The sequence below is a fragment of the Notamacropus eugenii genome, chromosome 2, assembly GCF_028372415.1.
Source record: "Notamacropus eugenii isolate mMacEug1 chromosome 2, mMacEug1.pri_v2, whole genome shotgun sequence".
NCBI lineage: Eukaryota > Metazoa > Chordata > Mammalia > Diprotodontia > Macropodidae > Notamacropus > Notamacropus eugenii.
In genome coordinates, this window is record NC_092873.1 from 27,941,581 (window position 1) to 28,080,081 (window position 138,501).

Here is a 138,501-nt window from a genome sequence, read left to right on the forward strand (position 1 = left end):
TGGGGAGAAGCTTCCATCAGGAGGTAGCCCTTGAGCTCAGGTGTATAGGCAGAGGCAGAAGGAGGAAAGGTGTCCTCATCTGGACCCTTTCGCAGACTCTGGATAACTGAGACCCCTATCGCTTTCCTGTACAAGAGGTAGCCCCTCCCTAGAGGTAATTCCACTAGACTGTCCTTGAGTGTCAACCTGCACAATGCCCTGGGGCCACAACAAGCCCTGGGGATGGAGATAGCCAGGCTAGGTCTTCCCCAGTCCCTCTGTTAGGACTGGTTGGCCCAAAGCCTCTGAAACCTCATCTTTTAGGGGCTACTGGCCTGCTGGCCACAGAGATTTACCCTCTTTCCCTCCCTCTCATACATCTTTCCTCTCTGGCCTGCCCAAGGATCCCCCCTTGCCAAGGAAGTATGCCCTCTGGCAAAGCTGAGACTGAAGTTCTTCCAGAGCTGAGGGGACCCACTCTTTGTCCTGGCCTTATCTTGGGGGCACTAGCACCAGTCCATCAAGTCAACTAGCATGTATTAAGATCTGATAGTACTAGGCACTGCCTCTTAGCCCTGTGAGGAGCCTAGGGGATGGTCCCTCCACCAAGGCTCAAACCAGGCTTCCTGCTGGGAGCAGCCCATTGGGCAGAGTGTCCTTCAATGGAGCTGACTTCTGACCAAGAATAGGTCCAAGACTGGCCTTGCCTGTCTGCACAAAATATTGGTTTGCCTCTAACCCCAAGCCCAGCTGGGTTGGGCAGTCCCCTGAAAGACCACCCTATGATGCTGCCTACATGTTGAGAGGCATGACTCCTGAGTGGCTGAGAGACCTCTGAGCCTCCAATACTGCTGACACACAGGAGGGAGGACTCGGGACTGCTGGGGAAACCAAGGGAGAGAAGAGGGGAAAGCAGAGAGAGGAGACAAGGTGCGCACTGAATGGCTAATGATAGCTGGAGGCACAGGCTGGTAGAGGAGGCTGCCCCTTAATTACCAGGACCCATCTGCTTTCCTAGAGGTACTTTTAGCACCACATCTATCTGCATGATTATAACTTGGCAGCATAGTCTGGGATCTGGTGCTCACGTCTCACTGCCCAGTGAGACTCTGGGCCACTAGATGGCTTCACTTATGAGTTTGTTTGCTCACTATCTTTTGTGGTGTGGGGAAAGGGGATCTATCCCTTGCTGTGCTCAGCAGGATATTTTCCATCCAGAACAGTTCAGAAATTTGTTTTTATCCTCAGTCTCAAGAGGGTTCTGTCCCTCCTGTGCAAACATCTGTTGAGTACTGGAGAAACCCTTGCTCAGTCGAGGAGCAAAGGGGTGATTTCCAGGAATATGGCCTCTTCCTGCTCTACGAAAGAGGGGGAAAATCACAGTCTCCCACAGAGGCGGGCAGTGGGGCATTTATCTTCCTAAATAAATCCCCACAATGGGAGTAGGTGTGCCCTGGTTCCAGATGGCTGATTTCTGGTTTAAAATTTTGCATATCCATGTTCCCCATAAGTATTTACTGGGTACACACATAATACCTTCTAGTGTGGAGAGGATCCTGGGCTCAGGGCTAGGCTAGCCCAGTGCCAGTTGGTTCTTATGGTTTAATATGGCCACTCCCCAAAGGGTGGCCCGGATGAGTGGGGGATATATAGATGTAGGTCTGGGGTGGAGCAAAGGGATAGACTCTACCCTTGGACAGTAACAATGGTTTTCAGGCCACAGCAGGAGGATAGGACTCAGCTAGAGGCTCCTGCACCTGGCCCATGAGCTTTAGTCAAGTTCTCTGAAGCCTGTGGATAGGACATCTGGTAGGGCTGCCTGAGCTGTAGGGCCTGACCCACTGGAAGGGGGCCGATTATCCCTCAGGTAGTTTTTGCTGGCTTTCCATCTCTCACCTGCAGATGGGGGGCCTTGACAGAGTAGCAGGCCCTGGGGCTGGCCAAGGGTGGAATATGGAATAGAGAGGGCTGGGCAAGCTCAGGAAATGGCCAACCCTGGCACATCTCAAATGCCCACCTGACATTCCTAAAACAGATCTGTTCCCATCCCTGCCTCCTCAGCCTGGCATTTGCAGGCCTCCCCAGGCTGATCTCACCCACATTGTTCTATCCAAAGGCTCTACATTCCTGTCCAACTGGTCTGCTGGCAGTTCCCCATGCCTGACATCGTTCTCTGGTCTTTGTCCCAGATGCCCCCCATGTAGGTCCTTCAGAACACAGCTCTGATGCCCTCTCTCACAGGAGGCCTCCTTGAGGGCTTTGCCTTTACATGCATTCAAGGATCAGCTTCACTGCTCACTGGAGCCTTGCCCTTGGGGCTCCTCCCAGGCCATCTGCCAAGGCCCCTGAGGACCTGCAGCTGGAAGGAATTAGGGCTAGATTAGGGTTGGACTTTCACCAAAAGCAACCACCTGGTGAGCCCTGGGCTGTGGCTCCTGAGCTAAGCAACTGTCCCTAGGGGAAAAAGGCAGCAGAGGCCTGGCAGGCAAGCCAAGAGACCCCAGAACTCCTGTGCTCCCCTAGTCACGCCCCTCCTCAGCCCTGGGGTCAAGCAGTCAGTGCTGGTCAGGAGACCGGCCTGAACCTTCCAGGGGACTGTCCACCACCACCCAAGGGCTGGACCAATCTCCCCCAGACCCAGAGAGATAATAATAGCCAACATTTATATAGCATTTACACAGGCACTATACTAAGAGCTTAACAATTATCATCTCGTTCCATCCTCACAATGACCTTGGGAGGAAGGGGCTATTCTCCTTCTTCTTATAGATGAGGAAAATGAAGACAAGTGCGTTGTCTAGAGGGCAGCTGAGTGATGCAAAGGATGGGGCCAGATGGCTTGGAGTCAGGAAGACACATCTTCCTGAGTTCAAATCCAGCCTCAGACACTAATTATGTGACCCTGGGCAAGTCACTTTATCCTGCTTGCCTCAGTTTCCTCATCTGTAAAATGAGCCAGAGAAGGAAGTGGCAAACTGCCAAGAAGACCTCGAATGGGGTCATGAAGACCATGACTGAACCAGCTGGACAACCACAACCACAGTTTGCTTAGGATCACACAGCTAATGTCTGAGTTAGAATTTGAACTCAGGTCTTGAGATTCCAGGCCCAGCTTTCTATCTGTTGCCAGGACATCCAGGGTTACTAGCTCATCATTACTTCTGCTTCACTTGTCAACAGGGCCCTGAGAATTGGGCCTGAACAGGAAATGGTTCCTCTTTCTGCCATGGGTTGGTCTAGTGACCTGGGATCAGCTCCTGGGATTGCCAGATTTGTCCTGTGCCACTTTCCCCTTTCCCCCAAAAAGATCCACCAGCTTTCCTCCTGGGAGTTGCCACCATCTCCAACAAAGTCCTTCCTGCCCATGCTGGCTCAGGGAAATCTGGAGGGTGATTTAGACCAGCCACTGAGCATTTGGTGCCCATTCCCCAGAGGGGTAGGAAGAGTCCGGGAGAGTGATCCTTCTTGACCTGTCTGCCTTTATCAGAGGGTCTCCTCAGTCCTCAGGCTTTCTTACCCTTCCCATCACTGGCTGAAGAATCCCAGGTTCCTGGAGAGACCCTCCCAGGGAGGAACATTCTCATTCTGACACATTGCTGAGGTACGATGGAGGTTTTTTCCAGGGTGTGGTCCCGCCGCCCCCCAGCCCCAAACAGCCCAGCCCAGTGTGTAGGGGGCCTGGGGAGCTGGCCACTCCCTTGGCTTCCTTGCCACTCCCCTTCAGCCCTGAGCTGCCAGGATTTCTGGGAGGGAGGGGTGAGAGTCCCAGGCGGAAGTCAGAGCCGAGGAGTCCGAGGGCAGTTGTGCACACACCTGGGCCAGGTGAGCAGGTGGCCCTGGGGGCTCAGTGGCCAGGTGAAGCACACTCAGCCTGACTCCTAAAGTCTGTGCCTTGGTGCTGGAGCAAGAGCTGGAACCCAAAGGTGCCAGAGCCAGAGCAGGTGCCGGAGTCTGCTCTCCATCATGCAGGTGAGCTCCGCCCCCTGCCCGCCTCCCATCCCTGGAGGTCAGCCCTCTTTCCCCAAACCAGTTCAGATGTGGGTCTGGGTCTCAGCAGGCTTCACTGGGGGAGAGGCAGGATGGGAAACTAGCCTTTTCCCAAGACCAACAGGGGTCTGAGTGTGGCCTCTGCCCTGAATGCCAGGGTTCAACCATGAAGCTGAGGTCACCGGCATTATCCTCCTGCCTCTGCTCATGCTGTTGACACTGGCTTCCTGGGCCTCAGGGCCCTGAGTCTCCCTGTGCGGCTAGGACAGAGTGGGCTCACACCTCCCCCCCACTTCACCTCTGTCTGGCTCAGTTTCCCCATCTGTAAACTGGGGATGATAACAGCTCCTCCCTCCCAGGGTTGTTATGAGGATCAAATGAGAGGATATTTGTAAAGCCCTCTGCCAGCCTTTGATGGGCTACAGAAATGAAGCAGGCACAGTCATCTTTGTGGCTGTCAGAGCAGACTTGTGGCAGGGCCCCTTCTTCTAGTCTCTAAAACTCTCCTGGGCTACCAGGGGGTAAGAGATGTGGCATTCAGCATGTGTCCACTGCTTTTCCCTGGGGCCAGCTCAGTCCAGGTTGGGATGGAGGGGAATTGGGCAGAGAGAAGTCTCACTTGCCACTTATCAGCTTCCAGTTCTGTTCTAGATACAATGATTCTACCTCCTGTGTACAAGGGTCTGTTCTCAGGAAGCTTATAGTCCCATAGAGGGATAGGTAGAAGAAAACCAGCTGAATTCTGAAGGGCGGTGCCAAACGAGACTGGGGACTGGGTGTGTGATCCTGAAATGGGTCACTTGCTAAGAAAGGCCCTCAGAGGTCACCAGGACAGCCCAAACCTCTGACACCTCCAGGCACAGTCAAGGGAAAAGCCACAAGACCTGCCAATTGTTGGGGTGTTGAGCTTGATGACAGAGTTTGGAAGTGCTCGGGGTCTGGCTCAGGGAATGTCAAGGCCAGGGGAGTCAGGGGAGACATCATGGAAGAGGAGGACCAGAGGGTCTGTAGATAATGACTTGGATAGAGTGCAACAGAGCTTGGCTTCCATTGGACAAGAGCAGAGGGAGACTAACATAGAGAGGGCAAAAGGACGAGGCCTGACCAGGCAGGCACGCCACCTGAGGGAGGCACATTGGAGGCTGAGGACAAGACCATGGCCTTTACTTCAGCCTTGCGGGGACAGGCTAAAAACAGAAAGCCACTTGGCTTTGCAAAGGTTAGGTCCTGGGAGTCTGTGCTACAGCAGCAGGGATGGCTGAGCAGGACTGCAGCCACTACCAAGATAGCCCCAGGGAGGAGCTTGGAGTTGAAGCCCCTGGAGACCTCCACCTGCAAACTCAGAGGCCCAGAAACTGTTCAGGATGAGGGTGAGAGTGAGTGAAACCCAGTCACCCACACAAAGCCTTCATGGGTTGGCCCAGCCCTCACCAGAAATGTGATATGGGTGCTGAGGACACAGCACCCAGGCACCCACCTCAGGGCCTGCCCTCCCTGGCCTGGTGCCTCCTGCTCCCTGCCCCTAGGACCATGCTGACAGCAATCCACTGCTTGCCCCATACTGCCCTGTGGTACTCATGGGAGAGGCCTCAGGACCTGAAGTTCTGGAGAAAGTGGTACCCCCTTTTCTGTCTGCCCCCCATGAATGAGTTTGGTGAGGGGTGTTTAGGCCTGGGTACCTGTGAGGTAGAATCAAAGGGTCCAACAGTCTGACCCTGAAGGTGAGGCATCTCCCCAACTCCCTAGGTCGGAAGGGCTGACTCTGTGCCCCCAGACCTCTGCCTGACTGAAGTTGTTAGGATGCCACATTCTCTCATCTTGTCTCATCTCACTCTGAGCACAGCCTTCCTGAGATGGACCTGTGTGTGGGGACCTGCAGTCCTTACCCTTGGAAAAAGAGAAGAATGTGCCGACTTCTAGGCCCTGAGGGGATTGGCCCCCATGCTTTGGCTATGTTCTCAGGCAGAGGAGAGGGAGGAACTAACCAAGGCCCCCTTCCTGGGGAGAAAATACCCCCAGGAGAAGGCTCACAGAAGGCTTAGAGCAGTCAAGGAAGGCTTAGGGGAAGGGGGTCTTTGATCTGGAATCAGTTTGTCAATAAGCATATATTAAGCGCCTACTGTGTGTCAGGCACAGGGAGCCCAAGAAAGGAAGAAGACAGTACCTGCCTGCAAAGAGCTCTAGACAGGACCCAGAGAGGGGTGGGGAAGGCTTCCCGTAGAAGGTGGGCTTTTAGTTGGCACTTAAGGGAAGCCAGGAGGGCCAGGAGGTGAAGATGAGGAGGGAGATGAGGGTCTTGGTGGTGGGACAGCTGGGAGGGGATACCTGGAGGGGAATAAGGTATAAGAAGCCTGGAAAGGTAGGGGGCAAGGAGGAGCAGGCTAGGAAGGACTTGGAACACCAAATGAGATTTCCTATTTGATCTTGGAAGCCAGAGGGAGCCAATGGAGGTCACTGAGTGGGGGCTGACATGGTCAGACCTCTCCCTTAGGAAAATTCCTTTGATGGCTCAATGGAGAATGGGCTAGAGGGGGGAGAGACTGAGGCAAGTAGACCCCACAACAGCTCTGGCCATCGTCCAGGGGGAAGGTGATGAGGGTCTGTGTGAGTGCAGAAAAGACAAGATGGGCATGGATTTGATGGGTGGGGTGAGGCCAGACAGCTCGGGGATCCAGTGGAATAAGTGTTGGAAGACCTGAGTTCAAATTCAGCCTAGACATTTACTGACCCTGGGCAAATCACTTAACCTCTATTTGCCTCAGTTTCCTTACCTGTTATTGTGTTTAGCCTTCATTTTTGAAGAGGACCATGACATCAGCAAATGATGACATAACTTGCAGTCGACTTTGATTTGAGTGAGGGAGGGCTATTGCAAGGTCACCAGCCTCACTTTCTCCTCCTGAGCCATCTGGATCCAGCGACCAGATATTCATTAGGATGACTGGAGATGGCCCAGGATGCACTGGGAAGCCTTGGCCCTTTTAGGCTAAGGTCTTTTCAAGTACACATGTAGAGTGAATAGACCTCTTTAGGAAGTAGTCAGGGGATGGCCCCTTTAATCAGAAAAGGGGAAAAAAAATCAAGGTGTGAGGGTAAGACCTTCAGAGTGGCTGTTTTAAAGAGAAGCAATTATCATCGATTTTCACTCAAACCAGGAGGGTCCAAAAAAAGGCCATTAAATGGAGCTTGGGCAGGGACCTGTTGTGGTATAATCTATGGGCTTCAAAGTGAAATGAGTTTAAGGTAGAAAGAAAAAGAAAGGAAGGAAGAAAGAAAGAAAGAGAAAGAAATCAAGACACAAAGAAGTCTAGAAAGGAATCTAGAAATCTAGAGAGAAAAAAAGAAATCTGAAAAGAGATCTAGAATGAAACTTAGAAAGCAGCCTATAATGAAATCTCGAAAGATATTCTAGAAAAAAAGAACCTGGTAAATGTGCATAATACAAGCCCCTACCTCCCAGGGTGGTTGTGAGGATGTGCTTATCAGAGTGCCAGGCACCCAAGAGGAACTCTGTAAATGTTGTTATTATCATGAAAGATGATGCCCAAAAGTTTTGGTGCTGGCTTCGACAACAGTAGGGAAATTGGGAGGAGTTGAGCCTTTGGTGGAGAAAATAGTGAGCTCAGTTTTGGACATGCTGACTTTCAGATGTCAGGGCATCTAGGTCCTTGAGGCAGGAAGGACCCAAGTTCAAGTATAGCCTTAGGCACTTAGTAGTCACGTGACCCTGGGCAAGTCTGCCTGCAAAAAAAAGACATGTCTCTGGGACATCACGCATGAGATCTGCAGTGGGCAACTGGAAAGCCCAGCCTGGAGGGCACCAGAGAGGCTGGGGTCAGATTGGGAGATCTGAGAACCATGCAATGGTGATTAAATCCATGGCAGCTGAGGAGATCACCAAGTGAAGAAGAGAAGGAAGAGGAGAGAGGGAAGAAGAGAAAGCCCAGGACAGAGCCCATGGTTTGTGGGCATTATGGGAATGAAATGCAGCCAACGAGACAGAGGAGAGGAAGGAGAAGACCCAGGAGAGAGCAGTGTCCTAAAAACTTAGAGGAGAGAGTGTCACAGGGACCCTCGTGTCCAAGCCTGCAGAGAGGTCAAGGAGAATAGCAGAGAAAAGACTACTGGATTTGGCCACTAAGAGGTCTTGGGAGACTCTATCAGAATGATGAAGGGATAGGAAGAGAGTGAGAGGAGGGAAGTGGAGACACCAATGTAGACGTCTTCTCAAGGAATTTAGCCACAAAAATGGAGGAGAGGTAAGGGATTGTAGCTAGTGGGGATGGAAGGATCAAGTGAGGATTTTTTGAGCTTGGGAGATGTGTGGTGTGTCTATGGGGCATAGGGAAGTGGCCAGCGGATAGTGAGTGACTGAAGATTAGTGAGAGAGGGGGATAGAATGGGGTCACTGGAGCAGTGGAAGAGTCACAGCCTGACCTCATCATGGGAGACTGAGGTAGGAGGAGATAGGGCCAGAAGGCACCTGAGTGATGAGAGGGGAGAAGGGGGCACTCGTGGTGCTTCTATCTTTTCTGTAGAATATGAGATGGGGTCTTAGCTGAGGGAGTCTGGGGACAGGGGGAGCCCCAGGAGGTTTGAGGAGGCTTAGAAGAGCCATTGGAGGGAGTGGGAGAGGGAGCTGATGAGGGAGGTGTGCAAGTCAAGACCCAGAGATTATGAAACATCCATGTGTTGTGGACCCAGTTGGGATGGTGGTGGACACGAAGTTTTTTTCCTTTGCTCAATAGCATGTGAGTAGGAGGGAAGGCAGAGGGTGGTGGGACAGCTCCAAGGTTGGGCCAGACTATGAAAAGCTTTGCATGCCAAGTCTCTATGTAGCCAGGGTGCCGTGGGAAACCTGAGGGCTTCTGAACAGGGGCATGATGGAGGGAGGCCTAGGTCAGTGGGTGGGGAAGGGAGGGCTCTGACAGATCTGGGCCCCAGCCCTTGTCTAGAGTTGCTCACTGAGACCCAGAAACAGAACAGCACTGGGGGGGCCTGGGCACCATGGATCTGAGGCATCTGGGGCATGCCACTCTGGCTAACTGTGGAACCAAGGTCGGGAGGGGCTGGCCACCTGGGTGTGGAGGCAGAGCTGGGAGACTGGAACAGCAGCTTAACCTGCTCTCTGAGTTCTGGGAAAGCCTGGCACCTGCTGGCCAGGTGACCCAGGGAAGAATGGAAGGAAGTGGGAGGGCACTGGGCTGTGGAGGCCCGCCCATGGGAGGCTGAGGCTGGGCAAGGGACCTAGAGGCCAGTACCCCCACCTCTGCGTTTTATGGAGATTAAGTGATTTGCCTACGGTCACAGCAGGACTCGAAGGCACTCCCTTCTCAGCTCCCCCTCCCCCCTTCTGCCCCATCTTTCTGCCTTCCTCTCTTATTTCTCCACGGCTCCGTGGGTCTCTCCTCATTCTGCCTTAAACTTGACCCAGGACTGAGCTTATCTTCCTCCCCAGACATGCTCCCAGCTCCCATCGAGGGCCCCGAGCTACCTGGGACCTCTTTCTCCTCTTCTAACATGGGATCCATGGTAAGGATGTCCACAGGCACACTCTCCACCATCCTCTCGTTTACCCTCGCCCTCAGACAATATGACAGCCTCCCTCTCGATTGAGCTCCTGGTCCCAGCCTCTTCACGCTGAGGGACTGGAGTGCCACATGGGGCCTCCTCACTCCTGCTCAAGAGGCTGAGGCTGTGGGCTCCTTTTAGGAGAGGATGTGAGGATTGGACACTGGATTGAAGTTAGGGGTGTGCTGACACAGTATAAGGGTGCTGGGACCCTGAAAATGACAAGGCTGGGTTGCTTTGGCATAATCTTAGGGCTTTTGGGGGGCCAGGTCCCCCCTGCATCAGGATGACATTGGTCTGAGGACCAGATAAGGCCCAACTGCCTCTACAGGGGCAGCCCTTCCCCCTCTTCCCCATCTTAAAGTCACAGAGCCAGCCTGTGTCTGAGGCCAGGCTTGAGTCTGGGTCCTGTTGGTCCAAGGCTCCCTGCCTTCTCTCCTGGCTTATTCCCCCCTTGCACCCTACCCCTCAGCCCCCACAGGGTCTGTTCTAGCTATACCAGCTTCCTGGCTCCTCACCATCCACACTAGCCTCCTCTGGTGCCCAGGGGCTCCAGCTTGAATCCCACCTTCTGCAAGAAACTTTTTCCAATCCCCCAATGCCTCTCTACTCCTCTCCAGACCATCTTGTCATTGCCTCCTCTGTAGTCTGTGAGCTCCTTGGGGACAGGCCTGTCTTGCCTTTCTCTCTATCCGCACCCAGTAACTGCTTAATTAATGCTTATCATATATATATATATATATATATATGTATGTGTGTGTGTGTGTGGGTATAACACACACATCCACACAACATCCACACACACAGTCTGTGGAGGGAAGGACCTTGCCCTGGGAGAGAAGAAGTAGCTTTTTATTTCTGTAACCCCAATGCCTTGAACCATGCCTGTCATGCCCTGGATACTTCATATGTGCTTGGTGAGGACCTACCTGCCTGCCTGATGGTTCACTGTGTATCTGGTTCAGGCCACCTTTCTCTCTCTGTCTCTCTCCCAAGGGTACTGAGGATGAAATTCAGATTGTTCCAGAGACAGACAGTTTCCCACTGATGGAACTTGGGCGCATGCAGGTGAGTGGAAACTACCAGCTGCAGAAGCTAGCCCAGGCCCCCTCCTGCTCCACAAAGCCCAGAGGAGGCCAGGGAGAGGGAATGAGCTTGAAGGATGGTAGCAGGGGGAATGTGGGGAGGGCACTGGAGATGGAGGCAGGAACCTACCCCTAGATGCACACTAACTACATCGTCCTGGGCAGTTAACTTCTCTGTGTGTTTACAAAGGTTTCCTCATTTGTAAAATGTAGACTTTGGGCTCTGTGGTTCTCTGAGGTCCCTTGAGTTCTGGAGCGGCAAGTGGATGGAGCACTGAGCCTGGAGTCAGGAAAATCTGAGTTCAAATCCAGCCTCAGACACTGACTAACTGTGTGACCCTGGGCAAGTCACTTAATTGCTGTCTGCCTGGGTTTCCTCACCCATCAAATGAGAATAAGAATGACACCTCTCTCCCAGGGCTATTGGGAGGATCCAGTGAGGTGGTGTTTGTGAAGTGCCTAGCAATGTGCCTGTAGAGGGTCCCTTTCTTCCTTCCTCCCCCAGGCCAAAGAGACCTGGGACTTTGTCCTCGTGTCTGACCTTCAGAAGACAAACCCCAAACGCAGCCATCGTCGGCAGAGATTCCTGGCTGAACTTGAAAAGACAGGCTTCATTATCAAGGTGGGGCTCCTGGCCCCTGAGGCCTTGGTGGGAGACAGGTGGCGGGGAAGGCTCCCACAGCCCCCCTCCTGTAAGGCAGCTCTCAGATTTGGGATGTCACTAGGGAGGGAGTGGAGGAGGGACCTTCCTTGGTGGTCCCTGCCTGATCAATGGTGCATGCCCATCTCTGTGTTGCACCCCAGGAAGTAGAAGACAGAAGAAGGTTGTTCTGTGGTATCAGAGCTCACAGCAGACTCTTTAGCCAGTACACGGAGCTGCTGAAAGACACCAGCTATTCCTCTTCTGTCACCCTGCCTATGGGGCCTGAGCCCACTACCACTGCCCGGTGAGCTCCCCTCAGTGCTAGGGGTGGGGGGAGCAGGGGAGGGCCTCCTGGAGGATCTCAGTGTGGGAGACGCATAGACATTGGGGAGCCCTTAGGTTGGGGATGTAGACTTTGGCCCTGTGCTCTGGTAGTTCAGTCTAGAGGGCAGAGGAAGGTTGTGGACCAGAGCGCTGCCCCCCAGAGCTCATACTGGGGAGACTTGGAAGTCTTCTCCCCGGTTATTTCCTGCTTCTACCTGAAATGTGGGAAATATCAGACTCCCTCCCATGGACGCTTTGGAGAATTCTGGAAAGCCAAGGGTTCCTATCTGTTTCAGAATTCGCATTGTTAACTTCATCCTGAGGAGTAAGGAGGTGGATGGTGGTAAGGAGATGCCCCGGCTACCTGCCTCTCTGCTGTAGCCCCTTACACTCATCCTGGCTAGAGAAACTCCAGCTTGGATCTCTACTTCCCAGACCTGGCTGCTGTCCAGCTCTGAGGAAGTCTGGCAGGACCAAGCCACAGCAGGGCTTGAGAGGGGTTTGGGCTGGTCCTGGTATCTCTGGAGAGGGGTGCGTGAATGGGCATTCTCAGGGTCAGGGAGCTGTGACCACCCCTGGGAGGAGGAGGGCATGGATGGCTCCATTTCTGTGGGTCTCAAACCTTAGATCTGTGTGCAAAGCCACCTTCAAGGTGAGGAGATGTCCGAGGGCCCTGGGTTCTTTAGGAGCCTGGAGAGGGAAGTCCAGGTCATGGCTTGTGGGGAAGAGGCATGGACAGAGAACTCTGTGACCCTGACTTGTCTCTCCTAGAGAAGTTCGATGATTTGATGAGGGACCACGTGTTTGAGGCTAAGTTCCCTCTCCATGAGGTAAGAGAGTGGGAGGAGAGAGAGGCAGGGGCTTGTGTTCTGGGAAGGTCCCTCCTAGATGGGGCAGGGGAGGCCCTGGGTGGGGAGCAAAGATGGGGGAGATGAGGGATGGAGGCAAGGGGTTCTGGGGTCTGGTTCTCACCTGCTCCTGTGCCCAGAGGGAAGAATGTCTATGGAATAGCTGGGCTCGGTGGAGAGACATCTTCCAAAGACAGCCCATTGACAAGATTAGGTACTGTGGTCATTGTGGGGGGAGAAGGGCTCAGTTTGGGGGTCTCCAGTCAGTGGGAGCTCAGTTTTGGGGTCCTCATCAGTCAAGGGCTCAGTTTGGGGGTTCTCATCAGTGGGGGGCTCAGTTGGGGGGTCATTAGGGGTCTGCTTGGAGGAATCCTCCTCAGTATGCCTATTAGCAAAATCAGGGACTGTGGCCCTCAGGAGTCACCCGTGTCTGATCCATGGTCCCCACATCCCCCATGGGAAGACCTGCAGTGCAAACCTACACACTGACACCTATGGGGTCTGGGCCCTGGGCCCAGTGTGAGTCTGCTGCTGCTGTACTCCCCACAGAAACTGCTTTGGGGAGAAGGTGGCCTTGTACTTTGCTTGGTTAGGCTGGTACACAGTGATGCTGGTGCCCGCGGCTGTTGCTGGCCTTGTCGTCTTCCTCAGTGGCTTCTCCCTCTTTCATGCCAGCCAGATCAGGTGGGACAAGGGGTGCTGAGCATGGAGGGTGGTGCAGACAAGATGAGAAAGGCCAGGGGTTCAGTGAGGTCCCTTCATTGCTCCCTCTTCCCCTCCCCACCCCACAGCAAAGAGGTCTGTGATGCCAATGACACCATCATGTGCCCGCTACAAGACCATCAGCGCAAATACTGGAGACTGTCTGAGACCTGCACCTTTGCCAAGGTATAGGATGGGCCCTTTTGCCCGGGCACCAATGAGGCCATTTCATAGACAATGAGGCTGAGACCAGGAATAGGACCTGGGGCCCAACAGCAAACTGGGCATCAGAGTCCTGGGCCATGAGCAGCCTGCTCCATACCCCAGTGGCTTGTCTTTTCTGCAGCTCACACACCTCTTCGACAACGAGGGCACAGTGTTCTTTGCCATTTTCATGGCTCTGTGGGGTGAGTGATGAGTTTGAGGATGAAGGATGAGGGGAGTACACTTCCATGCTTCCCCTGTGCTCATGTCTTTCTCCCATGGGTAGCCACTGTGTTTCTGGAGTTATGGAAGCGAGAACGGGCACATACTGCCTCTCACTGGAACCTCTACGGGTGGGATGAGGACCAGGTATGCAGTTACCCCACGTCATCTGTCCTGGCTTTGCTGTCTTGGGAGGGGCCGTGCTCTCCAGTGGGTGGATATCCCCTGTATTCCTAGGAAGAACTGGCCCTGGAGCTGATCAACAACCCCAACTACCAATTACGGAAGCACCAGCATTCCTATCTGCGCAGCAGTGCCATCCTTCTCTGCTCCCTCGTCATGGTACCACTGCCCTGCAGAGGCGGGCAAAAGTGGGGGAAGTGGGGTGGGGAGTGGGCAGGAGCCCACAGACCCCTCAGCTCCCTGTGAGGTGGGGATGCCCACAAAGCATGCCAGTGGTGGGAGGGCACGTAGCCACACCCAACCTAGGCACACAGCCCTGAGGACTCATTCTGCCCCTCATGTCCCCAGATCTGCTTGCTGATTGGCATGGCCCATGTCCTCGTTCTCTATCGGGTCATGGCTACCGTCTTCTTCAGCCACTCAGCTTTGCCCTTCCTGGAGCAGCAGTTGACCACAGCGGTGGTGGCCACGGGAGCTCTGGTGCATTACATGACCATTGTGGTCATGACCAAGGTGGCTGGAGCTCCCAAGGGTGCATGGAAGGATGGGGGAAGGGGAGAGATGACCTGTCCCCCCTCTCCAGGGCTGAGGAGATGGGCCCCTGCTCCCCCAAGCAAGGCTTCCCTCCTGTATGCTCCATTAAGTCTTGGAGCTGGGGGCATAGTTGGGGGCCTTGGCTCCCTGAGGCCCAGGATCAGCCCAGACCCTGTCCCGCCCCCAGGTGAACAAGAAGGTGGCCTTGAAGCTCTGCGACTTTGGTAAGTAGGTGGAATCATGGGCACTCGGGAGGGAGGAGGGTTGGGAGCAACCTCCAGGGGCCAGTGCCAATACCATAGAGCTCCCTGACTGGGGCTCTGGGCACCCAGGCGTGACTTGAGACCCCTGAGCCCTGGCTGGCCAGAGCTGACTTTGGCCCAGGTCGGGCATCAGTATCATGGCCGGGCTGCTCGAGAGGGGCCCTGCTCCTCTGAGCATGTGCTCCAGCTCAGCCTTTTTGCTAGGGGTGGGGCAGCCTCCTCCAGCCTCCCCACTGGGACTCCTCCCTCTTCCTCTCAGAGAAACCTCGGACGTTCTCGGAGCGAGAAAGCAATTTCACCGTCAAGTTCTTTACCTTCCAGTTCTTCACTCATTTCTCATCCCTTATCTACACTGCCTTTTTCCTGGGCAGGTGAGGGCCAGGACAGATAGTCCAGGGGATGAATGAACCCCTCACCATCCCTGGCAAGCAGCCCTCCCTCCATCCTCTCCCGGTGTCCACTGCTCCCTCAGCATTCCTGGGACCCTCTACCACTCCCATAGGCGAGCTTTGAGAGGTTGGGAGCCCCTTCCTGAGTGTCCTTCCCATCTCTGCCCCTCTCTGTGCTCTCCTCTTTCTCTTCTGCAGGATCAATGGGCACCCAGGAAACCAAGTCCGAATTGGTGGTCAGTGGAGGTTGGAAGAGGTCAGTTTTAGGTTCCCAAGGTTTCATCTTTAATCCCCAAGTGTCAAGCACTGTGTTGATGTGGTGCCAGTGAGGCTCCCCTAGGGGAGAGAGGAGACCCTTGAGCCTACCCTCAGGCTCTTACTTGGGCTCTGGAGACCTTGTAGTCAAGGAGGGCTCCCTGGGCCAAAGCTTGTGGTGAGCCTCAGGCCCTGGATACAGGCAGGTGGGAGGAGGGGAGAATAGGGAGCATCAGATGGCCCTGGGCAGGTGTTGGGGAGCTGGACCAGAGAAGGCAGAGAAGGCTGCAGTCTGAGCCGTTCAGTGGCCTGGGCCTGGAGGTTGAGTCCTGCCTCCTCTGCCTTGTCCAGTGCCATCCCAGTGGCTGCATGATGGACTTGTTTGTGCAAATGGCCATCATCATGGGCTTGAAACAGACCCTCAGCAACTGCGTGGAGTACCTGAGCCCGTGAGCAAGCACTTTTGGGGCCCAGGACTCAGTGTCCCTCTCGCCTTGCCTGGTTGCCACCTCCTCAGACTCTCATCCTCAGCCCACCTCCCCTGGACCCTTATCCTCAGTCACCTCTCCCCTGACTCTCATCCTCAGCCCTCCCTTCCCAGACCTTCATCCTCAGCTGCCCCCTCCCTTGACTCTCATCCTCAGGCCCTCTTTGTTGGCCCCTCATCTCTGACCTCAGTACTCAGCCACCTTCTCCCTTGGGACCCTGATATTTGGTTGTGATACCTTACCTCTCTCCTCAACATCCCTGCCCCCATATCTGACCCTACCCCAGGTGGCTGACTTACCGCATCCGGAAGCTAAAAGATTGGCCCCAGAGCAGGAGGCTACATGATCCAAGCCTGGAGGAATGGCTGAAAAACTATTCTCTGAAAGAAGTTAATGTTTTCAGTCTGTTTGACGAGTTTATGGAAATGAGTGCGTCAGGGTATGGGGGAGGGGTGAGAAGCAACCTCATTTGTGGGTCTTGGGGGGCTGGCCAGGACTGGCTTCTTGGTGCTCCTCAGGGCTCTGGGGGGCAGCCTCACCTCTGCCCTGGGTCTGGGAGAGGGTGATGATCAGGCTGAGGTAACTGGCGTCTGTGTCTCCGCATGGTCTCTAGTGATCCAGTATGGCTTCACCACCATCTTTGTAGCTGCTTTCCCCCTGGCCCCACTCTTGGCACTTTTTAGCAACATCTTTGAGATTCGACTGGATGCCATCAAGATGGTGAGACTACAGCGACGACTGGTACCTCGAAAGGCAAATGACATTGGTGAGAACCTCAGGGGTCAGTGCTGGGGAAGGCTGCCTGGCTCCCTCGGGCAGGTTGCAGGACACAGCTTTGTGTGGGAGAGACAGGGAAAGGAGAGTTTAAAGGGGGGAGACTGAGGCAGAACAGGTTCAGACTCTGTCCTCAGGGAGGTGATGGAGAGGGAGCCGTTGAGGAAGAGAGAACAGAGAAGAAGGCCTGGGCCCCGGTCTCAGCTTTGCGTCAGGCTGGCACTTCCTGCCCCTGAGTCCCCCCAGCTTCTCTGAGTGTGTGGTGGCCCCAGGGAATCTTGTGACTTTTCCCTCACCTGACCTTCTCCAACCCTCCAGGGACCTGGCTGCAGGTGCTTGAGGCCATAGGGGTACTGGCAGTCATCGCCAATGGGATGGTCATTGCTTTCACATCTGAATTCATTCCCCGTCTTATGTACAAGTACTACTATGGGCCATGCAGCCAGAGAAGCAACAGCACAACTGAGTGAGCAGGGCCTGGGCAGAGGCAGGGCCCCTCTGATCCCCAAAGCACTCCTATGGCCCTGTTCCTGCTCCCTGACCTGGGGCCCTGTGTGATGGTGGTGGTGGGGAAAGAGGAGGAAGGGTTGGCTCAGGGGTAGGGATGGAGGCTCACAGACTGAGCTCAAGGGGACCTTAAAGGCCAGATGTTGACCCCATGATTTCTGTGTCCCTGGTTACTAATATCCCTTCCCCAGGAGATGATGAGAGACAGGCTTAGCAGGGTCAGGGCTCCAGTGTTCTTGGGCCCTTGGCAGGTGCTCCCTTATGCTGCGCTAGCACTGGCAGAGGGAATAGGGGAGCCTGGATTGATTTTTTTTTTGGAGCCTGCTTTGCCTTTCCTGTGTCCCCTGGGACAGACCAGGGTACAGTCACATCTCCTCCTCCCTGTTCTGCAGCTGTCTGACTGGATATGTCAACCACAGTCTTTCTGTTTTCCATACCAAGGACTACAAGGACCCACTTCCAAGCCAAGAAATAGAGGGTGTCACTGAGTGCAGGTGCATAGGCTATCCAGCATGCCTGGTCTCCACTCCCTTCTCTTCAGCTCTGCTCCTTTCTGCAGGCCCAGGGACTGATGGGTGGGAGAGTCAGCTTGGCCTCATAGAAGGAGGGCTAGGTTTGGACCTAGCTTGAGAGGCCTGAGTTTGATTCCGGCCTCTAGCACATGCTTGTGAGTGAATCCTCTGCCCATCTGAGCTGTGGTTTCCTCATTGTGGTCCATACCCCACTCAGAGAGTTTTGGAAGCCTTGGGTACCAGAGAGATATCAGTTGTGAAGGGGGTGATTTAATTGAGAATCAGCACCAAGGCCAGGGACCCAGGGACTCAGTGCCCTCCTTCTCCAAAGGGGAAGGGGTTGGGTGAATCAGAAGGTGTAAACAGTGAGCATCCTTATGAAGGTATAAGGATGTGAGAATGAGGTATGGATGCTGTGAGGATGTGTGGATAGGGTAAGGAGGTGAAAATGGAGTGAGGAGGTATGGATGGACCAAGGAGATGTGGATAATGGGTGAGTCAGGGCCCTCAACCTTGATTGGAGAGGGAAACACTTGGCCATACTCTCCTGCTTCTCTGCCCACAGGGCCCTTTCATGGCCTCTTTTCTCACTCCCAGGTACCGGGATTACCGGAACAAAGTAGATTACAACTATTCCAGTGAGTTCTGGTTCCTCTTGGCCTCCAGACTGGCTTTTGTTATTCTCTTTGAGGTGACGTCCAGCTGCAGGGGATGAGGGGGGGGGGGGGCAGGCCAGGAGGGTGAAGTTTGCTGGGTCTCGGACTCCTCTGACAAGCCCCTCTTACCCTCAGCATGTGGCATTATGTGGCAAGCTCATCGCTGCCTGGTTTGTCCCTGATGTTCCCCAGATTGTAAAAAACAAAGCCCTTGAGGAAAAATTTTATAATCTGCGTGAGAAACTATGGTATGAGTGGGTGCTTCCAACTTCCCCTGCTCTGGCCCTTCTCCTGGGGTGCCCTAAGGGGGAGGGGTGCTCCCAATCTCCTCAGCCCCTCCCATTTGCCCTTGCTTTGGGAGTGGGGGTGTGTGTCTGATTCTGAGAATAATCCCTGGGGCTTCCTTCCTTCCTTTGAAGGAGATGCTGGACCTGAGCAGAGTAATGGTGGTGGTGGTGGTCTCCAATCTGATTCCTCCTCCTCCTTCTCCTCCCTCTCTTCCCTTTCCTCCACAGTCTCTGCTCCAGGGTCACTGATGTGTAGGGAGGCTGGAAGAAGATCAGAACCACCTAAGGTGGCCCAAAGTAGCCTCTGTCCAACCTGGATGCTGCGTCTGAGACCTCAGGGTTTCTGTGATCTCCTCTTGAATCCTCTCAGTCCCTGGGGTACTGTGACATGGGGGAGCAGTATTGGAAGGACAGGCAGATCTCTGTGTATCCCTCCTTCCTTTGTGAACAAGCCCTCAGCCCCTCCACCTGGTCCCTGGCCAGCTGGACCCTGGATCTGGTCAGGAGAATGAGTGGGATTTTGACCCAGCCACACACTCCTTCAAACCCAAACCTCTAGGATTCCCTTTCTCCAGGCAGCCTGTCTTCCCTGGAAGGACTGACACAGGGCTGGCTAAATCCTCTTTTATATTCCCTTGGTGAATAATAAAATGATTTTCTAAAGTGTACTTCCAAGTGTGATATAGAGGACTCAGAAAGAGCCATTCTTAGGAGCAGGTGGGCCCCCCAAAGCACATGCTTCTCCCCTCTGAGTTTTCAGGAACCCTGAGGATAACTAGGTTTTTTCCTAGTACCATAGCTCGCAAGCCCCTAACTGGTGTGTTTCCTCATTGATGATCAGTTAATATCAATCAGTCAGCTAGACTTAGTTCACCTTTAGGAAGGTATTTACTAAAGTGGTAGTGTAAGACCAGTGGTACTTTTGTACCACTGCCCCTTTCCCCCAGCTGGGGTCACCTTCTCCCACAAGTCCACACAGAGTCCAGGGGAAAGTGGGCCCACAGCCCTAACCTGTCCACTCTCCTCCCAGAGGCTAACTGAGGGCCAGGAACTTTCCTCCAATGAGCCTCCCCACCCCACCCTCGACTATCTTAGGATAGCTCTTGGGCAGGCACCTTGGTTCTGCACTTAGCAAACTTCCATTGAACACCTACTATGTGGTGCTGAACCTGGAGGGAGAGGGATGGAAGGAGGACAGAGTCCCTGCCCTCAGGAGGCCCAGGGTCTAGAAGAGAAGCAAATCAGGATGGTAGTGGCTCTCAGAAAACAGGGGGGCCCTGAAGGAACCATTGGTGGAATGGAACCCAGAAGGCTGTGCCCTGGGCTGGGTTGCAAATGTCCATTTTGGGAAATAGCAGGTGAGTAAGGAAGGGGCCAAAGGGACAGAGCTGGGAGGGTCAGCTGAGGTAGATGGCCACTTGTGGGAAGTAAGAAAGTTCTGTCTTCCACATTCCCAGGTGATAAAGGTTGTGACCTAGCATGGACAGGTTAGAGGTCAGAAACTAATAAGCAGGCCCAAGAAGCTGTGTGAGGAAGGGTCTATCAGAGAAGAGAACATGGAGTCACATGGCTAGGGGACAGTATCGCAGAGATCCAAAGTTAGGAAAACTGCATAAGAAACCCCATCTTTCTGCACATGTAGTCTTCCTGTAACCTTACTGGGAGGCTACCCATCCATTCAAGGGGAATGGACGTAAAGGCTTTCCTGATTTTGCAGCAGGTATTGTTCTTTATTTAAGGTGAGCATGTTTCCCACTGTTGGGGGCTTGTTAGACAGGCTCACTTCTAACACTACTGATCTGGGGGGATGAGTTGTTTCTTCTAGAGGTGATGGTGAGCCACCAAGGCTTCTTGGGTGAGGGAATGGCTGGGGCACGGCCTTGGGAATATCACTAGGGGCATGAAACTGGCCCTCTAAGAGTTTAAAAAATAGTGGGGGAGGGCAAGGGGCAAAGTCAGTGAAGCCAGGTGGAGAAGGAAGCTGGGGCCAGGCTAGTGGCAGCCTCAGCTGTCCCTGAGGAAAACCCTGAACTCCACCCGGAGTGGAAGCCAGGAGCAGACCAGGCTCTGCCCCCCAGTCTCCACCAATGAGGAGGGCCCTGTGCAAATTCACTTTGAGCTGTGGTTTCTGGGGGAATCCAGAAAGAACTCATGAATGAAGTACACTAGAAAGGGAGGCAGCCACTGCCAGGGTGGGAAAGACTTCAGATGACAAGCAGGTTTAAAATCAGAATAATAACTAGCATTAACATAATAAAGCCCTTTACAAAGAGTATCTCATTTGATCCTCACAACCACCCTAGGTGACAGTTGCTACTATTACTCTTCCTATTTTACAGAAGGGACAATTGAGGCAGAGAAGTGACCTGCTCAGGCTCACCCAGCTAGTAAGTGTCTAAGGTCAGTTTTGAACCCAGAACTTCCTGGCTTCAGGCCTCATGGTCTGTGCACTGCATCACCACCAAGCAGTCTTTACTTTGGTCTAGCAGTTTCTAGGAATTCGGAATGTTTAGCCTGGGAAGAGAAGACTGAGGCAGGGGCATGAGAATGTGTTGAAAAGGCTGTTGTGTGGAAGAGAGATTGACCTAATTGGGCCTTGCCCTAGTGGGCAGAATGAATCAAGGGGCGACTTCAGGCTGGCTGGTGGGATGAGGCCTGGCCTGGAATGGCTGTCTAGGGCAGTGGTGACTCATGACTTCCCGATATTCCCCAAGGATTCCTCTTGTCAGAGATGCTTGTGGAGGGGATTTCCAAAAGGCCTCTATGGCCCCAGGCTCTCTCTGGCTTAGAGATTTCATGAGAGATGGAGGCTGCACATTGATTACAGATACTGGAGATACAAGATTACTCCCAGAACTTACAGTCTAACCCTGGGAAGCAACATGTGTGATCACAGATCTACACGAAAGGAATACAAAATGATATGAGATGATCAAGGTGGAGCTGGGCCTTGCAGGAACCATTAAGAGGACGACCTAAGGAGGGCATGCATGTTACTGCCTCTTGTGGATACAGCCCCAGACCATTTACACCAGGCATGAGTGAACAGTGCAAAGACAAGGAAATGGGAAATTCATGCCCTGTAGAAGGAACAGTAAGGCCAGTTTGGCGTGGCATAGGGCATGGGTAACAAGGCTGGGCAGGGAGGTTGGGAGCAGGCCTTTAACTGCCAAACTGTGGAGGGTGAATTTGGTCCTGGGTTAGGAGGGAGCCCCTGGAGATAGAGAAGGGAAGTGAGAGTCAGGGCTGCACTCTGCTCTGGTTGTGTGGAGCCATCTCTGCTGATGGCCAGCATGAGACTCTGAGGTAGGTTTGAGAAGACAAATGATTGGGTGGGAGGGAGGGGCATGGGATTGAAGGGAGAAGATTGAACCCAACCTGGCTGACTGAGAGAATGGGAGTGGCCTGTCAAGAGGTAGGAAAGTCTGGAGAAAGTGGAGCATTAGGGGTAAGATGAAGGACTGCAGCATGGGGTAGGGGAAGCAGGGAGGGGCAAGTACAGAGGGCCACATTTGGAGGGTGAGAGGGCAGGAAGGGACTCTTAGCAAACCTGTCATTTCCTGCCTACCCCCATGCTCCGAACATGGGTTGCCTCCTACCCAGTGTCAATGAGGTGCCAATAGAGGTGTCCTGAAGGAGATTTAGAGCCTAGGAAGAACGCAGGTCCTACTCCCAAGGGCCCTAGGAGCCCTGAGGCCAAGTTTTCAGGTCCTCCTCCCTCCCTCCTCACCTCTCCTCCTCCAACTGAGCTCGGGGGCCAGGTTTCTCTGGCCTAGGTCCCTCTAGAGTCAGTCTGCCTGGGGCCTCACCAGTCCCGGTTCTGCTCCTCCCCCTCCCTGGGCCACAGGGAGAGAGGGAGGGAAGGAAGAAAGGAGGAAAGGAAGGAGCGAGGGCGGGGCTGCACCTGCCAGAGCTGCCGTACACCTGTTCAGGTGAGGCAGACCGCCCACTTGGCTGGCCAAGCCTCCGGTAAGAGGGACCTGGGGGAGCAATGAGGCAAGCTGCAAGACTCAGGTCTGGACCCCTCTCCTGGGTGGCTCGGGGAAAGGGGGGTGAAGAATGGGATGGGAGTGTGGCAGCAGAGCTTTAGGGTAAAGGCAGGGCTGGTACAGGCAGCCAGACCCTGGGGGGAGGGGACTTCCTAGGCCAAGGGCTAGTGCCTCAGCCCAGGCCTGCCTGCCCAGCTTCCTGCCTGAGCAGAGGACTAGCCCCTCCCCCTCCCCACCTACAGCTAGGAAGGCTCTCCTCCTCCCTGGCCCCAGTGCCGGAGGAAGGGAAACAAATGGGGGAGGGTCATTAAGTGGCCAGGAGGAGGAGAGGGAACAGGACTGGATCTGGGCCCACACAGGAAACTGCCAGGGCCACCTTGCCTGGCTGTTGGGCCATCAAAGAACTCTGTTGATTTACCCTGGAAGGCCTTGTTGGGGGTGTGAGGAATCTTCTTTCCTCTCTCTCACATTTTATTCCTTCTGTGATACTTCCTTCTTCCAGTCTCTGGCTGCCTCCCCTTCCCCAGGGGTTCTGAGTGTGGAAGGATAAAACTAGTCTTCTAGGATGAAATACTGTGGGGAAGGGAAAGAGAGAAGGTAGGCAGGCCTTTGTATGTGCTGGGTCTTGTTGCTTCTGAGCTGTGGCCCAACTGGAAAGCCTTTGGTCACTGTCAGTCTCCCTGCCCTGGGCATCAGAGCCCTCAGATTTTGGGCCTGGCCTAGGGTGTATAGTCATCTAATGGAGCTAGTTTCCCAGACCTTCCCCCAAGCAGAGGGAAGAAGGATGAATACATCTTTGGCTCAAGTCCCTAGCTTCTGAGAGCAGTAGAGAGGGACTGAATCATCTCACTGTTGTGTCTGGCTGTGGCCTGACTGACTGGCCTGGCCCACCCCCAGCCCCTGGCACCTGGCACTCAGTACTAGGGCTGTGTTTCCTGTGGTTCCTTCAGGATCAGTGGCGCTGGGTGTTTCCCATCCTTGGGGACCTGGTATTTAATGAAGCCAAACACAGTCTGCTTTTGACAATCCAGCACCCTTTCTTGTAGGTCTCTCTTAGCTCTCCAGTGGGCAGGTTATTTCAGAGTTTTGGGGGAGCTTTAGGAAATACTCTCAGGGCATGAACAGTCACAACAGGGCTGCCCTCTCCCCCTCCCAAGTTTCAGGAAAACTCAAGGCAAATACACCATTGGGAAGCTTGCTGCATCATTTGTTTGAGGTCTTGCTAAAATGTTTGGGGGCTTTGGGTATATGCTGCAATGTCTGGGTGTTTGCTGTAACATTTCTTAGGGGACTTGTTACAATGTTTAGGGGCTTGCTGCAATATTTGGATATTTGCTATAATGTTTCTTAGGGGGCTTATTATAATGTTTAAGGATTTGCTACAATGTTTAGGTATTTGCTATAATGTTTCTTAGGGATTTTTTAAATACAATGTTTAGGGGCTTGCCACAACATTTAGAGACTTGCTACAATGTTTGAGTGCTTGCTTTACTACTTAGGGGACTTGCCACAATGTTTGATTTGGTGTTTACTATAATGTTTTATGTCTAGACTTACTTGAGTGTTTGGGGACTTGCTAAAATGTTGGAAATTTTTTCCAACCCAGACACTGATTGTTGCTGCCAGGTGACTCGATGGGGTTAATAATGTTTGGGTGGGGTTTAGGTTGAGGAAAGGATGTGACCACTGAGCCAGGAAGCTACAAGGGAGAAATTCAGATAAAAAAAACCCAACCCCTAAGTGCTCGACTTCTTTTATGATTGTGTGTTCATGAGTTTTTCTGAACCAAAACAAGCCCATAACCACTTCCGGGTGGGTGATAGGCCGGCTGGCAGGGGCTCTCACCTGTGAGGACAGTGGCGGGCAGCAGGAGCTGGCCTCTTTGGAAGAGCTTCTTTTTAAACCCAAGCAAATGGCCGGACCTGAATCTGGAAAAAAGCAGCTGAAGACAGGTGACCGACCTCCTCCAGACTGGGCCTGCTCCTAGTGGAAAAAGCAGCTTTCGTCTGATGGGAGGGGAAGAGATAGAGGAAAACAAAGGTGCAGAGGTCAGACTGTGGGGTGAGAGGAAGGGAGAGGGCGGTGTTTGATAGATACCACGAGGGCCCCTTTAACTGTTAGCCTTTAACTGGTCCCGTGCTTACCTGTTTATTGAATGCCTTCATTCTGTGTAGTGCCTGTAGCGCCTGACTGGCCTAGGACAAACTGACTACAGGAACCAGACCAGACAGGACAGGACAGAGTAGAGCCTGGGCTTTGCTGTAGGCCCTCTGACTGAGCTAGCCCAGGCCTTCCCCTGGGCTGGTCCTGGTTGGGAGCAGAGCTGACTTCGGCCTTCATCTGAGCGGTTCACAGAGAGATTCCAGAGGCAAAGGTCCTCTCCACCCCCCAGCCATGGCAGGTAGGGGAGAGTCCTGGAAGGGCTTACTGGGAAAAACTAGAGAACTATGCACAACTCTTTTCCCCACAGCCTGGGCCAGGGTTGAGGCCTGAGCCCATGTCTCCCATACCATGCTCTACTTTATCGTGGGCCCCAACCCCCTCCCCTGGGGTGAACAAAGCTCACTGCCCTGGTGCCCAGAGGATGTCATGGCCCTAAATGCCAATCGGAGGTCCATCTAGTACTCTGATCTGGAGGGGGAGGAGAGAGACCCTGGGTCCTAAAGAACCACTTCCAGTCACCTCTAGAGTCCCTGAGCTGTGGTTGGGCAATGTGGAGAAGGTGCCCCACTCACCCCTCTTTCCAAGAGGCTGGAGCCTTCCCACAGCTTCCAAAGCTTGTCAGACAAGGGAATCTTATGCTCATTTGAGAGATGGAGAAACTGAGGCCTGGCCAGAAGCCACACAGCAAGTCAAAAATAAAGGTCCAGGGCCCAGGTGTCCTGACTCCCAGTCTGGAGGTCTTTGGGCTTCCCTGCCACAGGGCTAATTCCCTTTGTCCCATAGCTAGCACCTCCCCCTGGCCCCCTGAGAAGTGTGACTGCTTCACAATATAAACTCTTGATCTCAAGGATTGTTCATTCCTCTCCCTGTCCTCAGTTTCCTCATCTCTAAAATATGGGGATTGGACCAAGTGATGTCTAAGTTTCTGTTCTGGGTCTGAGATTCAAGAATCTTATAAAGATATCACATGTGGGTCACGTGGGTGTCTCCTAGGGATTCAGAGCAAGTGGGAAGCAGGAGAGCCTGGCATCACAGGGGTACCCAGCAGCAGTGGCCACCTAGATAGAGAAGCAGCAGAATGGGGAGCTCCAGAGGGTTCAGGCCTCATGGCAGAGGAACAAGAGAAGTGCAGAAGTGGGGCCAATGTTCTCCCACCATCCCAGACTCTACACTCTGTTGGGCATGGGGTTCAGGACCATCCCTACTCCAGGGCTATGGTAATAGAGTCCAGTGGCCAGGAAAGGCAAGAGACCCCAACACGGGATCTGCCTATGACCCTGTCCACCTACCCTGAAGGAGTGGAGCATCTGTGAACTTCTCATGCCCTAGGGGCTCAGGAGGATACCTGTGGTCAGGTGGGCAAGGCAAATCACTTGTGAAGTGGCTGCCCTCTAAGCTGTCAGGCTGGAAGGAGGAAGGGGAGCTCAGGCAGACAGGCCAACTAAGTACCATGCTTCTCAGAGCCTGGCCCCTCTGAGGTTCACAGTGTGAATGGCTGGCTTCCCTCCTGTAGATCTCTGTGATGTGGCTCCCACCATCCTCACCCCTTTGAAGGATCAGGCTCTGATGCCAGCCCTGGATAGTCAGGTCACTCTGAACTGCACATTCTCAGTGGCCTTTGAGGCCCACTGCCCCCCTGCTGTCCAGTGGCTGAAGAATGGTCATCTGCTTGGGAACCACAGCCCCTATGACATTCAGGAAGTCTTTTGGTAAGGATGACTTTGAGTCTGAGGTGCTCAAGGACCAAGAACCAGGCACCTCCAAGTGCCACTTCCCCACCCTCCCAGACCTAAGGGGCAAGCAGGTCATGACTAGTGATGGAGACCTCCCTGACCTCAGAGATGGGAAAACCTGTTACCTGGTAACAGAGAAGAAGATTGAGGCTAGAGAGGAGTGACTAATCTAGGCCCTGGGGGCTCTGTAACTCTGCCCCTAATTCCAAGGCTGTAGAGGGATACTACTCCCACTCCTTCTCTCCAGAAGTTGGGTAGGGAAGTGACTGTCCTGGACACTGACTGAGGGGAGTGTAGGGGGAGGTGAAAAGAGTGAATTCTTGGCCAAGAGGGATGGCAAGGGAGTGACTGACTGGAATGTAAACCTCAGTAGGCTAATGCCCACCTGGGACACAGATGAGAAAGGGGGTTGAGGGGAAGGGATGAGTGATGGCCTGGGCCATACACACCTCCCCAACTCCTTCCCCCAAATAGAACCTCCTCCTAAGGGACCGTGTCCTGAGCCCAGCTTGGGGCCTGCTTGCTCCAAAATGATCTGCTTCTGGACCCAAACCCCTCTGCCATCCCCCATTCCCCAGCTGCTATGGGAGCTCAGCTCAACATTAGGGCAAGGCAAAGTGTGTGACTTACCTGTACCTCATGTAGTCCTAGGGACTCAGAGCTCTAGGCTCAGCCTTCTCCCTGCAGGGGCAGTGAGTGTGGCTGGGGCCTCCCTTGGGTCTCCTCAGGGGTGGGGCCAATGCCTCTGAAGGGGTCCTGTCCAGTGTCCTGGGGGCCAACCTGACAAGTATCCAGGACTATGGAACCTTCAGCTGCACACTCCGGAATCTCAGCGCCTCCTTCACACTGCAGAGGACAGGTATGGCCTTGGGTGGGGGCCAGGCAGGGATCCACATGCCCCTGCCCCCACTGCCCTGGAGATGCCCAGCTCCAGGATGGCCCTTTCTCCCCCTTCCCAGACCCTGCTGGCCACATCCTGGCTGTTCTCGCTTCTCTCCTGGTCCTGCTTGTCCTGTTTGTGGCGGCCCTGCTCTATGTGAAATGTCGTCTCCGTATGTTGCTCTGGTATCGGGACAAATATGGGGACGTGGAGATGAATGGTGAGCAGCTTAGAGTCCTGGGGGAGGGAGGTTCAGGCCCTATGGGCTATCACAAGGTCCTTCCCATCCCACATAGCACCACAATGGGGATCAGACTCATCTGTAGGAAAACAGATACTGTAATGATCAAAACAGTCTGGTCCTGGCTAAGAAATGAAATAGAGTGATGGATCAGTGGAATAGATTAGGGACAAATTACATGATAGTGAATGACCATACTAATCTAATACATGACAAACCCAAAGATCCAAGCTTTTAGAACAAAAACTTATTATTTGGGAAAAGTGGAAAACAGTATGGCAGAAACTAGGTATAGATATAGACCAAAATCTCACACCATATACCAAGATAAGGTCAAAGTGGGTACATGATTTATACATAAGCAAATTATATGTACTATAAGCAAATTAAGAGAGCATGAAATAGTTTATTTGTCAGATTTATGGATAAGGGAAGAATTTAAGACCAAAGAAGATATAGAGAGTATTGCAAAATGCAAAATAGATAATTTTGGGTATATAAAATGAAAAAGTTTTTGCACAAACAAAACCAATGCAACCAAAATTATAAGGAAGGCAGAAAGCAGGGGGGAAATTTTGCAACAAGTTTCTCTAATAAAGGCCTCATTTCTCAAATATGCAGAGAACTAGGTCGTTTATAAAAATGCAATTCATCCCCCAGTTGATAAATGGTCAAAGGCTATGACCAGGCAGTTTTCATACAAAGAAATCAAAGTTATCTATAGTCCTATAAAAATGCTCTAAATCACTATTGATTCGAGGGATGCAAATTAAAACAACTCTGAGGTTCTATCTCACACCCATCAGAGTGACTAATATGACAAAAAAGGAAAATGTTAGATGTTGGAGGGGATGTGGGAAAACTGGGACACATACACTGTTGGTGGAGTTGTAAGCTAATCCAACCATTCTGGAGAGCATTTTGGAACTATGGCCAAGGGGTTATAAAACTGTGTATACTCTTTGATCCAGCTATATACCACTGCTAAATCTATATCCCAAAGACATAAAAAGTGAAAAGGACCTATTTGCACCAAAATATTTATAGCAGCTCTTTTTGTGGTGGCCAAGAATTAGAAATTGAGGGGTGCCCATCCATTGAGGAATGGCTGAACAAGTTTGTGGTCTGTGATTGTGGTAAAATACTATTGTACTATAAGAGATGACAAGCAGTGTGGTTTCAGAAAAACCTGGAAAGACTTACATGAATTGCTGCCTAGTGAAGTGAGCAGAACGGTGTCCACAGTCCTAGCAACATTGCTCGGTGAAGAATTGTGAATTACTCAGCTCTTCTCAGCACAACAATGATCCAAAACAATCCCCAAGGATTCATGATGAAGCTGAGAAGGAACTGATATTGACTGAATACAGACTGAAGCAGGCTATTTTTTACTTTCTTTTTTCTTTTATTTGAGTCATCTTATACTCAATGACTAATCTGGAAATGTTTTACATGGTTACATAGTGTAACCTAGATCCAAAACCCTCTCAGGGAGGGAGGAAGGGATAGAATTTGGAACTCAAAACGTTAAATAAAAAATCTTAAAAATTTGGAAAATACTAAACTAGACTATTACTTAAAAAAAAAAGAAAAGAAAAGAAAAGAAAAGAAAAGAAAGAAGGAAGAAAGTAAATATCAGGCTCATGGGCCAGGGTGGAGAAACAGATAGCACCAGGGCCAGGCAACTGATCCCTTGTTCTACTGGGAGGCAGCTCAGCGGAAGGAGTCAGGAAGCCCTGAGTTCAAATCAAGCCCCAGACTCTTATTAGCTGTGTGATCCTGGGCAAGCCACTTCACCTTTGTCTGGCTGTGGGGACAATAGCAGCACTCACCTCCCAGAGTCCCAATGATTAGATGGAATAATATTTGTGAAGCACTTATTATAGCACTGGTACATAGTAGGCATTTAAGAGGTGCTTGTTTCCTTCCTCCCTCCCTCCCTTCCTTCCTTCCCTTCCCTCCTCTCCCTCCCCTCCTCTCTCATCCTCTCCCTTCCTCTCCCCTCTCTTCCCCTCCCCTTCCCTCCCCCTCTCATTCTCAGATGGGAAGCTCTACGATGCCTACATCTCTTACACCAGCTCTCCAGAAGACAGGAAGTTTGTGAACTTCATCCTAAAACCACAGCTAGAGAACCGGCATGGCTACAAGCTTCTCCTGGATGACAGAGATGTCCTCCCCAACTCAGGTACAGGTGGAGGACACACTGCGCACTGCCCCAAGTAGCTCTGCCTCAGCAGAGACCCTGGGCCACCCTCTCTCCTGATGGATATACCCTCAGCGGCCTCCTCCTCTCAGAATTGCCCTTAGGGGCACCAGGGGCTCCCTGCCTAGATCTCCCTGACAGGCTACTCTCCCCTGCCCTCCCCTCCAGAGCCCTCTGCAGATCTGATCATGAACCTCAGCCGATGCAGACGTCTTATTGTGGTTCTCTCAGATGCCTTCCTGGGCCAGGCCTGGTGCAGACACAATTTCAGGTGCCACAGTGGGAAAGCTGTGTGTGTGTGTGAGTGAGTGTATGTGGGTAAGAGTGTGTGTGTGAGTGTGAGTGTGGGGGGTGGGGTGGAGGTTGGTGGTCACACGGCCTTCTGGGTTCTGAGCTCAGGATCTCACCAGCTCTATGACCTTGCTCCTGACTCTGGCTGGTATAGGGAAGGCCTGTGGCGGCTCCTTGAATTGTCCCGAAAGCCCATCTTCATTACGTTTGAGGGTCAGAGTCGAAGTCCCTTACACCCTGCTCTCCACCTGCTTCGGCAGCACCGACACCTTGTGACCTTGCTGCTATGGAGGCCAGGCTCTGTGGTAGGAGGGGAAGGGGGTGCCACGGGCCTTTGGGGGTGAGAGGTAAAAGAAAGGGGTGAGGGGCTCTGTGGTAGGAGGGGAAGGGGGCTTCATGGAATCCTGAGGGTGATGGCCTGTAGAGTAGGATTGCTTCTCTCTGGCCTCCATGTGTGTATATGCACAGGGTGTATGGTGGGCATGTAACCCTCACACCCAGAAGACTGTTGTGCCATGAGACTGGTTTTCATGGTTGATGCCTAGAAATCTCACATTTATACCCACTCTGGGGTTGTGCCCCACTCCCAGCCCAGAACCCCTGGAGCAGCATCTGAGTAACATCCCTTGGTCACCTTGCAGACGCCCTCCTCCGACTTTTGGAAGGAACTGCGTCTAGCCCTGCCGAGAAAGGTACACTACAGGGCTATGGTGAGCGACCCCCAGACTCAGCTGCAGGAGGACAAGGATCCCATGTTGACCCTCCATGGTGGCTTCCTGGAGGGCCGGCCTGGCCCAGACCCGGACCCTGACCCTGACCCTGAAGGAGACTTGGGTAAGGGCCCCATAATCAGGGTTTTGATGAAGAAATGGCCCCTGGGGGGGCTCTCAGGCTGAAGCAACTGAAGACTTGGGAAGGTCAGTTGGGTTGGGCCTCTAGCTCTGGGATCTTAGCTGGCAAGGTAACCCTAAATCCACTTGGGGATGAGCATGTGATGTCCTGGGGGCAATTGTGACATTGGCCCAGCTTGGATGCTCCCTTGCCCACAGGTACACATCGAGGTTTTTCTGCCCACTTTCCTGAGTCCTGAGTGCTAGCCTGCCTCCCTTCTACCTCTCATTCCACTCTGCTGCTAGGGAGAAACCATTGGGAATGGAGAGTCTGCTCCAGCCTGGTCCTCTGGGCCTGGAATAGGGGGTGGAGGGGTGGGGTGTGTGTGGCAGTTGCTTGACCTTGATTCTCTCCACAGGTGTTAGAGGACCCATCTTTAAAGACCTCCCCCCTCCACGAATAAGCCCAATTGCTGAGCTGCCAAGCCTTAAGGCTTCTGGTGGAGAAACCCAGCGGAATGAGATTGATGTCTCTGACCTGGGATCCCGCAACTATGGGGCCCGCACTGACTTTTACTGCCTAGTCACTGAAGATGATATGTAGGCTGCCAGGAACCTCCCACTTGTCCTTGGACTGGGGGTACAGAGCCTTACACTGGGGGGGACCAGAGCACAGCAGTGAAGAGTATCTCCTTTAAATCAGAAGCCAGTGACCCTCTCTAGGCCTGTTTCTTGTGCTACAAAATGAGAGATTGGACTGTGTGACCCCTAATGGTTGTTCCGGCTTGAACTCTAGGAGCCTGTGTCTCTGCTCAATCTCCTGATTATCTCAGGCCATGCAGGGATTGGCCCATCCAGGGCACTCAAGTCTGGGGCCCTTGAAACCCAGGTTTCACCCTATTTCTGTTTTCTGCCAATAAAGTGACAATTCCCATATCTGGCCCTGAGCTTGGCTCTTCCTCAGGGGGTTGGGGGGTCTGGGATACTCCCACAGCTTGTGCAAAACTGCATACATCCTTCCTGTGCAAGTTGGTGTGTATGTGTGTGTATGTGCACATGTGTGCATGAGTGTGTGTACATGTGTATGTGATTTCCACATATCCCTGGAGCTAAGGTCTCTTTTTTCCAGAGAATCCACCCCCACCCCCAGCCAGTCAGAATTCTACAGTGGCAGCTCAGACATCCTGGCAGTCACTCTAATGAGGGCCCATACTCCCTGGGGGGTTTCACCCAACCAGGCCTGTCTTCCAGATCCCAGAAAATGCAAACAAACACCCACCAGACCAGTGCCTTTTTTATTGTCCTAGCCCCAGTCCCTCCTAGGCCATCCTCAGGCCCCGATCTCCAATCTGTGGCTGTGATTGTGTGTGCATGTCTGGCTGGGTCCAGTCACTCCCTATACCAAGCATTGGGTGAGTCCCTGGAGGACCCTGGGGCCACAGCAGTGGGGGCCTCCAGAGATTGGAGGCCCCCTAAAACACCAAAGGATTCCCAAGCATCCCTACACCCAGAAGCCAGGGGCTTTTGCCCCGTCTTGATAACCAGGCTCATCCCAAAGCCCCCAAAGTTCCCCTGAGTCCTGGACATGTCCTTAGTGCATGCCCCCTCTGCCCATCTTGTAAGCAGTCAGCCTGCTTCAGAACCCCACCCAAAACAGCAGTGGGGGCCTAGAGGCCAGACCCGGGCAGGTGCAAGTAGACACGGCCAGGGGCTAAGAGGCAAGAGCAGAGCTGAGCCAAGATAGTGCCACACAGCAGTGGGGGAGGGGTTTGCTCATTAGCTTCCGCACCATACACCTCCTCCTCTTCAGATTATTTATGGACCCAGGAAATCCTCCTTCCGATAGCCTTTCTGCAACATGGAGAGGGAGGAGTTAATGGGGGTACATTTTCAAGTAAGAAAAAATGGATCTCTCTCTTCCCTATTCCACCAGGTTCCCATGTAATCTTGGGTACTCTGCGCCCCCATTCTGCATCTTGCTCAGCACAGGCTCACTTACCGCCCGGAAATCCCGGTGGAGTTTGCTGTACTGCCACATGTTGGTCAAAAGGCTAGAGGCTGCCCGGGAGGACTTCTCACTGTCAGGCCTGTTGTGGAGGAGTGGAAGGTGTTAGCTGGTGTGGGTGGGGAGGTCGAGGGCGGAGGTGAAGAACCCCAGCCTAGGGGAAGAGAATCTGATTTCTCCTACTTCCCAATGCCTACCTCCCCTTTTATCAGGGCTTGGGCTCAGGGGTTGGTACTGACCCGTCTCGCTTTTTCTTGATGTAGATGAGCTTTCGGAGGCCATCAAAGTAGAGGAGGTCTCGGGCAGCAATGGGACTGGCCACCACCAAGTTGTTGAGCACTGCTATGATGTTGACCAGCACATCTGCAGGAGGTGGCTTTTCCCCAACACTCCCTGGTAGTTTCTCAATCAGATGACTGACCACCTTGGTGGCTGCCTCCCTCATGGGTAGAGGGGAGAAGTCAGAGGGTGGCAGATAGCTCCCCCGAACCCCTCTTTTTATTAGAACTGGGGTTCATGAGCATCCCTCCCCACTCCCCATATGACCCCATTTCCTCCCCTCTGGACCATCAGCCAGGAAAAGAGGGACAATATCAGGCCATGGGCCAGTTGGGACACAGGGGATGAGGGAATCATTATCCCTGGACCATAAGGGAGACTCACACATCTCATCCTTGTTCCGTGCATTCCGTGACAGATTCCGGATAAGGCCAGTGAGTGAGCGCAGCTGGTGATGATCAGCCGTCCGTACTCGGTCCAACAAAGGATTTAAGATGCGTTCCTGTTCTAGGGCTAGGCGGCTCAGCACGCCTGCCCACTGCAGGGCAAAGAAGAATTAAGGGGTTTGAGGGCTCTCACTGTTCCTCTGCTCCCCAGGTCTTCCAAGTCAGCTCCTCCAGGATAGTCTGCCTGCAGTCCCTGGCCTTTCCACCAGGGGTCACCCCCACCCCCGCCCCCCTCTCTGGAATTCTCCAGGTTTCACTACATCCCGGACTGAATCTCCTCTGGGAGTCTCCTGGCCCCTCTGTGGAGGCGCACTTACCCTTCGGTCACCAGCTGTGATGTTCTGCAGGGCTCCAGCAGCAGCTTCTGTTGTGTGTTTGTTCAACTCACACCGCTGAAGGAGTCGGTTGTAGAGACCCACAATCTGGGGACTCCAGAGCCACTCGAGCCCCTTGGGGTCCTTGGAGACCTCAGCAAAGGTCAGCGTATCTGTTGCCAGGGGCAGCTGGGGAGATAGGGGGCGCTGTGAGGCCCAGGCATGGCCTGACTCTCAGTGGGCACCCCTTTTCTCTGCTTCCTCCCCACCCACCCTTCCTTCCTTGGGTCTTAGGATAGGAAGCCCTTCTCATTTCCAGCTCTCCATCCCCACTGAGTTTCCCACAAGGCCTTGCTCCAAGGATCACCCTCTGCTCTTGGCCATGCTGACCAAGCCAAGCTACTATCTTCTCATTCCTTCCTTTCAGTCAGACTCACTGCTTCACTAGTTCCCCAGGCCCTCACTCTTGGGACCTCTCTCCAAGATCATCTGGCACTGCCTCTTCCAGGCTGTGCAGACTGGTGTTGTCAGAGACTGAGCCTCAGTTTACCTTTCTGTAAAATGGGCCCTGTATCCTCACAATCCCTATCACATGGGGCAGTTGTGAGAGCATCCTATCAACTTTAGTGCACCCCAGACTTCCTGGCCTCTAAGTTTCCCAAGGGCAGCACCTGGGCTGTTCTCCACCACTCCCCTTCTCATTGCCTACCTCCCGGAGCTTCCTGCTCTGGGGGGTGAAGCAGCCAACGACCTCCCCAGGCCTGCTGGCCCCAGCTTCCCCACGTCCTCGGCCCTCCAGCCTCTGTAGCGCCGATGGTGGCATCTCATCATACAGGCGATAGGAGAGGTTTCTGAGCACACAAACGGCATTCTCCACGCTCTGGGGGAATTGGGATGGGTCAGTGGTCACAGCCACTGTTGGGGGGAGGGATGGAGCTGGAGAGAGAGCGGGAGTTTGAGGTGGAAAAGGTGCCTCCCCCAAGAGGACAGATTTGGGTGGGGGCAGTGATGGGACACCCTTGGTCTTCTCTACCCTCCCTGACCCAGGCAGGGCCTGCTGACCTTGTCCTCACACTTGCCCACATCCAGGGCATGGTGGATGTAGGTGACGAGTGCATCCACCAGGCCATGGCACTCTCGCATCCTCTGCCGTGTGGCCTGGGAGGCTGAGCTCAGGTTCCTGGGGCAAAGAAGTGGGGTAATCAGAGGCCACAGGTTTGTCTGTTGGAAGGGGAGCTTGGCCTGGGACTCTTTCATGAGGTAACCTGACTCCCGTAGGGCCTAGGCATTGGAGTGAGCTGGTGAGTTCTGTCTCCCCAAGACCCCACAGACCCCCACAGGATGGACCTGGGTCCCCTCTTGGGATCCTTGAGGACCAGACTGGAGACAAGGAAGGCTGTGACTGGGTCAGAGAGGTCTGGGCACCTGAGGAAGCCGGTGGCATTATAGAATATCTCTGCCTCAGATGCATTCTGCTGGATAAGGGGAGGTCCCCCAGAGCCTGAGAGGGGGCTCAGCACTAGGTCCGTCAGTTGCTCCAGGGTGTCTCGGGCCAAGCGGTCCTTCAGATGGTCACTGGATGACAGGTTCCACAGAATTCCTGAGAGTCAGAGATCAGGGGTGAGCAATAGCCTCCCCACCCCTGGAGAGCTGCTACCCTGAAGGAATCTGACTCCCTCATTTGGGACTTGAGCAGGAGAAAGCTCCAACCTCCATCCCCTCCCCTGCTCCAACCCCCTCCCCCATGGCCATGCATCCTCTCAGACACGTGTGCAGATATGGACCTCCCCCTCTGCCCATGGCCATGCATCTGGTTAGTAACACTTGGGCACATCTGGGCGTGGCTGGCCTGGCCCTGTGGGGGACCCAGCCTGACCTGTGACATTCTTGCGAAGCTCATCGTCCTGTTCCCGTAGCGTCCTCAGCAGCTCAAAGATGCCATTCTCCTCCACCAGGGCCAGCTTGTTGTCTGCATTGTCGTAGATGAGGTTCCTCGTGGCCCCTGTTGCGTGCCGCTGAACTTCTTGGTTGGCATGGTTGAAGAGTTTCACCAGCTTCGGCATGGCCTGGAGGCTGCGGGCCTGGGGGCACGGACCAGGGTCACAGTTACAGGGAGCCCCTCGGGAGGCAGGAGAGTCGGGCAGGGACAGCGCCCCTGGCCAGAGGCCCCTCCGGCCGTCCTGCCCTCACCTGTTTCTTGGCTGCTGCATCGCTGTAACACTTATGCTGGATGTAGGCGGCTCCCAGCACCTGCAGGTTGGGGTCCGCAGCCATGAGGTACTTCACAGCTGAGGGAAGGTCGATGTCATCAAAACTGGAGAGTGAGGAGCGGGTGGTTGGGGATCAGGTTCAGGGGCTCCAGTATCCCTGAAACCCATACTGTCCACTCCCCCCCTCCAGCCTACCTCCCTCTCCTCACCCCTCATGAGGGGCTCCCCAGCCCCCCTCACTCCCCCACACGCCCTGCTCCCTGGGGCTTACCCACTGCTAAGCCGTTGTAGAGTGCGGTGACCCCCATAGCTGTCCAGGCCCCGCACATCAGGCAGGTGTCCTGAGTCAGCCAGACTGAGACTGAGGCTGCGGACTGAAGGGGCTCGGGCCATGTGCTCCAGTCCTCCACCGGCTCCCACCGACACTGTCCCCCGGCTGCGGTGGCTGCTCTGGAAACGCTGCAGGGTCCGCATGGCCGGCGCTCGGATGGTCCGGCCCGGGGCTCCATCTGGGGCTTCAGACCAGTCCAGTCCCCCTGCACGGCTGGAGGCTGAGCTCGCCTGTCGCTCATAATTGAAGGCCCTGTAGGAAGCCCCTCCTGGAGGCTCGAGCTGCTCAGACACCACGCTGTAGCGATCATCCAGGCCTCCGGGGGGGCCCCCTGCCAGGCGCAGAGATCGCAGGCTCAGAGTGTCATAGTCAGCCCTGGGACCGGGGCCCCCACGGTCATGGTAGGAGACAGGTTGGGCAGGTGCCGGGACTGCAGGCTGGGCCCCCATGTAGCCGGTAGACCCGAAGGAGCCTCCATTGTGCACAGAGCTCAACCTCCGGCCGCAGCTTAGGTCCACAGCAGAGCGAGAGGACCAGGCTGCGGTCCCCGTACCGTATGCAGGCTTAGAGATGGGCCGGAAAGTCTGTGGGATGGGGGAAGGAGGTGGTAAGGAGGGTGGGGGGACACGATTGTCCCCGTTTCCAACCCAGGCCTCCCCCCCACCCTGCCTGGCCTAGGGTCCAAGGGGTTGGGAACAATATGACCTCCCCAGGCCTCGAGATCGAATTCGGGAGGGCTTACCATGGTCTTGTCCATGCTCATGCCCTGGGAGCGAGAGCTGAAGCCAGCACCAGACTGCATTGTGTGGTATTGACCCCTGGAGAAGCCTGGGGAGGGACACCAGTGGTCAGAAGGCAGACTGCCCCCCTCGATGGCTGAATCCCTCCCCCCAAGCCAGGGGTCCTAATCTCTCTTACGTCCTTGGCTCTGGAAGAGGGGATAGAGGTTGGAGAACCACATTCCGTTCTGGGCACCAAGGTTCAAGAGGGACTCTGATAAACTAACTGGAAAGCATTTGAGTTAGGCAGCTGGGGATGGGAAAGGTCTGGAACCCATGTTGTATGAGAACAGGCTGGAGGAAATAGGGGTATCAGTGTGGAGAAGGGAAGTCTCAGGGGAACAGGAGAGCTGTCTGGTGGAGGAAGGCTCTGCTCTGCCCTGCCTTGGGCAGGACCAGTGTTACAGAGAGGCTCCTGGTGGAGAAGGGGCTGCCCGGTGGAGGGGATATGCTTCAAACCAAGGCAAGGTGGCAACGGGATTTTGTAAAAAGGATTTCGGATTACCCATGGAATGCACTGCAGATCTCTTTGGCCCCTTCCAACTAGGAAGTTCTCTGATTCTGAGCTGGGGACACTCCCGGAGACGTTTTCTTAACTCTCATCCTTCTCAACCTCACTGCGTCTTTGACATCGAGGATCCCCCATTTCTCTGGGCTCCCCTCTCCTCCCCTGGCTTTTGTCTGGTGAATTTCCCCCCCCCCCCCCCCCACCTTAGATCTGCCTCCTGCCACTCCTGGAATTCAGCACCACCCACCCCGAGCCTGTGCTAGTCAACAGTCATTGAATGCCTACTGTGCATCAGGCAGAAATGAAATAGTGGCTGCTGTAAAGGGCACCTCACTGATCTCTTAGCCTTAAGTCTCTCCTTATCTCTCCAATCCATTTCCCACTCACCAGGCAGTGGTTTTCCTAAAGCTCATGGACATCTATGGCACCACTTTACTCAAAAACCTTTTAAAAATATTTATTTTTACTTCTCAGCATTCACTTTCATAAGATTTTGAGTTCCAGATTTTCTCCCCATCTCTCCCCTCCCCCACCCCAAGACAGCTTGTGATCTGATATAGGCTCTGCACATACATTTGGATCCAAAATCTTAAGCGGCTTCCTATTACCTCTAGGATAAAAAATAAGATTCCTTAGCTTGGCATTCCAAGCCTAGCTTCTACTCTTCTCCCACATTGACCCTTCCTCCCCGCCCCCCCCCCCCCCCCCCCCCGAGCTGGGATGGTCTCCTCCACAGTCCTTGAAGACATCATGCCCATTTCCTCTTTGACCGTATACTTTCTGCCTACCTTTCAGGGCGCAGCTGCAATCTGGCTCCCCTTATTTCTCGAGGCCTTTCTCCCAGCATCCCTTGTCCCTAAGGTCCTGCTGCATTCAGGCTGGAGTAGCCCAACATACACAACTGTCCACATCTGCATCATCATGGTTTTTTCGTGTCCTACATGTGTGGTTTCTAGATCCACACCCTTGTGGGATCCCTAGGGGTAGGGGGGAGGTGTCCCCTCTTGCAAAGGGAAGTAAGTGTGTCATCAAACAGGAGCAGATGGGTGGATGGGTACCAGGTGTGGAGGTGATTTCTCCTCTGCCCTGAATCCCTACACGATCTGAGAATATGATCTCCATCCCTGAGCTGGGGAGGAAGGGACTGCAGCTGCAGCCCCATTCAGAGTTTCACTTCTATGGGTTCTGCCCAGAGACAGGGCACCTCCTGGGTACATAGCATCCCCCACCAGCTTGGTAGGGGGCAGAGGATCTGGTGCCAACAATTCAACCAGCCCAATGTCCTTTCCTGCTGGAATCTAAAGGGAGAGAGCCTTAGTTTCCTAGTGCTTCTCCCATCCCATAGCTGCCAAGTCCCTCCCAGCTCCTCTTCCCCTAATTCACTGGGGTCATGGTCTTCCCAGGTGCCTCCCCCAGTCATTCCCTTCCCCAGTATCTTCTGGAGTACCTGGCATCACTAACACACTCCCTTCATCCCCGACCTCCTCCTCTTCCACTCTTTCCATCTTTTTGTGCTCACTTAACCCTGGCTGCCCACTCTAGTCCTGGGGAGTCCAGGGAGGGGGAGGCAGTGCATGTACACTCTCCTTCACAGCCCCATCTCTGTCCTTCCTAGCACCCGCTGAGCAAGATTTGGAATACAGAATTTGTAAAAGAGGCTGCCGTCTCCACTTCACAGAGCCAGAACGTCCCTAGACTTCATCCCTGATCCTACTGCCTGCTCACCCACTCTGCTGCCCTCCTGCCTTTATCTTGGTCTCCTTTGCCCCTCCCCCTCCCTGGACTCCCCTTTGCCCAGGGTTTCCTGACTGGGTTATTCGCTCCTTCATTCTCACTTAACCCATGGTCTAACTAACCCATCCCCTCCTCCTTCTTTTGGCCAAGCCTGTGATTTCTTAACAGTGGGGAGCACTCACTCACTCAGGGGATTATGTCCTCCAGTACAGACTGTCATCTTAGAGTGGTCATTCCTTGCCAGGCCACCCTGGGTTGTTGGAGACAGGACTAGAACCCATGTCCTCCTGGCTTTGAGACCAGCTTTCTCAGCATGCTACTGTTACTGCTGCCTCCTCTGGGCCTCCATCCCTTGGCTCGCTTCACAGTCTTCACCTCAACTTGGCCAACCCAACTGTATGAGATCTTCTACTTCTAAGTGCCTGGCCCTGGTGAACTTCTGCCCTTCACGCCTGGCCAAACTCCACCCATGGATCACCCTCTGAACCATCTTGGTCCTCTCCTCCTCCTCCTGTGCTGCTGAATGCCGCTGGGCTTGACACTCCCTGTACAATCCTATGCCTTCCCCCAGCAGAGGACCTTGTCTATTACTTTACTGAGAGAATGGAAGCCTTGAAGAACTGCTAAGGTCATTGCCTCCCCTTCCCCTCACTTTGGACCTTGCAGATTCTGGGAGGCTACTCAGTCTGGGACCTCCTCTCAGTAGCCTGGGATGCTGTGGCTCCCTTCCTCCCAGGTACCTGGTCTGATCTTGTTTTCCCTTGCTCTCTGTGACTCTGCCCTTTCCTATTTCTGGATCTACCTGAACCTCTTTAGCTTCTTTCACTGGATTATCTTCTGTTTCCTGCCCTGGGTGTCCCCAAAGCTCCATACTGAGTCTTCTCTTTTCTTCACTCACTCCCTTAATGACACCATTTACTTTTGTGGGTTCAATTATCATGTGACCTACAACTCTATACATCAAGACCTAATGTATCCCCTGACTCTGGAGTCAGACACCTGGGTTCAAATCCTGTCTCTGACATTTCCTATCAGAGCAACCTGGAATAAATCACGTCACCTTGCTGGGACAGTCTTTTCATTGGCCCTTTCAACTGAACCTACCACCAGGAGCCTAGTGGTAATCTCTAACCCAACATGTCTGTAACAGAATTAATTTTTTTTCTCCCTAAGCCCGCTGTTCTTCCTAGTTTGACATAACCATCCTTCCAGTCCCCCAGGGCTGTCACCTTTGAGTCATCTTCCTTCTTCCTTTTCCCTCACCCCTCACATCTCATCGGTGCCAAGTCTTGTGGGCTTCATTCACACACCCCTTTCTCTCCATGCCTGTGGCTCTCATCACCTCCCACCTGGACTAGCTTCCAAGGTGGCTTCCCTCCTCATTTTCCCCCTCTCCAATCTATCCTTCACAAGTTGACACAACACCCTTCCTCAGGTGCAGGTCCAGTCATGCTCAACATTCTTCAGCACCTGCCCCCCTTTAAACCAATACCTCTGGGAAAAACACAAACTTCTCAGCCTGTCATTCGGAGTGTCCTCCCACCTGGCTTCAGCCCACTTCTCCTGGATTATTTCACATTTGGGTCATAATATACCATTTCTCAGCCATACAGACTTCTGGCCATTGGTTGATAGGATTACAGACCTAGAGTTGGAAGAAAGCTCAGAGACCATGTAGTCTAAGCCTGCTATTTTACATGTGAGGGAACTGAGATGGAGGGAGGGGAAGTGATTTTTCCAAAGTGGCACAGGCGGCAAATGTCAGAGGTGGGATTTAAACCCAGATCCTCAGCCTGACTCCAGAGCCAGTGGGCCTTTCCTCTCATGTTGATCTGTCACCCTCCTGGGGATGCACCCCTTTCTCATCAGTCCCTGCTCTTATCAACTCTAATTTCCTTCAAAGCCTACCATTGGTGCCCCTTTTACACCCTTCCAACGTTCCAAAAGTGGGTGAAATGAAGAGATGGCATTCTCTTGGAGGTTAAGTCAAAATGCTGAGAGTGCCCACTCTTCCTAGAATCTGATAATGAGGCAGAGAGGTAATACACTCCAGATTTCTGAATGTTGATTTCAAAGGTTCTAGAGGAAGACCAGAGAGGATCCCAGGGACCAAAATCAGATCAGGGACTGGTCAGCTGGCATTTCTTAAGCATCTACTCTGGGCTAAGTGCTGGGCTGAGTGCTGGAGTTATGAAGAGAGGCAAGGTCAGTATCTGTCCTCATGGAGCTCCCCATCTGATAGAAGAGACAACCAGCAAACCAGGATGGGTGAACAAGCTAGGGATGGCCAGCTGTCACTTATCAAACTCCATGTGCCAGGCACTGTGTTAGAAAGTATCATGGGAGGGAGGCACAAAGGGGAGTCATTCCAACGGGGTGGAGGGGATAATAGCTGCCTGAAGAGGCTGGCGCACAGGTTGTACAGAAGACAGCACACAAATGACAGCCAGAAGAGCAGGGCACAGTCCAGTCCAGATAGCATAAGGAAGGAGTTGGAGCTGCTGATGGAGACCCAAGATAACCAAAGACTTTGTTTTTCTTTAAGCTCTACTGGGAGAGGAAGGAGGATCCAAGAAGGGATGGGACCTTTGCTCAGGGTGGATGGGGCAGTGACAGGTGACACAAGAGAGAGATGAGGCAGAGAGGCTCAAATCAGGCTTGTTTCTATTTCCTCAGACAAGGAGAATGACAGGCCTTTGCACTCAAAATAACAGAACAAAAATGCCTGATGGGCAGGAGCTGAGAGAGTTCCCCAGCTCAAATGAGGGCCAGCTTTGGCTCCTGACGGAACTGGCGGAGATGAGCACAGAGCCACTGCCAGGGAAATCTAATGTATTGAGGAAAATGGGAGGAGGGGCTGGAGACTGGAGAGGGACAAGCCCTGGGTCATTTTTCCAAAAAAAAAAAAAAAAAAAAGGGAAGAGAATAGCCTGCAGCTTACTGTGAGCTAAGTGGGCTTAGATTCCTGGAAAGGTTCCTGAAAGATCATTGAAGAGGTAGCTGGTCAATATTTAGAAAGAGAACCAGAGATAGAAAGGAGCAAGAACCTGCCTGGCTTCAGGGAGCACAGGTGATGTCAGACAAAACCCATTTCCATTTTGGACGGTGGATGGGGGGGCGGGGAACACGCTGTTGGCAGAGTTTGTCTGGATTTAAGTCTCAAACTTTGGCAAAGTGCCTTTTACAATTCTCCAAGGACAGATACAAAGATAATACAACTCAGTAGATTCAGAATAGACATACTGGCTGGACCAGAGAAGTCGTGAACAGTCCATTGGCAGTGTGGCGTGAGGTCTCTAGTGCAGGGCCCCAAAGATCTCTTCTGAGATCTGGGTTGGTTAACCTTTTTATCAATGACTTGGAGAAAGGCATGCAGGGAAGGTTCATCCAATCTGCAAATCACACAAAGTTGGAAGGTATGGCTAATGTAATAAATAAGCAACAGAGTAAGATCCTGGCAGCTGGTTTTAAATCTCAAGCAGATTCAAGGTGGGAAAATGCAGTCTTGCCCTGAGCTCCATAAAATAAACTGCCTGAGTCTAAGATGGGAGAGCAAGATCAGGTAGCGGGTTGTCTGAAAGAGATCCAGGGGGCTTGGTGACTTGCAGGTGCACCATGAGTCCCTCCTGAGATCTCAGTCCCCATGAAGAGGGGACCGAGAAGGCAGTAGGCCCACTGTCCTCTGCTCTAGCCAGACCTTTCCCAGAGGCCTGTGTTCTGTTTCAGGAACCACATTTTAGGAAGGTCACTGACACAATGGAACATGTCCAGAGGAGGGCCACTAGGATGGTGAAGGGCCAAGTTCATGTGCTAGGGGACCATGCTACGTTTGGAGGTGGGAGCCATGGGGCTGGAGGGGAAGAGGCAGATTTGGGCTTGATCCGAGGAGATGTTTCCTCACCATGAGAGCTGTCCCTAAGTGAAGTGGGCCACCTCTCTGGAGGACCTGGAGGCCCAATGGTCAGGTATATTGACTGAGGATATCTCTGCTTAAACCTATCTGGACTTGGCACAGTGCTCCTGAGTGAGGTCCCTTCTAGATTCTGAGTTTCTGGGGGTAGAGGGAGAGATGGGGAGAGGGGAGCCAGAATGAGTGGAAGGTGAGGACACAGGAGTAGATGCAAGGCCATCTCCTGCCCCTAGGGCTGGAACACAGACCCTCCTGGTCACAGATTTGCAGAAGTTATACCTTAGCTGCTGCACCTAGTCCAGCATCCTGTGACACCCCCCTCCCTCCAAGAGGATTTAGGAATCAGCCATCGGTGACAGCCTGCCTGACAATGGTAAGCATTTACCCAGCACTTTAATACTACAAATAACTTTGTCTGAGTCTGAGGAGTCTCCCCTCAGAGTTCTGGGGTTCCTTGTCAGATGCCTCATTCAGCCCTTTCCTCTCTGCCCTGGGTCTCCTTCCTGCTCTCCTCTCCATGCTCCAGGGGGCAGGGACTCTTCTGTTTTTGTCCTGAGGTGCCCGATGAGGGTGGGGGGAAGAATAAACATTGCACCAGGGCTTAATGTGTGCCACGAAGGAGGGGGGGGGGTAAGGAGCAAGTGAGGTGACCACAAGAGGCCAGAGGGCAGGTGAGTGGGTAAGACAGTGGGACCAGGCAGGGAAAGGCAGGGGTAGGTGCTCTGGCCTACATCATGACACACACTGGTGCAGAGAGGCTGGAGTAGGAAGGGGGGGCCCTTGGCATGCCTGGTGAGGGGCTGGTAGGCAGGAGGAAAGTGCAGATGCCACAAAGGACTGCTTCCTCAGCTCTTTCATCTGGGGGGCTAAGGCCCCAGGAGAGCCAAGGGCAGCATTTAAGGGGACTGGGACAGGAGCTGGGCTGGCTGGTTCCTATCCTAACTGGCAAAGAGGAGGAATTGTCAGAGTCCCCAAGGGGGCCAAGGTCACTGGGGAAGCTTCCTCATTGAGGGATCCCCTCCAGCCAGCTCTTCAGATGCCTTTGGCCCAGCCCCCCTGTACATTGCCTGGTCAGAGACAGATCAACCACCCCCAGGGGCAAACACACCCCTTCCTCACCCACATAGGCCTTTCCATCCCCCAGGTCCCCTTGCCAGCCCAGTTTAATGAGGCTTCATGGGTGGGGAGATTAACCCCTTGACGCCAGGGAGGCTCCGCCAGTGGGGTACACACCCCCATCTTTGGGCTCCCTGCAAACCCCACTCCCCCAAATTATAATCATCCTCCTAATTGTCAGGGCTGGCCATGAGTAGCCATCTCTGATGCTTTTTACAAGCTGTAATTAGTGCCCATATTTGGCTGCCTCCTTCCTGCCCACCCCACCCCCACCCTCCAGTAGGTGAACTTCCACTCTGTGGAAGCCTCTGAGGGCTTGAGGCCCACTCTGCCTCATGTTCTGGTTCTCCAGGGTCCTGATAGGTCCTATTGTCCATCCCTCTGGCTTTTCAGTGGGCCAGCTGCCCTCCAGCAGGCTCCAACCTGTATGCAGGTTTTTCTAGTAGAGGCATGCCACCTGGATCCCTCCTTTTCCCAAATAAGGTTCCATGGAGAGCCAAAGGGTTTAAGGTCCCTGATGGGGTGACTTTCCCAACCCCTGGGAGGGGTCCTGAGGGGCTGGGGCTTCTTGATTTGTCTCTGGGTGGGACTATGAATTTCTTTGTGCCCCAGTGGAACAGTGAAGGAAGCAGGTGAGATCAGAAAGTGAGGGAACCCCAGCTTAACTCAGAGAGCTGGAGAGGATGTTAGCCTCTCCCACAAGTGTCACCCTCTCCAAAACTGTTCCCCGACTAGAATCTGACTGGGGATTCCTCTGGGGAAACTCCACCAGAGGAACCCACGGTTTTGAGAGAGCCAACATCTGGACTCCTTTCCTTCCCCAGAACTAGCCCTGACACTGTCCCCCTTCCCTTCAACCAGACCCCTGGGCTGGAGCCTCCTGTGTGTCTTGAGGACCCCCAGGAGCTCCTTTTCATCCCCCTCTGGGTGGGGCCAGGGATCCCCAGACTGAGTCAGTCCAAGGCTTCCTAGTGAGTCAGAGAATGGGCCTGGAGTCTGGGCACGGCCTTGGGCCTCCTGCCCTTCCACCCTCCCACGCCCTAGAACAGCAGTTACCCTGCCTCTCCTGTGACTGGCAGCCTGTGGCTCCCCCTCTGCCTCCCTGCAGCCCCTCAGACCTGGCCCAAGAGACCCCCCCTCCTCATCCTGGTCAGTCGGTACCTCTGGGGCTGTCTAGGCCTGTACTGGTTGCAGAATCCATCAGGGGACCGGCCAGGGAGCCGTTGATCCTCGAAGGCTGACCGAGCTGGAGCATCCTGGCTCGGACCTGTTCCTGCACCCGGGCCACCTTCAGCCGCTCCCTCTCTGCCTCCAAGGCCTCCTTGTTCTTCTGGTCCAGCTGCAGGTCTGAGGGCAAGGCTAGGGAGCAGACTCCTGCCTCGGGCTGCAGGGCAGAAAGCAGGAAATTACTGTCTTGCATGGTGGCAGGACCAGCTGGGGCTTCAGACTGGGACTGGGTCTGGAGCTCAGCAGAGCTTGAGCTCTGGCCGGACCTCCCTGCCCTGCATCACCCTCAGCCCGGTCCTGGGCCAGTGGGTCGGTCAGTCAGCTCAGTTCCGAGCTGTTCCTGCCAGCCAGCCAGCCGCGCCCAGAGAGAGACGGCCGACCCCGCCCAGGCCTGAGCTCACCTGAGGGCGGGGATACCTGGGGGTAGGCCGGGGAGGGAGGAGCCACCAGACTCCTTAAGGTGGAATTCCTGGGGAAGGAATAGGCCCTACCCAGCCCTCAGGCCCTAGTGACCCTACCCCTGAGCCTCCTCCTCCCTCTACCCTCCATCCTGAAAGGCTGTGGAGATTGGAGGCCAGGGGAGGTCCCAGAGCAGGGGCTGGGCTGGGACGCTACTGGGACCGGACAGGGCAGGATGGGAGGTAACCAGTTATTATAGATGTTGCTCTTGGGGGTGGTGGGAAGGGTGCTGACTGAGGCTGGCCTACTACTAACTCTCTATTTACCCAACGCTTTCCCGAGGGCTCATCTGTTGGCCCAGAGTAGCCTGGCATCTCTCCAGCTGTGCCGCTGCTAGGCAGGAGATGGGCCTGGGGCCAAATCTATGGAGGTCAGTCACCTCTTTCCCCCTTTTTGGACACCTCAAGAAATGGTGGGCTTAATGGGAGGCCAGGCCAGGAGGTGGGGCTGAGTGTCCAAAGACTCTTCTGGGTCATTCTTGGATGGAAGAAAGGATGAGTTCACTCTGGACTAAGGTTAGGTTGGAGTTATCTAGAGGGCTAAGGTTAGCCTCTTATGGTGGGAGTTGTGGGGTTCATTTCATCCCTTATTTTCATCAATCACATTCCCATTTTCTCTCTTACTCTCCGTCTAGTCTAACAATTTGGGGAGCTTTTTAGTTATTCAGACACCCTCCTCCAAGGTTCTCTTTGGGAGCTGAGCCTCGATGGAAGATGACTGCTGTTTGGGGCATCTAGACACCCAAGGTCCAGGGGAGATGAGGGGCATGCTCCCTCCTGGGGCCCAAGTTTAGTCCTCCAGTTCAGCCACTCCTGGCTTAGTGATGTGTGTGTGTGTGTGTGTGTGAGAGAGAGAGAGAGAGAGAGAGAGAGAGAGAGAGAGAGAGAGAGAGAGAGAGAGAGAGAGAGAGAGAGAGAGAGAGAAAGAGGGACAGAGAAAGAGAGAGAGAGAGAGAGAGAGAGAGAGAGAGAGAGAGAGAGAGAGAGGAAGGGAGGGAGAGAAAGAGATGAGAGGGAGACAGGCCTGGGCAAGCTTGGGGGGCTCTGGAATTCTGATCCAAGAGGCCTCTCCACTCAAACCCATGCCCCACCTCCAAACTGGGCTGGTGCCAGCGCTGCTGCTCCTGAGTGTGACGTGGGCATAGGATGGGAGGAGCAGGCTGGTGACTCAGGACGACCAGCAGAACACAAGTCCACACTAGTAGGGGTGGGGCGGGTGGAGCCCAGGCCTCTGGGACCTAGCATTTCAGGCACCAGAAATACATTAGGGCTGCCCCTTCCCATTTGGGGGGTCATGCCTCCCTGACCACTCCCTGAGAACCTGGAATTACAGGTCAATCTATGCTCTGAGGCTCAGTCAGTCCAAGAAGCCCACAGCTGCTGGGCTCAGATACTCAATAGCTTCATCTTTCAGTCTCAGTTTCCTTCTCTGTCAAAAGGGGTCAACACTACCTGCTGGACCTACCTCCCAGGGTTGGCATGAGGAGAGCTGGAGGAAGTCAAGTAAAGAACTGCCCCCTTGCAAGTATGAGGAACATGAGACTGAGACGAGGGGAAATGGCCCTCCAGCAGTCTCCCTGACTTCTGGTCCCACTGCTTGGATGGCCCTTTCAATCTTCCCTCCCAGAGAATCTCCCAGTCCCAGCTTAAGTGCCCCTGGGGTGGCCTTGGATCACTTGGCAGTCTAGCCAGACATTAAAATCTTCAGCGCCATCCACTATGGAGAACCCCCCATCCCTGTCAGTCACTCTCCTAACCAACCTGTGGTCCTATTATCAGGCTCTCTGCCAGTGACCCTGGGCACACACTGATCCTCCAGAGAGATGACCTGCCCCACTCCCAGCCCTGATACACCCCCACCTTAAGCCAGAGGGGAATGGGGGAAAAGATGGGGGTAAGTAAGCGGGGGGAAGGTCAGCAGTGAGTTGGAGGAAGCAGAAACCTACCTTGTCCATCTTGCAAAATCTGCTCATCTCTTTGTCCATCCTTGGGGTAGGGAGAATCAAAGTCCTTCAGCTCCTCTCCTGGACTAGCCCCAGCCTGGGATCCAGGTCTCTCTTGTTGCTTGGATTGTGGGGGGATCGGGGTGGGACCAGGTGGATCCTGCAGCCTGGGCAACGCCCTTTGCCTTCCCCTTTCTCGCTGATCCACCCAGTTGCTTCCATCAGAGACTTTGTATTTCTGGTGGAAAAAAGTCTTGGAGACAAGTTTGTACGGAGCTGTAGCTCTCTGGGAGAACCACAGCCTGGCACCAGCAGGCCCTCCTGGCACCATCTGCATCTTGCCAACCTCCATTGGGTGGTTCCTGCAGGCACTGGGTTGGGTCTCCTCCCACCCAGAGAATCCAGGAAACCTGGGGCCTGGGGCTGAGTGAGGGGAGGGAGGATAGTGGGAGACCTTCCCTGGAATCTGATTCAGGACACCTCATACATTCTCAGCCTCCAGCCTGGGCAGCTGGAGCTCAGAGCCCCATGGGCAGATGAGGTACAGAAAGGGAGATGTAGGTGCAGGTTGGGAAGGGGCAGGGGCTGCAGCAGTGGAGAGGCAGCAATAGGGTTGGATTATGGACACCCTGAGCAGAATTGCCGGAAGGCTAACCTCCTGATCTTCCAAAGGGCAGAAAAGACTCACTCTCCAGTGTTGATCTAGGATGTCGGGAAAGAGCTGCTTTTGACATTTGGAAAGGGCAGCAGTGGCTGATAGCAAGGCAGGCTATGGCAGCAGGCTTCAGTAAGAACAGGTCCTGCTGGAGGAACCACATTTCCTTTGGGACAAGCTTACCAGACTGGTAGTGCAGCACAGAGATGCTGGGGATCCACTCTGCCAGGATTTCAGCAAAGAATCTGTCAATCTCTTGTGGAGGCAGACACTAGACAGTTGGCTTTGGGTAAGATGGCTGTCTGGGTGGACTGCTCAGCACTTACATCTGCCAAACCTTGCAGCTGTCACCAGATCACACCAAAGAGGGACCAAGAAATCCACTGAAAACTGCAGTGGGTGACTTCTTCCAGTCCAACATGGCCGCAGTCCACCTGAAGGGGCTGCCACTGGCAATGTTGGGCAGGGAAGGGAGTCTGCACCTGTAAAGTGCCTACTATGGGCCAGGCAATGTGCTAAGTGCTTGATAAATATCTCATTTGGTCCTTACAACCACCCTGGGAGCTGTGGTAGTCTCTCCATTTTATAGTTGAGGAAACTGAGGCAGACAGAAGTTAAGTGACTTGCCCATGGTCACACAACTAGCATGCAGGTCTTTCTGATTTAGGGTTAGAATCAGAGTGTATTTAGGGTTAGGGTTAGAATCGGCTAGGCCTGATACTCTATCCACTGAGCCACCAGCCTGTGGGTATCTTCCCAGTGCAATGAGAGATGGTCCAGGAACACATGAAGCCTGTAAGGTTTTGTGTTTGAGGGCATCAAGAACAAAAGACTCTCCAAAGAAAGCCAATGAGTGGGGACTTTGGAAGCCCAGGGAATCAGGAGGAGGCAGCAATCAGTGTGGTATCATAGCACTCAGATGGGATACCTCAAACCCAGGGGCTCTGAGATTCCTAATGCTGTGCTGAGATGGGGAGGGCCCTGAAGATCTAAGAGGTAGAAGATAAGCCCAAAAACCAGGGGACCATCTAGGGCTGAGCACCCCTCCCAAAGGCCCAGCAGGGGATGGAGTCTGGCTCTGGAACTAAAGCCAGAGAGATAAGAAGCAAAGAAAAAACTGACCAAGATTTTTTAAAAAGTATTTTAGATCTGGAGACCTTCCCTCCAAAGGAGTGACTTTATAACAACTACAAGCAGAGACTTAAAGAGAAAAAATGGATTTTTTTTCCAATACCAATATGAATACCGAGATAAAAATAAAATGAAATACAAAATGAAATTAGAATGTTTAAATAAAGAAATGGAAGAAAAAATGACTTAGAACAGAAAGTAAAAATATGACCCAAGAAATAGAGTGGAATGAAAACTAGACTAGACCAAAAAGAAATTAATGACTCCAGGATTATATCAAAAGATTTTAAAAATAGAATAAAATGTAAGATATCTGTTATAAAAAACACAAGTAACCTGGAAAACAGGTCAAGGAGAGGTAATTCATAAACAAACAAATAAATTTATAAATGGAAACTGCCTTTTTGTTCTATTAGTTCTCATCTATTTTTTAAAAAGTGGGTATATTATAGATAGAAAGAATCCAACTAAAGAAAAAGTCCCAGGACTATTGTAGCCCAAATCCAAAAAGTCCTTGTGTCAAAGAAAAAAGACGACAAGAAATCCAGAAAAAAGTTGCTTGTGTCCTACAGTCAAGATGATACAAGACCTGGCAGCTTTTACCATAAATGCAAGGAGATGCTGGAATATAATATTCCAAAAAAGAAGAAAAAAAATAGGACTAGAAAGCAAGAATAACATCCTGAAAAGTGAAGTTTAATCTTTTAAAAAATTTTTTTATTTTTAAAAATGTATTTATTTTTAGTTTTCAACATTCATTTCCACAAGATTTTGAATTCCAAATTTTCTCCCCATCTCTCCTCTCCCCCACCCCGAAACACCATGCATTCTGACTACCCCTTCCCCCAATCTGCTCTCCCTTCTATCACACCCCTCCCTTCCCTTATGCCCATCTTCTCTTTTTTCTTGTAGGACAAGATAGATTTCTATACCCCATTGCCTGTATTTCTTATTTCCCAGTTGCATGCAAAAACAATTCTCAACATTCATTCCTTAAACTTTGAGTTCCAACTTCTCTCCCTTCCTCCCTCCCCACCCTCCCCACTGAGAAGCCAAGCAATTCAATATAGGCTATATATGTGTAGTTTTGTTAAAGATTTCCATAATAATCATATTGTGAAAGACTAATTATAATCCCCTCCATCCTATCCTGCCCCCTATTTTTTCTATTCTCTCTTTAGACCTTGTCCCTTCCCTAAAGTGATTACTTATTACTCCCACCTCTCATTTGCCCTCCCTTCTATCATCCCCTCACCCCACTTCTCCCCTTTTCCCCATTTTCCTGTACTGTAACATAGATTTTCATACCAAATTGAGTGTGTGTGTTATTCCCTCCTTAAGCCAAATGTGATGAGAGTAAACTTCACCTTCTCCCTCTCACCTCCCCGCTTTTCCCCTCCATTGAAAAAGTTTTTCCTTGCCTCTTTTATGAGAGATGATTTGCCCCATTCTATTTCTCCCTTTCTCCTTACAACATATTCCTCTTTCACACCTAAATTTTATTTTTTAGATATCATCCCTTCCTATGCAACTCACCCTGTGCCCTCTGTCTATACACAGACACACACAGACACACACACACATATGTATAATCCCTCCAACTACCCAAATATTGATAAAAGTCTCAAGAGTTACAAATATTATCTTTCCATGTATGAATGTAAACAGTTCAACAGAAATCAACTTATGATTTTTTTCCTGTTTACCTTTTCATGCTTTTCTTGATTTTTGTGTTTGAAAGTCAGATTTTCAATTCAGCTCTGATCTTTTCATCATGAATGCTTGAAAGTCCTCTATTTCATTGAATGATCAATTTTTCTCTGAAGTATTATACTCAGTTTTGCTGCATAGGTTATTCTTGGTTTTAATCTTAGTTCCTTTGACTTCTGGAATATCATATTCCAAACCCTTTGATCCCTTAATGTAGAAGCTGCTAGATCTTGTGTTATCCTGATTGTATTTCCACAATACTCAAATTATTTCTTTCTGGCTGCTTGCAATATTTTCTCCTTGACCTGGGAAATCTGGAATTTGGCTACAATATTCCTAGGAGTTTTTCTTTTCGGAACTCTTTCAGGAGGTGATTGGTGGATTCTTTCAATACTTACCTTTACCCTCTGATTCTAGAATATCAGGGCAATTTTCCTTGATAATTTCATGAAAGATGATGTCTAGACTCTTTTTCTAATCATGACTTTCAGATAGTTCCATAATTTTTAAATTGTCTCTTCTGGATCTATTTTCCAGGTCAGTTGTTTTTCCAATGAGATATTTCACATGGTCTTCTATTTTTTCATTCTCTTTGTTTTGTAATTTTTTGGTTTCTCATAAAGTCATTAGCTTCCATCTACTCCATTCTAATTTTTAAAGAATTATTTTCTTCAGTGAATTTTTGAACCTCCTTTTCCATTTGGCTAATTCTGCTTTTTAAAGCATTCTTCTCCTCATTGGCTTTTTGGGCCTCTTTTGCCATTTGAGTTAGTTTATTTTTAAAGGTGTTATTTTCTTCAGTATTTTTTAGAGTCTCCTTTAGCAAACTGTTGACTCACTTTTCATGATTTTCTTGCACTGCTCTCATTTCTCTTCCCAATTTTTCCTCCACCTCTCTTACTTGATTTTCAAAATCCTTTCTGAGCTCTTCCATGACCTGAGGATATTGTATGTTTATTTTGGAGGTTTAGGATGCAGAAGCCTTGACTTTTCTGTCTTTCTCTGATGGTATGCATTGTTCTTCTTCATCTGAAAGGATGAAAGAAAATACCTGTTCACCAAGAAAGTAGCCTTCTATAATCTTATTTTTTTTCCCTTTTGGGGGCATTTCCCTAATCAGTACTTGACTTATGAGTCCTTTGTCAAGAGGAGGGTATGCTCTGGGGACCTGTAAGTTCTCAGTTCCTCCAAGGTGGCACAATCAAGGGAGAGGAGTTTACTCCTCTCCTGGCCTGTGTTCTGGTCTGGGAGCTATCAAAGCTTTTTCTGCCCAGGATTTACAAGCAGACTTTCCTTTCCAGAGCCTCCACCAGCTCCCCCATGCCAACACTCTTCCTCACCCCAGGACAGCCACTCAGGGCTGAGACTCAGATCAGTGGCTCAATTCCCCCAGGGTCTTTAGGCTGAGGGCTCCAAAAATGGATGCTGCTGCTGCTGTTGTTGCCTGGGACTGGGGCTAAGGGAAGAACCTGCTCCCTTATTGCCCAGGTGAAAAAGCTTTTTCACTGACCTTTAAAGCTGTCTTTGGCATTTGTGGGTTGAGGTATCTGGGAACTGCAGGTGTTGCTGGGGATTCTACCCCTGAGGTCTGCTCTGGTCCTGTTCCTGCAGGTGCCATATGGCCAAGGTTGTGCTGGGCTCCATGGACTGCACTCTGCAGCCTGTGCACCTATTTCCTATTGGCCTTCCAGGCTGCCTTGGGCTGGAAATCTCTTTCCCTCTGTCTTTTTATGGCTTCTGCTGCTCTAGTATTTGTTTAGAGTCTTTATTTACAGGTATTTTATGGCCTGTGGGGGAAGAGCTACAGTAGCTGTGTCTTTCTACTGTGACATCTTGGCTCCACCCACCTCCCCCTGGGCGAAGTTTAATCTTAAAGGTGAAAAAAATGAGTTTTTTATGAATAGTGGAGTTGCAGGCACATCCAATGGAAAGATCAGAGTTAGGGGGGAACTCTGAAGTGCAAACACGTCCAGAGAAACCTGGCAAAAGAAATTTAATGGAGCAGTTGGAAGGAGCTGTGTAATGCTATGGTGCTAACATTGAAACCTTAAAGGTGTTGAGGTAGATATTGAGAATATTAAATGGTATTGAGGAAATTAAATAAAAAAAGGGGGGGGAGACCTAGGAATGAGTTACTTCTATTCTGATGGTTTGAAAAGAGGAAAAAAAGGGAGAGTCAGAGGACTAGACAAGGTTAGAGAAGAGGAAGAAGGGGGTGCAAGTCACTTTCTCATCAATGGGGTGTGTGAGTAGATGAGAATACAAACGGGGGGAGTAGCCATCAGATGGCAGAAAAGGGTCCTCAAAGGAGAGTTGTACACACACACACACACACACACACACACACACACACACAAATTTGTTGTAGCAATGCACCGAACTCAACAGGAAATAAGTGAGGATGATGAGGGAGGAAAGGGGGTTTGGGGGGAGCTGGGAGAGGGGAAAAGTTAAGAGAGGGGACAGCACCAGAGAGGGAATAGTCACAAGTAAAATAAACTTCCTAATGCTAAAGTATGTGTGTGTGTGGGCAGGGGAAAGTAAAGAATTAGGATCTACTGAGGAGGGGAAGGTCACTTGATGTCACTTCCTAAACAATCAGGAAATGACTGAAATAATGGGGATGGTGATGAAGTTGTAATAATAGTCAGCATTCTAGAGTGCCTACTATGTGCCAGACCCTTACTTTACAAATAGCATCTCATTTTATCTTTACAAATACCCTGGGAGGTAGGTGCTATTATTTCTGTTTTGTAGATGAGGAAAAGGATGCAGACAGAGGTGAAATGACTTGCCCAGGGTCACATATGTAGTAAGGGTCTAAAGCTGGATTTGAACTCAGGTGTTTCTGACTTCAGGTCCTAGACTCTGTGGCATCCCCCAGCTGCATAATGGGGTCTGGCACACATTAGCTTGATCAGTTGATGCAACCCCTTCATGTGGAGAATCTTCTGGGACTCTCATGTTGATGAACTTTGGAGAGACACCTTGGCGTATGCATAGACATTCTGTGGCTGGCTTCCTTCACTTGCTGAGATGGAGGCCTTCTGATGGGTTTTGGAAGCCTTCAAAAGGTCTGTCAGTACTAGTTACCTCCTCTTTTACTTCAGTAGTTCTTAGGGATTCTCAGGGAGATCTCTATGACTCTAAAAAATAGACCTGAGTCTTTGATCTGTGGTAGAGGTGGTTATTTTCTGTTTTAGGTGAAGAGAGTGGCACCTCCTACCCTGGAAGTTTTGAAAAGTTGAGAGACTGAGCCAAAGGAATCCCAGAGTCTGAATTGAGGTCAGGTTTTGCACTCAGCATAGACTCAATAGCCTGAGGAACAAGACCCACCTTTGAGACTGATTATTAGCGTCCCAGCCCAAGAGTGGTTGAAACAAAGACTTATCTGATAAAGATCCTGCCCTTGGATGTGAGCTTGGACTCTTGCTCTGAGCTGAGTGTTAAGGCTACAACCCCCAGACTAAAGTGCTGGAAGAGACAGTGGCAACCCCAAAGAGCAGTGAGATGCAAAAGAGGGTGCTAGAGCACACTGACTCTAAGGCTTGTATTTTAAACAAACAAACAAACCAACCAATAAAAATAGATCGGTAAATATATATACATTTTATTTTCCCTCCAATTACATGTTAAAACAATTTTTAAACATTTGGGTTCCTTAAAAATTTTGAGTTCATTCTGGGTCATCTCCAGTTGTCCTGATAAATTTCTGACCACCGGCCCAGGAAGAGAAAGTGAGGTTGATGTCCTTGCACAGCCCTCACTCACTCAAATCAGTCAACTGCAAGTTATGTCATCATCTCCCTGACATCATGATCCTCTTTGAGAATGAAAGACAAGCAAGTTTTGAGTTCCCAATCCTATCTCTCCCTCCCTTCTTCCCCTCCCCCTTCCCTGAGATGTTGAGCAGTCAGATAGGTTACACATGTACAATCATGAAAAACCTTTCCATATTAGCCATTTTGTACAATAAGACTCAAATAGAAGAAAAAGAATGAAAGAAAGAAAGTGAAAATAGCCTGTTTCAAATCTGCATTTAATTAATATCAGTTCTTTCTCTGGAGGTGGACAGTCGGCTTCATCATTAGTCCTCTGGGATTGTCTTGGATCCTTGCATGGCTGAGAATAGCCAAGTCCTTCACAATGCATTGTGCAATGTTGCTGTCACTATGTATGACATTGTCCTGTTCACTTCATTTTTCATCCATTCACATATGTCTTTCCAGGTTTTTCTGAAATCATCCTGCTTGTCATTTCTTATAGCACAATAGTATTGTATCACATTCATATACCACAGCTTGTTTAGCCATTCCCCAAATTGGTGGGCATCCCCTTGATTTCCAATTCTTAGCCACTATAGAAAGAGCTGCTATAAATATTTCTGTTTGAACAAGTCCTTTTTCCTTTTTTTAAAAAATGTCTTTGGAATACAGATCCAGCAGTAGATATTGCTGGATCAAAGGGTCTGCACATTTTTATGGCCCTTTTAGCATAGTTCCAAATTACTCTCCTGAATGGTTGGATCAGTATACCACTCCACTAACAGTGCATTAATACACCAGTTTCCCCACATCTCCTCCAACATTCATCCTTCTTTTTTTTTTTTTGTCATATTAGCCACTCTTTTAGGTGTGAGGTGGTACCTCAGAATTGCTTTAATTTGCACTTGTCTAATCTAATAGTGATTTAGAACTTTTTTCTAATAGTGATTTAGAAACTTTTTTTTTCATAAAACTATAGGTAGCTCTGATTTCTTTGTCTGAAAACTACCTGTTCATACCCTTTGGCCATTTATCAATTGGAGAATAACTTGTAGTTGTCTTGTCAGAGATACTTGTTGCAAACCTACCCCCTCCCCCACCAGTTTTCCACCTTTCTTTTAATTTTGGCTGCATTGGTTTTGTTTGTGCAAAAGACCTTTTTAATTTTATAAAACCAAAATAATCTAATTTCCATTTTATAATTCTCTCTTTATTTTCTTTGGTCCTAAATTCTTCCCTTATACATAGATCTGTCAAATAAACTATCTTATGCTGTCCTAATTTGCTTATGGTATTACCTTTTATGTATAAATCATGTACTCATTTTGACCTTATCTTGTTATATGGTGTGAGATGTTGGTCTGTATATATACCTAGTTTCTGCCGTATCTGTCATATCTGCTGTTTTCCAATTTTCCCAGCAGTTTTTGTCAAATAATGAGTTTTTGCTCAAAAAGCTTAAATCTTTGAGCTTATCATATATTAGATTACTATGGTCATTTACTATCATGTAATTTGTCCCTAATCTATTCCACTGATCCACCATTCTATTTCTTAGCCAGAACCAGGCTGTTTCTAAGACCCACATTATTACGGTGGAAGTCTTAGGAGGAGCCATCCCATCAGAAGAGGGGCCTCAGGGGTGGAGACTACTTTTCTACTTGTAAGGCCAGGGTTTACCACCATGCTTTGCACAGAGCTGATTCTTAACAAATGCTCTGTTCATTCATTTGTGAAGACAAAGAGGGTCATAGGAACATTTCTTAATGTATAGAAGAGAAGGAAATTCAGAACAAAGTGAAGACAAGAACAGTTTTTAAAATAATGTGTAGAATTTATTCTACACTTAAAAATAGGTTGTGTGAAATTTAGATTCCTACTTTTCATAATCTGCTATCTGTATTCTGCTATGTATAGTGTTTAAGTTAACGAAATGAAATCCAGTTAATTAAGCATCTGAGTGACTGGTATTTTGACTAAAGACCTGACTTGACTCGATATTGTGGGTGTGCTGTGATGGAGAGCACAGGTCTTGGTGCCCAGACTGATGTCTTTGTGGCACCTCATTTTTTATTCTTATATGGGCCTAATTATGATCACACAGCCTACCTCCTCCCCCTGGGTTTACAGCTCTACAAAAATATGAGTGATTACTAAGCAAAAATAGAAATGTGGAGGGCAATGCTGGCAGAGATAGGAGGTAGACTCAGAACTGACTGAGTGACTGGACTCAGAGAACCGTTAAGAGCTTAATATTAGCATAGCAGGAGGTCTCCAGCAGAGTGCCCCTGGGATCTCCGCCTAGCTTTATCTGGTTCACATTTTTATCTATGACTTGGATAAAGGCGTAGATGACATACCTGTCATATCTTCTGATTTCACAAAGCTGGGAAGGATGGCCAGCAACAACCACCACCACAATGGAATCTGTGCCCACACTTGGCCTTCTTTCTCTCCTCCCCACTTAATAGCGTTTTATTTTTTTCTAATTATGTGTAAACATAGTTTTCAATATTCACTTTCACAAGGTTTTGGGTTCCAAATTTTTTTCTACCTCCCTCCTCTTCCCCATCCTCAAGACAACATGCAATCTGATATAGACCATACGTGTACAATCATATTAAACATATTTCCACATTAGTCATGTCATGAAAGAAGAATCAGAACCAAAGAGAAAAGCCATGAGAAGGAGAAAACAAACAAACAAAAATAACAAATGGTTGGCTTCAATCTTCATTCAGATCCAGAGTTCTTTCTTTGGAGGTGGATAGTATTTTCCACCATGAATATTTTGGAATTGTCTTGGATCCTTACGTTGCAGAGAAGAGCCAAGTCTATCAAAGTTGGTCATCACACAATCATGCTGTTACTGTGGACAATGTTCTCCTGGTTCTGTTCACTTCACCTGTGGGTCCTTTTCCCTTTCTTATGATCTCTTTGAGATACAGACCTAATAGTGCTATTGCTGGATCAAAGGGTATGCACAGTTTTATAGCCCTTTGAGCATAGTTCCAAACTGTTCTCCCAAATGGTTGGATCAGTTCACAACTCCACCAACAACGCATGAGTGCTTCTTCTCTCTTTGAATGATTATTTTCCTCTTGGCCCAGGTTGCTGAGGATTCAGTAACAGACAAGAGAAGATGTTTGTCCTTCCCGCCTCACTGGGAATTTCAGGGAGCACACTTATACATGGTGGGAAGTGATTCAGTTGGACAGAGGGGCAGAAAATCTGCTATGGGCTGCTGCTTCTTCTTTCAGTTACACTTAGGAGTCTGACTTCCTAACTGCTCTGGGGAAGGCAACTTGCAAGGACCCACCATCCTCGGATGGGTTTGGGTCCTCCAGGCTTCCATGAGGAATATTTTCAATAACCACAAGTAGCTTAGGAGGTGATCCAGCTCCTGGAACAGATAGGGGGTCCAGACTTCAAAAGGAAGGATCGTAAACCCTGAGACTAAGTTATGGTGACTCCCACTGGACTGGTGAGCTGAAAGGGAAACGAATTCTGTCTTTCCTCTTCCTCCCTTGATTTTCCTTTCTAAAATCTGTAATCCTGAGGTGGGAGTTAGAAATGGGCATTTCTTCCTCCTCTTTTGGGGGAAAACCCAACCTCCAGGCTCTGAAAATATGGGAGGGCAATCAGTAGGAGATTTAGGAGATGATAGACTCCTGATGCCTCCATGCAGGGAGACCTGACCTATGATCTGATACTTCCACTATCTTCAGTAACTGACGTGCTAATGGGCTGTTTCTGGATCCATGGATGATGGACACTGTGATTGGGAGAGGAGAGCCCCAAGAGATGGACTGAGTGAGGGCTCACGAGCTATGTGTAGATCCTGTAGTGATAACTCTGGTCTCATCCTCATTCCATGAGTAATATATTCCATGCCTTGGTGGATTCTGGATTGGGCCTGACCTGTAGCTTGAAGTTACAGGGAATCTTCCTGAGTACTCCCTGGTGGTCAGTTAGGATTACTGCTATCTTTTAGGAAAGCTAGCTAACTTGCTAGAACACTGACTCTACCAGGATCTGGTGCCTTGAATGGAGCTCCACTTGGTGGGTAATTCAAATACTGCATTCTCTTGGTCCGTAATACAGTGATAGTGCATAGGGGATGAGGGTGCTTAATTACTAGCAATCATAATATATCATTTTTAACGTTTTCCAAGTGCTCTGCAGGACTTATTTCATTTGGTCAGCTGAATTTATCACTTTTCATTCAATACCCTTAGATAACCAAGGCAGATATGTTGAACACATGGCCACATTTGCAGGAACCAGATTAAAATGTAATTGGGGAGTACTTAATACAATAAATAAAAATACAATAAGTCATAGATAATGTTAATATTAGGGCAGCTTGGTGGTGCAGTAGATAGGGTGCCAGGCCTGGAGTCAGGAAGACCTGAGTTCAAATCTGACCTTAGACACTCACTAGTTGTGTGACTCTGGGCAAGTCACTTAACCTTGTTTGCCTCAGTTTCCTCATCTGTAAAATGATCTGGAGAAGGAAATAGCAAACTGCTCCAGTACCTCTGCCAAGAAAACCCCAAATGGGGCCATGAAGTGTTGGACAGCCAAAAAAATGACTGAAATAACGGTTGGTAATCCCTTGAGAGCAGAGACTTTGTTTCTACCTCTTGCCAAGTATGTTCCCAGTATTTGCAGGATGACTGGACCAGAGTAAACATTTGATAATTGAGGAAAAATAAACACATAAAACTTGGTTCTTATTGCTGCTATCATTATCTCATTCTAATTCTATTTATGAGGTTCAGATACACATGGCCCCAGGACAAGTCACCATCTTGTTGTGAGGATTCTTTTAGATGTGCTGATCTGTGGACTATTCCACAAAGTTCCGAGAATCACTTTTTGTAGTTGAAGACAAGAATTGGTATGGAATGTCATTCACTGCAGACCCTTGGCAAGCTTCCTTGGAATAACTCCAGGGCAGGCAGGACCAGCAGCAGGATGGGCCCCTGAGTAAACTGCCCCCGGGGAGCTAGAAATTCCTAGCTGTAATTTCCTATTGATTGAATTCTCCAAGATGTTTTGAGGTCCATATTTACAGTGTCCTCAGAGAATCTATGAAAGGCAGCAAGATTCAGATGTATAATTCTAGCCATTAATTCCAACCTTGCTAAGCAGCCTGGCATATTCAAGAAAGAGCTTGTCTGAAAACCAGAAAGACTTGGGGGTGAGTCCTCCCTCTAATGACACATATTGGTTTGGGTGGTCCTGGCCAAGGTGCTTAACCTCTGAGTGCTATAGGTAAGTTTCCAGATTATAAGTTGTAGAGGAGGCATGAACCTACCTTGGTGGAAGGAGATTCCTCACTGGCAGGTCCCTTGGTATGAATGGAATCACAGATTCAGTCCACAGGCCTGTATTTTGGACAGCCTGCCATGATGAGGGGGCTGCCAGATTTCTACCATTTTCTTGAGTAGTCTTCATTGATCGCTGAGAACTCAGTGTGATAGCCATTGGCCCCGTGATTCTTTGGAAGCCATCTTGTTGCCTGAGTTCATGTGTATGTTACTCAAAGAGTAACACTTATAGACAACACAAAATCCAGTAGACCTGAAAGATGAACTGCTCTTGTTGCAAGAGAACTCAATTGGTATCACATCCAAATAGCAGCCCTGAGTGAAACAAGACTGTCAAATGAAGGCCAGCTTACTGAAGTTGGAGCTGGATACACATTTTTCTGGAGTGGGTGCAGTGAAGGGGAGTGCCATGAAGCTGGTGTGGGTTTTGCGATCAAAACTAATCCAGTCAGCAAGTTGGTATGCCTGCCAAAGGAAGTGAATGACAGGCTCATAACAATGCGATTGCCACTTGCAGGAAAATGCCATGCCATCATCATCAGTGCCTATGATCCCACCATGATGAACCTGATGAGGTCAAAGACAAATTTTATGAAGACCTAGAGACCCTTATCATTAATGTGCCAAAAGAGGACAAGTTTATCATTCTGGGTGACTTTAATGCTAGAGTAGGCTCAGACTACCAGACTTGGCAGGGAGTCCTAGGGAGGAATGGAGTTGGAAACAGCAACAGCAATGGTCATTTACTGCTGAAGACTTGCTCATCTCATGACCTTCTTATCACCAACACTGTTTTCCATTTACCTAAATGTGATAAAACTTCATGGATGCACCCTTGCAGCAAACATTGGCATCTAGTAGACAATGTGATTGTAAGGAGAAGAGACAGACAAGATGTGAGAGTGACAAAGGCACTGTGTGGTGCAGAGTGCTGGATGGATCATAGACTTATCCTTTTTAAGTTAAATATCCGCATTCATCAAAAGTGTTGCCCCCAAGGCAAAGTGACTACCAGAAGAATTAATGTTAACAAATTAGAGCTCTTCTCTGAGCATGAACAGTTTGTTGCTAACTTGGATGGTAAGTTGAGCCAACACACAGTTGGCAAGAATGGAGCAGAAAAAGAGTGGGCAGCTTTCAGAGATTTGGTGTACAGCACTGCATTTGCTCATCTGGGTCAGAACACTCGCAAACACCAAGACTGGTTTGATGAAAATGATAGGGAAATTCAGAAGCTGCTAAATGAAAAATGAGAATTCCACAGGATTTACCAGTAGGATAGTTCATCCACCTCTAAGAAGGCAGCATTTAATTCCATCAAAAGCAAAGTACAAGCAAAGCTTAGAGAAATACAGGATTCCTGGCTCAGTAAAAAGGTAGATGAAAGTCAGTTTTATGCTGATAGTAACAATCCAAAGTGCTTTTATGATTCACTGAAAGCTGTTTATGGACCAAAAACCTATAGTGAGGGTCATTAGGTTCCTTTCATGTGGCAAAGCACCTGGTACTGATCCTATTCCAGCTGAGATTTACAAGGTAGGGGGACCATTGCTCATACAAACGCTGACTGAAATTTTCCAGGTCATATGGCAAGAGAAGGTTATCTCCCAGGAGTTCAAGGATGCCTCCATTGTCCTTCTTTATAAGGGTAAAGGGAATAGATTGTCCTGTGACAATCACAGGGGGATCTCTCTCTTAGTCATTGCTAGCAAGATTCTTTTTTTTTAAATGACAAAAGGTATTTTTATTTTGACATCTGAATTAAGAGCTGACTCCTAAGGACACAGCCTTTGGCATCTTTTTCAACTTATTCATCAGCTTGTTGCACTGTGCCTTTCTCAGAAACATAGATGCCATCCAAAAATTTTCTGATATCCTTGTTTTTGACTGTGGTAGCCTGTTGGATCAGGGCAGCTGAATTTGAAACAAGTTCAATATCATTTCCTTCAACAATTAGCTCATCTTTTGGGGCTTGAGAAACAGCACAAGCAACACCTGGTCTCATGCACACTCTTTGGATATATTTTTTCACTCAAGAAATTTCTGACTTCTACAAGTGAGCCATTCTCTTGAATAACAATTGATGGGGAAATGAGCATACAGAGACTTCATCTTGTAACAAAAACCCAGGGTAAAGCCTTTGATCATGTTTTGTACATGACTAGAGATAGTGCACACAGTTGCAAATTCTTTTCAATTTCCCCACCACTTTTCCACCCAGAGCCTTTTTTTCTTCTTTCCAAGGAGACTGAGCTCAACATTGCTATGGCTGAAATTCCTATGGAGGATTCCTCTGGGTCCCTTCACAATAACTGTCTAACCCTTAAGAGAGATGTCAACATTTTCTGGGATGTTGACGGTCTGGTTGCTCAGAATGGTCTTCATTCTGGTAGCAAATGGGTCAAAGAGCTGGCAAGATTCTTGCTAGAATATTGCTTAATAGGCTGATCTTTCATTTGGAAGATGATCACATATCTGAGAGCCAGTATGACTTCAGAAAGGGCCAAGGAACAGTCAATATGGTGTTTTCTGCACGACAACTCCAGGAGAAATGCCAGGAGCAGAACAGAGGTCTGTACACAGTGTTTATAGATCTGACCAAGGCCTTTGACACTGTTAGTCATGATGGCTTTATGCAAAATTATGTCAAAATTTGGTGGCCCAGAGAAGTTCATCAGTATTGTACGTCAATTTCATGAAGGCATGTTTACCCGGGTTCTGGATAGTGGACAATGCACTCATGCTTCCCCAGTCACCAATGGAGTGAAACAGGGCTGTGTGCTTGCTCCCAAGCTTTTTAGCATGATGTTTTCAGCCATGTTGTCAAATGCTTTCAATGAGGATGAACATGGCATCAAGGTCAACAACTATACTGATGGTAAGTTCTTCAATTTGAAAAGGCTACAAGCCAAGACCAAAGTGGAGGGAGTGTTGGTGCATGATTTTCTGTTTGCAGATAATTGTGCATTCAGTGTAGCCTCTGCAGCTGAGATGCAACAAAGTATGCATCAATTCTCTGCAGCCTGTGCTAATTCTGGCTTAATAATTAACACCAAGAAAACACAGGTGCTCCATCAGCCACCACCACACCATCCATATGTGGAACAATTGGTTACAACAAATGGAGAAGTTTTGAATGCTGTGGATAAGTTCACTTACTTTGTTAGTTTTCTTTCCAGGGATGTACATACTGACAATGAGGTTGATACACACATTGCCAGAGCTAGCTCTGTGTTTGGGAAGCTCTGAAGAAAAGTTTGGAAGAGGAGAGGTATGAGACTGAGTACCAAATTGAAGGTCTACAGAGCTGTTGTGCTGACTCCATTGTTGTATGCCTGTAAAACATGGACGATCTACCAGGGCCATGCCAGGAAACTGAATTGCTTCCATTTGAACTGCCTTAGGAAGATTCTGAGGATCACCTGGCAGGGTAAAGTACCAGACACTGAAATCCTTGTTCGAGTTGAACTGTCAAGCATTCAAACTATGCTTCAGAGAGCGCAACTCTGATGGGCTGACCATGTTGTTCGAATGCAAAATGTACACTTACCTAAAAGACTATTTTATGGAGAACTCACATGGGGCAGGTGATCACATGGTGGCCAGAAGAAGTGATACATGGACACTCTCAAGGTCTCTCTCCAGAACTTTGGATTTGACTGTGCAACATGGGAGACACTGGCACAGGACTGTTCACTATGGTATGTCCACATCAGAAAGGGTGCTGTGCTCTGTGAGCAAAGCAGAATTGAGACAGCACAAAGTAAACATAGGATGTGCAAATCTGGATTATCCACTCCAAACATGGATTCTCTGTGCCCAATCTGTGGTAGAGCATTTGGAGCTCATATTGGTCTGATCAGCCACAGTTAGGTACACTAAAACTTGAGTTTATCACGGTGATGTTATTTTGGTCCTCTTCGAAAATAACAACCAACCAATCAATCAACTCAGAGTGGGTCTTTGAATTCCATTCTTAGACTGAAGCTGTTTTATAGTTTCTTTCTGAGTGTAAGCCACTTTTCATTATATTTAACAAACTCAATAGTATATACCTTGACTACTGTTTGGTGAAGTGGACTCCTTGTTCTCAAAGAATTTCTTCAGATGTTTGGTCTTTTTATTATGTGTTTCAAGAATACCTGTCAAGAATAAGAACATCCAGCATTTCCATAGCACTGACGATGTATTGCATCCTGAGCCATCTCCAGCCATCCTGATGAATATCGGGCCACTGCACCCACATGGCTCAGGAGAAGAAAGTGAGGTTGGTGACCTTGCACATCCCTCCCTCCCACAAATCCAACTCAACTGCTAGTCATGTCATCATCTTGAAGTTATAGTCCTCTTTGAGAACTAAAGACAAACACAACAACACAAGCTAGGCACGGTGCTAGGCACCTTTTATTCCTTTTTGGCCAGGAAGCATTTATCTTCCTAGAGCTGCCTTAGGGTGAAGGGTCAGTGGTGTCAAACTCAGATAGAAACTTGGCTCACTAATCCATACAGGGGGGTGCCTGCAGGTTGCATATTGATTTAAATTTTTTAATGTAACGTTATTTACATTTTGGTGAATTTTTATTTATGTTGTCAAATATTTCCAAATTATGCTTCTATTTTTTTTTTTCTAAATTACATTTTAATCTGGTTCTGGAGAGTGTGGCCAAGGGCTACATGTTTGACATCTCTGCTGTGTATCACTAACGTTGTATAGGGTTTTGTTAAGATACTTTACAAATCTATTATCGTCTCTTTTATAGTTATTGTTAATACATCGTTTCAGTAAATCCCTTTTAAAATTGCATCCTCTGACTAATGAAAAGTAAACACATTACTGGGGGTTCATGAGTTATGGTTCTAGGAGTGTGGATCCATAAAGTAGGGGGCAGTCATCCCCAGCAACCCAGCTCACCAATGCAGATGGGTAGGGGTGACCACAGAAGGAACTGCAGAGATAATGAACATCAGAAATGCCTGTTATCATTTCTGGTGAATGGAAGGCATTGCTTTGAAGGAGAGACTCCTTGAAAAGTTGGGTCTTGGTATGAAGAAGCCATGCCCAGATACTGACTCAGAACCAGGCAAAGGAATGGAATCAAATTTGGCAACTGGGAAGTGAAAGCCTCAGGCAGCTGACCTGGACAGAGAGAAAGAGGCTGGGGCAGGAGCCAGACACCTCTAGGTGAAGTGATACAGGCTGTCCTCATGCCCAAGGGAGGAATCTTGGGGTGGCAGATCCAGTGGAGTCATCTTTGGATAGAATTGGGGGCTGGGCATCCCTAAACAGATGCCTACCAGACTTGCCCACCTGGGTCTCTGTTTCGAGACTTCCCTATGGGCCGTTCAGGTCAGCCTGCATCTATCATCTCAGGTGATTCAGAATGGGGGAGAGGGAAGGCAAGGTGTCTTTTGGAGCAGGGAGGAGAATTCCTGAAGGACAGATCCAAGTTCAACATGAGGCTGACCACTCCCTGTCCAGGACCCTCCAACCCAGGCTGGGGCAACTGGCTATGATTTGGCCAGGCCCTCAGTCAGACCCTCCACAAAGGACCCAGGCAGAGTGGAGAAGTCAGGAAAAAAAAAATGAAACATTTCATTTTATTCTGAATAAAAAACAAACAGACAGGACGGTTAGGAATTGTGAAAAACTTCATATCTAGAACACAATTTCACAGAAATCATCTTGCACAGTGTGGGCCCTGGTCACTTGCCCCAGGATCAGGTCCTTGGGAATGGCTGCTTGCTCCCCAAGTGCTCTGGGGGCCCCCCGACCCAACCACAGTAACAGGCTGGGTGCTGGCGGGAAGAGGGAGTGGGACCTGTCTTGTGCTCCCCCCTTCAGCTTTGATCCCTGCTGAGCCCACCTAGGCCACCAGGAAGGGGGTGCCCAAGGGCTATCCTCTCTCTTAGACTCTGTGTCTAAAGCCAGAATCCTGGCCCTTCTCCCCCTGAGAGGGTCCCCTAAGACAAGGCTGTATCCACTTCTCCAGCTTCACCAGGGTCGCCTTCTTTCCCTCTCTGACACTGAGGTGTCTCCTTTAGGGTCGTGGTGGGAGGGGAGACAGGGCTTTTTCCTCTTCAGAAACTAAGGGAACTGTCCCAGAGTCTCCCTCACCCCTTCCCTGAAGGTTCTGCTGCTACTGCAGCCCAGGCCCTTGGAAGGCATCCCAGACAGATCTCGAGGCATGGGGAGAGCCTGAGCTTAGTCCCGGGGCCCCCTCTTGCTCCTGGCATCCCACATGCCCCTCTTAGAGTGGTAGTGATGGTAGAAGTTTCGGAGACGGAGTCGCTCAACCTCCAGGCCGGCCTGCAGGACCCTGGGAGGAGGGGACAAGCCAGCATGAGAGCAAGGGGTTGTGCATGCTCTCCCTGGTCTCCTCCAGTCCCTGGTGCCTGGAATTCTCTCCCTCATCTCCACCTCCTGGCTTCCTGAAAGTCCCCTTGCCCAGAGTCACACAGAGCTAGTGTATGAGGCTGGATTTGAATTCAGGTCCTCCTGAATCCAAGGTCGATGCTCTATCCCCTGAGCTACCTTAGCTCCCTCCAATCCCATCTTCTACTAGAAGCCCTCCCTGAGCCCCAGAGATCTCTCCTCTCCCCACTCCAATTTATCTAGTTTATAGTTTATCTGCGCGCACGTTGTCTCCCCAGTAAATGAGAGCTCCCTGAGGGCAGGGGCTGGCTTTTGCCTTTTTTTGTCTCCTCGCTTAGCTCGGTGCCTGGACGCAAACGGGGAAGGGGGTGGGGCAGGGGTCAGAAACCTGTCCAGCAGTTCCCAGTCCTCGCCGCCCCAGCGGTCCCGGAACTCCTCCGTGTTCATGCCCCCAACTCGGTCAAAGTCCGATTTGTAGATCCCGAAGAGACCAAAACCATTCACCTCCCAGTAGCCTGAGGACAGGGGGGGCCAAAAAGGGGACCTAGAACACTAGGATCTGTCCTACCCTCCCACCCCAGGGTTCTGTCCAGGTAGAATGGAACCGACCACGAGAGTCTCGAGGGAGGCTGGGGAGGGACGGGTAGGCGGCAGGTGGGGTGCTCCCTGCCCGGCGATCGGGGGGACTACCATGGGGGTCTCCAGGGGAGCTCCCACAGCTGAGCCGCATGACCACAGGGGCGAAGGCGAGTTTTCCCTCCACGCAGTGTTTGCGGATCCCGTCCAAGATGTTGATGGGGAAGTGAATGTGCAGGTCACACAGGAACACGATGCTGCTACCGTCCTGGGGTATAACAAAGGCTGACCCGCAGCAGTCCCCGGGCCTCTCGCCCTCCACCGGCCCTCCCCTCCCGTCTGGGCGCGCCCCGCCCCGCCCCTCCCCCGTGGGCGCGCCCTGCCGTGGGTCACCTCGATGGCGTCCACGCCCGCCTGAAGCCCCGAGGCCCGCTCGAAGTTCCCGGAGCGCTTCAAGTACTGGTACCTGGTGGGAGGTGGGTCAACGACTGTTGAGGGTGTTGGGGCGGGGATCAGGAGCCTGGGGGAGGGGCACAGGCAAGGGCGGCGGGGGGAGGGATAGGAGGGGGTGCCAGGTGCTCTTTACCGAGGCAGCCGCGCCGCCCGCAGGGCGCCCTCCACGTCCATGTCGTCGCTGTCGAAGTCCACCAGGACCACACTGAAGTGCGTGTCGCCAGTGAGCGCGTGCAGCGAAGCCATATCCCAGAGGAAGCGGGTCACCCAGCGGGCCTGGTTCTTCACTGGGGACAGACGGGGCGGCCTGGGGTGAGCGAGCCCAGGCCCGGCGGCCGGAGCCCCACCCGAGCTCGGCCCCCGCTCTCCTGCGCCCAGTACCTGGCACCACAAAGTGAACCATGACGTCCTGGCGCCAGGCAAGCCGCACTGGCCTACAGAGCAGGGGTTCGGAGGCGCGACTCGGGGACTCCGACGGGGTCCGAGCCTCGGGAACCGCCCCGTGGTCGCCGTCGCCCTCGCCCTCGCCGCCGTCCACCTCGGCCTCGTCTTGTCGGTCGGACCCGGCCCGGGCCCGTGGCAGCCGCAGGAAGACGTACTCGGACAGGCGCAGCCGTCCCTGCCCTCCGCTCTCCTGCAACTCCAGCTCCAGCAGGTAGCGGCTACCTCGGGCCGAGTCCCGGCGCTTTTCCACGTTCACGATGCGCAGTAGCGAGAAGCGCCTGAGAGCGAGGCGGGCCAAGGTCAACCGAGCCCGGGGTTCCTGGCGTAGAGCACCACCCCCTCCCGCCCCAGCCGCGGCTCCCGCCCGTCTTGGGCGGCTCCAGGGCGATCCCCGAGGGGCCTTCTTTCTCCAGAGCCCGGGTCGTTTTCCTCCTGCCTTGGGATGGAGCCGACATGCAAACAGCTCCGTGGAAGCAAGCTCTAGCGAGGCCATATGGGAGGTAAATCAGAAGAGGCAAGGCTCTGGTATAACGGAGGATCAGTGGAATTGTAGTTGGGACTCGGAGGAAGCCAGGAGGCAGATGAGGAGAGAGAGCGTTCGGGGCATGGGGGACGGCCAGAGAAAATGCCAAAGTGAGAGAGACGGCGGGTGAACACCAGGGGCACTCAGTGTCAACCACAACTTTCTATTTGATTCTGAAGAGGAGGGAGCGCCACAGGACTGTACTGATGGGGCCCGAGTTTGTGAGTTGCATGGAGGACGCACTGACTGGATGGGGAGCGAGAAGGCAGAGCCCAACCTTACGCTTGAGGTGATGGAGGGTGGCGTGGCTGGAGTAAGGAAGACCTAGGGGAGAAACTCAGGAGGGTCCCAAAGGTGGAATCCAGAGGCTTTGGTAACATGGGATCAGAGCCCGGGGGAGTGAGGAGTGGAGGGGGACCCCGGTAAGGAGCCTGGGTCCTTTGGGGATGTGGTGGGTTTGGGGCATCTCAGACATCCAGTTATCGATGTCCACAAGGCAGCTGGAGATGACAGGCCGAAGGTTAGGACGGGTTAGGACTAGACAAAAGAGGATTTGGGAACCCATAGCATAATGGTGGGAACTAATGAGGTCCCCACAGTTATGGGACATGATCTGGAGACTGATCCAGGAGACAGCAGAGTGTCATGAAAACGGAGAGGAGAAGCTGAAGAAGAGTGATTGGTTAAGTGCTTTGCAAATATTTCATTTGCTCCTTACAACAACCCTGTGAGGCAGGTGCTATTTTGCAGTTGAAGAATCTGAGGCCGACAGAGGGTAAATGAGTTGCCCAGGGTCACAGCTCTAGAAAGTGTCGGGCTGGAGTTAAACTCAGGTCTTCCTGACCAGGGCTCTAAGCACAGGGGTACCCCTGGCTGCCAAGAAGGCTGAGGGTTTGAGAAAATGCCCTTTAGATGTGGCAGAAGGGGTCTCACTTGGATGATGAGGTCAGAAGCTAGACCATTTTTTGAGAATTAAGAGAGAAGAAAGGAAATGGAGACACCTATTGGGGAGAGATGGGACAGCAACAGGATGAGTCGAGGGATGGGAGACATAGGCAGGTGGTAGGCATCAGGGTAGTAGACAGAGAAGAGAGGGCAGGAGGCCCTCTGCCCGAGAAGACGGAAGGGAAGGGGTCAGGATGGATCATGGGGCAAGGCCACGATGCTGGCACCGCCAAGCAGTCCTTCCCTACAAGACAACAGCTTCACCAATCTTCTGGCCTTACTACCTAGACGGAGAGGCTTCTCACTCTAATCCGTCTCCTGGCCTCCAGTCTTGCACTGAACCCAACTGCTCACTCTGATCCAGCTTCCAGTAGATTTTCTGAATTTTCTGTAGACCCACCCCGCCCTCCCCAGACTCCAGCACCACCCTCCAACCTCTAGGGACTCAACAAAGCTCTCTGGCATTTCCAGTCCTTTCCAAGCCCCTTCCTCCCTTTCCATCCTTCTTCTACTTGATTCTCCCACCCCTGACTGCCATTCAGCTGCCCTGGCCTCCTTCTCCTCTTAGCTCAGGTTCTGGCATACAGAGGGCACTCAATCAGTGCTGATAACATGGCTGATCTCAAAGAGGATCCATCTTCATCTCTGGCCATCCCCCATCCCTGCAATGTTTTTCCTCATCCCCCACTCCTGGGTCCCCGCCCCCTGCCCCCCATGACATTTTGCCTCCTCCTGAGATGACCATTCATCTGGCTCCCATGAGCCCCTATTTAGAGGGCCTGGGAGCTTCTCAAGGGTCAGGTCCGTGATTCTGCCCCTGAACTTAGCCCAATGCCTGGCACACAGTAGGTGTTTACTCAGTGTTGCTACCTGCCTGCCTGGCTTCCAGCCAGCATCTCATCTGGTCTGTAGAGCCCTGCTGTGAGGAGCTGCTCTAGGACTTTGAGGGGTATCTTGACCCCCTGCTGGGCTCCTAAGAGGAGGCTGGGATGGCCCTGGGCTCCAGCCTCCCCTTCTGCTGCATGCAGTCTCAGTTTTCCTTTGAAGCTGGACCCAAGGATGGGCCTTGTCTCCAAGAAGCCCTCCCTGCCCCCTAGAGAGCTGGGGATGGGCAGCCCTAATTGTGGGGGGCTGAGGTGGTAGCCATGCTCATCCATCCCCTCCCCCCAGCCCCAGCCAGCCCCTGGTACCCTTCATGCAGGGTGTTCAGCCTCTCCATGTACTGGGCCACAACATCCACAGCCTCCGACTCGGGCAGCTGAAGGTTCCCAGATACATTACATCGAAGGTCATTCCAGTCAGAGCGGAGCAATTCAAAGTCCATGGCGCCCACACTGAAGGTTCGCTGCCAGTTGATGGCATCCTCAGGCCAGGAGCCCCTGGGCGGGGCGCCGGCCTCCTCTTCCTCCTCCTCACTATCTTGGGACGTGGCAGTCTCCTCTGGGCCATCCTCAGCCTCCTCTGCCCCCATCTTTCCCCCTGGAAGTCGTGCCTGTGCCACCTCTGACATGTGAACGAAAGAGGTCACTGGCTCACCACCCTCAGAGGAGGCATTTGAAGTCGGACCTGGGAGTCCTGTGGTCAGTTCCAGGGCCCCTTGGGGGAAGTTGACTCTAGAAGTCCTCTGGACGGAATTTGGGGGCCTTGGAGCCCTGGCTGCAGTGGTGCTGACTGATGGGGCCCGATGGCCTGGAGGCCGTCGAGGCACCCGCAGATGCACCCTATGAAGGGGCCGGGGATAGAGAAAGATGCCAGGCAATGGGGGCTGCCAAGGGCCACGGGCTAGCCAGGGCCGGGGTCGTGGGGGTCGCGTCCGAGGGGGCCGACGCTGCCCGGGGCGGACCCTTGTCACATACACTTTCTCTGGCTTCTTTGGTGATTGGGGAGCGACCCCCTGTACAGACCTGGGGGGTGGTGGCTGGCCCAGAAAGAGAGGAGTAGACAGGGCTCCAACATGATTCTGGAGTGTGGTGGGGGCTGTGGGGGCCCAGCTCAGGGCACGACTTAGCCGGGTCTCTCTCCTTGGATAGGGGGTAGGGCTGCTGGTCCCTTGGTGGTCCTGAGTGCCCCAGTGGGGAGGGGTGGTCCTGCTTGGGGAGGGGTGGGCTCCAGTGGGCTCTGGGCTGTCCACTTCCTCCTCTTCTTCCTCCTCCTCCAGGAAACCTGGAGAAAAGGGATGACTCATCAAGGAACTGCCCAGGTGGGGGAAAAGTCTGGCAGAACTGGCTGGACATACTCACTATCCGGATCAAGGAACAGGAAGGCTGCACGCCCTGCATCCTCCTCCCGGTCTTCTTCATCATCCATCTTCATGTATTTGTAAAACCCAAACCTGAAGAGGCAGAGGGTTCAGACTGAGAAACCCCTTCCCTTCTCCCCCCACCACCATATGTAAGGCTGGCAGGGCCTGGGCATCTGCCCCTCAGCCCAGCTCAACCCCTTCCTGCCCCCTGTTGGCAACACCTATCCAGGGACAGTGGTGACAAACCTGGAGAGGCACAGGGCTCAGACTGAGAAACCCCTTCCCTTTTCCCCCAGTCGCCCTATGTAAGGCTGGCAGGGCTTGGGCACCTGGCCCTCAGCCCAGCTCAGCCCCTGCCTGGCCCCTGTTGGCACCACCTCTCCAGGTACAGGGGTGACTCCCGGTAGAAGCACTTGTTACTAGTTTCCATATGGGTGAGTCGAGTGAAGTCATTGGGATAAACAAAGGAGAGGTAGACCTGGAGGAGAGGGTCACAAAGGTCACAGGTTAGAGGCAGGGCTTCACTTCTTGGAATGACGCTGGAGATTGGGGGAGAGGTCACTCACAAACTGCAGGCCCTGGTATCGGGCAATGGGGAAGTCCTTGACCACATAGGTGGGCGCGTAGGCACAGGGCAGCAGCACATTCTCCAGATGGGACGGCTCCAGCCTTGGTGCTGGGGGTGGGGAATGAAGGACAGAGGGAGAGGGCTGGGTGACCCTGCCCCAGTCCCTGTCCTCCAGCTCCCTGTCCCCCCAACCCCTGCCCCTCCTCACTGAGGAAGAAGGTGTCCCGAGCATCTGGCTTCAGCATGTCAGCACCTAGCTCCTTGGGCTGAGGCCCCGGCTTGGCCACATGGCTGGCCAGGGACTGGGGGATGTGGGCCACGTGATCCATCTTTAGAGATGACTCATCTAGGGGGCAGGAGGGAGGACCCCGAAGTCAGTGCATCTCCTGGACTCCTCTCTCCAGGACCCCTGGGGGCAGGCAGCCTCTTTTAGCCTGCAGGGAGCTACCCCCAGACCTCTCACACCTGTGTAGAGGGAGATGTGCGAAGAGCCGATGACCTCAAACTTCAGGCCGGGAAGAAAAAGGCGCCACTGGGGAAGAGAGAGTAGGGGAGGGGAACAACATGTTAGAGCCGGGGAAGGGAGGTTCCAAAGGGCCTGGGGGCCTCCCTGCTCTGGCCTGGGTCTAGGGACTCAGTACTCACCCCCACTTCCACATGGTCAGACCCCCGGTCATCTTGTTTGTGCAGCAGCTCAAAGTAATACCTTCGGGAAGAGGAGAGCCTGGGGCAAAAGGGAAGGGAAGACTCAGGGTTCAGTTTCCTCAAAGGGGAGCCTCTGGCTTGTTAGAGGCTGGAAAGGATTCACTTAAGGTACCCGTGGAGTAAGCAGCATAAGGAGTTTGAACCCAGGTCCTGAGAGGCAAGGGACAGGGCTCATCCCACTTCTCTGTGAGGATGGTTTAATCTCAGCTGGTCGGGCTGGTCAGTCACTCACCGCTTTGGCTTGGACACTTGGGAGCTGAACTTGGTGAACTCCCCAGGAGCTGTCCACTCAGAGCCGGTCTAGAGTGGAGGACACAAGGGAAATAGGTTACTTGGGCCCTGATCTTGGTAGGGGCCAATGAGCTGCCGAGATGAGTGGGTACCCTGACAAGGTCTCAGGCAGGGAAGGGGGACCCAGGAATGTGGGGGAGGGGCCTCAGATGTCAGCCCTAATTTTTAGTGTCTGTGGTTGGAAGTCCTCTGGCCACTGTTTAAGACCGTCTAGCTCCAGGGAAGCAGGGGATTCCTAACTACCTGGGATGGCCGGAGGGATTTTCCTCCTCAGGCCCTCTCTCACCTCCTGGTTTGGCTCCTAAATCTGCCCCCCAGGAAAAACTATAATGCCCTCCCTACCAAGGCAGTTGCTTCCAGGTCAGCTGAGTTCTCTAGGGTGAATTCACCCTTCCCCTCAGACCCTTTTCATTCTGGACTTTTCTTCCAAGGACTGGTGATCTCCTTAGTGTAGGTGTCCTGAAGACCCCCTGGGAGGGTTCCTGACCTCTGCTGGACCCATGGAATTCAGATGCTTGGTGGGCTCAGGGCCTGCTGGCAGAGTTTCTGGCTAGGGAGGGCCTGGGGGAGCTGATGCTTCTGTGCCTGGTCTGTGGGAAGTGGGGTGGGGCTGGATCTCCTCATCCCAGCCCATCCCTGGGCCCAGTTTCTACTCTGGGGTGATAAGATATCTTTGTGATAAGCCAGCAATTTACTCTTCTAACCAAGCCATGGAGAAAAATGCTGAAATGAACTTTCCCTCCAGGACAGAACCTTGAGGTACATCACTGGAGACCCCACCACCCCAACTATGGTAGGAATTCCTGGGGCGTACCTTGCCAACGTAGGCCACAAGTTGGGCACCTGCTGGACTTTCATCTGGACTCAGCCAGAACTCAGAGTTATCATCTGAGGCCACAGAGAATTGGACATCACCTGAGGACCAGGCAGGGGGCACAGACTATAATACCAGAGTGAGGGCTGGCAGAGAGTTCTAACCCATCCCAAGGCATGGAGAGTCTCAGCACTTCTGGCTGAGATCTCCTCCACTCCCCGAGGCTCTCCCATCTCCCTCTGTTGTTAAGAACTCAGCAGGAACCCACGATGGGGTGTCCTGGAGCTGGCTACAGGGGGTTGTGCACCATTCCCCCATACCATCTCTGTTGGGGTGAATATAGCCAAAAATCCGCAGTCCATAGTTCTTCCACTTGGGGGACACGGCCAATTTCTTCACAGTAGTGCGGGTCTGAGCAGAGGAAGGGATGACAAGCCAGTGACTTCCTGATCCCAGATCTCCATCCTCACAGACCTCTGATCTCCCTAGTGCCCTTCGATGCTGCCTTGGCCTCTGGTTTCATCCCATAGACTCTCCCAACCTTCCCCATGGTACCCCCAGTCTCCCATCTTCATCACCAGGTCCCTTCCAGTGTTCTACATCCTCCCCCAATACCTTCTTGGCCTCTGGTTTCTACTTCCCCCCTTCCCCCCATGCCCCTTCAGCCTCTTTAGTCCTTCAGTGTCCCTAAGTCCTCTCAATCCTTCTTCCTTAGATTCTGGTCCAGTACCCCTCCCCTAGCCCACTGCCCTCTCCTCAGCTCCCTCCAGGTACACACTCACATGGGGAAACAGTGGAAAATGGAGATTTCTTCTCAGGCTCCCCACAGTGGCCCCACACCAGTCCTCAAACACGTGCAGGTTAACCTTCCCCCTGTACTGTGTGTGCAAGAGGCCCATGGACCTGTCATACTGAGCACAGCATCGAAGGAGGGAGCCAGGGCTCCACTCCCTGCCCATGCTCTGGAGCTCACCTCTTCCTGCCACAGTGGGCCCTGGTGGGTGAGGTTCAGAGGGGATGACCTTCCCACCTGGCCAGAGAAGGTGCTCAGCTCACGTCCTTCTGCCTGCAGGAGAGATGGTGACTTAGGATATGGAGATGGGGGCTGGGGTAGGAGGGAGAGCCCCCTCCCCCAACACACCTTGTTTCTCAGGACCACTTACCAGCTGGTCTTCCTCATGACTCTCACTGGAGTCTTCCGGTCTCTTGTGTGGGGACACAACCTGGGGTCCCCCCACCCCCTTCCCAGCATCTGTGACCTCACTCAGCTTCTCTCCATCTGCAAAGGCAGAATATAGGGGAAATGTTGCTTGGCTTCCTCTCAGAGACAGGGCTCCCCAGACCTCCTCCATACCAGCAGACTTCTCATCTTGAACTGTTTCTGAGGTGGGGTGTAGGGGCCCACCCCTGAAAGTTCTTCCAATCTTCTCCCTAAGTGCCTGGTCCCCAGCACAGAAGAGCCCTGCCAGGGAGTCGGGAAAGACAAGGAGAGGTGCCAGTAATGACCCATGCTCCTGTGGCCTGCTGCTACAAAGGGATGTCTCGAGAACTTAAACCAGAGGGCTTGAAACTCAAAGGTGGGAAGGGTGACTTCCTATGTGCACCCACAAAGTCAGCTTGTGCATATGGCTAGCGTAAGCCTCTGGGGCACAGAAGGGGCTGGCAGGCCACTGACCCTCCCTCCAGGTCACAAATCAAAGGAGGCACAATTTTCATTTGACCCTGCAGGGACCAGGCTGAGTACGGCAGGAGCAAGGACGCATTCCAAATGGGAAACCAAAATGAAGAGCGTGGAGGTTGAGAGGCAATACATAATCATCAGATTACATGAGAAACAGAGAAGGGGCCCCAGGTGTCACAGGAGTGGGGGGGGGGGGGCTTCAGTGATCCAGAGCAGTGCAGTGTGTCTCTCACTAAGCAAGGGCTGCCTGCTTGGAGGGGAATGATGATTTCCTAGAAGAGTCAGTCTGGGATGCAGGAGAAACAGGTCAGATACAGTCACACATGAGACCTCCAAATTTGGGGAGAGCAGGTTTCCAAGAGCTCAGAGAAAGGAGTATGGGGGCCCCTCGGATAGTCTGACAAAGGGAAGGTAGCCCAGAAAAGAGAGGAGAGTCAGGAGTGAAATCTGAAGGAACTGAGAGGACATTTCACTGAGGAGGAGCAGGACTATGGAGAGGGCATCTCCAAAGGCCCACTTGCCAGGGGGCACTGTTAGAAGGCAGAAGGCAGTGGTGAGGGCCAGTAGGAGAGGAAGGCTTTAGGAAGACAGCCAAAGCTGGGGACCCTGAGAAGCCAGGCTAGGGATGATGGAGGGGATCTACACATGAAGCGGCAGAAGCTGGAAGGAGGGAGGGGCTGGGCTCCCCTCTGCCAAGAAGCTTCAGGAATGATCTGGCTCCAGACTACCTGGCTGATCTTGGGTCAATCACCTAATCTCTAGGGTCCTGCAAAATGGGGAGGCGGGAGTCCCCTCTGACTGTAGGACCTGGCCTCAGCCTTGAGGCCCTTCAATCAGAGCTGGTCCTCCCTGTGCCTTCCCACAATTTGGTCCCTCAGAGCCGGGGGCGAGACTGTGTGCCACATGGTCCAGGAAGAGCTCTCTCTCATGCCATGGTGTGGGCTCTGAGAGCTCTGCTAGCGGGTGACAGGGGAGAGAAGCGAGATGTGGGATAGCATCCCCAAAGAGGCCCCCCTGCATGTCTGGCCTTTCCCTCGATGGCTACTCCTGGCTTCCAGAGAGCATCCACCAGTCCAAATTCTCTAGAAACCAGAAGCCTCAGGGTTGGCCAAAGAGAGAGCCTTCTGGGTCTGCCTTGGGCTGGGGTGTACATACATGCGAGGTGAATTGGGACGGGCACATCTAAACTCAGGGAGGGCTTAACTTTCCTACAGGTCAGCCCTACTAGAGTGGAGCCAGATTTGACACTGGCCTGAGGTCACACAGGTGGAGACTTTTGGCATCCCAGTGGACTGTGCATGGCACCATGTTATAGAAGGGGGCTGCCAGCTGGGCCCAGTTCTCCTCCCTGCCCTTCAAGTCTCTCATCAGTGGAGTGGCTGCTCTTTGCACATGTCAGCACCAAACCTGGATGCCTGCCTGCATCTCAAACTGAGCAGATGTCACGCTGGGCACCTGGCCTTCCCTCCACACCTGCCCTGAATTCCAGCACGGCTGTCCAGCTGTCCAGGCTGGCAGCCTCAGTGGCGGTATCCCAGTATGTCAGGCTGTGGAGCCCAGCCCTCTGGTTTACAGACAAGGGAAAAGTTATGTCCAAGTGTGCCTGAGTCAGTCACATCAGCTCCCTGTGGTCCCTGCTTCTGCTTCGGCTTCTCGTCACCCCTTCTGGGGACAACTCATAGGACCACCACCCTAGGCAGATCCTTAGCTCCTCTCACCTCTCTTTGAATTGAGCTCCGAGCTTCCAGACTTTCCCCTCCAATCTATCCTCCACACTGCTAAGGCACACTTCTGACCTCACTGGATCCCTCTATCTACAGGATAAAATGTATACTCCTAATCCTGGCATTCAAGGCTCCTGCCCACCTGCCCCTCCTTCCTTCATGACTTCACAGCCCTCATCTCCAGACCCAGGGCAAGTGGTCAATGTGCCTCTTCTGCCATGGCACTCAGTGCACAGGGAAGAAAGTCAAGACAGAGCCTGATGAGAGGGAGAGGTCAGTGTTGGATGGAGGGAGCTGATGGACTCTCTGATTCAGCAGTTCCCCAGGCTGGTTCCCAGGGAGTAACGAGCAGATGCTGAGGTTTTAACTTCGCCATGTTTCTGAGAAACTTGCTCCCCTAAGTCTATACCTCTCCACCCCCGTTATTCTCTGGGGGCCCCTACCTCCCAATGAGTCAGGCTACCTGCTACCTGCAGAGGGGCTCCCCTTCTGGGGGGAGTCCTCAGAGTCCCTTTGGGGAGCTGCATGGTACCCCACTCCCCTTGCCGGGAAAAACTTTTCAGAGCTCCCTCATTAGAGACTGTCTGTCCACTTCTCTCAATTCACACACCATTTCCTTGCCGTGGCCCTAGCTTATTGGATCCCTTCACTTCCACTCAGCATCCCTCTTTAGTCTGCCCTGCCCTCAGCCACCAGAGTTATCCTCCTAAAACAGGCACTCTGCTCCAACAGGCATTCTGCTCCAAAACGTTCAGTGGCTCCCTATGGCCACTAATCTAAGCCAGAATTCTGCACTTCCCAGTCTGGCCCCTGCCAACGGTTTCTGCACACATTTTACCTTCCAGCTGCTGCTCCCCAAACTGGCACCTCATTTCTTGCCTTTCTCTACGGGACAGTCCCCTATACCCGTATACACACCATCTTTGCCTTGACCTCCGTCCTACTCCAAGGTTCTCAGCGGACTGCCCGGAAACCCCTGATCGGGTTCGAGTTTCACCAGCCACAAATATTCTTGTATTTACTTCTCTGGTGAATGTTCTGTCTGCCATCCCAGAGATTGTTTTGTTATTGTAAAACTGTCTTAGTAGGGCACTCTTCAAAGATGAGGATGTGTGTGTGTATGTGTGTGCCTGCACGTGCCTCAAGCATGTGTGGCTCCAGTCCTTGGAAGGTAATCTGAGAAGAGGGATAGGATGAAGAAGTACCTATGGAGGAATGACCACGGAACCACAACTGGACTAAGGGGAGAGGAGCACCCTTTCCATTCTGGGAGTCCAACAACCACAACTTCACCCCCTTGCCCTCCCTAGATGTGGGACCTTGGGAAGAGAAGATGCCCCCAGAGGATGCTGACTTAAGCAGGTGCTTCAGCATTAGGACAGGGATGACGACCTCTTTATTAGGAACCTATTCAGCAGACACCAAAGCCTGAGGACAGACTACAGGATGTGGGATAGAATCCCAGGTTTCACCCCACCTCCCATCACCAGTGATCGAAGGACAGAATAGAAAATCCTTGGGTGGCCCCAAGGACTCAGTGTGCTACCAGACCCAGGGGACAGAAGGGCTCCAGAAGGAGGAGCTACTGGTCTGAATCATTCTCAGCGCCTTCAGATGAGAGGGCCAGGGACTTCGTCCCCAGCACCCGATGGAGAAGCCAATGAAAGACAGTACTGACAAGTGATACGAGGGGCTGCAGAGACCAAAGTCTGAACATGCCAGCTGAGAGCCTGGAGCTGGACAGCGTCTGCAGCTAGGGGTCTGGAGTGGGGAACCATCCATGGTCTTAGAGCAAGGGAGACACAATGGTCAGAAATGTGCCTTTGCTGAGCGGGGATGGATGTCCTCTTGGAATAAAGGAGTTAGGAAATCCCCCAACAACAGATGCAAAACCTGTGCTTTGGGCAGACCTCTCTGACATAGTGGGGTTTCTTCCTGTCCTAATACTGCCTAGCCTCAGAGTGACCTTTGCCTGTCTCTTGCCTTATTCTAATGGAGTTTGATTTCTTTCCACCTAAGACCCCAGGGACACCCCAGACTTGAGTCCTACACATTCTTAACTTTTTCCTCCCCACGTACCAACTGAGGTGGGCCTATCAGTGTGCCATGAAGAAGCCGCTCGCCCACCTCTGTCATCAGGTGGATCTAAAGCCCCAGTATGTGTGTGTGGAGAGGAAAGTGAGGCAACTAGGGGACCCTACCTGGGCTGGAACCTCCGCTGAGGCGCAGCCGAAGGGCTCGACCCTGGCGCACGAGGCTCAGGTGCAGGTAGGTGAGCCATGCAGCGCAGGTCAGCAGCACCAGCAGCAGCAGGAGGCGGAACTGCTTTCGAAGCTTCTTCACTGGGAACCGCAGCATGGTCAGGGCTGGGGTCCAAGCTGGCCCGCCCAGGGGTTCCTGGGCCTGCCTGCCCTCCTCCCTCCCTCCCACCTGTTCCGGCTGTCCTTAGCTGCCTCGGCCCCCAGGCACCACCAGCCTCATGCTCCCGGGGCCCTGGGCAGGGCTGGGATGGACCAGGCTGGGCAGGGCCCGGATGGGTCAGGCAGGCAGAGCCCGAATGGGCCGAGCCTGGCAGGGATGGATTGGGCAGGGCCGGCGCTCCCTCCGTCCCTCCTTCTCTCTTTCCCTCTCTCCCTCCAGGGACAGCCAGGCCAGGACCCACTTCAGCGCCCACTGCCCGGGGCCCGGACTCGGACTTCGTGCACCGGGCACGGGGCTGGGGCTCTGGGCCAGCGCATGGCCCCTTCCTCCCTCTCCCCCTCCCCCTTTTCCTTCCTTCTCCCTCCTCCCGCTCCTTCTCCCCCTCTTTCTCCTCCTTGTCCCCCTCCTCCCCCTCCCCTCCCTTCCCTCTCTTTCTCCCCCTCCTCTTTCTCCTCCTCTCTGCCCGCCTTTGTCCTTCGCAGCCGCCCGGGAAGGGGCTTCCCAGGCGGGCCCGGCTCTGCGCCCTTATCCCGGGGGCCCCAGCTGCTTTCTCGCTCTGGGAGTCCGGGCCGGAGCTGCACCGAGAGCAGCGGCAGCAGCGGCTGCAGCAGCAGCGGCAGCAGCAGCGGTCGCGCCGCGATGCGATGCTACCCACCGTGAAACGGGCCGCAGGCCGGCCGCCGGAGCCTGACCAATCACCGTCCGGCTTCTCCAGATCAGCCAATGGACGGCCAGCGAAGGTGGAGCCCGCGGGTGTTAGGCTGCACCTAGCGTTCATCACCACGCCAACGCGCAAACATCCACCTGGCGGACGGGACCATCGACAGCCCGACCTGGGAGGGCAGGTCTAGCAGCGCGGCCTCCTGTGGCTCGGTTCTAGTGCCCCCGAGCCCCGAACCTGGCCAGCAGAGCAGATTCTTCATGAGTCCTTGGAGCTGCGTCCCTTTGTGGTGGCAGGCCCGGGAGCAGGCCGGCTGGGATGCGGGGAGGGATCTAAACTTCCCCCGTCGTCAGGGATGGTCTCTCCCCGGAGGGCCTGAGGGGCGGTGGCTCTAGGCCGGCCGCGAGAGGGATGCTAAGGCTGGACCAGGGAGGAGGGAGAAGGATGGAGGATGGAGGATGGAGGATGCTGATAGCTACCAGCCGGGCCAGGAAGCCTCTGCCCAGGGGTAGGCGGCTTCCCCTCAGCGTGCCTAGGATTTGGTGATGGTGACCGCCGTTAATCCGTGTGTACCCGCAGGGAGCGGGCACCGTCTCAGGAGTAGCCTTGGGCTCCAGCGCGTCCGATGTGTGCCTGGGTGTGCGGGTCTGTGCGTAAGTGTCCATGTGCAGCTGAGGCCATGGAACCACTGGCAGTGGGGTGAGCCTGATAGGCTCAGGACCAGCGGGCCTTGAATTCATGAGAAGAGTTCTTCTGGTCCGCTGACTTAGAGCATTAATTGCACCCGTCAGAGAGATAACGCAATGCAATCCAGCCAACATGTTTCATTCCCTGCTGTGTGCCAGGCCTGGAGTTTCCAAGAAATCCCAAGTGTAACCCTTGTCTCTAGCCTATGTCCTGGCACTCTGCTGGGCATGGGGCATACAAAGATGAAACAGAAAGAGGCCCTGCCCTCATGTATGGGTAAGCAAACATGCAGTACTTTGGGGAGAGGAAAAGTCAAGGAAGGCCCTTGGTGAAAGGGGGCACACAGCCTAGACCTTGAAGGAAGAGAAGGGTATTGACAAGCTGTAGATGGAGATGCCTTACAACTGGGCCACGGAGGATGTCCTGCATGAATTCACAAATCCTTGTAAAGCACCTAGTATATTCCAGGCACTGAATACCAAAAAAAAAAAAAAAGAATGAAGCAGTTCCTGCATTCTCTGGTGTGTGTATGTGTGTGTGTGTGTGTGTGTGTGTGTGTCTGTCTGTCTGTGTTCTAGGTAAGAGGACACAGAGAAAAATAGATACAGAGAGAGACAGGGAAAGACACATAGAGAGATGGCTGTGCCTGTGATTGCAGTCCCGACAATATGCTAGGCACTGTACTAAGGTTTGCCCATACAAAGAAAGGCAAAAGCATGTTTCCTGCTTTCAAGGAGGTCACGGTCTCACGGAGGAGACAACACTCCAACAAACCTCAGGGAGATAAATCGGAGGTGATCAACAGAGGAATAGTTCCAGGACTAAGAGGAATTGAGAAAGACTTCCTGTAGATGACAGAATTTTAGTTGGGGACCTGAAAGAAGCCAGGGAAGCTCGGAGGTGTAGAGGAGGAGGGAGACTATCCAGATTGCACAGCCACTGAAAATGCCTGGAGTCTGCATTTGGGTTGTCTTGTGTGGGGAAACAGAGCAGTCCAGGGTCACCAGACCACAGTGTGTGTGTGTGTGTGTGTGTGTGTGTGTGCTATGAAGACTGGAAAGGGAGGGGGCCACTAGGTGATGAAGAACTTTGAATACCTGAGGAGTTTGCAATCCTGGAGGTGATAGGGGCCCACTGGAGTCTGTTAAGTAAGAGATGACTTGGTCAGCCCTGACCTTAAAATAGATCTCTTTGACACCCAAGTGGAAGATGGTCTGGAAGGGGGAGAGACTGAGGCAGGCAGACCCACCAATAGCTATTTCAATAATCCAAGTGGGAGGTGATGAGCTCCTGCACCAAGGTGGGAGCAAGGTCAGAGAAGAGAATAGAAAGTGCAAAGGTCAGTAGATTGCATTTGGGGGCCAGGGATGAAGGGAAGGAGTTAGGATGTCAGACTGGGTGAGGTGGAAGTTGGGAAGAGTGGAGGGCTTAAGGGGAAAGACAAGTGAATTCCATTTGGGACTTGATGAGTTGAAGATATCTGGTGGTTGTCCACTTCAAGATGTCTGAAAGGCCATAGGGGATGGGAAATTGAAGTCAGCAGAGAGATTAGGGCAGAAAAGGCAAATGTGGGCATCATCATTGAATCCATGGGAGCTGAGGAGATCACCCAGTGAGGTGGCATAGAGAGAGAAGGGCAGAGGGCTCAGGACAGAAGTTGAGGGATACCCACGGTTAGTGGGCATGAACTGGGTGAAGATCCAGCAAAAGAGATGGAGGGGGAGGGGGCAGAGAGGAGGAGAGCCAAGAGGTGGGGAGGGGTGTCCTGAAAACTTGAGAGATGAGCATTGAGGAGTAGAGGTGATGGACAGGGTCAAAAGCTTCAGAGAGGTCAAGGAGGGTGAGAAAGGGGGAAAGGCCACTGAGTTGGGCAATTAAGATGTCATTGGGGAGCACAGGGTGGGGGAGGGCAATTTCCATCAAAAGATGAGTTCAGAAGTCAGACTGTGGAGAGTTGAGAAGAGAGTGAGAGGAGAGAAAGCAAGTATATTGAGTGTAGACAGGTGGAGGCAACCAATCTAGACAGCCTTCTCAAAGAGTTTAGCTCCAAGAGGAGGAGAGAAGGAATGATAAATAGTGGAGATGGATGGATCAGGTGAAGGTTTGGGTTTTTTTCGGGGAGCAGCCAGTGATCAGAGAAAGACTGAAGGTAAGTAAGAGAGTTGGGTGACAGCTAAGTCTACCTGAAAGCTCTTTGAGGCCAGCTCAGCTTTGAACTTAGAGATCTAGAGAGGGAAGAATGTGAAAGCAGAAATGTAGCATGAAGCCAGGCTAGAGTGCAATTTCTGGTGCACAGTGAGGACTGTCCTTGGCAAGCAGAAGGGCTGTGGTGGCAAGGTCTAGGTCTGCCCATCTCTGTGTGTGTCTGAAGTGGGACATTAGGATGCTGGATATTGGATGACTAATATGGAAATGTTCATATGATTTCACATGTATAATTGAGATCATGTTTGTCTTCACTCTGGGTGGGGAAGGGACAGGAGGGAGAGAATTTAGAAATCAAAATGTAAAAAAAAAGACTTAAAAATAAATGAAAAATATGTATGTTGAAGTTCCCTAGTACTGGGGTCTTGGGGTGTTCAGAGAAGACCAGCACCTTAGGGGGTGTCTACCCTAAGTATGTAAAGACATCCCTCGTCAGAATGTGCGAATGACAACAGTTTGTTCCAGTGGCCATGGAGGCATCTGTAGCAGGTCCCATGGGGTACTTAGAGCTTGGTCAGACATGAAAACTGCCAAGATCTTTCACCACATCCCCGACTATTGCCAATCTTGACTTTTGTCCTGCCACTGGACTGTGATGACTCCGGAAGAAAGAGTGAGGCTGACAGTTTTGTGCAACTCTGTCTCACTTTAATCCAATTTATTTCATACCATTTTTACCTTTACGGAAAATGGAGAAGGTTTGAATGCCATGGATAAGTCCACTCACCTTGGCAGTATACTTTTCAAGGAGGTACACATTGATAATGAGGCTGACGCACGCATTGCCAGAGCTGGCTCAATGTTTGGGAGGCTCCGAAAGAAAGTGTAGGAGAGAAGAGGTGTTAGACTGATCACCAGACTGAAGTCTACAGAGCCATCATTCTGACCTCATTGTTGTGTGGCTATGAAACCAGGACAGTCTACCCTAGCCATCTAGCAAACTGAATCGCTTCCATTTAAATTGCCTTAGGAATATTCAGAAGATCACCGGGAAGGATAAGATACCAGACACTAAGATTCTTTCTCAAACCAAGCATTCAAGCTCTGCTGCATTGAGTGCAACTCTGATGGGCTGACCACGTTTGCCTAAAAGACTATTTTACAGAAAATTCACACAAAGCAAGTACTCACACACAGGTCAGAAGAAGCAATACAAGGACACTCTCAAGGTCTCTTTTAAGAACTTTGGAATTGATTGGGTGACACGGGAGACACTGGTGCAGGACTGCCTGGCAGGGCATGCCCAACCAGAGAAGGAGCTATGTTCAAATGAGTGATAGACATGTTTTATATGATTCCACATATATAACATACCAGTCACACTGTCAGATGTTGCTGTTTCACTGCCCACATCTCTTCCCTCTGTCTCCTCTCCAGTCCCCCAGCAACCAACCTCGTCTGTCCCTCTGACCACCGTAATAGACTGTCATCTCACTTCCTCAGTCCATCCTCCACAAAGCTGTCAAAATAAATTTTCTAAAGCAAATTTAGAAATTCTAAATTTCTAAAATAATTTTTCTATGAGTACATCACCCACTGTTGCTTTAGGGATTAAATTCAAATTCATTTGTTTTGAATGTAAGAGCCTTTCACTATATGGCTCCAAACTACAGTTCTGATTTCACAGTTCAAAGCTGAACTGGCCCAAAAGAGCTCTCAGGAGGAGTTACCATCTCAATGCCTTTCCGCAGGCTGTGGCCCTTGGAAGGTATCCTCCCTGTGCTACCTCCAGCACAAGGCCTTTCCTGTTCCCCCACTTGTTAGGGCTTATCCTGCCCCATCCCCCATACACAAAATTATTTTCATTTACTTTGTATAAATTTTGTACGGTCTGGTTTCTGTCCTTTGTTCTCAAAGAGGACCAAAATGACCTGACAATGTCAGGGTCAGAGCATTGAAATACTTGAACCCCCCTTCTGCAAACAGCCTGGCCTCCAATTTATTCTGGTCAAGGTAGTTTGTGCAGAATTGTTTGCGTGGTGCTTCATTCATGCTTATTGATCCTCTAAGAATTGAGAAGAGATGAGTTTCAGAACAATTTTTATAGATAACTTTTATTTTTACATATCATCTGAATTTCCAATTTCCTGGAAGAGAACCGTCTCTTATAAGAAGAAAAAAGAGTGAAAAACTCTAGTTCTACCAAACTCTCCCACACACTGACACAGTCTGACATATGCAATGTTCCACTCCTAGGGTTCCCCACCTCTACAAGGAAGGTAGGAAGGTATCTTTTCACAACTTTTTAATTAACAAAAAAAAACTTGGCCTCAACAAAAACCAAATAAAATGGGTTTTTCTATTTATATGGTAGAATAGGAAAAGAGGATTGTTCATGAAACTGCTTTGTTTTCTTGTGAGAGCTATGATACAGTCCACATTTAAGTCCAAAAGCCACCCTGGTTGTTTGAGATTCTTTGTGGATATCTACCTGTTCTCTGCTGTGCATTTAAAAATGCTCCAATGACCTTGTTTTCTTTCTTTTTCTTTTTTTTTGAAAGAGTTTTCAATTTTTATTTTTCTATTTTTTAAATTTTATTATTTTTTATTATTTTTTAATGTTTTACAATCACTGCCATAAAATTAAGATTTTATCCCCCCCACACCTGCCCCCCACTACCCCCTTCCCTCCCCATGACCACATGCAATTCTGTATAGGTTCTACATATACTTTCCTATTGAGTACATTTTCACTATAGTCATGCTATGTAGTCGAACTAAAATAAATGGAAGAAATCATATAACAAATCAAAACATGATACACAAACACACACACACACACACACAAACATGATCTGCTATATTCTGCGAATGACTTCCATATATCTTTCTCTGAGTGTGGAAGGCATTTTGCCTTAGAGAACCACCATTGGGATTTTTTTTTTAATAAGTTCTTGCGTTACTACAAAATTCCAAGTCTACCAGAAAAAACTCTCGTACACTTTGATTGTTGCTGTGCACAAAGTTCTCCTGGTTCTGCTCCTTTCACTCAGCATCAGATCATATAAGTCTTTCCAGGCCTCTCTGAAGTCTTCTTGTTCATCATTTCTTATGGCACAATAGTACTCCATTACATTCATATACCATAATTTATTCAGCCATTCCCCAATTGATGGGCATCCCCTTGACTTCCAGTTTTTGGCAACTACAAAGAGTGCTGCTATAAATATTTTTGTACATGTGGGACCCTTTCCCATTTTTATGATCTCTTGGGGATACAGTCCTAGTAGCGATTTTGCTGGGTCAAAGGGTATGCACATTTTTGTAGCCCTTTGGGCATAGTTCCAAATTGCTCTCCAGAATGGTTGGATGGGCTCACAGCTCCACCAACAATGAATTAGTGCTCCAACTCCCCCACATCCTCTCCAGCATTTATCATTTTCTTGTTCTGTCAATGACCTTGTTTTCACATGCATTTTCCGACACAGCAAACCACTGCTTTGACTGTATTTGAAAATAAGGTTCCATTCCACACTGGGAGACCATTGCCTCTGTAGCGTGCTTCCTCACCTGTCCCCTAGAATTGTGATTGATCATTGCTTTGGTCCGTTGGTCAGTCAGTCAAGAAACATTTACTAAGCATCGACTAGAGGCCAGAATGCGTACCAAGTGCTACGGATACAAAAAGAGCCCACAAGGAGCTCCCAGTCTAATGGGGGAGACAACGCAAAGATAGGTAGGTACGAACAAGCTGTTTATGAGATAAATAGGACATAATCAACAGGTGCTAGAATTAACAGGGATTGTCAATGGCTTCCTGTGGGAGGTGAGATTTTAGCTGGGACTTGAAGGTAGCTAGGAGGTGGCAATGAGCAAGGAGAGTGTTCTAAGCATGAGGCAGAGCCAGTGCAAATGCCTGGAGTCAGGAGATGGTTTGTTTTGTGAGAGGAACAGTGGGTCACAGGGTACACAAGCTTAGTGACTTTTGGAGGGAATAATCTCAAATCGCTTTACCAGAATGGTTGTCCCAATTCACAGTTCCACTGGTGGTGATTTTGTGTGCCCTCAGTTCTTACAAGAAGGATAATTTTCCTATTTCATCATCTTTGTCAAGCTGATGGGATTGACATAGAATCTCAGAGTTGTTCTAACTAGCATTTTTAATTAATTTTAATTTTAACTAGCAATTTTTAATTCAGAGGTTAACAGTTATAGATATTTGTGTGTATTTAGTCAATCAAGAATTAAACATCACGATTTATGGAAAATGGAGAAATTTATGACCAAACAAGAGACAGAGAACATTATGGTTTTGATTACGTTATAATGAAAAGTCTTTGCACAAACAAACACAATGCAACCAAGATTAGGAAGTCAAATGTACAAGAATACAAGTCATTCCTCAAATGATAAATGGTCAAAGGATATGAACAGGGAATTTTCAGACGAAGAAATTAAAACTATCTATAATCCTATGAAAAAATGCTCTAAATCGCTATTGATTAGAGATGCCAATCAAAACAACTCTGAGGTACCACATCACACCTATCAGATTGGCTAACATGATAAAACAGGAAGATTATAAATGTTGGAGAAGATGCTGGAGAAGATGTAGGAGAGTTGGAACACTAATTCATTGTTGGTGGAGCTGTGAGCCCATCCAACCATTCTGGAGAGCAATTTGAAACTATGCCCAAAGGGCTACAAAAATGTGCATACCCTTTGACCCAGCCACACTGCTTCTGGGACTCTGTCCCAAAGAGATGATAGAAATGGGAAAGGGTCTCACATGTACAGAAATATTTGTGGTGGCCGAAAACTGGAAATCAAGGGGATGCCCATCAATTGGGGAATGGCTGAACAAGTTGTGGTATATGAATGTAATGGAATACTATTGTGCTATGAGAAATGAACAGGAAGAGTTCAGAAAAGCCTGGAAAGACTTACATGAACTGATGCTGAGTGAAAGAAGCAGAACCAGCAGAACTTTGTACACAGCAGCAACCACAGTGTGCGAGGAATTTTTCTGGTACACTTAGTACTTCATCGAAATGCATGGACTTAAAAAATTTCCAGTGGACTCTTGAGGCAAAATGCCTTTCACATCCAGAGAAAGAACTATGGGATTGGAATGCAGATAGAAATAGACCATTTTCTTTTGTAGTATGTTTTGTTTTGTTTTATGGTTTCTCCCATTCATTTTAATTCTTCTGTGCAACATGCATTTAATAGAAATGCACATGTAGAACCTATATAAGACTGCATGCCATCTCAGGGAGGGTGTGGAGAGGAAGGGGAGAATGAGGGGGAGGAAGTGGCAAACAATCTAAGATATACAAAAGTGATTGTCAAATACTGAAAACAAATAAAATAATCCAATAAAAAAAGGAATTAAACACCAGTCTAAGCCACTGCACATACACATTGAAACAGAAGAGAACAAGTCATGAAAACAATGCTTGGGATCTTCTTTACTGGAAGGAAATAACCCTAACCCTAAATCTTGCACACTGAACACCACAAACTGCAAAGTCAGCTTCTTATATGACCGGTTTTATTCATTAACTTTTAAAATTCAACTGTAGTTGACTATTATAACAAAACAATAGCTAGTAGAGTGTGTGTTGAGATGGTGGTCGTCCTTCACTCATTCACTATTGCATTGCAATGAAGAGTATTCAATGGCCCCCATGAAGAGGCCTGACATGGAACCTTGGCTCATCCTCTTCCCAAGCTTCTCCATTGTAGGGTCAGCTTTGTTCTTGACATGGGTCAAAGTCCACCAGGTCAACCTGATCCCTTTCTTCAGTCTTTGCTGGAAAGTAGCCCTTCCAGCAAAAATAACTTATCTGATGAAAGCAAGCCATCCTAAGGAAGTTCACCTTGGATTCAATGATTAGAATGCCTTTTTTCTTAAGGTTGGTGGTAAACTGGCATGCATTCATTTAGCTATGTTTGATATTACTGTCTTTGACAGTCTGACCCAGATGAGAAGTAGTGAAAAGAGTTCTGTGGAGAGTCACACATTGCTTCAGCCAGCTGGGTAGCCATACACATGAAAAGGTCCGCACCTTGTTCTGTAAAGTGCAAATTGTCCTTCTGATACAAAACAGTGATAATGGCTCCTGGCTCCTGGTCACCTTCACTGTGGAATGCAATCTTCTCATCATCTTTCATGCCCTTGTCAATATGAACCTCCGGAATCTTTTTCTCTCCCACAATGTTCCTTCTATTACAGCTTATACATCTATCTTCAGGGTGGATTTGTTCTCCATGCTCTTGCCATTCCATGCTAACTGGTTGAATTTGCTGAACCATTCCAAGTCCTATCTGATGAATTCGTATTTGCATGTTAGCACCTGGGACACCACTCTACCACCTTATCCTTCAATGCATCACAAACGACATCCTTTTGCAAAGTCAGTTTTCTTTTTGCACCATTATTATATAAATCTTCTAAGCTCACCAACCACTGATGAATGACATTTTGCCCTCTCCATTTCCTTTGTGTTCCTCTACCTCCTCCAAAAAACATATCAGAGATATCTATGGGAGAATCAAAGCCTCCACCAGAACCACCTTCTCTGATGACTCATTTTTGACATTTGTCCTCTAAATCTCTTACATCAAAAAGCACTGCGTAACCTTGAGAAATCTATTTGAATTTTTCTCCTTCATTTAGATACTTATCTAGATGGTATTTCAAGGTTAGTTTCTTCTTTGCCTTTTTTAGTTCTTCCTGGAAGGCATTGGGCTATACCCCCCAACCTTATTTTAAGTCATTTCCATTTTTTAAAATTTATTTATTTATTTAACTTTTAACATTCATTTTCACAAAATTTTGGGTTCCAAATTTTCTCCCCTTTTGTCCCCTCCCCCCACCCCAAAACACTGAGCATTCTAATTGCCCCTATCACCAATCTTCTCTCTCTTCTATCATCCTTCTCTGCCCTTGTCTCCATCTTCTCCTTTGTCCTGTAGGGCCAAATAACTTTCTATACTCCTTTACCTGTATTTCTTATTTCCTAGTGGCAAGAACAGTACTTGACAGTTGTTCCTAAAACTTTGAGTTCCAACTTCTCTTCCTCCCTCCCTCCTCACCCCATCCCTTTGGAAGGCAAGCAATTCAATATAGGCCAAATCTGTGTAGTTTTGCAAATGACTTCCATAATAGTCGTGTTGTATCAGACTAACTATATTTCCCTCCATCCTATCCTGCCCCCCATTACTTCTATTCTCTCTTTTGATCCTGTCCCTCCCCATGTGTGTCGACCTCAAATTGCTCCCTCCTCCCTATGCCCTCCCTTCCATCATCCCCCCCACCCTGCTTATCCCCTTATCCCCCACTTTCCTGTATTGTAAGATAGGTTTTCATACCAAAATGACTGTGCATTTTATTCCTTCCTTTAGTGGAATGTGATGAGAGTAAACTTCATGTTTTTCTCTCACCTCCCCTCTTTTTCCCTCCACTAAAAAGTCTTTTGCTTGCCTCTTTTATGAGAGATAATTTGCCCCATTCCATTTCTCCCTTTCTCCTCCCAATATATTTCTCTCTCACTGCTTGATTTCATTTTTTTAAGATATGATCCCATCCTGTTCAATTCACTCTGTGCATTCTGTCTCTATGTGTGTGTGTGCGTGTGTGTGTGCATATGTGTGTGTGTAATCCCACCCAGTACCCAGATGCTGAATAGTTTCAAGAGTTACAAATACTGTCTTTCCATGTAGGAATGTAAACAGTTCAACTTTAGTAAAGTCCCTTATGGCTTCTCTTTGCTGTTTACCTTTTCATGCTTCTCTTCATTCTTGTGTTTGAAAGTCAAATTTTTTTTTTAGCTCTGCTCTTTTCATCAAGAATGCTTGAAAGTCCTCTATTTCATTGAAAGACCAATTTTTCCCCTGAAGTATTATACTCAGTTTTGCTGGGTAGGTGATTCTTGCTTTTAGTCTTAGTTTCTTTGACTTCTGGAATATCCTATTCCATGCCCTTCGATCCCTTAATGTAGAAGCTGCTAGATCTTGCGTTATCCTGATTGTATTTCCACAGTACTTGAATTGTTTCTTTCTAGCTGCTTGCAGTATTTTCTCCTTGACCAGGGAACTCTGGAATTTGGCCACAATGTTCCTAGGAGTTTCTCTTTTTGGATCTCTTTCAGGTCGTGATCTGTGGATTCCTTGAATACTTATTTTGCCTTCTGGTTCTAGAATCTCAGGGCAGTTTTCCTTGATCATTTCATGAAAGATGATGTCTAGGCTCTTTTTTTGATCATGGCTTTCAGGTAGGCCCATAATTTTTAAATTGTCTCTCCTGGATCTATTTTCCAGGTCAGTTGTTTTTCCAATGAGATATTTCACATTATCTTCCACTTTTTCATTCTTTTGGTTTTGTTTTGTGATTTCTTGGTTTCTCATAAAGTCATTAGCCCCCATCTGTTCCATTCTAATTTTGAAAGAACTATTTTCTTCAGTGAGCTTTTGAATCTCCTTTTCCATCTGGCTAATTCTGCTTTTGAAAGCCTTCTTCTCCTCATTGGCTTTTTGAACCTCTTTTGCTAATTGAGTGAGCCTATTTTTCAAGGTGTTATTTTCTTCAGCATGTTTTTGGGTCTCCTTTAGCAGGGTGTTTACTTGTTTTTCATGCTTCACTTGCATGTCTCTCATTGCTCTTCCCAGTTTTTCCTCCACTTCTCTAACTTGATTTTCAAAATCCTTTTTGAGCTCTTCCATGGCCTGAGCCCATTGAGTGGGCTGGGATACAGAAGCCTTGACTTCTGTGTCTTTCCCTGATGGTAAGCATTGTTCTTCCTCATCAGAAAGGAAGGGAGGAAATACCTGTTCACCAAGAAAGTAACCTTCTATAGTCTTATTTTTTTTCCCTTTTCTGGGCATTTTCCCAGCCAGTGACTTAACTTCTGAGTATTCTCTTCACACTAACCTTGCTTCCAGATCCGCCCAGCCAGTGCTTGGGGTCTGAGATTCAAATGCTGCTTCCCAGCGTCAGGGCTTTGGGCGGGGCTGGATTCTATCAGGGCTGCTATTCAGTGTGAGATTAAGTTCAGGTGCTCAGGTGGGGGCAGGGCCGCCTCACGGGCTCAGTTCTCTCAGAGGGTTTATGCAGAGACCTTCAACAATGGTTCTGGGCTCCTGCCTTCTTGGGGAGTCCCGGTCTGCTCCTGCTGCTGCCTCCTGAAGGGGCCTGAGTTATGGGGGCACCCCACTCCCCTCTTGACCCGCCAAAGAGACCCTCTCACTGACCCTTGTCACCTGTGGGTGGAAGGACCCGCACGGCTGCTGGAGATTCTGTCCCTGAAGCCTGCTTGGATCTGCTCCTCTGGGTGCTGCAGGGCCAAGGAGGGCTGGGCTCCAGGTCCGCAGTGCCTCGGACCTTTGGTGTCTGTTTTCAGGCTCTCTGGAACAGAAATCTCATCTGCTTCATTGTTCTGTGGCTTCTGCTACTCCAGAATTTGTTTGGAGTTCTTTTTTACAGATATTTTATGGGCTGTGGGTTTGGAGCTAGCATATGTGTGTCTTTCTACTCTGCCATCTTGGCTCCGCCCCCCTATTTCCATTTTTTATAGCCAGTGAGGGAGGCTCAGAGTATGCTGGTGGGGTCCAGTAGGATCTGCTGGGATAGTGTGGGAAACAGTGGAAGGATAAGAAGGGGGCAGGGTGAGTGCTGGCACAACCTAACTTGCATTTCTTTAATTACTTCTCCTGACTCTTTTTTGGGTCCAAGTCTGGTGGTTCAGTCACTGTTGTTCTTCTCAGTTACCTCCACCCCAGTTACACTGTAACCTCACTCAGGGGAGGGGCTGCTTTTCTTTTACTTATTTGTATTCGAGGTGCTTAGCACTGTACCAGGCCCATAGGAGGCAAATTAACTATTAACTAATTTATTGACTTTTAAGAAAGGGTGTGGTGGGCAAATCCCCTTCCCTGCCCTCCCCTAGCTGCTACATGTTTACTAGTACTCCCCAGTCTGAATTCAGCATATTCATGGCTCCCTTGGAGCCCAGAATACTATTCCATTACCTTTCTGTTCCATAGCTAATTGAGCCATTCAATAATCAATGGATAGATATTGTCTGTGCATTTCTTTGCTACTGCAGAAAGTACTGCTTTTGTTTAAGGGAGGGGAGGAGTGAGTCAGGAAGGAAGGAGCCAGTAGAGGAGAAGAGATTAAACATAAGAGGTAGCTGGAAGACTGGGCAGTGGAGGGGAGTACACTGCCTCCTCAAGGGTGGGAGGGTGAGTGAAGGAAGAGGCAGAACAAGGGAGGGGGCTGTCACCTGAAGAAAAGGGGTGTGTGTGCACAAGTGTGTGTGTGCATATGTGTGTGTATGCATGTGTATGTGCATGCATATATGTGTGCATATGCGTGTGTGTTAGAGAGGACCTGCGGAAAAAAGGGTAGAGTTGAACAGCAGTCATGTGAAGGAAGAGTATGGGGGCTGCCAGGTGGCAGGAGGCCCTGGCTGGGACTAGACCCTGAGATTCCCTCACAAAGATCACAGGACTTCTTCTTGGGTGTGAGCTGGCTCCTAAAGATCACTCATATTGAGGGGGTACAGGTAGTGCATACTATGTGCCAGGCTCTGTGCTAACGCTGGGGATGCAAAGAGAGGTAAAGGGCAGCCCCTGCCCCCAGAGCCCTGTTTAATGAGGGAGACTCCAGACAAACAGCTCTGGGCAAACAAGATATAGACAAGACAAGCAGGAGATAATTAACCCAGGGTAGAGACTTGGGAAAGGTTTCCCATAGAAGGTGGGACTTAAAGCCAGGAAGCTATTAGACTGAGAGGCAGAGACAGAGTGTTCAAGACCTGACTGACAGCCAGAGGGAGAGGGCCTTGTTGCCTGTGATCATTTGAGGACCTGGTAGGGAGAAAGGTGGGAGAAGCCTGGGAAGGGGGAACAGGTGACAAGGGCTTTGAAGGTCAAAGAGTGTTTTGTATTTGCTCCTGGAGGTGATAAGGAGCCCCTGGAGTTTACTGAGTAGGGGGTGATATTATTGGCCCTGAACTTTCGGAAGATCATTTTGACAGCTGAGGGGAGGATGGTTGGAGGGGCATGACCCAGGCTTGGGGTTTGGAAGGGCACCGTCCTGGATGAGCCAGGGAGTGGTGTCAGCACCTCTTGTTGCCCGGGTGTCCACCGAATGGGATAGTGTGTTTGGTGCTGGGAAAGGTCATGTTTTCAGAGGGCATTGAGGCTTCCTTGAGTAGATGATGAAGACATTTTACAGAGAGCAGCATCTCAGCAGAGTGAGCTGGTATGTTCTGCATATGTTTCAGACCCCTGTGACATCCACTGCAGCCACAAAGAGGAGTCTTAACTCCCTTCGACCTTCCCCTTTTGCCAATTTCCCTATGACTGTAGAGGGCGCCCTTCACCCTCCCTCCCCTCTCGATCCCATCTGTTGCTAGGCCTGGATTTTCCTTGTTGGGTCATTAAAACTAGCCACCTTTGCCCCCTGCTACCCAGAGGTCAGGTACATTACCTGGCACCTCTTCGCCAGGGCTCTCCAGTCTCCTTAAGGGGTTTGGGAGTCTCCAGGTTCTCTGCAAATGGCTCCAGCCCCCCGATTATTATAGGGGATGGTCCCCTGCACCTAAGCCACCAACAGATTAGCTGTCAACAGTTGGCTTTTCCTTTGCTTCAGAAGGTGTAATCACAGATACAAAAACTAACTCCTCCAACACGTGGGAAGCATGATTTCTCCTCCCCCCGCTCCACCTCCACTTTGCTCCAATTCACTCTTCTGGGTTGGGGGGCGGGGATCAGGATCCTAGTTCAGCTGGGTTTCCTCCCATGGAACACAGTCCAGTTCTAAGTATAAAATTCTCCAGATCTGAGCTGACTGCTTGGCTAGACCATCCCACTTGCAGTTCTGGTTTCAAGGACACCATGGCTTGAGCTCCTGGATCAAATACAAGATTCTCCATCTGGCAGTGAAAGACCCTCATAATCTGCTCCTCTCCATCTCCCTCTCTGCCATGTCCTCTTCCATCCAGTGACACTGGCCTCCTGGTTGTTCCACAAACAAGGCCCTCTATCTCTTGGCTCTGGCCATTCTCTCTTGCCTTCCCTTCTCCATTTGGACTACTGGCTTCCCTAGCTTCAGGTCCCAACTAAAATCTCATTTTTCTTTTTAAAATTTCTTTATTTATTTTCAGTTTACACCATTCAGTTCCACAAGTGTCTGCGTTTTAAATTTTCTCCCCCTCCCTATCCCCTCCTCTCCCCAACACAGCTTGCAATCTGATATAGGCTCGACATATACATTCATATTGAACATATTTTCACATTAGTCATGTTGTAAAGAAGACTCAGAACCAATGGGAGGAGCCATGAGAAAGAAGAAACAAAACAAAACAAAAAAGAGAGAGAGCAGACCGTCTGCTCCATCTGCATTCAGACCCCATAGTTTTGTCTCTAGACAACATTTTCCATCGTGAGACTTTTGGAGTTGTCTTAGAACTTGCATTGCTGAGAAGAGCCAAGTCTATCAAAGTCAGCCATCAAACAGTGTGGCTGTAATTGTGTACAGTCTTCTGGTTCTGCTCCCCTCACTCAGCATCAGTTCATGGAAGTCTTTCCAGATTTTTCTAAAGTCTGCCTGTTTGTCACTTCTTATAGCGCAATAGTATTCTGTGACATTCATAGACCACAATGCGTTCAGCCATCCCCCAGATGATGGGCCTCCCCTTAATTTCCACAAAATTGAGCTGCTATAAATATTTTTGTACAAGTGGGTCCTTTGCCCATTTGTATGATCTCTTTGGAATACAGCCCTAGAAGTGGTATTACTGGGTCAAAGGGTGTACACACAGTTCCAAGTTGCTCTCCACAATGGTTGGATCAGTTCAAAAATCCACCAGCAATGAAGTAGTGTTCCAACTCTTCCACATCCTCTCCAGCATTTCTAATTTTCCTGTTTTGTCAGGTTAGCCAATCTGGCAGATGTAATGTGGTACCTAAGATTTGCTTTGTTTTGCATTTCTCTAATCAATAGTAATTAGAGAATCTCATTTTTCTATAGGAAACCTCTCTCAACCCCTGTTAATTCTAATTCCGTTGCTGTGTTAATTGTTTCTTATTTATCCTGTCCAGAGTTTATTTGTACAGAGTTGTTTACATTTGTTCCTCTCCCTCCTATTAGAAAGTGAGCTCTTTCAGGGCCCCAACATTTGACAAGTGTCTGGCCCACAGTAGGCACTTAATAAATGCTTGTTGACTGACCAACTAACTGCATATTGCACTATCTATCACGCGTGATCAGACGGAACATCTCCTTGTGTGCCCAAGGTAGGCTGGTGACAGCATAGTGGCTCTCCTCTCTGATCCATCCAGGGCTGATCTCTAGCTGTTCCTGGGTCCCCTCTAGGTACTTTCCATAATGGCCACCAGAGGGCACCAAGGGATCGTGGGCTCCCCAAATGACCAGGAGAAATTAGCTTCCTCAGGAATAAGTGAGTGGACCTTTCATGGGCTTTGGCTTCAGGAGGGGATAACATATACACTCAATTGAGTAAGGAAGCTTATGTTACCCTACAGGAAAGCAGGGGGTAAGGGGATAAGAGAGGGGGGTTAATAGAAGGGACAACAGATTGGGGGAAAGGGTAATTGAAAGCAAACACTTTTGCAGAGGGACAGGTCAAAGGACAGAATAGAAAAATGGAAGGCAGGACAGGAGGGAGGGAAATATATTCACGACATGACTGTTCTGGAGGTCTTTTGTTTGATCGCACATGTATAATCTATATTGAATCACTTTCCTTCTCAATGAGGGTGAGTGGGGATGGGAGAAGGGAGAGAATGTGGAACTCAAAGCTTTAAAAATGAAAGTTTAGAGGGTTTTTTTACACTAAGCTAGGAAATAAAGATATATAAGCAATGGGGTATAGAAATCTATCTTACCCTACAGGAAAATAGAAGGGAAGAGGATAAGGAGAGTATGTGATAAAAGGGAGGGTAGATTGGAGGAAAGGGCAATCAGAATATACACTGTCCTGAGGTGGGAGGAGAGGAGAGATGGGAAGAAAATTTGAAATTCAAAATTTTGTGAAAATGAAGGTTGAAAACTGGAAATAAATAAATTTATCTAAAAAATGAAAATGTGAAGAAAAAAAAAGGAATTACCTCCCAGAGGGCTCCTGAAAGACGCCAAGAGCCCTGCAGGAGCCCCAGGTGGGTCCTAAGCTGGGTGGCGGAAGGGAGGGCCTGCAACAGAAAATATGTTAGTTGCGTGATCTTAAAAGAAGTTACCTCAGTTTATCAATCTGTAATACAGAGAGAGACAATCACTAACATAATTCAATTAGAAATATTGTTAGGAAAACTAACTTCCTTTTTAATCTGGATTCTTGGGGTTACAGGTTGAGTCATCATAGATACAACTTTTAAAAGACATGTAAATTATTTGAAAATGATTTAAGTACATAGAAGAGAGTGATACGGTTTTCTGTGCAGCTGATACAGTAGGAATCTCTTAAAATGTCACCTGTGAAAATCAGAATGTAAGACCTTGCCGCCCTGCTACCAGTTTGGAGTAATTAAGTTTCAGATGTAGTGACTGGTGCTGCGCTCTTGTTACTGACAGCCAAATGAGCAAATATCTTAAGATTTCAAGATTTCGTCCCATGCCTAATTTGAAGTACCATTGAGGCTAGCTAAGCATTACAAGAAAAGAGATTCACTTCCTATCTCTACCTCTCAGAACACACTGCCGGAAAAACTTTTGTGAAGCTTTCACTTCTCGGTCTGCTACCAATAAATAGAGTTCTGTAAGCATCTAGTTGTTTCACTCAGTCACTCGCTTTTCAGGGCAAGAATCGCTTGTGGATAGAATCCTTAGCATGGCGACCTTGCCCATATCATGCATAGTGCCTCCTTCTGTTTTATTGTAACAACGATAGAATATTCAAGCTGTTTCCTCGTATTGAGAATCATTGCATTAATTCTCTTTGTGTTCTGTGAAAACTCTCAAGGATTTCAACCACCACTCCCTGCCAGCATCAGACCCAACTCCACAGGGCCTTCTGCTTTGGTCCAAAACCAGTCTTCCAACTAGAAACTCAGAGTGGGAAATATAACAGCAATGGCAGCACCAGCCCTCGAGTCAGGAGGAGGACCTGAATTCAAATCTGGTCTCAGACACTTGACACTTACTAGCTGTATGACCCTGGGCAAGTCACTTAATTCCATTACCTTGCCAAAAACAAACAGCCTAGCAATGACTTATAATGTTTAGCACAGCATATTTTGAACTCTCCTAATAATAACAGTGGTGATCTAAACTGGCAAAGTCTCGTATGTATTTTTAGTACTGTTAATGTTGTGGTTGTTTGTCTTTCATTTTTGAAGAGGAACCCCAGGACAACGTCGTGAATTGGATTTAAGTGGGGCAGAGCTGCACAGTCATCAGCCTCACTTGCTTCCTCGGCAGGACAAAAGTCAAGATGACCTTGGCATCTTCATGTCTGACCATGATCTAAGCGCCTGCTTCAGCCACCTTCATGGTCATTGAAACAAATTGTTCTCATCCTCCCATTCCGCTGGGGAAAAGTCTTCACAACCCCCAAACTCACCAACAGGTTTGAGGTCCTTCAGTTACCCTTACCTTGGGGTCGTGTTCGTCCTTTGTTGCCGAAATAGGCCATGCCATCAGAGAAATGATGACATGACTTGGACTTGACTTTGTTTTGAGTGAGGGAGGGCTGTGCAGGTCACCAGCCTCACTTCTCTTCCAGAGTCATCTGAGGATGACTGGAGATGGCCCAGGATGCACTGGAAGACCTTGGGCCCTTTAGGCCAAGGTCTTTACAGGTATTCACTTAGGGTGAGGCAAGGCCCATTCATTGAAAAGGCCTGTTTAAGAAGTAGCCAGGGCATGGCTCCTTTAATGAGGTCAAAAAAAAGAAAGACATCAGGCTGAGGGGGAACCAGCAATGGTTATTATTGGTAATCACTCTCAAGCTAGGAGGGTCCAGGAGCCCTTGGCAGAGGCCCCTTGGAATCCCAGTGTCAGAGTGTAGTAGGTTTAAGGTTTTTGGAGAAGACAGGGACAGGACAGGGACAGCACAGGGAAAGGAAAGCAAAGGAAAGGAAAAAGGAAAAGAGAAAGGAAAGGAGGCAGTAAAAGCCAGGTCAACTGGGCAACTTTTGGCCATCCAAATTTACCTTCCTTTGGAGAGAAGAAGGAAGGGGAGGGAGAGGCAGAGAGAGGAAGAGGAGAGGAGGAGGTGAGGTACCCAGTCAGCATTCAGCCAGCTCTATCTACTCACAAGACCTTGGGGTAGCCAGCTTCCTGAAGCCACAGGTGAGAGTTAGGTGACAGGCAGACAGCAAGGCTGGATGAGCAGCCATGAAAAGAGCTCAGGAAGCCCTCTCACCTCTTGAGCACCCTTACTATAAATGTAAAGTCAAGTACATGCTTATATAACACCAATGCACTTAGAAAAAATGGCTTATAATCTGTTATAAACTCAATTGTTAATGAGTTTTCTAAAAGCTGCTGTTTTCTCAAGTGTATTTTATTTCATTAGGGATATACTAATAGTTTCAAAAAATTTCTTTGTTATTTCATCTGATGTTTGAGACTTGCTGTTTGGACACAATTTGAATTGTTTCAGTTCCACTGGTGCTAGAATGGGGAAGTTTACAAATCAGCTTATTTCTAGAGAGTAAATTCCACCTACATTTCTTTAGCTGCATCAAAGCCACATCTAAATTTGGTAGCAACATCTTTCATCTTCTGCAGGTTTGGAGTATAACCACCATGTGACTTTAAAAGGTGCCCTGTGCCACCAATGTTCAGCCACACTGGTTTTAGCCAGCCTTTCATTCGAACAACTGAGGAGCAGGGTGACTTCGAGCACATTCCGTGATTTACTGCCCAGAGATTGGAAGGATTTCCTCAAATCTTCTGTAACTCCAGAACGGGATTTTTGAGGAAATGAGATTACCTCTTGTATTACCAACACTTTTCCTACATTTTTATTATTTTTTAATTATAGTAGCAATATATGATTGTTGTTCTTCATTCTGGAGGAGGACCAAAATGACAGCACTATGCTAGAGTCAAGTTTCAGTGTGTCACACTGTGGCTGATCAGAGCAATAGAAGCTCCGAATGCTGTGCCACAGGTTGGGCACAAATAGTTTGTGTGAACATTTGGCGTCAATTCTCTTAATTTTCACATCCTGTGTTTCCTTTGAGCTACTTCAATTCTGCTTTGCTCATAGAGCACAGCACCTTCTCTGATGTGGGCACTCCATGCTGGGCGGTCCTATGCCAGTGTGGCCCATGTCAGGGAGGGCAGGAAGCCCCAGATTCAAATCCTGCCTCTGATATTTACTAGTGTGGTGGCATTGGAGCAAACTTCACATTTCTTAGCTTCAATCCCACAAATCCACTGCACAGTGTATTCTGGCTTCCAACCTCATCTCTGACCCTCACTACCTGTGACCCCTTCCTGGGACATATAAAATGAGGGCTTTGGCTTCAGTAAGCTTCCAGGTCCCTTCTAGATCTGCTAATTCCTTAGTCATTCCCTGAAGCAAACAGCCCTGCCTCTTCTGCTTCTACATGTCCTCTGGCCTCTTGGCTAATGGGCATAATGGGCATTGGAATTAGAGCTGTGAGAGCCTTTCTAGATCCCCCATTCTCTCACACGTCACACCTTAGGGTAGTGTTGCCCATGAGAGATGCACCTGTGCACATGAGATGTCTAAGCATGGAGATTTGAAGACAGCTGTCTCCTGGAACTTGCTGCCCCTCTCCAGGAAGACCTCTGTCCCTGCATGGAGGAGAGCCAGAGTGGGCACCCAGAAGCTTGCTGCTATCTTGCCCTTTGAGAGACAAGGATACCTGATAGAACTGAGTAGTCACTGGCCACCTAAATATGGCTCATCTGGGAAACACTTTTTAGGTTCAAGCTGCTTCCCTGGACACCATCTCTTTAGGAGGAGAGTAACCCAAACTTAGAACAATATGGAAGATGACCTCTCTCCACCAAATGCCAGTTCCACAAAATAGCATCACAAATAGTAAACAGCAGCTAGACCCATTTATCTGAGCAGAGAGCAGACAGAATTTGGGGGAGTTCTACAGGGTAAAATGTACACAGAAGTGAATGGCTCTTTAGAGGGCAGTGAGAGATCAAACTCAGTTGAGAGAGAGGCCCTGATGGAGTCCAAGTAGAAATTCCCTGAAATAGGTAGAGTCAAGACGGAGATCAGGGTCAGGTTGAGGTGTGGGCTTTACCCCCATGACTGCCTTCCAAAGCTGTCTATCTCTCTCCATGTGTCTGGAATTGGCCCCCAAAGGGTTTGGAGTCATGCATGTTCTCTCTTGTATCAGAAATAAGGAAGGTCATTCTTTCCCAGACTCTACTCATCACTGATTGGGTGACCATTCTCTCCATTAATGACTGGTTGGTTGGGTGTTTGTCATCCTTCATTCCTGGAAGACATCACTAAGCTAGATTCAAGTTTCAATGTGTCAGACTGTGACTGATCAGATCAACACATGCTTGGAATGCTCTACTCACAAAGAGTCCTTGTGAACATTTGGAGTGGACCCTCCAAATTTATGCATCCTCTGTTTCTTTTGAGCTGTCTCAATTCTGCTTTACTCATAGAGCACAGCATCTTCTCTGATGTGGGCATGTCATGCTGGGCAGTCCTGTGCCAGTGTCTCCCATGTCACACAATCAATTCTAAAGTTCTTAAGAGAGACCTTGAGAGTATCCTTGTATCGATTCTTCTAGCCACCATGTGATCGCCTGCCCTTTGTGAGTTTTCCATAAAATAGTCTTTTTGGCAAGCATACATTTTGCATTCGAATAAAGTGGCCAACCCATTGGAGTTGAGCTCTCTGAAGCAGAGTTTGAATACTTGGCAGTTCAGCTGAGCTGACACCTCAGTGTCTGGTACCTTATCCTGCCAGGTGATCTTCAGAATCTTCCTAAGACAGTTCAAATGGAAGCGATTCAGTTTCTTGCCATGGTGCTGGTAGACTGTCCATGTTTCACAGGCATGCTGAAACGCTCTGCATGGACACCCTGAGTCAACCAGTTCTTAACAGACCACTTAATTAAGAAGTCAGTTTACAATGTTTACTCTCAACTACATGAGAGCATTAGTAACTGAATCCAGTCCTCAGTTACAGTTAGTGAAGCAGGCAGTTTAAGGTTGGAATGATAAAGTGACTAGATGAGGGAATTTGGTAGTTCGGTAACAAGGAAGTGAGAAGCTTGGGGGTGACAGCCAGATCAAAGGCAGGACCATCTTTGAGTGGGACTGACCATTACAATGGACAGAAGAAGCTCAGTCTAGCAGACCTGTCCAATGGGAGGTTGAGAAACTACCGATGGGTTAGTGGGCAATTGGCCAAGCTCCCTTCCCAGCTTGGGCTTAGGCTGAGGGGAATCACTCCATGCCCTTCTCCTCCTGGGTCAGACGGAATGGAGGTCATTCCAAGGCTCCAGCTTCGAAGGCAGGGGAGAGCTTCAGCGGACACCTGCGGGTGCCAGCTTCGAAAGTTTCTATTTTTCTACAGCTCTGCTATCTCAGGAAATAGAAAGTTGGCCCAGACTCAGCAGAGAGGAGCGAGGGGCGGAGAGGTGGGGCAGCAGATGTGGGGCTCCTCCTACCAAATTCTCTCTTCCCGGCTGCCTCTACAGCTCATGCAGCTTCGGACTCAGTATTGGCAGCAGCCTGCAGTGAATGTTTCCCGTTCTCCAGGCTCCCTGCGCTCCAGGCTCCCCCCGCGCTCCAAGCTCCGGGAGCTCCAGGCTTCCGGTGCTCTGCGCTCCCTGTGCTCCAGGCTCCCCGCGCTCCAGGCTCGCAGTACTATAGGCTTCCCGCGCCATGGACACCAACCAGACAGTCCCCCTGGGGCAAATCAATCACATTTTTCCTCCGCTCAATTATGAGCAGCACCCTGAGGACCTAGAGCTGCAGAAGACGCAGGAGGATCCTGCCTCCACCATCATCAACGTCCACTCCTACGAGCCTCCCGCGAAGGATTTCTTGGTCTGGTCCGTGTTCAACACGTTGTACATGAACTTTTGCTGCCTGGGTTTTATGGCGCTGGTCTTTTCAGTAAAGGTGGGTAGGATCGTTGGAACGCATGTGCGTGGACATGTGCCACTGGGCGAGTGCCAGGGTGCGAGTCACCAGTGTGTGTTTGCATGACTTGTGAGTTCTCCTCTCCCCTCCCACTAACCCTGGCTCTCTTGTCTCTCTCCTCCCCAGGCCCGTGACCGGAAGGTGGTGGGTGACCTAAACGGGGCCCGGAGCTATGGGTCCACCGCCAAGTGTCTCAACATCTTCGCGTTGATCTTCTCTCTTCTGCTTACCATTTTGCTCATCTCGCTGATGGCCACGGGCATCATGTTTGCAACTTGACTGTAAATCTACTTCATATCCCTGGGCATTTATTTGTTGGGGAATGGCTCTTATTTTGAAAAAGTGGAGTCATTTTCTCATATATCTGCAATCTTTATGGGAGAGGCTTGTTGCAAAGATTTCCCCCAGTTATCCATTTCTATCATCATTTTAACTACGTTAGATTCATTTGGAAATAAAAGCTTTCTAATTTTATGTGATCAAAAATGTCCATTTTAGCTTATGCCGTTCTTTCTGTCTAGTGTGGTGGTGGTAAGAGACTGACAACCAATATGCTGCCATTTCCTGGGACAGCGGCAATGTCCATCTTGGTGGTGATCAGTGGTGCCTACAACATGGTTCTAGCTGACAGGGATAGGAGTTCCCTAAGTTTGTGGCTCCCGAGAATGGTTTTCAAGGTCACCTGGCATCTAGGGGTGTGAGAATGGGGGTGTGAGAAATAATTCATTTGAAACCCTACTCTATTCCAGTCAGTTTGCTACAACATAAATCGTAAAGGGATAGCTAGGCTCTTAGAGTGGGCCTCAATCTTTAAAGTAATGTTCACCTCATGTGTACCAAGTTCTGAGGCTCACTTGGGCAACCACAACAGTGATGGTAAAGATATCTCCATCCTATTTTGATCAAATTCTAGGTCCAAACCTAGCATGGGCAGGATGCCTTGATACTTTGGAAAGTCCCCCAACTTATTTTTGTGTCTTGTCCAACATGAGCAAGTGACTATCTTAGGACCACTCAGTTAGTGGAGATGGCCTCATGCTGCTTATATTTCATTCTTGGCCTCTGAGAGCAAGATCTATCAACCAAGGAGAGTCTGTATTTTGCCATGTCTCCTGCATATTTGGGTATGAAACCCAGTAAAAACAAGGTCCTGGAAGACTGGGATATCTCAGATTATGTGGAAGATCTGAGAGGCCCATGGACCCTTCATAAAATGCCATTGGCTCAGAGCTATGCCTCAGCCTCTTGATTGTAGATTGGACAATTTTCATCCCCAATATAAATTCTGGAATCCTTCTCTTCCTCTGGTTTTGTGTTCTTTATCACCCTACTAGCACTTTTATAAGAAAATAAATAAAACCCACCACAAAATCCTACAGTATTCTTTCTTATTGTTTGTTCTTTTGCCCCTCCTTTATGGACTTTTCGATAGATCTGGGAGAGGATCTGAGGGGAACTTCTATCCTTTTGGGCCATTCTGTTGATTTCTTGGGAATGCTGAGTCTTGTCTTCTCAATCTCTGCTGTCTCTTTCTTCCTCCTTCCCTCTCTTTTCCTCTTTCTCTTTCTCCTGTCTCCATCTGCCTGTCTCTCTGTCTCTCTCTCCCCAATCCATCTTTAGCTCCTCATCATTCCATTAAAACCATTCTCTACATAGCTCCCAAATACAGTGGCAGGCTCTCAGTCCTCCTTCTCCTTGACCTCTCTGCTGCAGCCTTTCATGCTGTTGCTCACTCTCTTCTGGACATTTTCTTCTCTCTAGGTTTTCAGGACAACCCTTACTTCTGGTTTTCCTCCTCCCTTTCTGACTGTTCATTCCTCAGTCTTTTTTTTTTTTTTTTGCTGGATCCTCATCCTCGTCATACTCTCCAACTTCCCTTCCCCTCCCCTCCCCTCCTCTTCTCCTCCCTTCCCTCTTCCCTTCCCTTCCCTCTTCCCTTCCCTTCCCTCTTCCCTTCCCTTCCCTTCTTGATTGAAAATCCTAAAATTTACCTCCAGTCCCACGTCTCCAGTGGACACTGGATGTGTCATAGACATCTTTTTTTTTTTAAAAAAAAATTCTCATAGACATTTTTTAACTCAACATGTCCACAACTTAACTCATTATATTCCCCCAACACCCCACCTTCACCTTCAAAGCCCCTTATTGCAGTTGAGGACATCATCATTCCTTCAGCCTTCCAGGCTCACAACCTAGGAAGTGATCCTGTATCTTTTCTATCTCTTACCCTCCCCCACATATCCAATATGGTACCAAGACGTGTCAGTTTGACGTTTGCAGGATCCCTCCAAGATGCCCCCCTTCTCTGCCTTGCCCCTGCCCTGACTCCAGTGCAGGCCCTCATCCCATTGCCTCTGGATTATTGCAGTATCAGCTGGTGGATTTGCCTGGCTCAAATCTCTCCACTCCATCCATCCTCCATTCAACCACCAAGGTGACATCCCTAAAGCCTGGGTTTGACCGTGTCACCCCCTACTCAATAGCCTCCAGTGGCTCCCCATCACCTCGAGTGGAAAAAACAAAATGTTCTGTTTGGTCTTCAGACCTTTATCATCTTCCCTCTCCCTTTCCAGTTCCTTTACACCTTCCTCCCCAACAAATATCTTCGGATTTTGAAACATCAGGCTCCTGGATGTTCCTCAAACAAGACCCTCCATTCTTTGGCTCTGAGTATTCTCTCTGGCTAGCCCCTGTTCCTGGAGTGCTCTCCCTCCTCTGCCTTGACTACTGGCTCACCCAGCTTTCTTCAGGAAGACTTCTCCAACCCCTCTTCCTTCTAGGGCCCTCCTCCTACTTTGTTGTTCAGTCTGTCTGACTTCAGTACCCCACTTGGGGCTTTCCTGGCAAAGACACTGGAATGGTTTGCTATTTCTTTGTCCAGCTCATTTTCAAGATAAGGAAACTGAGGCACACGGGGTTAAATGACTTGCCCAGGGTAACACAGTCAGATTGAAACTCAGGTTGATGAGTTTTCCTGACTAGTCTTGGCACTCCATCCACTACTCTGCCTGGTGTTTGTCCTTCATTGTTGAAGAGGATGGGGTGATGTCTTGACTTTCTCTCCCAGAGTCATCCAAGTCTGGCAGCAGGACAAAAGTCCAGATGACGCAATGGCCTGGAATGGGGTAGATGACTTTGGTGTCTTTGATGTCTACCCAAGCACCTGCTTCAGGCATCTTCATTGCTGTAAACTGCAAATTGTTGTTATCTACTCATTCCACCCAGAAAAGTCTTCACATGCAAACCCCTGTTGATTAGTGTGCCAACTACCTGTTAATCATTTCCTATTTATGTTTTTCATAACTTCTTTGTACAGATTTTTTGCCTGTTGTCTCCCCATAACATCGTCAACGCCTTGAGGGAGTCTTTCCTTTGTATCCCCCAGTCCTGAGGCAGTGCCTGGTACACAGTAGGGGCTTAATAAATGTTTGCTAATTGACTATTTATTCTGGGTCTCAGGGCCAGCTCAGCCTGGGAAACTGTAAGTCCTTGGTGTGCCCCAAGTGGTCTGATCTGGGTAAAGTCTGATCCTGGCAGTCCTGATCTGAATTTCTTCAGCTGCTGACCTGGGTTTGGGAATGGGCAGCAGCCCTGTTCCTTACCCTTGGCTGGAAGTGATAGATACTGTTGGCCTTCACCCTCGCTCAGCTTCCTGGGAAACTCTGCTGGTTCTGAGGGAAAGAAATGCAGGCTTATCTCCAGTCCAGGATTCTTGCTCCGGGTTTTCCTCTTCGTAAACAAGACTGGGCTGGAGGCTGGACCTGAGACCCTGCTCTGCTCCAGGAGTCTAAGCCATGTCCTGATGCTGCTGTTCTGGAACTTAACACTCACTTGAGTACAGCTCAGGGCCCCTGACTGCTCCCTCCCCCAACAGGTCCTCCTGCCTCTGTGACCCAAACATGCAGATGGAGAGAGCAAGTGATAAAGCTGTGAGTTGGTCCTGCTTGGGCTCAGGAAGTTCCTGGGCAGGCCTGGGACCTCTTCTTGTACTCAGGCCCAGCTTCCCTGGGGGCTGGAATGTGCCCTATAGACCCTGCACTCCCAGACCTCCCTTTGTGTCCCCACAAGGACCAGGGCTGGAAAAAATGACTCACTGGGAGTTCCTGGATTTCCTAATCAGGATTTGTTCTGCTGTGTTTTTTGGACATTTGTGGATTTCTATTACAGAATCTGGACTCTCCTTCTTCACCGTACCCTTGTGCTCTGACCCCTCAGGACTTCTCTGGGGCCAAGTTTGGTCATTATAATGGCACAGTGGTCAACATTGTTCCCCTCCCCCAATTCTTTCTTTCTTCCTTTCTTCCTTCCTTCCTTCCTTTCTTTCTCTCTCTCTCTCTCTCTCTTTCTTTCTTTCTTTCTTTCTTCTCTCTCTCCCCCCTCTCTCCATCTCTGTCTCTGTCTGTGCATCCTCTCACCCAGTTTCTCTTCTGGTCCTGAGCCATGTTAACCCTTCCTCCAAAGAGAAACTCACCCCTTCCAAGGTGACTTCTACCAACTCCCTTCATTGATTTATCCTGCCCACATCTTATCTGGGCTTAGCAGATGGCCAGCTGATCTCCTTATTAGCCTGGGATAGCTCTGAGAGCAAGGACTGTCTTTGTTTTTCTTTGTGTCCTCAGGGTTTAGCCCACTGCCTGGCACACAGCAGTGGCTTAATCAGTGCTTACGGACTGATTGACTCTCAGGTTTCTTCTACTTCCCACTCCCTGAAACCTGACTTTCATTAGATGATGCCTCATTCCCTTCCTTGTCCCTTCTCTCCTGTCCTGGACTCCCTAAGCTAGGGATCATGCCAGGAACCCAACCCCTCTTCCCAACAGCATTGGATTTCCAAGCCTCTCCTTATCCTTGTCGAACATGAAAGGGCCCACTTCCTTTTCACACAGGGGCCCCTTTGGTCTGGGTTCAGCCATGTGGTCTGAGACCAGGTGGGTTCTGGCTCCTAACTCTTCACCTCCTTAAACCCTTACTTATAACTAAGGTTTTGGTTCTTATTTAAGGTTTTCCCCCAAGAAAGGGGGGGTAGGAAGGTTCTCAACAAAGTACAATATGAAGAGGGTATGGGACATATACTTATTTCCTCTTGGACACAAAAGACTCTTTTAAGAACGAAACACACAGACAGCAAATAGCAGTGCCCTCCTGGCCAGGAAACAGCTACTGAAAACCAGTGGAACAGGAAGCAGCTTGTGGCATTGCGAACTAGATACTTTCCATCTCTCCTGGGTGCTGTACAATCCAAGCAATTCCTGGTCCACGGCTTCGGGTAAAACAGGCCAATTCATTAGTCAGTCAGCAAGCTTTGTGAAACTCTCACCAGGTACCAGGCTCTGAGCCAAGCCCTGGGAAGATAAAGAAAGGCAAAAACAAAGAAAGGTATTACCTTCTAATGGGAGAGATGAATGTCAAAATAACTACAAGATAGGGACACTAGCAGAAGGAGACATGTGGAAAGGTCTCTGCAGGAACCAAGAACAGAGCTGAGGACAGAGAGCTCCAGAGAGGGGAGGTGGAGGGTGCTGTGTGGGCCATAGACAGCAGGGAGGAAAGTGATGGGTAAGATATGACTAAATTCCTTCTCAGAAAGACAAACAAAACTGGGCTGCGTGGGGGTGTTTATCTCTCTCAAAGCTTGCGGAACATGTGTATAGATATACCACATGGGAGCTCACTGTGAGCCAGTTACCCCAAGGAGGGACAGACAGAGCAGACCTTCCATCCTCAGAGCACTTCCCTCTCTTCCTGAAAGCCCCTGTCCACCAGAATGATGGTCTCCAGATGTGTTAACAGTGATATGAGAAAGGAATGTCTTGATCAAATACGTTGTAAATACAATGAGATAGGAGAATGCCAAGGTGTCAACTGAAATCACAGATCCAGGATGTCTGCTTCCCCTAGGTAGCCCATGTCCATAAAATACCAAGATAAGAAAAGTCCCAATATTCAAGATATTGTCCCAGGTCCCAGGTGTCCTGTCTTTAGTGGTTGTAAACAGAAGAATTCTCCCGGTCCGTATCATCTGGCCATGTAGTTGTTGACACAGGAAGGGGCATTTTGAGTTCACTCAGAGAACAAAACAAAGCATGTCTGTTATGCCAGAATACACAAAGCATTATGGTAGGTTAAGCTCAGAGTGGACCAAAATGTCTCCTGATTTAGAAGAGACATTTTTTAGGCCTTTCTCATATTCTGGGGGTTCAAAAAATGGTTTAGGGAGAGATCTACAGTAGGAAGACTGGAAAGGTAGGAAGAAACCAGTTATGAGGTTCTTTGCCCTACAGAAGATTTTGCATTCTATACTTCCTAGGGGCCACAGGGAACCCCTGGTGCTCACTGAACAAGGGGTGACAGGGGAAATCACTTTGGAGGCTGAATGGAGAGTAGACTGGAGGCAGGCAGATCCCCACCTCCCCCAAGTTCTAGGTGATGAGGGTCTGCACAAGAAAAAGGGCCAATGGGAGTGGAGAGAAAGAGATCAGAGGAAGGATGCTGTGAAGGGAGAAATGAAAAGGCTTGGCCACAGACTGGCTATGTGGGGCAGTGCTAGAATGGGAAGGTGGCCCAGAGGTTGTGAGCTTGGGAGACTGGGACAGCATCCTAATGGGAGAGGGGAGAATTTGAGAGGCAGCATGATGAGTTCTGTTTTGGACATGTTGAGCTTGAAATGTCCACCGGAGCCCAGTTCCACGTGTCCAAGAGGGAGGTCAGGAGAGAGGTTAATCCTGGATATTTAGATGTGGAATTCATCTGCATAGAGATGATCTTTGCATAAGTGGGATTCAATTGGGAATTGGTGATGAAATTACCAAGTGAGATCGTATAGAAGTACTATAGACAGTATTGCTAGTATAGAAGTAGCATAGACAGTATAAATAGTAGAAGAGGAGAAGGGCAGCTAGGTGGTGCAGTGGATAGAGCACCACTGCAGGAGTCAGGAGGACCTGAGTTCAAATCTCACCTCAGACACTTGACACTCACTAGCTGTGTGACCTTGGGCAAGTCACTTCTCCCCAACTACCTCATCCTGGGTCATCTCCAGTCATCCTGAGGAATATCTGGTCACTGGACTCAGATGGCTCTGGAGGAGAAGTGAGGCTGGTGACCTGCACAGCCCTCCCTCACTCAAAACAAAGTCAAGTGCAAGTCATGTCATCATTTCTCTGATGGCATGGTCTTCTTCGGCAAGGATGTACACACGCACACACATACACACAGACGAGAAGAGGACCCATGACGGAGCTTGAGGACACCCACAGTTGGTGGCGTCATTACTTGGTGTCATCAAGGTGTGAGTGTAGCCAGGGCCGGGAAAGAACAGAGGAGCAGAGGGACCACAGGTCCCTGTGAAGATGGGGTCCTAAGGTAGATAGGATGATAAAGCATGACTAGATTAAAGAATTTGGTGGTTCGGGAACAAGGAAGTGAGAGCCAGATCAAAGGCAGGACCGTCTTTGAGTGGGACTGACCATTAGAATGGACAGGAAAAGCTCAGTCTAGCAGACCTGTCCATTGGGAGGCTGAGAAACTACAGGATGGCCAAGCTCCCTCTACAGCCTGGGTTTAAGGTGAGGGGAATCACTCCATGCCCCTCTCCTCCTGGGTCAGACGGAATGGAGGTCATTCCAAGGCTCCAGCTTCGAAGGCAGGGGAGAGCTTCAGCGGACACCTGCGGGTGCCAGCTTCGAAAGTTTCTATTTTTCTACAGCTCTGCTATCTCAGGAAATAGAAAGTTGGCCCCGACTCAGCAGAGGGGAGCGAGGGGAGGAGAGATGGGCCAGCGGATGTAGGGCTCCTCCTACCAAATTCTCTCTTCCCGGCTGCCTCAACAACTCCTGTGGCTTCGGACTGGCAGCAGCCTGCGGTGAAGCTCCCTGCGCTCCGGGCTCGCAGTGCTACAGTCTTCCTGCGCCATGAACTCCAACCAGACACATCTGCCCCAAGCCCTGGGGCAAATCAACCGCGCCTTTTCTCCCCCCAACTACGAGCTCCTCTCGGAGGAGCGAGAGCTGCGGACGCCGGGACGGGAATCCGCTTCCACCATCATCAACGTCCACTCCTACGAGCCTCCTGCCAATGATTTCTTGGTCTGGTCCGTGTTCAACACGTTGTACATGAACTTTTGCTGCCTGGGGTTTATGGCGCTGGTCTTTTCAGTAAAGGTGGGTAGGGTCACTGAGACGCATGTGCGCGGGAGTGTGCCACTGGGCGCGGGCCAGGGCGCGAGTCGCCAGTGGGTGTTTGCGTGACTTGTGCGTTCTCCTCTCCCCTCCCACTAACCCTGGCTCTCCTGTCTCTCTCCCCCCGCCAGGCCCGGGACCGGAAGGTGGTGGGTGACCTAAACGGGGCCCGGAGCTATGGGTCCACCGCCAAGTGTCTCAACATCTTCGCGCTGATCTTCTCCCTTCTGATCGTCATTGTGCTCACCGCGCTGCTGGCCACCGGCATCATCGCCCTCAAGAGGGTTGTCACGAACCCGAGTGAGATCCCTCACTACTCAGATTTATTTCCAGGCAATTGACTTACCGCACTTCCGCCCCATGTTTAAACCCAGTCTCTGGGTTTAAACCCCACCCCCATCTTGTGGCTTTTCTTCATTCTGGGTGTGGCCTCTCTCCACTTGCCTCCGCTCCCCCACCTGGCCCCTTTGTATCCAATAAACCACTTTGTTTGTACAAAGCTCTCTTTCTGCTCATCCTTTGATTGGCTGCCCTGGAAGTGGAAGGGACCAGAGTCCTCGGAGGGCCCTGGTCCGCATACTCTGGGGTCGTGAATAACACCCCTCCTGCCATGATGATTCCAACACTGACTACCTCCCTCCCATCCCATCCTAGAATCTGACCCTCTCTGAGCTTTCCGGGACTGGGGAAACCATATGACTCAAGCCCTTTGGGAACCGGACGACCCTTCCCAAAAGTCTCAGCTTGCCATGCCCCCTCTGTAAAGAGCAGCCTTGGATCAGATCCACAGTTCTGCTTTTGTGGAACCTGGGACTGGTTCCCAGGAGCTCGGAGGAATTCAGTCCCACCTACATATGAGCAACCTGAGGAGGAATCAGCTAGTTACTGCCAGATGGGGATGGGGAATTCTGACATCTGGGGATGCCCCTGCCTTAGGACTTCCTCTCCCCAGGCCAGGCAAGGCCCTCCAGCAGCACTGACCCAGGCCTCTGGCCAGGTACCTCATTCATAGGATTCATCAGGTAAATGGGGTGGAGAAGGGGGAAAGGATCCTTGAGAGATGGACCAGACCACAGCAGGAAAAGAGATTCTTATTGTGGTTCTCCACGTACCTGTGCTGCCATACCAGACAGGAAGTACAGCATTCTCCCCTCAGCACCCTGGGGACAGGCGCCAGTTAGGCAGGGCTAGTGGTGGCCTGGAGAATTCCAGGGAAGGGGAACCCACTGATTCACACTCACTGCGTGACCCTGGGGAAGTCACTTTCCCCTTTTAAGCTTCAGTTTACTGAATTAAAGAATACAGGTAATAAAAGCACCTACCTCCCCGGATTGGGAGGGTCCTATGATCCTCCGCTAACCACTGATGGAGATGGCCCACCCTGCCTGCAGGGTCTCCCCACTTCAAAGGACCCATGCATGTCAGGGCATCACTTCTCTGATGTCATGATCCTCTTCAAGAATGAAGGACAAACCACAGACCATGAGAGGGACAAAAAAAGGGTCATTTAACCAACATGTATTAAATCCCTACTATGGGTCAGGCACCGTGCTAAGTCCTGGGGATACAGAAAGAGGGAAAAGACAGTTTCTGCCCCCAAAGGACTCACAGTTTAATGTGGGAGGTGAACATGCAAACAGTATACACAAGCAACATTATACACACAGGATAAATAGGAGATCGTTAGCACAGGGAAGTCCCTGGAATTGATGGGGTACGAGCCCAAGCCAAGATCTTTTCCCTTTGTATCCAGAGGTCTTTTGTCCCATTAGTCTGAAGGGCCACCAGAAAGTCTGACTTTAGCGGGGAGCGCCTTGGATTTCCCTTCCATTTCTCCTAGGCCGGATTCTCCCTATCTTTTGTTTAGCATTCTTTTGATATTCCTCCCTTTCTCCCTATTACCAGCCACTCCCATGAGGATCCTCCCTGGGTTTGATCTGTGGAGATGATCCCTGGGACCCCAGACTACCTAGAGACACCTGCTTCTGGCCCAGGCCCTCCATTGTCTGATATCTCCTGATTGCCTCCAGCAGTTTCCAACCCTAGACCAGTCACCCCCTCCTTGGGCTTCTCCTTAAGACCCTTCCTAAAGCCCTCCTCCCATCACCCTAGATTACCAGACCATCCCCAGATCCCTCCTACAGTCATTTCTGTATTTAAGTTTCATCTTTCCTCCACAAAGGTGCTCACATTCAATCCAACTCAGATTCTGTCTAGCTGAGATTCTGTCTGGTCCACTTGTGAAAACAAGCCTTACAAATGCTTAGGCTTCTTAAGAGTCAACCCAGTAAGGCGAATCTTTAATAAACTTTGTTTTCTTAGGCTTTAAAAAGGCTTGAGTCAAATTCATTTGAGCAGGACCCAGCGTGTCAGTATTTTGGGGTCCCCAGCACCCCTAAACCTCAATAGAATTAAGAAGGGTTGGGAAAGGAAGAATTTCCTTTAGAAGTTGGAATTTTAGCTGGGACTTGAAGCCAGAGAGGTCAGTAGTCAGAGAAAAGGAGGGAAAGCATTGCAAGTATGTGGGACAGCCAGAGTGGAGAGAAGATGAATCTTGTTCATGGAACAGCCCGGAGGCTAGGCTCATTGAATCAAAAGAGCCAGGTGTGAGAAGACTGGAAAGGTAGGAGAGGAAAGACTCTGAAGGATAAACAGAGAATTTTGTTTTTGCTCCTGGAGGTGATTGGGAGCTACTGGAGTTTATGGAGTAGAGGGTGACATGGTTGAATCTTCATTTTAGGAAAACCATTTTATGGGCTGAGTGGAGGATTGACTGGAGTGGGAAGAGACTTGAGGCAGGCAGAACCCTTAAAAGCTATGACAAGAGTCCAGGTGTGAAGTGGAGAGGGTCTGCAGGGGAGATGGGGGAGGGAAGGCTGTCAGAAGAGAGAAGGGAGTACTGGAGAGATGAGAGATACTGAAAAGGTGAAATCCATAGGAGCTGAGTAAGGGAGCCAAGGATATGTTTGTAAATGATAGGGAATGAGCCAGCAGAGAAGGAGAAGAAAAATAAATGAAAGAAGGAGGATTCCAAAGAGGGCAATCTGTTAGCAAAGATGGGATGGAAGGGGATCGCATGAGGAGGCGGAACCACCAGCCTTAGGAAGGAAGGAGTGAGATCACTTCATCAAGAGAGATAGAAGTGAAAGAGAAAAGGGGGACAGAGCATGGAAGTAATAGATAACAAAGAGAGGAGAAGAGAGAGCTCACTGCCAAGGGATCTCAGCTGAGAGAGTAGGGGAGGAAGCTGAGGAGTCTTGAGGAGGAATGAGAAGGTTTGGAAGAGCCTCAGTGAAGAGTGGGGGGAGTGACTTGATCAGGGAGGCAAAGGAGAGTTGTCTGGCAGCAGTGAGGGTCAGGGGAAGCTGTGTGACATAAGGCTATAGTGGACCCAGTCAGAGTGATCGCATGGTTTTCTCCATCTTTGTTTGGTACCACACATGGAGAAGAGAAGATGATGGATCCAGACATCCAAAGCTGAGGTTTGGCTGGGAACAATTGGGGATATGATGGGGGGGAGGGATTCAAGAGAGGAGGACAGTGCAGAGCTGAGCTGCTTCACCAAGGGGTCAAGATGAGCAGGAGAAAATGGCTAATGATGCAAGATGGTCTGGGAAAGAATCCAAAGGTCAAGGGAGTGGAGGTCATAGCAGGATTACGTAAGGGAAGGCCAAGGGATTATGATTGGAGAAGGGGATTTCACAATTCTTGACCATGCAGGTGGTACATCTGCGGGCAGTGGCAAAATCCAAGATGTGACCATTTTTGTGTGTAGCTGAGGTGAGGTGGAGGAGTAGCTCATGGGAACTGAGCAGGGTGAACATTGGAGTGGTTAAGGTGTCTGAGGGAGAATCTGTAAGTACATTGAAGTTCCCCAGGACTTCAGCAGGAGCTGGGGAGGAGAGAAAGACTGTGAGCCCAGTAATATATTTATTGAGGAAGGAAGGAAGTGACTGGGCCAGGGGAGGGGGGAGGGAGATCTGGTCTGTAGATAACTGCTACTAGAATTTTGATTGGGTGATAGATATAAACAGCATGAACCTCAAAGGAGCAGAATTTACTGAGTGATGAAGGGGGAGATACTGGATGTGACCACTGGAAGCAAGGAGTGAGCTGAGGAGAATGAGTGAAGAGGCAGCCAGATCTGGAAAGGGTGGCCAAGGAGGCAATATCATTGGGGGCTGAGGAAGAGCCAGATTTCAGTGAGAGCTAGTAGATAGAAGGAGTAGAACAGGAAAAGAGGTCAGATGGAGGGAAGTTTGTTGCGTATGGAACAGGTATTCTAGAAGGCACTGAGCAAGGGAGAAGAGTTAGGGTGGATCTTTGGGGTGGTTGTACTGAGGGGGATGAAAATGAGAAATCAGGCAGTTGAGGGTATGGAATGGGGTTTGGATAATGATCCACATGACTTCAGAGTCACTGGAATGTGAATGGTGTGACCAGGTGTGAGAATGGTCATTCTTGAGTGGAGGGCAGAAAGGAGGCTTGCTCTTCTTTGCCCTGGAGATTCTCCACATTCCTGTTTGGAGATGGGGCTGGCAGGAGGATATGATGACACCTTCATCAGGGCACATGCTTCACCCAGCAGGAGAAGGAAGGTTCAGAGTGCAAGCATACTTTTGGATAAAGTAGCTAATTGGATCCAACTTGGGGAGGCAGAGAAGCTGATCTGAGAGTAAAGATGAGGCAACCAGCATGCCGGAATTAATGGGAGACCTAAGATGGAGGTGGGAGAGGGACATGGTAAGTTATTTTGTAGCCAAAGTTCTTACCACAAAGTCCTTAGTGTCATCCAGTGCTTCATCATCAGATACCAGTGACAGTAAAGAAAAGTCCCAAGCATTTGCTTTGCTAGAACTGAGTACAAAGGACCAAGAGATCTATTCATCAGTTGACACCTTCCTGATCTATTGTCTCCCCATTAGAATGGGAATTCCAGAAGAGCAGAGACTTCCTGACTTGTCTCTCCTTAAAAAGTAAAAGTCCTCCATTTGGACAGCATGCATCCAGCCTCCTTCGGTTTCTTTCTCATTTCTGCTCCCTGCTCCTGGGCATCCTCTGTCCTCTCCCACAGGAAGATGGGCCTTCTTGTGCCCTCTGAGCCCTTACTACACCTTTCAATGTCCTCACAGGCCTCTTGGGAAGGCTTTCCAACTCATCCACATCCTTCTCAAACTGTGGTGCCCATGTCGGAGCCAAAACGTCCAGGCAGGGCCCAAACATGGTAGGAGCTGGAGGAGTGGTGGTACCCTATTGCTTACCAGCAGTGAAACCCCAGCTCAGGGGCTCTAAACTACTATTGATTTGAGAAATGAAAATTAAACAACTCTGAATTACCACTTTGTACCTATCAGATTGGCCAATGTGACAAAAAGGGGAAATGCTGCATGTTGGAGGGGATATGGGAAAACTGAAATGCTAATGCACTGTTGGTGGACTTGTGAACTGATCCAGCCATTCTGGAGAGCAATTTGGAACTATGTCCAAAAGGCTATAAAACTGTGTGTACCCTTTGACCCAGCAATACCATGCTAGCTCTGTATCCCAAAGACACACAGAAAAAAATAAAAATAAAAAGGAAAAGGACATATTTGTACAAAATATTTATGGCAGTTATTTTTGTGGTGGTTAAGAAATGGAAATTGAAGGGATGCCCATTAATTGGGAAATGGCTAAAGCTTTGGTATATGACTGTAATGGAATATTATTGTGCTAAAAGAAGATGCTATAGGAAATGATGAGCAGGATGATTTCAGAAAATCCTGGAAAGACTTACATAAACTGATGCATAATGAAGAAACCAGAACCAGGAGAACATTGTATACAATGTTTCTTTGTATACAGTATACAGTATACAAAGTAACAAAATACAAAGCATACAGTAATAGCAACATTGTAACAATTATTAACTGTGAATGACTCAGCTTTTCTCAGCAATACGCTGATCCAAGACAATCCCAAATCATTTAATAGCTTTTTATAGAAAGCTCTTTAAGGTTTGCAAAGTGTCCTACAAATATTATCTCACTTGATCCCCACAACGACTTTGGGAGGAAGGTGCTCTCTTTATCCCCAATTTCTCTGAGTACTGTGGCATTTCAAAGCACCCTCTAGCGTACATAGTCATGTTAAATGGAACTTCTCTGTAGAGTACCCCTTGTTTGGTTTTATTAGTGAAATATGAAAGCTGATGATTTCTGTGGATTTGTCTTTTTAGCTGAGAAGTTTGTTGATACTATTTCAATTAATTTTTAATCGATTCCTTAAGCATGTTATCTAAAATAAGCGATCATTTTGGTTTCTCTTTGTATATTTCCCTCAATTTCTTTTTCTTGTCTTATTGCTACAACTAGCATTTTTTTTTAGCAGTTTGGTAAATAGTAGTGGTGATAATAGATATCTTTACATTACCCTTTTCTGGAAAGGCCTCTAAGTTTTCTCCAACGCATATAATATTTGCTTTTGGATTTAAATGAACACTGGTTGGTTGATTGGTTGGTGTTCATCCTTCATTCTCCAATTTATGTGTAGGTCAAGACATCATGCTCATGATGTCATTGGTAAATGAATACTATATACTATATTAAGGAAAGATCCATTTATTTCTGTGGCTTCTAGGGTTTTAAATAGAAATAAGTAATGGATTTTGTCAAAAAGCCCTTTAAGCATCTCTTAATATAATCACATTTTTAAATTGCATTATCTACATAATTTATTATACAAAGTATCTTAGAAATCTTAGTGCAGTTTTCACCCTTAATGGCTTAGAAATGCACTAAAACTTTTGGAATAACTTGTATTCATAATCTTCCTTATGATGAATCAACCCTGCATTCTTGGTATAAACCCAACCTGGTCATATCTGGTCAATCTTTCTAACATGTGTTTTTGCACCCTGCTTGCTCATATTTCATTTAAAATTTGCATTAAAATTCATTAGGGATAGTGGTCTATAGTTTTCTTTTTTCTCTTTGTCTCTCCCTGTTTTAGGAATCAAGACCACATTTGTGCCATGAGTAGAGATCTGAACCCTCATTGTTGCTGCTTGCACAGTATTTGAATTGTGTTTTTTTAATGTTTGGTAGACATCATTCGTAAATGCTCCTGGTCCTGGAGGTTTTTTCTTTGAGGATTAATTTATTACAAGTTCAATTTATTATTCTATTACTGGGTTATCAAAATAGTTCATTTAAATATTTAATAGTCTATTTCTTCTTTTGTAACCCCCATTTGTTCCCAGATAATGCAGATAGATGTTTCGATCTGCCTTCCATATTTTCAATCAGGCCTTTATTTATTTTTCCGAATCTCTTGATTCTGCAGATTATCTAGCTTTCCTTTACATTTTAAGCATAAGACAAGCTGTGTCATAAGTTACTACTTTTTACTAACATAACTGTCTGTACTGGAACCCTGTTCCAGCTTAAACAAAGCAAAGAGGTTAATGACTAACTTTACAGGTTGAAGGATTTATGTTTTTGTTTCACAAGCTTGTTTATCCTTCTCTAATTATACTCACTCTGGAAGAATGAGATATTTCAGGATTTAAATCTTTTACATGTGATAAATTCAAACACAAATTTTAACTCTTGCTTAGGCCATGGAGCGACTACAAATTCAGATCAAAAAAGCAAAATCTCTTCTGCATTACAACTTCACTTAACAGTAAATTATTTTGAAATTTTAGTAGGCCTTCTAAAAATCACACAAGCTCTTTTAAAACATTTCTTCAAAAAATATTTCCCATTCTTTAAAAATAGTTTAAAATTTATTCTGATGTTCACTAAACCTTTATGAAGAAAATTAGTTGGGAACTTTTAAAATGATAGATATCACTTTCTTCCTCCTTAAAGCAAAAATAAACCTTTAAAACTGGAATTCATCAAAACTAAGTTAGGATAAATTAAGATAAATTCACAAAGTATTATAACAAAACTACATTCTGAGTTATTACAGAATTCCTAGATATCACCAAGTTCCTTAGTCAGAGAAGTGTTTGTAATGGAGAGGAGATTTAGTTTCTGTAAGTCAAGAAGGACATATCTGTTTAATTTAGCTTTATCATAATAACGAATTTTCCTTAAATATATCCCTAGAAATTAAGTACATCCTGGCATTTCATGTAGATAGTCCATCAACCTTCAAATTAACATACATAAATATATCTCCTAGATGAAAGAGGCTTAAAAGCCATACCCCAATTTTTTTTTTAAGGATTCTCATTTGCTCAATAGGAATTCTATGACATAGAAACTTTTGCACAGAGTTTTATAAGAACTTTAGGTCAATGTATTTCTAAATCACTTTGCATAATATGTGGAAATTATGACTTTAAATCACCATATATATTTTCATAATAACCAAGATTTCAGATGAGAATATCTGCTATCATAGTAAATATCAAATTATCTAATTTTATTACATCTTTTTTAAAAGCCCAATTCATATGCAACAAGATCCAAATTAAAATTGCTTTCTATCTCACAGTGGTCTCTCAAATATCACAATCTGAGAAAATTTTAGAAATACAATCTTAGAAATACAGTTTTAACAGAAACAATAAAAATTTGCATTTCCAGATTATCACAGACTGAAATTATTTATCTTATTATTTTTGGCATTCAGTCATTATATCATTTTGATCCCATAACTACAACCATTATTATTTTTCCCTTTACAAATCAGGAAATGAGTCAAACAGACATAGGAAACATTTTTGCAATTGCAATAGAGAAATGTGGAGTTCACCAAGAGCAGGAAGGCTCATGTCCCAGCAGTGATAATTCTTGTAGGCAGGGCTCAGTGAATTTTTTACCACAGGCCTGATCCACCCACCTATCCCTTCCTCCATAGCTGCAGAATTTATTAAACCTGGGATGGTTTGCAGCTTCTGGGACAGGGTGGGCAGAATGTATAGGATCTAGGTGACATTTCTAAGCTTTACCTGGAAAGGCTACAAGGTGTCCAAGGGCACAGGACTGTTAGAATCACTGCCATTCTGCAAATTGCTGTCCCTACACTTCTCCTGCATAAAAAAAAAAAGAGATAGAAGAGATTATAATATGATCTGGGATGAGAGGGCTTAACATGGACCCTTGTGGCTGTTAAAAATCCCCATACTGAGATACCCACTTAACTCTGGGAAGGAGTGGGGAATGCTAAGTGATCAGGATTGGGAGGGGTTGTTTTAGCAAGGTGAGCTCCTGGAGCTTCTTATAGTCTTAGAAGTTTTCTTTTCCAGTAATTCCAAATGACCAGTTTTAAAACTTTTAAATGATCAATTTCAGATTCTGCTAAGATGTTTTCAGCTATATCTAATTTTGATTGTAATTCCAGGTTGACCAGACTGGAAAAAACAAGGAAAAGTCTTACAGTTTTGTTTGTTTGTTTTCCTAGCTGTAGCCTTTTGAAGTCTCTAGCTACCTGACTTTTAAATCTTACAACATAACAGACTCATTAACAGTGCATATGATACAGACAGAGACATACGCTGACAGACAAAATGACAATTAATGACAGGACATATACAAATAGAGCTCACAATTAACAACAGAGAGAGGGGGAGTCAGAAGTTTGTTAGAAATCCCTATCATGAATTGGCTATTATTATCCCAAGGAAAGGGGGTCGCAAGCACTCAAGATCCAACAGAATAAGGGTGGATCCTGCAACCTTTACTCGGAGCATCCATATAGTCTTTGAGAGTGGACTTGGTACCCCTCCTCTTTCTAATTTTCTAGAACCCTGAGAAGTGTCCTACGTTCAGATTTCCAATGCCCTGGCCTCTTATGATAAGAAGTACCAGGTTTTCAGTCCCTTACCATGTTAGGGGTGGGGAGTGAGTTTGGTCTGGGAGCTGTTCAAAATTCGCTTTTGACTTTAAGGTCCTCCTCAGCCTGCATTTCTAGTGTTTTGGCAAGCTGGAAGGCCAGCCCAGCTATCATGTGCAGGAAATCCTTAAGGGAAAGGGGGAAGGGAGGAATCAAGGAATGGTATAGAGGAGGAGTGGAGTTTGGAAGGGAAAGAGGGCTTAGAGCTGTTGGGAAAGAGGGGAGAGTGGAGTGAAGGAAATTAGCCAGTAATGGGGGTGGTGCTGAAGCAGCTTTGGGAGCCTTAAGGGAAGAGGCTCCTGCCTTTTGTTCTCCCTCAGACATTTTAGTAAGCCCAAGATGAAACATTCTCACTCCTGGCTTGATGTTTTGTTGGTCTTTAAACTTAATTTGGTTTTAAAATAAAGTAGCTTTAACCAGTCCAAAAGAGCCCTATCATGGCCAACATAATTTAGGGCTATCTTTAGTTAACTGATACTAGTGTAGCAATACTCATGCTAATTTTTTCTGAGATCAATCTGTACAGGGGATCTATACAGAGTATTTGACTGAAGCCTTGATCCCAACCCCCTGAGCTAGCTTTAAAGGGAAATTTTGGACTTCAACCAAACTAGTGGGAGTCCTTTGGAAGCTGGGGACAGGAGAACTTACCCAACCTGTCAAGGTTAAGACTACAGGAAAAATGAATCCTGAGGGGCCTGAGGAGTCTTTTGGCATTGTCAAGGTGGGGGAGTTGTTCTGTCCTTGTCTATCAGTTCCATCTGTCTGTCATGGCACCATAACTGTCTACCTGAAGATTTGATTAAAAAAAGCAAACAGGCTAAATGCATACTGTTTATTCTCTTAAAGCTAGCAGTTACATGATCATGGAGTCAGAAGGAAACCTCTGACTGACTAATACAAGGATGAACAGACAAATCTTTTTTAGGACAACCTAAGGATGTCTATGTCCGTCAGATTTATGGTCTCTAAATGTGTTTAATTATACTATGAGAAAGAAATTTTCTTAATTGAATAGCTTGTAAATACAATAAGATAAGAGAATTGACAAAGTTTCAATTAAAACGATGACCCAGGCTATCCGCGTTTTCTTTGCCATTAACATGCCGCAACATAGTTTGTGTCCACAAAATATTGATACTGAAAAAGTTCCATTACTCAAGATAGTGTCTCGGGTTAAGGGTTGATAATATTTGATATAAATTTTAGACTTTAATAAGGGCCAAAGTTTGAATTAAGAAGAACCTAGACCTAATAGTCTCCTTTGTTTAGAGGATGCCTTTTGATATCAAGCAAATGGGACTCCCTTATCAGACCCTTCTTCTAGCATCCTAGTGAAGAGAGGAAAACACAGATACCTTGGGTTGTAACTTCAGCTTTTGTCAAACTCTGTTAAGATAAACAACCTCAAAGGCTTGTTTAGGACAGGATGTCTGTTATCTGGGTGATGGGACCTTTTCCTTCTCTTAAATCACAGAGATATGCTACAGAAAGAAGATACCCATAGCTTGGGATCATAAAACCCAACTGACACCACTTTGTTTACAATCTGTTTATCTAAGAGAACTCCTTTCTCATGGCAAAATGTATTTAAGACAGTCAATTTCTGTACTATGTCAGCCTGTTCTGATCCTGACTCCATAGCGCTATGTAACTGTTATCCTTATGGGGAATTGATTAATTAATTAAATCATAAAATGTATGCATTTAGCCTGTTGCCTTTTCTCTAACCAAGTTTTCAGGTCAACAGGGTCTCACAAAGTTTGCTAAGTCAGCCTCATCTGGCCTTGTTGACATAAGAAGCAGTATTCTCTGAGTTTACTTCAGAGAACAAAGGCTCTTCTTCTGATAGACTAATTCAAGCTCTGACCTTTATTAAAGTCCAAAATGACATTAAATAATTATCACTTTATTCAATCATTCTTTCATTACTACTCACTAGGGAAGGGAGTATTGTCACATGGCTGCCTATCCCCCACAGGCAATCTTTTCCCTTGCAAATTGTTTGTGAATTGAGATCCAGGGATTTTGCCTCAAAGCACCTCTATTGATTCAAAGGGGTCAGCAAATATTTAGTGGAGAGAGGGAGTAGGAAGGGAGTTTTAGAGTGTTCTTCTGTAAAATGTGGCAGTATTCAGGGCAGAGCAATTAACCAGAGTCTAGGGTTTCTGAGAGCTGGACCCTGGAGAGGGGCAGGCCAAGCTGGGCCTGGGAGGGGGTGGGGAATGGGAAGGGTGGGGTGTGTCAAGAGATTTAGCAGAGGATAGATGGCACAGGAGAGCAGACAATTCCACAAAAGGCCCTTCCAGGGAGCTGTCTCTGTCTCTTTGTCTCTTTCTGTCTCTGTTTCTGTCTCTTGTCTTCCTCCCTTCTCTTTGTCTCTCTCTCCCTTCCTATCTCTTTCTCCCCTTCCCTCTCTCTCTTTTTTCTCTCTCAGCTTTCTATCTGTCTCTGTCTTTCTGTCTCTCTCCTCTTCTCTCCCTCTCCCCCATCTATGTCTGTCTCTGCCTATCTGTCCCTCTCCCTCCCTCTCTTTCTCCCCCTCCCTCTATCTCTGTTTTTTCTTTCTTGCCTGTCTATCTCCATCTTTCTGTCTCTCTCCCCCTCCTTGTCTTTGTCTCTGTTTCTTTCTGTCTGTCTCTGTCTGTCTGTCTGTCTCTCCCTCCCTCTCTTTCTCCCCCATCTCTGTTTTTCTCTCTCTCACTTTTCCATCTGTCTCTGTCTTTCTCTCCCCCTCCCTCCCCCCTCTATCTCCATCTCTGTTTCTTTCCGTCTGTCTCTGTCTCTATCTGTCTCTCCTCCTCCATCTCTCTCTCTCCTTCCCTCTCTCTCTCTCCTATCTCCCTGTCTCTCTCTCACACACCCCAACAGACACATGCACATTCTCACACATGCTCACACCTCCAAACACCTGTGTGCACTGAACACATTGTAGTTTGACAGGTATTCATGATGTACCTTTTCTAATTTCCATTCAAAACCTTCTAGAATGTGAAAATCCCCATGTCTCTGAGATCTCTTTATGCTCTAATTGCTATGCTTTTGTAATATTGTGATGCTGTCTTGGGACTATAAGGAACTGTGTTTTGAGTTATCTGATGGATCATAAAAATCCATCAATAGTCAATAATCCACCATCTGAGAGAAATGCCACAAGCTACTCAAAGAAAATGTGACCACAGAATGTACTTCTAAATGGACAGATACTCTCTCAAGGTGCTGCCTCTCCGACAGGGGAGGAGGAGAGGAGACAATGTGTAGACAACGGTAGATACTAGGCACGGATGCAGTGGAAGGAAGGCCCTTTGAGAAGGGAAGAAGTGCAGATCTGGGAGGACAGGGAAGGGCCCCCTAACAGAGAACAGTGAAGAGACAATCAGGGAGACTGGGAGGCAGAGGTGGGAAAACTTGGGCAAAAGTGTGGCAGTGGGAAATGGCTGGCCATTCCAAGGAACTGCAAGATGGCAGAGTATGAGGAAGAGAATCGGGTGTAAGGAGATTAGAAAGGAAAGCAGAAAGAGCTTGAATGTGACAGGGGGGAATTCCGACAGGAGCCACTGGAGTCCATCCAGCAGGGGGATGATACTTGGCAGCTGAAGGGAGAAGGGCTGAAGTGCTAGGGGAGCAGAAGCAGAGTAGCAAGCATGTTGGGGGAGGGGGAGAGGACCTGGGTCTCCACCAGGGTAAGGAGAGAAGGGGACACATCTGAAACCCTGGCTCCCACCCCTGGGAAGACAGTGATACAGGGGAAGGTTGTGAGGATAGTGTAGAGGGAAAGGAAAAGGAAGAGTCTCTTTGACCCTTTCTCTCTCCTTCCCTCCCTGATTACTGCAGCAATGTCAGAGGGGTGGACAGAGGAGGGAGGGAGGGAGGGAGGGAGAGAGAAGAGAAGAGAAGAGAAAAGAAGAGAAGAGAAGAGAAAAAAGAGAGAGAGAAGAGAGAGCTGAAAGAGAGAGAGAGAGAGGGAGAGAGAGGGGGGGGAGGGAGGGAGAGGGAGAGAGAGAGAGAAACTGAGAGAATACTCAGTGAAGATTCTTTGAGATATGATTGGTAAAAGCTCAAAGAAGGTGTCAGATCAGAAAGGAGCAAGACGTGAGTGAGCTTTAAAATCCACTGGAGGGATGTGTATGTATAGAGAGAGAGTTGAAGCCTCATAGGAATGGGAGAAATGTGGGCATGATGAGGTTGAGGGGTGCTGGGGACCCCAAAATACCTACAGGCCGGGTTCTGCAAATGAATTTGACTCAAGCCTTCTTAAAGCCAAAGAAAGACAAAGTTTGTTAAAGATTTGCCACTTTGGGTTGGCTCTTAAGGAGCCTAAGCATTTGTAAGGCTTGTATTCACAAGCAGACCAGATAGAATCTCAGCTAAACAGAGTCTGTGCTGGATTCCACCTGAACGCCTTCACAGAGGCAAGATAGAACTTAAATACAGAAATGACTATAGGAGGGCTCTGGGGATAGTCTGGTAGTCTAGGGTGATGGGAGGAGGGCTTTAGGAAGGGTCTTGAGGAGAAGTCCAAGGAGGGGGTGACTGGTCAAGGGTTGAAAACCGCTGGGGGCAATCAGGAGATATCAGACAATGGAGGGCCTGGGCCAGAAGCAGGTGTCTCTAGGTAGTCTGGGGTCCCAGGATCATCTCCATAGATCAGACCCAGGGAGGATCCTCATGGGAGTGGCTGGTAATAGGGTGAAAGGGAGGAATATCAAAAGAATGCTAAATAGAAGGTAGGGAGAATCTGGCCTAGGAGAAATGGAAGGGGAATCCAAGGAGCCCCCCAAAGACAAGACTTTCTGGGGGCCCTACTGACTAATGGGACAAAAACCCTCTGGATCCAAAGGGAAAAGGTCTTGACTTGGGCTTGTACCCCATCAGGCAGAAGGCAGGTGGGCGTCTGTCTGTGTGCACTGACGGTGTTTGCAGAGGCTTCAGATCCTTGTGCCTTTAAGCTCTGGGGGCAGCCCAGTACTAGGAAGCTTCAACAGTTAATAGCCTGTACATACAGGATTATCCAAAGTCATGTCCATCGAGGTGTGGAGGAAATTTCAAAGTGACAAACAGGGCAGGACAGGGAGGGAAGGAGGGAGGCGAGCACTTTGGAATAGACCTGGCACTCAGGAAGTGGGCAGCTTGTTAGAGAGGCCTGGGCCTGTGGCCAGGAAGACCAGGGTTCAAATGTGTACTCAGATTCTTACCAGTTGTGTGACCCTGGACAAAATCACTTCACTCTGCTTGCCTCAATTTCCTTCTCTGTAAAAGGAGATGGAGAAGGAAATGGCAAACCACTCCAGTGTCTCTGCCAAGAAAACTACAAATCCGCTCACAGAGTTGGGCATGACTGAACAACAACAAAACAGAAACTTCAAATCTACCTGCCTGCTATTAACCCTTTCTTTTCTCATAAAAAAGAGGAAAGAGGTTTGTATGAACTGAGAAACAACCAAAAGGTCATTGAGTTTGACTGGAACATCTAGTCAGATATTCAGGGAGTCTTACAAACTACAGTTAAGCATCTGATCAATTTAAAAATGACTTTTTAAGTGGATGGTTCTTTGGAAATGGGAAACTTTGCCATAAATTATATGATTCCCAGTCATTTTTGGAATCGATTATGTTTCATTTGAATTTTAAGAACTCCCTCCCTACAAAAAAGAACCTTATTTAAGGGAGCAGGAGAAGCAAGTGCCCCACGCTCCTAAGAACTCCAGATAGAAGAGGGGGTGACTTCCATGGCCCGCCCATCCTCTAGACTCTCATCCCCAATACCACTTTGGCCCTGTAAGCTTCTTCAGGCTCAGGCAGGCTCTCTGTGAGCTTGAATCCCCCAACATTGCTTTTTGGTAGTTTCTGCCTCTGTAAGAGAAAAGGCTCAGACCTGTGGTCCTTGAAGGAGTCTAACTGCTTCCTTGTAGTTTCCTCCAAGTGTTCCTGGCTATTGCCTCTGGAATAGCCTTGGCAGGGTTTCCCAAGTCTTCTCTTACAGTTACTTTCCAGAGACATCTACAAAGCAGCTGACGCTACACTTTGGGTGTCCAAAGAGAACAGACTGGTTTTCGGTGCAGGCTAGTGGGCACATCCAGGACCATGGATTCATGGGTCCTTCCCAGCCGTCTCTGTAGTGTGGGTCACTCCTTTCTAGCAAACATGAGCTCGGGATGAAAAAAGAACTAGCTTATCTTTCTCTGGAGACAAAACACATTCTAAAAGAGCAGATAGAAAATAAACAAACATAGGCCAAGTGTCAGTTTGCTAGGCAGCAGAGAGATGGCAAGAGGACAGGGCAGCCGGACCAGTGACATGTTAGGTACATGGCAAAATCAATGAGCCCCCAAGGCTCCAGCTGCTTGGGATTCCAGTTGGCTCAGGGCAGCAGCATTCTCTGCTTACAACTGGCTGCTTACTGGTACTCGAATGAGTATCCACCAGTTCCACCTCACTCTAAAGTCCCTCCCCCTATTCTTGAGTAGTTTCTGCCTTTAGTTAACCTTCCATGTCTCTTTCCAGCTGGGAAAATGACACTTTTCTGGAGCCCCCTTTCTGAGAAGGGCTACACAGTTGTTACAGGAGATGTGCAGGGACAGTGAATGAAGCAAGAAACATATACTTAAAAAAAAATGAACCTCTGTCTCCCAGAGGCAAGACAATGGCCAACTTTGGGGAAGACTGTCTGGAAGAGACGATATTTGAGCTGGGCCCTGAAAGGAAAGAAGGTTAAGGGGAGATGAGCAAGGATTTACAGGTAGGCTGGTGTCAGCAGTCCAGTCTGGGTAGAACACAGAGTTCCTTCGAGGTGGTGCTGATAAACAAAGCTGGCAAGAGAGATGGGGCCAGATTAGAGAGACCCGTCAGTGCCAGGTGGATTGTTTCATATTTCATCGTGGGGACAATAGAGAATCACTGAATGAGACTCAACATATCACTTGCCCCTCAGTCTAGAATGGCAGGGTCTGCCCCTCACCATCTTGGTTCAATTCAATCTTAAACCCTCATGCCAGGTACTGTACTAGGCACAAAGACAAAAAAGCAAAAAGCAAGATACTGCCTTTGATTACCAGAACCTGACTGACATTCTTGGGGGGAGGGGGGAATATGCAAGCAATGCAAAATAGCTTTACTAGCTTAAAGCTGCGCTCAGACTTTGGGGACAGACAGACAGATGGATCTTTCTATATATAGGTATAGATAAGATAGACACATAGATACGCTGCAAATACAAATTTCAGGGAAATACAATGAAACTGTATCTCATTCTGGTCCCTTTGACCTCTCTTTGCTGTCCCCAAAGGTAGTCTAGTAAGTCTGTGAGTATCTAGTGTAAGGTGATTACTGTGAACCTGCCTGCCTCATCCTCATCGTCTGAGAAAGGTCTCAAAACTGGATCGACCAGTTATGGGAAAGATTTTTTTGACCCACTCTGAGCTTAACCTTCCATAATGCCTTGCATTCTCTGGCATAACAAACATGCTTTGCTTTGCCCCTTCTTGTGTCAGCAGCCACAGGGATGGTTGAAGCCAGACAAGAACGTTCTTCTGTTTCTGATTGCCAGGAGAGAGTAGACACTCCCATGGACAACGGAATTTTTCTTATCTTGCTGCTTTATGGACACTGCTAGGTCCTGTTCTGACAGTCATGTTTATGGCTGACACATTTTGGCAGATACGGGCATCCTGAGTCAGGGAGAGGGCAAAGCAAGCACTCCCTTGTTCTGTGGTTATATAATCAACGGGAAAGTGAGCTCACTTCCGCAATGAGCACCATGGGTTTACATGCGTGATCCACCAGCTTTGAGAGAAAAAAACATGCACGTGCAGCCTAACTTTGTTTCTTTCTTAGAACAAACTCTTTTTAAAGGCTGACATTGCAAGAGGGAAACCAAGTTACTTACAACTGTCCAGAAACTTAAGTGGCCCTATCCTGAAGCTGTGTGGACTTACCTTAGGAGAAACCAGCCAAGCCTGAAGGTAACAGCCTGAGTCCTACTCATTGCCCTGGGTCTCTGTTGTGTTTGTTCACCCATGTGAGATTCTTCTTACCCTGTTTGGGGTTTTCTTGGCAAAGATACTAGAGTGGTTTGCCATTCTCCTCTCCAGTTCATTTTACAGATGACAGAACTGAGGCAAACGGGGTTCAGTGACTAGGAAGTCTCAGAGGCCAGATTTGAACAGATGAGTGGTCCTGACTCCAGGCCCAGGGCTCTGTGGAAAACTGTGTTAACTCCGCATCCCATTGTCCTCAGCCTAGATGATCAGTAGGTGCTGGGGGAGTCTCAGGAGGGGGAGAGAGTCCAAGACTGCAGCTTTTTACATTATGTGGTCTTTGTCATGTTGGGGAGGGACTGAGATGCAAGGGCTAAAGTTACCTGTCTGAATTGGCCTCGAGTTACCTATAAAAGTGGGCCCAGCAGGAAGCCCCTGCTGATCTTCAGTCATTAGCCTGTCAAAGTGTTGCTACCTTGACATACTTGGGGCAGGTAAGTGGTGCAATGGATAGAACACCACTGCAGAAGTCAGGAGGACCTGAGTTCAAATCTCACCTCAGACACTTTGATGCTCACCAGCTGTGTGACCTTGGGCAAGTCACTTAACCCCAATTGCCTCATCCTGAGTCATCTCTAGTCATCCTGAGGAATATCTGGTCACTGGATTCAGATGACTCTGGAGGAGAAGTGAGGATGGTCACCTGCACAGCCCTCCCTCACTCAAAACAAAGTCAAGTGCAAGTCATGTCATCATTTCTCTGATGGCATGGTCTTCTTTGGCAAGGAAGGGTGAACACACACACCTTGACATACGTACAATAAACTTCTTTGAATTTTCTTGGTTCTGAGTTTTGCTTTGTTAATCAAGAAGAAAGCCCAAATGAAGAATGTCCTTTTCACAGCTCCATTTAGTGCATCACTGAGCCATCCACCCTTTGTCTCTGGCTTTAAGACCAAAAAACCAGCAAAAACCACAGCCAATTGTTACACTAATAAACTAGCCTTAATGCTCACGGAGAACTTTGAGATGATATATTAATAAGCTAAGCCTCAGGTGGTCTCCCCCTTACTCCCAAACCCACAACATGCCTCCACCTACCCCCAGACTCCTCTGGGCCATTCCCTCCTCCCCATTGACTTCCCCACTGTTCCTGAGCTCCCTCCTGTGCCCCCTTTCTTGTCTCCACACTGGCTGCCCCTGTACCCACCCAATCTCTTCTGCCTCCCATTGACTAGCATTGTCATCTTTCCCCAGAGAGTATCCTATGGGTGTTTCGAAGGACAACAACCAACCAACCAGTTAGTCCCCCTTGGACCAAGTGACCTCCTGGTGGTCCCCTTCCTTCAGTCAAAAACTGGCACACCAACCAGGGTTGAGAGCCCACCTACCAGAAACAGGTGGGGGGTGAATTCATTGGCAGAAAGCAAGAGTGGGCAGCAGAACCTCGGGTCCTCCCAGGAGGACTCAGCCTGCATATGGGTTGCAGCAAATCAATGAATACCATGAATTAATGAACAATTCTGTGAACCCACGGGGCCGGGCAGGGTGGGCCAGGGAGATGGGCTGTGCCTGGAGTAGCTGGTGACATCCTACTAAGGGGCTAAGAATTCCTTGAGGAATTACTGCAGAGGGACAGTTTTGCAGGCATGGGGGCAGGGAGCTCCTGCAAAGAAGGGCCTGGAAGTGTTTGGGTACCTGAAAGTAGGTGGGTTTGCATGTGTTGAGATATTAGGAGGACTCCAGTTTCCCAGATCTACGGCCCAGCCCACCAGGGGTGGGGTCCAGCACATGGGTCCTCCTTTGCCAGTGTTGACCTGAAAACTTGTTGAAGAAAAGGCAACATGGCTAAATGCATACATTTTATGATTTAATTAATTAATTGATCAATTCCCCATAAAGAAAACAGTTACATAATGCATTATGGAGCCAGAAATGTTCTGGCTACTCAGTGCAGAAATCCTCTGGCTTATATACATTTTGCCATGAGGAGGAAACTCTCTTAACTAAGCAAATCATAAATTCAGTAAGACAAGACAATTAACAAAGCAATGTCAATCAAATGTTGGGATTCCAAGCTGGGTAAACATATGTCTTGGTGACAAGAAAGGAAGGAAATCCCACCACTAGCAAGTGGCAGGCTTCCTGCCCCAAACAGATAACTGATGCAGGAAAGGGCAAACAATGTTCAATAGAAACCCAGGATGCCTATTTTTCTTTACCATGAATATCCCATAACATAGTATGTGTCCATTATTCAAGATATGTCATAACATAGTATGTGTCTATAGATAATAAGATACAAAGGAGAGTCCCATTATTCAAGATATGTCATAGGTTAAAGGTCTCCCAAGGAGTGCAGAGTCAGCCCTGGCTGGCTTTTGCTGACACAGGAAGAGGCACTCTCTGAGTCCGCTTCAGAGAGAACAAAGAGATTATTCCAAAAATTTGTAGTAAACATTATCACCAGTCATTAATTAAACTTCTGCTGGATTCCTGACTCTCCTGTCTCTGGGAACCAGCAGGTTAGAGCCTGGTTCTGCTCAGGTTGACCCTTCAAACATGCATTGATTAAATGCCTACCCCACCAGAAAGGTGGGTGGATAGAAGCCAGGGGAGGCTCTGGTTTTCTCCACTACACAATGATCAGGTCAGACAATTCCACCCAAAGCAACTGATTGTCACCGAGTTCCTGCCAGGCACATTTTCTCCAGCTGGCATTGTTTACTTTCTATTTTCCAGACAAACTGTTGCTCCCAGATGATGGTCTCTGGGCTGCTTCCCATGCCTGGAATGCACTTTCCCTCACCCTGGTTTCATCTTCTTATGGAGGCCTTTGCAGATTCCTTGCACAAACACCAGGACCGCCCTCTCCCTCCTCCCTTCCTGGAAGACCTCGGATGGCACAGCCTTGGATTTCTTCTCTTCATTCCTCTTGGCTAGAAGTGGCCAAAACTGGTTGGGTAATTGGATGCTTTCCAGTTGATTCATGCCCCTCCTGAAGTGAGCAACGTTGGGCCCGGCATATGGGCTGTGACTTCACTAGCAGCCAAAAGACCTGGGGACCCTGGGGGTTCTGCCCTCCTCTCTCTCCGGGAAGCCCTGTGGTGGCCAATGAAGTCACACTGGGGGAGGTCACTTCTGCTGAGCTGGAAGCCGGCAAGCCCAGACTCCCAGGGTTTCTTCTCTCACCCTGCTCACGTGACCCAGGGAAAAAAATCACCCCCCCCCCCCATATTTAGGAGCCTGTGGCCATCAGTGGGGTCCCCCCTTCTCGCCTCTCCGACTCCCAGGCCCCCTCCCCCCTCCCTTTGTCCCCCTCTCCCCTTCATCCTCCATGGAACCACCCTATCAGCTCCTGAGGTCAGAGTATCTCAGTTTGTATTCCCAGCACTTAACCCAGTGCTTAACACATAGTAGGCAGTTAATAAGCTTTTATTGATTAATTGTGTGTGGGTATATATGTGTGTTGGGCCTAGCCCAGCCCCTCAGGGGAATGGAGGGGAAGGGGGAAGACCCTCCTCCCCCATTTCCGCTTTGTTTCCAATTTGCAACAGTAAACTGACATCCAGATTTTGGAGGAAGACAATAGTGGAGGGCTCCCTACCCCCAGTCCTGGCCTTGGCCCCCTTCCTGCATTTCCAGGACACTCTGTCCTTTTCGGAAACTTTCCTAGGGCAGGCCCCAGAAAATTGGCTCTGGCCCTGCCTCCGCCCCTTCCTGTCTTCTCTCTTCCCCCTCCTCCACCCTTCTCTTTTCCCCCTTCCACTTCCCTCCCCTCTTCCTTCCCTCCCCTTCCCCCCTCCTCCTCCCTCCCCTCCCCCTTTCTCCTCCCTCCCCTTCCCCCCTCTTCCTCCCCCTTATTCCCACCTCCCCTCTTTCTTCCCTCCCTCCTTCCTCGTTCTTTCAGGCAGGCCTCACCCCATGGGTGGAGAATTCAGCCCGGATGTTCCAAAGGATACCTTACTCATCCCTCTGGGCCTCTTGCCTGTCTCACTTGGGGGAGTCTGCACATGCTGTTTTTTCTTTGCCCTTTCCCAAGCCTGGTTGGTTGACCCAGAGCCACCTGACTCAGTTTTCTCCCACTTCACCTTATCTGGAAAGGGGGGAGGGATGTCAAGACTGGAAGGGGATAGGAGGGCACAAGGTCTCTAGAAGGTTGACTGAAAAGTCTGCGAGTGCTGCCTGGGGATGGTTAGGAGTTGGGCCCCTCTCCCCAGAAGCCCAGGACCCCTTTCTTCCCCTGCCAGGATGGAGGGAAAGCCACCAGAGCCTCTCAGGGGGCACCTAGTCTGGGACAAAGAGGTGCCTGATGGGGCCTGGACTTTCTCTCCCCTCCCCAATCCCTCCAAACCAGATTTGGGAGGCACTTGGCCACTGTCTCTGTGGCTTGGCCTAGTTGCTGGGCCGCCCCCTTTAGCAGTCATTTCTCAGAAACAGCCCCTCCCCAAGGATTCAATCATGAAAAGCCTCTGGAATGGGGGTGGAGGGGTGGCAGCAAAACAAAGCCACTGTCAGAAACCAAACCCCAGTTCAAGCTCAGATCTTGTCTGGACTTGTGCCACCAACATCCAAAGGTCCTAAAATGGACCCTCAGATTCTTTAGCGACTGGTCAGTTCCTTTGGCTCAGCAGTCTGTGGAGAGAGGAGAGGGTCCCATCATCTAGCACAGAAGAGATCAGGGTCCAAATTTCACCTCTGACACTTTTGAACCATGTGACTTCCCTGAGCCTCAGTTTCCTCCTCTTGTAAAATGAAGAGGGTCTCAGTGGCCTCTCAAGTCCTCCCCCCAACTCTGGCAGTCAGCTCCCAAGAGAAGTCTTAGATGGGGCCAATGACTAGAAGGCTGGGGTCCCAGGCCTAAAGGCAGGACTGTTGGAGGAAAGGCCTCTACCCTCCCTGCACCTCGAACCTGCCCTCCCATTCCAACCTGTGCCTGGCTGCCTCCTTAGTGCCTCTCAAGATTCTCCAATCAGCTGCTTATTGGGGGAAGTGGGGCAGCGCACACAGTCCCATGCTCAGGGACACCTCTCTGATGACCTCTCACCTCAGTCAGGGAATTCTAGGAGGGCTGTGAGTAGGGAGGTCTTGGAGCCCAGCAGGGAGGCGAGGTTTCCCCAGGCAGCCCCTCCCACTTCTGCCTGGCTAAATTGTTAGGGCATGACTCATAAAAGGGTCCATGTCTTTTGAGGGCTTTTGAGATTTCACTGCCTGTCCTGTGACCTGAGCCTTCTCTCAGGGAGCTGGTGGTAAAATGGAGACAGCCTTGGGTTCGGAGTCAAAGCTCCAACTTCAAATCTGACATCTGACAGTTACTAGCTGTGGACTCCTGGGCAAGTCACTTCACCTCAGCCTTCCTCGACTGCCTCAACTGTAATATGTCACCTCCCTCCCAGGGTGGTTGAGAGGATCACATGACATAATAGCAGGAAATTACTTTGCAACCCTTAAATGACTATAAATGCCAGTCGTCGTCATCCCCCTCCTCCTCCTCCTCATCATGGTGTCCCAGTTTCTATCTCACCCCCAGACTTTAGTTCAGTCCACTCTCTTTCAAGTATTGCATACCCGGGCAAACAGGGTGTTAGGAGAACCAGCCTGAAACTAGGGAAGGAGGGCAGGAGGTCCCAGATTCAAATACTGCTTCTGACATTTACTAGTGTTGTGATCTTGGACCACAACTCTTAGCTTCAATCCCATAAATCTGAGGGCACAGAAGGGTGTGAGGATATGTGTGTGCACATTTATGTGTGTGTGTATGTGTATGCATGTGTGTATGTGTTCGTGTGCATTTGTGTGTATTTATGTGTGTGTATGTGTGAAGGCTTCCTGGAGGAAGTGTCATTGACAGTGGCCTTGAAATGAATGGAGGGAGGCCAAAGGAAGGAGAGGGAGGCAAAGAAGGGGAATTCAGGCTTCAGGAATCATGCAGGCAAAGGCATGGAGGTGGGAAGGGGGAATGGCATAATGGACACAATCCCCAGTGGACTAATGGAAAAGAGCCCTGGACTTTGAGGCAGAAGGCCTGGGTTCAAATCCAGCCTGTATGAGCTCAGCCGTCAGAGGTAGTGCTGCACAGTGTATTCTGGCTTCCAACCTCATCTCTGACCCTCACTACCTGTGACCCCTTCCTGGGACTCAGTTTCCTCATGTATAAAATGAGGGCTTTGGATTTAATAGCCTCCCTTATAGGTCTTCTGCTAATTCCTTAGTCATTCCCTGAAGCAAACAGTCTTGCCTCTTCTCCTTCTGCACATCCTCTGGTCACTTGGCTAATGGGCATAAGTTGGAATTAGAGCTGTGAGAGCCTTTCTAGATCCCCCATTCTGTCTCACACTTCACATCCTAGGGCAGTGCTGCCCATGAGAGATGCACCTGTGCACATGAGATGTCTAAGGATGGAGATATGGAGACAGCTGTCTCCTGGAACTTGCTGCCCCTCTCCAGGAAGACCTCTGTCCCTGCACGGAGGAGAGCCAGAGTGGGCACCCAGAAGCTTGCTGCTATCTTGCCCTTTGAGAGAAAAGGATACCTGATAGAACTGAGTAGTCACTGGCCCCCTAAATATGGCTCATCTGGGGAACACTTTTTAGGTTCAAGCTGCTTCCCTGCACACCATCCCTTCAGGAGGAGAGTAACCCAAGCTTAGAACAGTATGGAAGAATGACCTCTCTCCACCAAATGCCAGTTCCATAAAATAGCATCCCAAATAGTAAACAGCAGCTAGACCCATTTATCTGAGTGGAGAGCAGACAGAAATTGGAGAAGTTCTACAGGGTAAAATGTACACAGAAGTGTGTGGCTCTTTAGAGGGCAGTGACAGATCAGACTCAGTTGAGAGAGAGACCCTGATGGAGTGCAAGTTGGAAGATCAGGGTCACGTTGAGATGTGGGCTTCACCTCCAAGACTGCCTTTCAAAGTCTGTCTGTCTGTCTTTCTCTCTCCATGTATACAGAAGTAACTCCCAAAGGATCTGGAGTCATGCACATTCTCTCTTGGATCAGAAATGAGGAAGGTTACTTTTGGGCCAACTCCACCCATCACGGATTGGGTGACCATTCTCTCCATTAATGAGTAGAATCTGAAGCAAAATACTTTGGGTGTGGCTAGAAACCCAGGTGGCATTGGCTGAAATGCAATATATTGATAGACTTCTTTTTGTCTTTTAATTTGTTTTCTTGTTCCATTTGAAGGTCAGGGCTGTCTCTCTCCTTCTCTCCCCATCTTGAAGCAGAGGAGGCACCGATTGACACAGATCATAAATATATGTAAAAACCACGCTATGCATAACACTTCTATGAATCAGTTTGTTCTCTAGAACTGGATACTGTCTTCCTTCTTAGGTCTTTTGTACTGAATTTGAGTATTTATAGTACTCAAAGAACTTGGTTGTTCACAATTATTCTTTTAACAATACTGCTGATACTGTGTACAATGTTCTCTTCATTCTACTTGTTTCACTTCTCCTTATTTCGTGCACATCTATCATGTTTTTCTAAAATAATCCAGTCCATCATTTCTTCAGTAGTATTCCATCACGATGACATATCACAACCTGTTCAGCCATTCCTTGATGGATGGGCATCTCTACAATTTCCACTTCTTTGTCAACACAGAGACAGCTGCTACAAAGATTTTAGAACACAATAGGCTTTTTCTTTTTCCCTAAACACCTTGGGAAACAGACCTACTAGTGCCACTGCTAGTTCAAAGAGTGTACACAGTTTTACAAACTCTTTGGACAAAATTCCACATTGCTCTCCAAAATGTTTGGATCAGTTCGCAGTTCTACCAACAGTGTCTTAGTGTTCCAATTTTTCTATACCTTCTCCAATGTTTGTCATTTTCCCTTCTTTCATTTTAGACAATTTGATAAGTGTGTGATGGTGCCTCAGAGTTATTTTGATTTGTATTTCTCTAATCAATAATAATTTATTTTTCCACATAACTACATATAGCTTAGATTTCTTACAAAAAGTGCCTGTTGAGGATCAGGAGGCGAGGTGGGTGTGAGGAGAATATTCAGAGGTCAAGTCACTGGCTGGGAAAATGCCCATAAAAGGGAAAAGAAATAAGACTATAGAAGGTTACTTTCTTGGTGAACAGGCATTTCCTCCCTTCCTTTCTGATGAGGAAGAACAATGCTTACCATCAGGCAAAGACACAGAAATCAAGGCTTCTGTGTCCCAGCCCACCCAATGGGCTCAGGCCATGGAAGAGCTCAAAAAGAATTTTGAAAATCAAGTTAGAGAGGTGGAGGAAAAGCTGGGAAGAGAAATGAGAGACATGAAGTCAAAGCATGAACAGCAGGTCAGCACCCTGCTAAAGCAGACCCAAAAAAATGCTGAAGAAAATAACACCTTGAAAAATAGGCTCACTCAATTGGCAAAAGAGGTTCAAAAAGCCAATGAGGAGAAGAATGCTTTAAAAAGCAGAATTAGCCAGATGGAAAAGGAGATTCAAAAGCTCACTGAAGAAAATAGTTCTTTCAAAATTAGAATGGAAGAGATGGAGGCTAATGACTTTATGAGA

The 138,501-nt window shown here is 49.3% G+C and overlaps 6 protein-coding genes, 4 long non-coding RNA genes and 2 pseudogenes across 17 annotated transcripts; 5 read left to right on the forward strand and 7 right to left on the reverse strand.

Moving 5' to 3' along the window:
* The first annotated feature begins 3,720 nt into the window (after positions 1-3,720).
* Positions 3,721-19,081, forward strand: ANO9 (anoctamin 9). 2 transcript variants are annotated; one of them, XM_072639571.1, is made up of 24 exons: positions 3,721-3,948; positions 10,534-10,605; positions 11,128-11,244; positions 11,427-11,569; positions 11,886-11,932; positions 12,361-12,419; positions 12,578-12,651; positions 12,987-13,121; positions 13,229-13,325; positions 13,486-13,546; positions 13,630-13,712; positions 13,803-13,907; positions 14,097-14,261; positions 14,470-14,506; positions 14,805-14,916; positions 15,133-15,190; positions 15,541-15,638; positions 15,964-16,106; positions 16,291-16,443; positions 16,770-16,917; positions 17,351-17,452; positions 18,068-18,161; positions 18,262-18,374; positions 18,642-19,081. In XM_072639571.1, the coding sequence occupies exons 1-24, from the start codon at positions 3,943-3,945 to the stop codon at positions 18,667-18,669; spliced, it is 2,250 nt and encodes a 749-aa protein (XP_072495672.1). In that variant the 5' UTR covers positions 3,721-3,942; the 3' UTR covers positions 18,670-19,081. The 2 variants fall into 2 exon arrangements, with proteins under 2 accessions (XP_072495672.1, XP_072495671.1); XM_072639570.1 differs by lacking the exon at positions 3,721-3,948 and adding an exon at positions 9,292-9,498.
* LOC140524785 (uncharacterized) lies at positions 16,068-22,254 on the reverse strand. The gene is made up of 2 exons (XR_011973833.1): positions 22,144-22,254; positions 16,068-16,422 (listed from the first exon to the last, which is right to left on the reverse strand). It is a non-coding gene; the product is annotated as an uncharacterized lncRNA (long non-coding RNA).
* A 38-nt stretch (positions 22,255-22,292) lies between these two features.
* SIGIRR (single Ig and TIR domain containing) lies at positions 22,293-31,679 on the forward strand. Of its 5 annotated transcripts, XM_072639572.1 has the most exons (11): positions 22,318-22,427; positions 24,226-24,450; positions 24,577-24,803; positions 26,079-26,274; positions 27,027-27,157; positions 27,258-27,398; positions 29,461-29,604; positions 29,791-29,893; positions 30,068-30,218; positions 30,555-30,747; positions 31,163-31,679. In XM_072639572.1, the coding sequence occupies exons 3-11, from the start codon at positions 24,797-24,799 to the stop codon at positions 31,345-31,347; spliced, it is 1,251 nt and encodes a 416-aa protein (XP_072495673.1). In that variant the 5' UTR covers positions 22,318-22,427; positions 24,226-24,450; positions 24,577-24,796; the 3' UTR covers positions 31,348-31,679. The 5 variants fall into 5 exon arrangements, with proteins under 5 accessions (XP_072495676.1, XP_072495673.1, XP_072495675.1 ...); XM_072639575.1 differs by lacking the exon at positions 24,226-24,450 and having other exon boundaries at positions 22,293-22,382; XM_072639574.1 differs by lacking the exon at positions 24,226-24,450 and having other exon boundaries at positions 22,335-22,427.
* A 340-nt stretch (positions 31,680-32,019) lies between these two features.
* Positions 32,020-48,135, reverse strand: PKP3 (plakophilin 3). 3 transcript variants are annotated; one of them, XM_072639568.1, is made up of 14 exons: positions 48,007-48,135; positions 45,537-45,759; positions 37,071-37,156; positions 36,269-36,912; positions 35,978-36,101; positions 35,664-35,868; positions 35,213-35,387; positions 34,850-34,967; positions 34,497-34,667; positions 33,791-33,976; positions 33,412-33,565; positions 32,988-33,180; positions 32,743-32,830; positions 32,020-32,594 (listed from the first exon to the last, which is right to left on the reverse strand). In XM_072639568.1, the coding sequence occupies exons 1-14, from the start codon at positions 48,043-48,045 to the stop codon at positions 32,559-32,561; spliced, it is 2,442 nt and encodes an 813-aa protein (XP_072495669.1). In that variant the 5' UTR covers positions 48,046-48,135; the 3' UTR covers positions 32,020-32,558. The 3 variants fall into 3 exon arrangements, with proteins under 3 accessions (XP_072495669.1, XP_072495668.1, XP_072495670.1); XM_072639567.1 differs by lacking the exon at positions 48,007-48,135 and adding an exon at positions 46,328-46,846; XM_072639569.1 differs by lacking the exon at positions 48,007-48,135 and adding an exon at positions 45,887-45,904.
* Positions 48,136-62,230: 14,095 nt separating this feature from the next.
* On the reverse strand, positions 62,231-64,086 carry LOC140524787 (large ribosomal subunit protein uL6-like; annotated as a pseudogene).
* A 2,082-nt stretch (positions 64,087-66,168) lies between these two features.
* Positions 66,169-80,296, reverse strand: B4GALNT4 (beta-1,4-N-acetyl-galactosaminyltransferase 4). The gene is made up of 20 exons (XM_072639577.1): positions 80,140-80,296; positions 75,697-75,812; positions 75,507-75,599; positions 75,316-75,411; positions 74,854-74,944; positions 74,534-74,634; positions 73,661-73,728; positions 73,369-73,447; positions 73,189-73,255; positions 72,932-73,069; positions 72,722-72,831; positions 72,533-72,633; positions 72,154-72,245; positions 71,104-72,076; positions 68,383-68,723; positions 68,135-68,288; positions 67,942-68,014; positions 67,663-67,816; positions 67,361-67,487; positions 66,169-66,916 (listed from the first exon to the last, which is right to left on the reverse strand). The coding sequence occupies exons 1-20, from the start codon at positions 80,294-80,296 to the stop codon at positions 66,802-66,804; spliced, it is 3,246 nt and encodes a 1,081-aa protein (XP_072495678.1). The 3' UTR covers positions 66,169-66,801.
* Positions 80,297-89,393: 9,097 nt separating this feature from the next.
* LOC140523434 (dnaJ homolog subfamily A member 1 pseudogene) lies at positions 89,394-90,629 on the reverse strand (annotated as a pseudogene).
* Positions 90,630-103,726: 13,097 nt separating this feature from the next.
* Positions 103,727-104,473, forward strand: LOC140524790 (dispanin subfamily A member 2b-like). The gene is made up of 2 exons (XM_072639579.1): positions 103,727-103,966; positions 104,114-104,473. The coding sequence occupies exons 1-2, from the start codon at positions 103,727-103,729 to the stop codon at positions 104,264-104,266; spliced, it is 393 nt and encodes a 130-aa protein (XP_072495680.1). The 3' UTR covers positions 104,267-104,473.
* A 4,568-nt stretch (positions 104,474-109,041) lies between these two features.
* Positions 109,042-111,401, reverse strand: LOC140524791 (uncharacterized). Its single transcript, XR_011973834.1, has 2 exons — positions 110,946-111,401; positions 109,042-109,329 (listed from the first exon to the last, which is right to left on the reverse strand). It is a non-coding gene; the product is annotated as an uncharacterized lncRNA (long non-coding RNA).
* Positions 111,402-111,500: 99 nt separating this feature from the next.
* LOC140524789 (dispanin subfamily A member 2b-like) lies at positions 111,501-112,663 on the forward strand. The gene is made up of 2 exons (XM_072639578.1): positions 111,501-112,146; positions 112,296-112,663. The coding sequence occupies exons 1-2, from the start codon at positions 111,898-111,900 to the stop codon at positions 112,503-112,505; spliced, it is 459 nt and encodes a 152-aa protein (XP_072495679.1). The 5' UTR covers positions 111,501-111,897; the 3' UTR covers positions 112,506-112,663.
* Positions 112,664-128,768: 16,105 nt separating this feature from the next.
* Positions 128,769-133,037, forward strand: LOC140524793 (uncharacterized). The gene is made up of 2 exons (XR_011973836.1): positions 128,769-129,953; positions 132,711-133,037. It is a non-coding gene; the product is annotated as an uncharacterized lncRNA (long non-coding RNA).
* Positions 131,826-134,761, reverse strand: LOC140524792 (uncharacterized). The gene is made up of 2 exons (XR_011973835.1): positions 133,890-134,761; positions 131,826-133,161 (listed from the first exon to the last, which is right to left on the reverse strand). It is a non-coding gene; the product is annotated as an uncharacterized lncRNA (long non-coding RNA).
* Positions 134,762-138,501: the final 3,740 nt, after the last annotated feature.

Bases quoted from the DNA above. Each gene is read 5' to 3' on its own strand.
- PKP3 (XM_072639567.1), bottom strand. From the start codon at position 46,375: ATGCCAGGCTACTCTGGGCCAACAGATGAGCCCTCGGGAAAGCGTTGG. The intron at 34,968-35,212 runs GTGCCCAGACCT...TCTTTGCCCCAG, and splicing joins AATGCCACCGGCTTCCTCAG to GAACCTGAGCTCAGCCTCCC. The intron at 32,595-32,742 runs GTAAGTGAGCCT...TCCATGTTGCAG, and splicing joins TCCACCGGGATTTCCGGGCG to AAAGGCTATCGGAAGGAGGA.
- SIGIRR (XM_072639575.1), top strand. The intron at 26,275-27,026 runs GTAAGGATGACT...GGGTCTCCTCAG, and splicing joins GACATTCAGGAAGTCTTTTG to GGGTGGGGCCAATGCCTCTG. The intron at 29,894-30,067 runs GTGCCACAGTGG...TGGCTGGTATAG, and splicing joins TGGTGCAGACACAATTTCAG to GGAAGGCCTGTGGCGGCTCC.
- LOC140524789 (XM_072639578.1), top strand. From the start codon at position 111,898: ATGAACTCCAACCAGACACATCTGCCCCAAGCCCTGGGGCAAATCAAC. The intron at 112,147-112,295 runs GTGGGTAGGGTC...TCCCCCCGCCAG, and splicing joins CGCTGGTCTTTTCAGTAAAG to GCCCGGGACCGGAAGGTGGT.
- B4GALNT4 (XM_072639577.1), bottom strand. From the start codon at position 80,296: ATGCTGCGGTTCCCAGTGAAGAAGCTTCGAAAGCAGTTCCGCCTCCTG. The intron at 75,813-80,139 runs GTAGGGTCCCCT...CTGCCTTTGCAG, and splicing joins CAGCGGAGGTTCCAGCCCAG to ATGGAGAGAAGCTGAGTGAG. The intron at 73,448-73,660 runs GTGAGTGACTGA...CTTTTGCCCCAG, and splicing joins CAAGTGTCCAAGCCAAAGCG to GCTCTCCTCTTCCCGAAGGT.
- ANO9 (XM_072639570.1), top strand. From the start codon at position 9,427: ATGCTCCCAGCTCCCATCGAGGGCCCCGAGCTACCTGGGACCTCTTTC. The intron at 13,122-13,228 runs GTGGGACAAGGG...CCCACCCCACAG, and splicing joins TTTCATGCCAGCCAGATCAG to CAAAGAGGTCTGTGATGCCA. The intron at 18,375-18,641 runs GTATGAGTGGGT...TTTCCTCCACAG, and splicing joins AATCTGCGTGAGAAACTATG to TCTCTGCTCCAGGGTCACTG.
- LOC140524790 (XM_072639579.1), top strand. From the start codon at position 103,727: ATGGACACCAACCAGACAGTCCCCCTGGGGCAAATCAATCACATTTTT. The intron at 103,967-104,113 runs GTGGGTAGGATC...TCTCCTCCCCAG, and splicing joins CGCTGGTCTTTTCAGTAAAG to GCCCGTGACCGGAAGGTGGT.